Source organism: Malania oleifera, chromosome 12 (genome assembly GCF_029873635.1).
Source record: "Malania oleifera isolate guangnan ecotype guangnan chromosome 12, ASM2987363v1, whole genome shotgun sequence".
Lineage (NCBI taxonomy): Eukaryota > Viridiplantae > Streptophyta > Magnoliopsida > Santalales > Ximeniaceae > Malania > Malania oleifera.
Genome location: NC_080428.1, coordinates 43,056 through 187,234, shown reverse-complemented (window position 1 = coordinate 187,234; position 144,179 = coordinate 43,056). Strand labels below are relative to the sequence as shown.

The window sequence follows — 144,179 nt, the reverse complement described above, 5'->3', positions numbered from 1 at the left end:
TCTCCCACACAATAAAGATAATAAAGATGAAAATTCCACCATCTCCCTATCATTCAGAGGTCTCTGAAAAAGAAGACTCCAGGAAACCAAAGGACTACCTAATTAACCATCAAAATAAGAAATGGCTTTATTTTTTTCAAAGCTTAGATGAAATAAATGAGGGAAAGAAGTAGAAAATGGTACATTTCTCAGCCAAGGCTTCCTTTTAAGAATCGTATTCTTCTATTGACCATAACTCTACAGTCTAAACAAGATTAACATGCATGAATTGTTGCACAGTAGAAGACGTTGTAAGACCTCAATTCTGATATTTGTATGATGTGCCATGGGCCTAATGAGACAAACACACCTTTCTCTACCATGTGGGGTTGTGTAGCAAATGTGTAGTGCTTTATTTTCTTGATTTAGCGAAGAATAGATACCTTAACACAATTTACATGATTATTGTTGGTCAGACTTTGGGGCTTTTAAAAGAGTAAAAAAGGATGAACTTTATTAAAATTGTTTAGTCTTTTGCCATACCAAGACCCTTTCGATTGAGAGGAATGCAAGAATTTTCCAAGGATCAAATAACTTTCCACATTCGTGCAAAAGAGTATGGGTTTTTGGCTTCACTCTCTGCACATTCTTTTGGGAATTTTTTTGGGGTGATGTCGCTGTCTAACCATCAAATGGATAGAAAGGCAAGACTATTGTTAATTAATTTAGTTGATTTTTGGATGATGTCATGTTCTCCACATATTGTACTTTTGCCCCCTCTTATTTAATGATTTTTTTATCCAAGAAAAAAAAAAAGTATTCCATCACCTTAACAGCTTAAGGGCAGCCTGGTGCACAGAGTTCCTGAGTATGCGAGGTCCAAGGAAGGGGCGGACCACAATAGGTCTATAGTACGCAGCCTTATCTTGCATTTTTTGCAATAGGTTGCTTCCACGCCTCAAACCCGTGATAAAATGCATATATCTAAAGTTCTACGTCCCCAAACTCATAGCAATGCAAGAGCACATCCAAATGCATACAATTTTCTTTGGGGATAAACAAACAATGATATCGGAAGAGGAGAGAATATACAGCAAAAAAAAAATAAAAATGCAAAAATAAAACAAGAATAAGAAATCCTCCATTTACAACAACAAAACCAGCTATAAGATCACAAAAAAAAAACAAAAAAACAAAAAAACAAAAAACAAAAAAAAAACTGAATGAAGCAAATCCAAGCAATCGTGTCATCGGTATTCCTAAGAAACATGTCGAAGGAACTTCTTGCCCACACCCACAGTGACACAAGATAAACAACTATACTCCAAAGCAAATTGTTAGCAGCAGCCACGCCTTCAAAGATTTTAGCATTTCTCTCCAACCAAATAGACATCAAATAATATCCATAACAGTGTACCCCCTCAAAGCTTCCCTATCCTTTCCTTTGAAAATATAGTACAAGAAGCCTTTCAATGTGGAGTGACAAACCTAGTTCTCACCAAATATACCAAACAATTTATTCCGAACAACCAAGGAGAAAAGGCAATGAAGAAACAATTGCTAAAACAAAGAACATAGATATCAAGCACAGGTCCATATTAAGCTTTTCTCTTCTCAAGCAAGTCATTGGCGGTGAATTTCTCAAGTATCACTAACCAAACATAGCATTTATTTTGTAGGGAACTATAGCTTTCCAAATCAAAAAGAACAAGGTAGAAAGGGCTACATTGCACTCACAAGCCAGATAGGGAAAAAGGACTTACAGTAGAAATCCCTCAAAAGGATCTAAGCTCCATACCCTTCTTCCATTCCTCAAATGAACATGAAAAGAGTCAAGCAAGTTTATCAAAAGGGCCAACACATTAATTTTCCACTCACTAAAATTTCTACCAAAATCGAAGCCGCAAAAATGCCAATCCTTTGGAAAAAGAAGAAAGTGACAATCAAGGTATCATGAAGATTCGATAACCAAAAGAGATGAGGGTATGTAAAAGCCAAAAGCGTCTAACCCACCCAAAAGTCCTCCGAAGAAGGAACTCTCTCACCATTACCGACTATATAATGGAATTCAGGATGAAAATGATGATTAATATGAGACACACACTTCCAAGAACTCAAATAAGTAATATTAACTCCCAAGTTAGCATCCCACTCATTTTATAATAGACCAGATTCACGAATTACCTTATGCCAAAGAGAATTAGCTGCTAAAGGAAAATGCCTTAACCATTTCCTCACCAAAGATATGCTTTTGGACGTCAAGTTACCTAGACCCAAGCCTCTCGCCCTTTTAGATCTACTCATTCTCTCAACCTACAAGATGATCATTACTTCACCACTAGTTAGCCACAAGAAATTTCTTATCAATTTCAAGGGATGGAGACCAAATGAGCATAGCTTAGAGTAATACAAACCCCTAAGGTGAAGAATTCTCCTTTCCACCCATCCAATCTCCTAGCCACTCTAATAAGTCAAAAACCTAGTCAACAAAGAGTCAGCATTGGGTTTACCTCCTAAGGACATCCAAGTAGGTCATAGGCACAATTTGCTAGTCTAACAAAAGGGTCCACATTAATATATAGGCCCACCATACCACTTTTAGAGAAGTTAATTTTCAACCCATACCCTTCCTCAAACACCTATAAGATGGTCAAAAAATTAGAAAAGCAACTCAAATTCTCCAAACGAAAAATGATAGAAACAGAAAGTGCCATAAGGCATGATCCTCATACCTACTTTAACCCCCTCCACCAAACCTCCATCAACTCCACCATCTATCACCCTACTCACCATTCGCTAAGATTGATTTTTCTTCAAACATCATCTTCAATCCACTGCTATCAAAGCAGCATCTGGATTCTGTCCACCACCCATAAAAGCACTCTAACTAAGAGAAAGAGTATCCCCCATAACTGCAGCCAATCTCTTGGATAACACCTTAGCCAAAATCTTATAGACACTAGTCACCAAGATAATTAGCCTAAAGTCCTTAACTTTAACCACACCAATCTCTTTCAGCCACAGATGCAATAAAAGCCATGACCACATTGACCAGCAGCTAATTCATCCCACAATATACATCAAAACCAAGGGGTGTTACGGCCCTTAACCGAGGTAAACCACCACTACCCCTTTCCTATGAAATCTAGACAAACAAACGCTAAACGTACAATTTGCAAGCAAATATAGGATCCCAAATTATCACAATAACCCCCAAAGAACCAAAAAGGCTAACCGAACCCAATCTTTTAATCTGGAATTCCAGATACTCCTAATAAGAAAGCCATCCACCACATCCAATTTAAACTCCTAAAGCATAACAACATATGGGGCAACCTTACCTATACTTTTCCTTAATCTGAAACCCTTATAAGAGCAACCTAAATCCCTAATATTCCAGCTTAAGATCTTCATTTGGGCACCTCACTACCTCAACCACTTTTGCTAGCCCCCTCCAAAGTTTACATTGCAAACTAATTTTTGAAATTCTTTCTCCACCTTTTTTTTTTTTTTTGCGTTTATAAGTTTTACGAGAAACAGCAACCTTAATAACTTGACCTAAATGATTAACTACAGAACATCTCATTCTATCCAGAAGCTCCTATGGGTCCCAGCTGCCCCCCTCACCCCCACAATGATTCAAAGGTTAATGTCCTTCCTATAAAACCCAATTCTCTTTTGCAAGAAATATAATTCTTTTCATGAAATTCAACCATAGGAGTAGGCAGGATACAGATACCTTTGCCGAAATTAAGAACTCATTATGGGAATTAGAAGTATCAGCCAAAGAATTAGAACAACAGTCAGTTGAAGTAGGAATTATAGAATGGCAGGAAAAAGAACTATCCATAAGATTATCAGCAACCATCCTCGTTAAAAAATATTTTTTGAACTCACAGAAGAACTTGAGAAAGCCATACAAAACTTATCAGAGAAAGGAGACTGGTTCTGTTACAAGTACCTGCCTTGTCAAAACTCCCTCGCGTTGAAACGTCAATTTCTTTAGCATTCAAACAATCCCTATGATCCTCAACGGCCCCTGATTCTTCCATATCCACAATTGAAAGGAAAACAAAAACTGGTCTTCATATTCCCAAATCTATCCCAGAAGCAGATCAGTGTCCTCTTCACGTCATTCTTGCAATTCTTCTCGAGAAGGAAATCTTTCTGCTCAGTCTTTGGTTCCACCCATTGGCTGCAAATTGCTTTTCATTTTCTAATGTTTTCAACCCAGAGTCCGTAGCGACATCTTTCCAAGGATTTGCTGGACCTTCCATAGGACCCTCTGTAACTCCACCCATCTTTGTTTGGGCATCAGTACTTTCTCTGTCTATAGATCCATCTGTAAGTCTGTCTCCATCCCTTACGACACAATAGACCCACAAGTTTTACACATTAAACCCAGAATTCTTAGTGGAGTTTTTTGTGCCTTTCCTTCATCAACATTCAACGCTTTGCAGAAAGTCCACCATCCTGAGACCTCCTTTCCCTCTGGAATTCTTGATGAAGATATCCCTCCAGTTTACATAAGCTTCTCGATTTACAATCACCCATCCAAGATAATTCCACAGAATTCATGTGATCAGACATCCTTCTGGATTTCTCGTCATTTTTACTCAAAGATAAGTGGATTCTGCAATAAGAACTCACAAAGTTGTTGTTGATCTATTTAACTTCATTTGCTAGCAACAAGAACCGGCATTCTTTGCTCCCAGATTTCTTCGCTATTCCAAGTAGTTGCTAAACAGTGACCCACTCGAAGGAAATATTTTTCCTAGCTTGACTAGCGTTTAAGGAAGAAAACCCCTCAAAAACAAAATTTTTAAACGAATAAGCTGATTGGGAACAAAACATCGCTCTACTAGGAAAATGATTATGTCATTTCCCCTTAGAAGATCATTCTTTTGACATAAAGTGATTAAAAGTAAGCATGGATTGGGGGTGAATGGGTGAGATACCATTGTTAGTTTGCGATGTTCTTTGAGAGTCCATGGAGATCTATTTGTCAGATTTATACCATATTCACTCCTCACATTAATTTTGTGGTGGGGAGGGGTTCTCGGCTTCGTTTTTGGAAAGGTCTGTGGTTGAGGAATGATATTTTATCTACATCTTACCCTCGTTTCTTTTGATTGAGCTCATGGCAAGATAGTATGATTTCTTTCTTTGTGGTTGATTTGGTTGGCCCTCTGGTTTCTTGGAACTTTCATTTTAGAATATCTCTAAATGATAGAGACTTGATGGAACTCTCCTCCAAGCTGTGTTATTGAATAGTTGTCATCTTTCTTCAAATAGGGATACTCGGTCTTCAGCTTTAGATCATTTGGGGGTTTATACTTGTAGATCTTTCTTTGATTTCTTGACATGTTCCAACTCTTGCTTTCCTCTATTCTCACGTATTTGGAAGGCAAAAGCTCCCTTAAAGATCAAGGCCTACATTTGGGTGATTGTGCTTAATAGAATAAATACTAATAATATGTTGCAAAATAGGAGACCTTCGAAGGCCTTGTCTTCAGATGTTTGTGTGCTTTGTTACTTGAATTCTAACTCGGCATCTCATTTTTTTTTACATTGTGATTTTTCTTGGAGCATCTGCAATAAATTATTTACTACGTTGGCAGAAGCTTGAGTTTGTCCAGCATCGGTGGAAGGAATTTGGCTATTTCTTTTGAGGGTTTTGGAAGAAGTAAGGATAGGGCTGCTATTTGGAAATGTGGAATATTTGCAGTGCTGTGTGGTTTATGGTTGGTGTGCAAAGCACGGATTTTTTCAGGGAAAAATTTGAACAGGCAGATGGTATGGGAAAAGATTCATTACCTAGCCTCTTTATGGTGTTTTGGTTTTGAATGCTTTACATGAGTGAAATTGTCAAATATGTAGCAAGATTGGAGGAATTTTTTTGCTTTGATACTACAATGTATTTTTTTGTGCCTTCAGTTTTTTTCTCTGGATTTCTCCAAAATTTTGATTGGAGATACCTCATTCTCCTCTTTGTAAATTCTTCTATTTCTAATGAAATTTCTTCTATCGCTATCAAAAAACAAAAAGTATAAGTGAGAACAGCAGCAACCGGCTAATGCACAAATGCATACAGTGCAAAATTCCCTTTTCTTTTCCAAATAATAAGCTATTTGTAATTGTTAAAATTATACATACAGTGTTTGCCCACAACCTAATAACTCAAGCTTTTAGGCAAAGTAGTAATCTAACATGGTATTTTGAGCAGGTTACCAGGAGGTCTTGAGTTCTAGTCTCGTTGCCCGCATTTATTATCTAGTGTTTCAAAATTATTATGTTCCCTGTAATAGGTGTTAAACATTTGGTTTTTTATCTCTTCACATGCTGTTGGGCTGAACGTGTGGAGGAGTGTTAAAGCTTTATATACATTGTTGGCCCACACCTAATAGCTTAAGCTTTTAGGTAAAGTGATAATGTAACAGTAATATAAGCTTAATAAAACTCCTCAAACAAATCACACTCTTAGAGAGAGAGAGAGAGAGAGAGAGAGAGAGAGAGCCAACCAAAAAATCTGTCACCAGACCTCGCATCTCCAAACAAAGATCCCATTTGATTTGTCTCACCAGAAAGAGAGTGCTTATTGGGCTCTTTTCCACTATCTGCCACCAAAAAAAAAAAAAATGAAAGACTGCATCAAACAAATTCTCTAAAGAAGAAAAATTTCAAAAACAAAAGAACTAGTAGAAACACTGCAGATAGTACGGGCTTTGGCCACCAATCCAAGAGGCGATAAAAACTATAAGCAACTACAACAACAACACAAATGCTTTAATATATCAAGATCAAGTTGTCGACTCGAATACACTTTTTTTATATGGTAAAAGAAGAACTTCATTAATAGATTAAGAATATACAGCTAGGAGAATAAGACATCACTTTAATAGAGTCTGGAAAACTCCAGATGAAAACAAAGAAAAAACCAGAAAAACTAAAAAAAAAAAAAAGGAGAAATAAAACGAGCACGAACTAACAATCCAACATACAACGCCAATCGCGTTGAATATCAGAAAAGCTCACCCCCTTAGAATTCCCCTGCCCCACACAACAAAGTGAAGCCAAATAATGTATCTTTTTGCAAACCAGCATATGCAACAACTTCTTCCCTAGAAAAATGTGTTCATAAAGCTCCATCCACAACCCCCAAAATACTACAAAGAAACCACACTTCCAGAGTGCTGCCCTTTCCTTTTTCTTGCCAAAACTAACAAAATAAACTGCCAAGAAGTCCTCCACTGCCTCGGAACTTACCGAACATTCACCTCACCTAAAAGGCCAAATAGTTTATTCCATACCCTCCAAGCATAATCACAATGTACAAACAAATGTGATGCAGATTCTGAATAGTTAAACAAAGAACACAGATGTCTGGAGATAGAGCCTACAAAGGTCTCCTTGCCTGCAGCAAGTGGATCTATAGAGTGAAAAAGATGAATTAGACCTAGTCAAAAAATCACAAAAAAAATTGCAAGAATAAAACCCAAAAGGATCCAAAGTCCTTCTAAGTTTCACAGGATGGCTATAGAGCGAGCTATCTTATATGGATTAAGTGTGAGGCAACTAGAAAGCAATGTACGAGAAAAATGATTATAGACAAAGTGAGATGGATAGGCAGTGGAGCTCTAAAAGATGAAGTAAGAAACAAACACATTGTTGTAGGATAGGAACATAAATGTAAAGGGTTGGTGGGAGCACTATCAAGCCAAACGCTTTGCTTGATTCTTCACAGCAACTGAAGCAAGAGCCTTAAGAAGATGGGTAGAATGGGAATGTTTTTGGGTATGCACATTAACAAAGAGCCACTTCTGAGACACCTTAGCGGCTTTGATGACAAGGATGTGGTTTCTTAGCTTCCAGGTGAAGATAAAAATAGAAGATTGATGCTAAAAAACAATCTATCAAGCACCATCTACATATGGAGATCTTTTTAAAAAAAAAAAGAGCAAAAAAAAAAAATAGTAAAAAGAGAGAATTCAATGAAGGGCACCAAGGGAATCACAACAAAAAAGAATAAATTGGAAGCCACCAATAGCATAAAGTGTCCCAAAAAATCCAAATAAAAGTATCTAGCATATACAAGCCCCTAAACCATTTAGTGAAAGTGGTCATTCATCTTGCCTTCAGCATGATGAGCAACGTGGCTGACCCTTCATAAGCCCTTTTGTTCCTCTCTTTCCATACAGTTCAAAAGATAGCAAGAGGAATCAAGGACATAGTTGTTCTCTTCTCTTTGCTAGAACAAGCTACTTTCCACACCAAAATTTCCAACTAAAGCTTCATAGAACTCAAAAAACGGTGTGATGACTAGACCCTAGGAGTGAAAAGGTTGTTTGACAACCTTCCATTTGACCAAGCGATAATTGAAAACATTCCCCGCGCAACCGCAAAGGAATCGATTTTTAATATCTTCCAACCTTTAGTCACCAAGCTAGGGATGGGATGAGGGGCATGTAGTACACAATTTCCGAGAGTGCTCTTGATGAAGATGAGTCTTACCTTTTGACATATAATTTCTCTTCCAACCTGCAAGTTTCCTTTCAATTTTCTCAACAATAAGATCCCAGTTTTTTTTGTGTACTTGCTTCGAGAGGCAGCTCAAGATTTCACGGAAAGGCTCCCAGCTTACAGCCTAATATACCAACAAGGAAAGAATCATTAGGCACTTAGGCAACAGGGATAAGATGATTTTTACCAAGACTAACTTTAAGCCATGAGATTGCCTCAAAACAAAGAAGAATACATCTTAAGTTCAAAATATGCTGAGGATTTGCCCCACAAAAAATGACAGTGTCATCTAAAAGGAGGAGATGAGAATTTTCAATCTGAGTCATTTCTACCAATTCTGAGCCCCTTGGATATACCCACTTCAATGGCCTTATTTTGCTGCACACTGAGGGACCTCCATAACCAGGATGAAAAGTAGAGGTTAGAGACTTGTCTCAAAACCTCTAGAAATGTTAAGGAATTAAGGAAACCACTTGGGCAGCCCTTGATAAGAATGGGCAGGATCGTTCTGGTTATGGATTGACCAATCCACGTGTACAAGAAATCCTTATCTAGCACACACATGATCAAAAGCTTTATCATTCTCCATCTTGTAGGCATCTCCCTTTTTTACCAATTTTAATCAGAAAGTCCACAACTTCCGAGGCAATGAGTGCTGCATCCATACTTTGCCTCCTTTCCACAAAAGCATGTTTGTGCTGACTTAAAACCTCTCGAACTGGTTTCCTGTGTCTCAAGGCAAGTATTTTGGAAATTAGTTTGTGAATACTTCCGCGATGTTTACCAGTCAGAAGTCGTTGATAAAGCTGGCCCCAACCTTCTTGAAAATCAAGGTTGTAAAGGTTGAATTAATGTTGTCCACAAATTTGCCCAAGTGAAAGTCTTCAAAGGTCTTGATAATGTCAAATTTAAAGACGACCTAGTTGTCATGAAAGAAAGCCATAGTGAAACTGTCAGGCACTAGGGATTTATAAATTTTGCATCCGTTGAGATCACAAATAGTTTCCTCTTCAATCAAAACTGTGTTAGGACCAGCAATAAACAAACACCAAAAAATTAAGAGACACCAGAAATTTATGTGGTTCGGTCTAGATCCACCTACGTCCATGGAGCACACCACAATCCACTATACAACTGGGAAAGAATACAATCTCTCAGACAGCTCTCTCCTCTTCTCTCTTCCTCACTCCTCTACACTCTCTCCTTCTTCTCTGTACATTAACCTCTCAACAGCCCCTCTCTATTTATAGATAGTTGGAGTAAATTACAATAAATGAAATTAAGGAATTATAGTAAATCATCTTCAATCAATAGCGGCAGATTATAGCTATGTCGTGGACGCGTCTCCAGCTTGCAATTCTGCAGGTCACAACTCATATGCGTCTCCTGGCTCCAGCTACACAACAATCTCCCACTTGGAGACAGAGACGCCTCCTCAACCAGTATCAGTATATGAATAAATGATGTGCTCAAATATGTCTTCAGGCATGAAGACCAACTGAAGCTAAACACAACTTCAACTTCTCTGTAGTCACCACCTTTGTTAACATATCTGCCAGATTCCTGGTATCTTGGATTTTTTCAAGTGTCAACATGTTGTCCTCTATCAGAGATCCAAAGAAATGATAACGTAATCCAATGTGTTTGGTTCTAGAATGAAATGCAGAGTTCTTTGCCAGATGTATCGCACTCTGACTGTCGCTGTACAAATCATTTCTTTCCTGCTTTATTTAGAGCTCTGTTAACAAACCTTGAACAAAATCATCTCTATACTTGCTTCTGTCACTGCTACATACTCAGCTTCTATAGTGGATAGAACAACAATCTTCTGTATTTGTGACATCCAACTAACAGCTATTGTACCAACAGTGAATATATACCCAGTGGTGCTTCTGCGATGATCAATTTCACTTGCAAAATCAGTATCTACATACCCTTAAATTTTCAAGTCGCTTTTGCTGAAACGTAGGCACTTATCAATAGTGCCACGTAGATATCTCAAAATCCACTTCACTGCTTCCCAGTGAGTCTTTCCTGGATTTGACATATACCTGCTGACAGCTCCCACTGCTTAGACAATATCTAGTATAGTACCAACCATAGCATACATGATACTTCCAATGATTGAGGCATATGGTACCTTAGCCATGAAATCTTTTTCTTCATCTATCTGGGGAGACTGATCCTTAGAGAGACGGAACTGACCTACCAATGGTGTATTTACAGCTTTGGCACTGCTCATGTTAAATGTAATAACCTGAAGAATAATAATATTTAAATAATATTTAAGAGGGTGGAAAATGGAAAAAAGAAGAGAAGGATTCGCGTTCGTCTGCGAAATTATAATTGGACTCATTGACGAGGTGACGTGTCTCATCGACGAGGAAATACCGAGAGGGCCTTTGGGATGGTTCTGAATTTCATTGACGAGAGAGAGCTCGTCGACGAATTTTCTACAAACCTCATTGACGAGGTGACGTGGCTCATCGACGAGGCCACTAGTATAACTAGTGTAAAATTCGAGTTTAAACGCAGAAAAATAGGAAAATTACTCTCTCTCTCTCTCTCTCTCTCTCTCTCTCTCTCTCTCTCTCTCTCTCTCTCTCTCTCTCTCTCTCCTCCTACAGTGTCTCTCTCCTCTTTCTTCTATTTTGGCCCCATCATTTGCCAGATTGACGATCTGAGGCCACCACGACGCTCCTAGGGAAGTTCTCTTCAGATCTGCCGGAGCAGATCGTTGGTGGAAGCTAGTCGAAATTCATCCATGAGTTGAGGTAAGGTTTTTTATGCCAACTTTGGTCTTACTGTAGTTATAGAAAATGATGTTCACATAAATATCGAAGTTTAGTACTGGGTGTTTTCATTTTTAGGGTATTGATCAGGAAATCCTACGGGTATGAGTCTAGGAATACATAGGGGCTTTTTAGTTGTCAGGTAAGGGAATCAACTAAAGCAGTTATTTTACACGCATATTATTATTATTTATCAGCAAATTAATTTTCAGGGAAACATGCATGATATTTGAATATTAATGAGAAAATGTATGTTATTGGGAAAATACTGCTATTATACGGAAAATGTGATTTTAGAATTAAATGTACAAAACTACTTAACTCTGTGTAGCATGAATGTTATTTTTCATGAAAAATATTATGATGTGACAAATTTTATGAAATAAGCAATTTTGCAGGGATTATGAAAATACTATACATTATGGTTTTGAAATACATGATAATTGATTTATTTATTCAGAGTGATATTTTATGAAATATTCAGTGCAAGACATTTATGAAATTACAGAAAACGCTATCAATCTATATACGTTGAATGTTATATTATCATGTATTATATGCTATCAGAACTCGGATGTTAGTTTAGTTCAGTTCCAGGAGCACGGTACCTTAGCTATTTATAGATCAGATATCTATGTTCAGATTGGTGCTAACCACCCCACAAGGGGGTGGGAGATGGATTGTCTATGCGGCTTTCAGTGTAGTGTTGTAGAAATCCACCTGGCAGTCCGAACCGACGTTTGGCGGGCCTATCGTACTTACAGACATATTTGACTCGGCAGTGATCGGCCAGCCATTGTCGGGTCCCGCCTTCGGGCTGCACAACCCGTCATGGAGGGTAATACATGACATCAGCTAGCTATTCATCCTGGGTATATTTTCATTATTATCAAATATAACAGACATTTTATGTACGATATGATTTACTAGAAAATACAAAAGTATATGATGATTCAGTATGTTATGATAAATGTTTACAAATATATGAAATATACTGTATATATATAATTGCATTAAATGTTCATGTTGTCACGCAGCTGTATTTAGTTTATTTTCCCTTACTGAGAAGTATCTCACCCCCGAACTTAATTAATTTTTCAGGAGACCCTTAGAGACCGGCGGGTCGTGGCTGTCGTTGAGTTTGTTGAGTTACCCTATTAGTAGGGTAAGATTTTGTACTAGGATCAGGATTATTTTGTTGTGAGATCCTAGTTGTATTTGGAATGTTATAGGAGATTGAAAATATATATATATATATATATATATGTTATTTTGGTATAAGTAGACTCTAGTATTATGTTTTATGGTTGGATGGTTGTAATTTTATACTTACTGCTGCTTAGGTTTCCGCCGTATATGACAGGGCTATCCCCGCTACCCACGGGTTCGGGTTGATGTTATTATTATTTATGATTATTATTTGATAAGTTAAACACGATGTTATAGTTTGATATCAGAGCCTGGGATACTAGATTTTGTAGACTCAAGAGTGTAACAGTAATAATACTAGAGTATAGGATAAGGAGATTAGAAATCTGGTTTTCTAGTATAAACGTAGGACTTCCGTGGTGGTTTGTGTGATTTTCCTTGGGTGACGATTTTAGGAAAGTCATGGTAAACTATCATCGGGTTGGGTATCTAGGTTGCAGAATTGAACCTTGAATAAAGATTAGGAGAGATGAATAAATTAAGAGTATATACTATATTGGTTGGGTGATATGTATAGTGAAGGGATTCTAAGTTAAGTTATTTGTTTTTCAGGATGGACCCTAGTGGCAGTAGCACCCATGCCAGTGGGAATGAAGGTGTTGGACCCTCAGGCACTACGGGTAGTGATTCGGATGCCGTCTTATGTAGCGTGGCACAACAAGTTATGGCAAAAATTGCCAGGAGTTCAAGGGAACAGGGTGGTCCGTCAGCAAGCCATAGTAGTTCGATAGAGAAATTCATAAAGATGAATCCCCCAGCCTTCTCAGGGAGAACAGATCTTGCAGTCGCTGAAGACTAAGTGCAGGAGATAGAGAAAATATTTGCAGTGTTGTAGTGTTCAGAGGAGCAAAGAGTGCTATTTGCCACCTACAGATTGACTAGAGAAGCAGAGAGGTGGTGGACAGCGATGAAACTCCTTAAGCAGCAGAGGATAGTACCTGCGGAGATGACATGGGAGCAGTTCAAGAAGATATTCTTCGATAGGTATTTTCCAATTTTGTCTAGGGAAGCGAAGATTGAGGAGTTCCTGAATCTGAAGTGGGGACAGTAGACCGTACAGCAGTACGCGGCGAGGTTTATCAAATTATCTCGCTTCACCCTATACATCATTCCAAATGAGGCGAAGAAGGTACGATAATTTGAAAGAGGTCCGAGGAGAGAAATATATAAGCAGGTGTCGATTCTGAAGCTGTAGGATTTTGCTGAGCTGGATGATAGGGCCACTATAGCAGAGATTGGTAAGCAATTGGAGGCCGAGAAGCAAAGACAGAAGAAGAGATCCACACTTTTTGGTTCCTAGCAGGGAGTCGGTCATGGTTTGTGGAAGAGAGGTGGCTATTACAAAGATAGGAGGCAGGAGACTGGGAATCACGGTTTCCAGGGTACACAGCCATCTCTAGTTTGCCCGACTTGTGGGAAAAGGCACCTGAGTGAGTTTCGTTTTGGGCGAGGTGTCTGCTATCATTGTGGGGAGCCGGGGCATATGATAAGGGATTGTCAGACTCAGATTGGTACAGCTCTTGCTCATACCCCTAGACCTGCTCGAGGAGGCTATCAGGCGCCACGTGGAGGTCAGCAGAGGAATATGGCTCCATCTAGAGTCTTTGCTATGACGCTGGGCGATGCTAAGGTGGCCGGCGATGTGGTGACAGATACGGTTAATATGTTTTCATTTAAAGTTATTGCACTTTTTGATTCTAGTACCACACATTCATTTGTGTCCTTCGGGTGTGTTAAATTGTGTGGGGCAGAAACACAATCACTAGATGTTGAGTTATTAGTGACTACACCAACCGGTTCAGCGGTGAGATGTAGTAGGATGTTCCATGGTTGTCCAGTTGATGTCTAGGGGAGAATTTTATTTGCTGATTTGGTGGTGCTGGATTTGCACGGATTTGACATTATCTTCAGCATGGATTGACTAGCAGCTAATTTTTCTATTATAGACTGTCGTACAAGAGAAGTGATATTCAGACTTCCAGGGAAACCATAATTCAGATTTACAAGATCACAAGTGCAATCTTTACCTCAGATGGTCTCAGCTGTTTCGGCGAGGAGGCTGCTCCAGAGTGGTTGTCAGGGATTCGTGACTTTTATGAAGGAAATGTCAAAAAATGAATTGAAGCTTATCAATACGCCTGTAGTGAAAGAATTTACAAATGTGTTCTCAGATGAATTACCAGGTCTGCCACCTGATCGTGAGGTAGATTTCCCTATTGATCTATTTCCAGGTACAGTTCCGATCTCTAAAGCACCGTATCGAATGGCGCCGAAAGAGTTGGCAGAATTGAAAGACCAGTTGCAGGATTTACTTGATAAGGGCTTCATATGACCTAGTGTATCTTCGTGGGGAGCTCTAGTATTATTTGTGAAGAAAAAGGATGGGTCTACAAGGATGTGTATAGACTACAGAGAGATTAATAAAGTGACCATAAAGAACAAGTATCCTTTACCCCATATCGATGATTTGTTTGACCAGCTCTAGGGTACACGGGTATATTCTAATATTGACATCAGGTCAGGCTACCATCAAGTAAAGGTTAGAGCATAAGATGTATCGAAGAGCTTTCAGGACCAGATATGGGCATTATGAGTTTCTTGTTATGCCATTTGGTCTGACAAATGCTCCTACGATATTTATGGATTTGATGAATCGGATCTTTCATCCAACTTTTAGATCAATTTAAGGTTGTTTTTATTGATGATGTACTGGTCTATTCGAGGAGCTATGAGGAGCATAAGAAACATTTGAGGCAGGTTTTGCAGATGCTTAGGGAGAAAAAGTTGTACGCCAAGTTCAGTAAATGTGAATTCTGGCTCGAGAAAGTGGTGTTTTAGGGCATGTTATCCTAGGAGACGGAATTTCTGTGGATCCTAGTAAAATTGAGGCAGTAGTGAATTGGGCTAGACCGAGGAACGTCCAAGAGATTGGGATTTTCTTGGGGTTAGTCAGTTATTACCATTGTTTTGTAGAGGGGTTCTCAGCTTTATTAGGACCTCTGACACGACTGACTAGGAAGAATGCCAAATTTGAGTGGGACGACAGCTGTGAGTAGGGGTGTACAAAAATTACCGAAAAACTGAAAACCGCATCGAAACCACATCGAAACAATAAACGGTTCGATTTTTTGGTTTTCAGTTCCGATTGCGGTTTGTAAATATTTAAAAATTCGATTTCGATTTCGGTTTCGATTTTGGGTTTAAACCGAACCGAGAAAACCAAAAACCCGATTTTCATAAATATAATTATATATAGTTATATTATACATGGACACGGTAACACACACACACACGTGCTTAGGGTTTTAATTTTTAATCATTATTTTCACTTTTCACCATTTCATTTCACTTTTCACGGTCACCTTTTTCAGTTTTCAATTTCACGCCGCTGCTTCCCTTCTGCCTCCTCCTCTTTCGTCTTCCTCAAGCCTCATTCCTCAGTTCTTCGTCTTCAGATTCTTCACTGTGAATCTGTGAGTGCCGTGCGTGCGCAGCGACCGCCGACCAGTGTGCCTCCCCCCTCCTCTTCCTTCCTCATTTTTCTTCATCTCTACTGATCTTCTCGGCTCTCGCTGTGAGCCTGTGACTCTGTCAGCCGGTTGTGTGCCGTCCACCGTGCGTGCCTCCTGCCTCCACCTCCTCCTCCTCCTCGAGTCCTCCTTCCTCATTTTTCTTCTTCTCTTCTCGCCCCTCGCCTCTCGTTGTGAGTCTGTCACTCGTCCGGCCTCGTCTGAGTCGTCTCTCAGACTCACTCTCTCGAGTCTCGTCTCTATTGCGATGTGCCGCCATGCGTCCACTGTGGCCTGCGGCTCTGCCTCTCTCCTAGCTCCCGTGTCTTCAGTTCGCACCACCTGCGTCTGCTGCTGCTGTTGTAGCCTGCAACTGTAAGGCATAAGCTGTAAGTTTAGTTTTATTTGTTTTCTATGTTTTATATTTTCTGTTTTCTCTGTTTTATAGTTTAGTTTTAGTTTTATATGTTTTCTCTGTTTTATATTTTCTGTTTATATTACTAATTTATTATTTAGTTTATTTTTTCAAATAATAACTATTTTAAAAAAAATTGAAAATCAGAGTTGATGCCTAGTTTTTTGGTTTCTGAAAGTAATTTTGTGGATCAAATTATTTATTGTTATATGTAAATTAAAATCAAAATTAAAGAAAAATAGGTATGTGAATTTAAAATATAATAAACAAAAAATATTCATAAATTTTCTAAATTTTTCAAAACAGAATAAATAATATATAGAAAATGTTTTGAATATTTTTTTGTTATCATGTATGATAAAATTGCTCCTATTTTTAAACTATAGTAATTAAGTAAATTAATTATAATAATTTTTATTTTTTATAATAATATTTTAAATGTTATTATTTTATTCATATGTATTAATTGTTATTTGATTTATAGACAAAAATAAGCATATAATTAATTAATTTTTTATTTTGTCATTTTAAACATGTCTCATCTAATAAATTTGCACTTATCTATGATTTTTATAGATGTCTGAATTTGGGGACAACGCAAGTCTTAATACAACTCCTTGTCTGAGCTCATGCTCGAGTCCAAGTCCAAGTCTAAGCATGAATACAGAATCAGTAAATAATGTTACTACAGGAACAGAATTGGGTGAGAAGAGGAAATTTAAATCAAGATCAGAGGTATGGGATCATTTTACTAGATTATGTGTTGATAACACTGCAGAGGTTAAAGCTCAGTGTAAATATTGTCCTAAAGTGTTTTGTGCTGATTCAAGAAGGAATGGAACACGAGCTTTGTGGAATCATTTGAATTTATGTGCTAAGTATCCCTATAAGAGACCTCATGATCGTAATCAATCCGAAATCAACTTCAAACCAGAGACAAAAATGGAAGAAAAACAGTTAACATGTCAAAAGTATGATGCTAATATTCTTAGAAAAGCTTTAGCATATATGGTGATAGTGGATGAACTACCATTCAGATTTATGGAGGGACAAGGTTTTAAATAATTTTGTAGCCCCATGGAACCTAGATTTAAGGTTCCATCACGAGTGACAGTGGCAAAGGATTGTCTTCTTTTATATAGAGAAGAGAAGAAGAAATTGAAAAAAATTTTGAAACATAATTGTCAACGAGTTTGCCTTACAACAGACACTTGGACATCTTTACAGAATGTTAGTTACATGTGTCTAACTGTGCATTTTGTTGACATTGAATGGAGGTTACACAAAAGAATTTAAAGGTTTGGTTCAGTTCCTAGTCATCGAGGGGAAGTGTTAGGTTTTGCTATTGAGAAAGCTTTGTTGGATTGGGGAATTGATAAAGTTTTTACTATTACTGTAGATAATGCAAGTTCTAATGGTACAACCATCAATTACTTAAAGAGGAGGGTGAACAATTGGAAGGGTAGTGTGCTCAATGGTGAGTTCATGCACATGAGGTGTGTTGCACATATCATTAATTTAATTGTTGAAACTTGTGGGAGATTCTGTACTTCGAATTAGGCAAGCAATAAAATATATTAGGCAATCACCTGGTAGAACTGCTAAATTCAAAGAGTGTGCAGATGAGGAAAAGGTTAATTGTAAAAAACATTTGTGTTTGGATGTGCCTACTAGATGGAATTCCACATATATGATGTTGGACACTGCTCAAAAATTTCAAAAAGTTTTTGATAGATATGATGAAAAAGACCGAGATTTTACACTTGATCTTTCAAAAGATGGTGGAAAAGGAAAGCCAATGGAAGATGATTAGGATAATGTGAGGAAGATGGTGCAATTCTTAGGATGTTTCTATCACTTCACTTTGCATGTTTTTGGTTCTAATTATGTGACTTCTAATACTTTTTTCCATGAAATTTGCATGGTTAATGCTTTTTTGGAAAATTGGTGCAAAAGTGATGATTTTGAATTAAGTGATATGGCATTCAAAATGAAACATAAATATGATGATTATTGGGGGAATCCAGAGAAATTGAATATGATGATGTTTGTTGCCACCATTCTTGATCCTCGATACAAGTTAGAGTATGTGGATTGGGGCCTTTCTGAACTGTTTCCTCCTCCTAAATCTTCAATTTTGAGTAAAAAGGTGAAGGATGTTATTTTTTCAATGTATGATGAGTATAAAAATGGGGGTAGACAATTCCAACGTAGTGGACCTAGTGGTAAAACTACCGAAGCTAGCTCTAGTTCTTCTAGTCGTATCTCTGGTATGGACTATGTGGTGGATGATGACGAACCAACAATGAAGATGATGATGGTTATGCTAGATAAATTGAAGAGGCATAGGTCACAAAAAGAAGGTGGGGAAGGCAAGAGTGATCTTGAGAGGTATCTTTCTGAGGCACCTGAAGAGGGTAGTCAAGAATTTGATATTTTAGGATGGTGGAAGATAAATAATCCAAGGTTTCCTATTCTTTCACAGTTGGCACGTGATGTTTTGGCTATCCCCATAGCTATTGTTGCTTCTGAGTCTGCATTTAGTACGGGAGGTCGTGTTCTTGATTTTTTCAGGACATCATTGACTCCTAAGATTGTGGAGGCTCTTATATGTTCTTAAGATTGGTTGCGGAATTCACCATTACCAGTGAACTATGAAGAAAGCCTTGAAGAACTTGATAAACTTGAGAAAGGTAAAACATAATTTCTTAAGACATTTTTTCACATTTTCTAGTTGTTTTATTTTAATTATTGTTTTGTATTTATTTTCTCTAATTCATTAACTTTTTCTTTTTCATTCATTTCAGAATTTGATCAAATTGGCATGGATGATTTATTGGTAAGATTATGTATTATGAACAATTGAACAATGATAGTCAATTTAATTTTATCTTGTTATAACTTTCATATTATTTCATTTTATTAGGAATGATGTTTATATCGAGATTGGAGAATTGAAGTAATAATTTTGAAGATGGAAGAATGTGTGATCAAATAAGCATGGATGATTTATTGGTAAGATTATGTATTATGAACAATTGAACATTGATCGTCAATTTAATTTCATCTTGTTGTAACTTTTATATTGTTTCATTTTATTAGGAATGATGCTGACCGATATATTGGAGAATTGAAGCTACAATCTTGAAGATGGAACAATGTGGATGGAAGGATGTGGATTACTTCAATTCATTAAAATTTTGAACCATTGATGAACAATTAGAATGTCTATTTTGTATTTGTAATTTGGGATATTTATATATATATTCTTGTTTATTGTGAATGTTTGCTTGCTTCATTGCTTGTTTTGTGAAATTAAGGATAGAGAGAATTAATTATTAAAAGTGCCTAAGGATTGGGACATTGTGGAATTGATATGTAATTCTAATTTTAGAAGTGACCAACATATTTTATCATTAAAAGTGCCCATATATTTTATTTTGTTAAAATTATGGGTCCCTATAAAAAATTAAAATGCTCAATAAATTTTCAACTACTTCATGAAAAATAAATGTTATTTTTTTTGAAAAAAAATCGGTTTAAAACCAAAAAACTGCAATCGAACCGCCACATTTTCGGTTTTCAATTAAAGCATAATTTCGGTTCGGTTTCGATTTCGGTTCGGAAATCACATAACCGATTGGTTCGGTTCGGTTTTCGATTTTGGCCAAAACCGAACCGCACCGAACCGTGTGCACCCCTAGCTGTGAGTTGAGTTTTCAGGAACTGAAGCAGAGGCTAGTCACAGTGCCTGTGTTGATCATCCCGTCTGGGGGTAAGAGTTATACTGTCTACAGTGATGCGTTCTTGAAGGGACTTGGTTGTGTATTGATGCAGCATGGTAGGGTAGTTGCGTATGCATCTAGACAGTTGAAAGAATATGAAAAGAACTATCCCACCCATGATCTTGAATTGGCTGCAATGGTACACGCATTAAAGATTTGGAAGCATTACCTGTACGGCGAGCAGTGTGAGATTTTTTCCGACCACAATAGTTTAAAGTATTTCTTCACCCAAAAAGAACTGAATATGAGACAGAGAAGGTGGTTAGAGTTAATCAAGGATTTTGATTGTACTATCAGTTACCACCTAGGGAAAGCAAACGTGGTAGCCGATGCACTAAGCAGGAAGTCTGGGGAATCAGCTTTGGCAGTTATGGAGATCTAGCATCCGAACATGATGGATCTGCAGAATTTCGGCATAGAGTTGGTTGAGGATGATCCTCAAGTAGATATCGCCAGTTTAGTAGTTCAGCCTACTCTGTAGGAAAGACTTAAAGCCGCTCAAAAGGAAGATCTAGAATTAGCAAAGGTAATCGATAAAGTGCAGACTGGTCAGGGAGATGAATTCTACATTTCAGATGACAGAACTTTACAGTTTCGTTCTAGACTGTGTGTTCCTGCTGATGTTGGGATTAGGAAGACTATTTTGGAGGAGGCTCACAGGTCTTTGTATATAGTTCATCTTGGCAGTACGAAAATGTGCAGGGATCTGCGAGAGTTTTATTGGTGGAGTGGAATGAAGAAAGAAATTGCCAAATACGTAGCCCAGTGTCTGACGTGCCAGCAGGTAAAACCTAAACACTGGATTCCAACGGGTCAATTGTAACCGCTATTTATCCCAGAGTGGAAGTGGGACCATATATCTATGAATTTTGTTTTAGGGCTGCCGTCGACATCGTATGGCCAGAAGCGATTTGGGTGATAGTAGATCGGTTGACTAAGACCGCCCATTTCCTCCCTATCAAGATCAGTTATTCCCTCAACCCTTTAGTGGAGATTTACATTCAGGAGATAGTTCGTTCACATAGAGTGCCTGTGTCCATAGTGTCAGATTGAGACCCGCGTTTCACGTCACGGTTCTGGAGGAGCTTGCAGGAGGCTCTAGGGTCTCAGTTGTCATTTAGTACGACATTCCATCCCCAGTCGGATGGGCAGACTGAGAGGATGATACAGATACTAGAAGATATGCTCTGAGCATGTGTATTAGATTTCGGGGGTGGCTGGACTCAGTTCATGCCACTAGTGGAGTTCGCGTATAATAATAGTTATCAGTCTAGTATTGGCATGACACCATTTGAAGCTTTATACGGTATGAGATGTCGATCACCTTTGTATTGGGATGAGATGGGTGAGCAGCGTGTTGTAGGACCAGAGCTAGTACAGGAGGCAGACAACAAGGTTTGACTTATCAAGGATAGAATCAGTGCAACTTAGAGCCGATAGAAAAGTTACGCCGATAATCGCTGCAGGAATTTAGAATTTGATACTGGTGATCATGTGTTTCTAAAGATAACTCCGTTAAAAGGAGTTTTGAGGTTTGGAAGGAAGGGTAAACTTAGCCCTAGGTTCATCTGTCTATTTGAAATTTTAGAGAAGGTGAAACCAGTTGCCTACAGGTTAGCTTTACCGCCTTCTCTCTCTCTCTCTCTCTCTCTCTCTCTCTCTCTCTCTCTCTCTCTCTCTCTCTCTCCTACGATTTCTCTCTCCTCTTTCTTCGATTTTGGCTCCGTCGTTCGCCGGATCGACAATCTGAGGCCACCACAACGCTCCTGGGGAAGTTCTCTCCAAATTTTCCGGAGCGAATCGTTGGTGGAAGCTATTCGAAATTCATCCCTGAGTTGAGGTAAGACTTTTTATATCAAATTTGGTTTTACTGTAGTTATAGAAAATGATATTCACATGAAAATACCGAAGATTAGTACTATGAGTTCTCATTTTTAGGGTATTGATCAGGAAATCCTACAGGTGTGAGTCCAGGAATACATAAGGGCTTTCTAGTTGCCAGGTAAGGGAATAAACTAAAGCAATTATTTTCCACGTGTATTATTATTATTTATCAGCAAATTAATTTTCAGGGAAGCATGCATGATATTTGAATATTAATGAGAAAATGTATGTTAATGGGAAAATACTGCTATTATACGAAAAATGTGATTTTAGAATGAAATGTACAGAACTACTTAACTTTGTGTGGCATGAATGTTATTTTTCATGAAAAATATTATGATGTGACAAATTTTATGAAATAAGCAAGTTTTCAAGGATTATGAAAATACAGTACATTATGGTTTTGAAATACATGATAATTTATTTATTCATTCAGAATGATATGTATGAGATATTCGGCAAAAGGTCGTGATTGATAGCCCGCGCAAAGCCGTGTTTTACGCATGATTTCAATGCAAGGCCGTATTTAAGAAATGTTCGGCGCAAGGCCGTATTTTATGAAATATTGGGTGCAAGTCCGTATTTATGAAATTACAGAAAATGCTATTAATCTATTTACGTTGAATGTTATATTATCATGTATTATATGTTATCAGAACCCGGATGTTAGTTTAGTTCAATTCCAGGAGCACGGTGTTGTAGCTATTTATACATCAGATATCTATTTTCATATTGGTGTTAACCACCCCACAAGGGGGTGGGAGATGGACAGTCGATGCAGCTTTCAGTGTAGAGTTGTAGACGTCCACCTGGCAGTCCGGACCGACATGTGGCAGGCCCATCGTACTTACAGACATATTTGACTCGGCAGTGGTCGGCCAGCCATTGTCGGGTCCCACCTTCGAGCTGCATAACCCGTCATAGGGGGTAATACATGACATCAGCTAGCTATTCATCCTAAGTATGTTTTCAGTATTATCATATATAACAGACATTTTATGCACGATATGATTTACTAGAAAATACAAATGTATATGATGATTCAGTATGTTATGATGAATGATTACAGATATATGAAATGTACTGTATATGTATAATTGCATTAAATGTTCATGTCACACAGTTATATTTCAGGAGACTCTAAGAGACCTGCAGGTCGTGGCCGCCGTTGAGTTTGTTGAGTTACCCTGTTAGTAGGGTAAGATTTTGTACTAGGATCAAGATTATTTTGTTGTGAGATCCTAGTTGTATTTGGAATGTTATGGGAGATTGAAAATATATATATATATATATGTTATTTTGGTATAAGTAGACTCTAGTATTATATTTTATGATTGGATGGTTGTAATTTTATACTTACTGCTACTTAGGTTTCCGCTATATATGACAGGGCTATCCCTGCTACCCACGGGTTTGGGTTGATGTTATTATTATTTATGATTATTATTTGATAAGTTAAGCAGGATGTTACCTTAAACCTCTGTAAAACATGGCTAATGTACTCTGACTGAGATAACCGCATCGTTCCTTGTTGCTTATCTCTAGAGATCCGCATCCCAAGAATCTTCTTGGCATGACCCAAGTCTTTCATATCAAACTCCTCTGACAATTGCTGCTTCAATTTTCTAATCTCTTCTATATCTGATCCTGCGACTAGCATATCATCAACACATAACAATAGGATAATATAGCTAGTACGATACCTCTTAAAGTAGCAACAGTGGTCGGCATGACACTTCTGAAAATTGTTCCCCTGCATACAGCTGTCAAATTTCTTGTACCACTGCCTAGGAGCTTGTTTAAGACCAAACGAACTCTTCTTCACTTTGCACACAATATTCTCCTTACCTTTAACTAAGAAACCTTCTAACTATTACATATAAATTTCCTAATCAAGATCACCATGAAAAATGCCGTTTTCACGTCCAACTACTCAAGATGTAAGCCCTATGAAGCAACAATACTTAAGACAGATCTTATGGTTGTCAGCTTCACAACTGGTGCAAAAATATCAATTTAGTCAATTCCTTCCTTTTATTCGAAACCTTTGACTACTAACCGGGCTTTATACCTCTTGGATTTATCATGCTCATTTTTTATCCTTAACACCCATTTGTTGTGAAGAGTCTTCTTACCTTTGGGCAACTTAGCTAGTTCCCATGTTTGTTGAAGGTAAGAGGCTTCATCTCGTCTTTCATTGCAAGCTCTCACTTGCTCGAATCTCCTGCCTAACATGCTTTAACATAACATTCAGGTTCTTCTCTATCTGTAAGAAGTAAATGATTCACATACCTCCTATGTGGTATATGCTGTCGAGAAGATCTCCTAAGCTCTGGTGCTAAAGTAGGAGGTAGTGGTGCAACAATCTGCTCCATAGGTTCCTCTGCCTGAGGATTCTAGTTGTTCCGCTGTCGTGTCCCTACACCTTCTAGGACATCATCTATGTCTGCAAAGGTTGTTTCAAATTCTGTAGATTCTGTTGTGTGTCTATCTTTGTACATTACCTTTTCATCAAAAATCACATATGTGCTTTTGATCACTTTTTTATTTTCATCATCCCAAATGCGATACCCATATTCATCTCCACCATAACCGACGAAAGGGCATTTCCGGGATTTTGGATCAAACTTATTCCTGACATGATCATTGATATGTACATATGCAACACAACCAAAAACTCTCAAATATGAAAGTCTTACCTCTTTATCGCTCCATACTTCTTCTAGTAGACTATAGTCCAATGGTACTGAACAACTCCTATTAATTAAGTAAGTTGTTGTGTTGATTGCTTCTGCCCAAAACATCTTTGGTAAGCCCGACTGCACACGCATGCTTCTGGATTTTTCTATCAACATTCTATTCATCTGCTCGGCTATGCCGTTGTGCTAAGGCATACCTGGCACAGTTCTTTCCATTCTGATACCATGCTCATAGTAGAATTTCTTGAACTCGGTATCATCATATTCACCACTGTTATCAGTTCTCAGCTTCTTGATTTTCAAACCAGTTTCATTTTCTACCATTGCTTTCCAAATCTTAAAAGCATAAAAAAAATTAGATTTACATATTAGGAAGTAAACCCATACCTTCCGAGAATGATCGTTAATAAATGTCACGAAATAATGCTTCCCACTTGTGGATGAAATGGTCGTTGGTTCCCATACATCTGAATGGACTAGCTCAAGTCTCTCCTTCTTTAGGGTACTGGTGTTTGTATGAAAACTAACTCTCTTCTGTTTCCCAAATATGCAATCTTCACATGTGTCAATCTTCACTGACTGTAAATCACTCAACTTTCCCTTTGAGTGCATCACCCTGAGTCCCTTCTCACTCAAGTGTTCGAGTCGTTGATGCCAAATGTTGCTATCATCATTTCCTGTAGCAACTGTAATAGACATGCATGCATTAGAAGTTACATAAAGAGTACCACTTTTCTTTCCTCATGCAATTGTCAATGAGCCCTTCGAAATCTTCCATTCACCACCAATGAAAGTTGTGTTATATCCTTCATCTACCAATTGACCAACTGAGATCAAGTTCTTCCTCAGATCAAGAATATATCTGACATCTCTCAGCTTCCATACTGACCCGTTCATCTTGATCTTTGCTGCCCCCTTGCCAGCTATGTTGCAAGGTTGATCATTGCCAAGGTATACTTTACCAAAATCACCTGGTGTATACTTCTCTAGGCAATCTCTACTGCAAGTGGCATGGAATGAAACTCCGGAGTCTAACACTCAAGACTCCTTTTTGCTTTCCAAAGAGCATATCAACATATCATCATTTTTTGAAGTAACATTTGTTTTTGTCTTTACCGTCGTCTCATATTCTTTCTTCGAACCTTTGCACTAGTTCTTGTAATGACCAGTTTTTCCACAGTTCCGACACTCAATATTTTTTATGCCCTGGAAACCTATGTCTTGAGAACCTCTAGGTTTTCTGCATCTGGACCACATGGACTTAGATCTGCTGTGAATTTTTGATCCTCCATGCCTGTTTCCTCTGCCTCGACTTTCCATGTTCAAGGCTGAACTCGAAGTGGAACCATGGTTTGACTGCATTCTGATTTCTTCCATCAAAATCAAGCTGACGACCTCATCGTATACTAGCTTTGATTTCCCTGCGAAACTACTGATTGCAGTAACAATACCATTCCAACTTTCAGGCAACTGATTGAGAAACAGTAGGGCACGAATCTCATTATCAAATGTAATCCCAACTGAAGCAAGTTGATCCGACAACTCGTTGAAACTATTCAAATTCCTACTAAAACTTTCACCTATAGACATGGACATAGTAAATAACCTTTTCATAAGATGTACCTTATTAGTTGTTGATGGCTGCTCGTACATGTTAGCAAGCGCATCCATCAAAAATTTGGTGGTTGATATGTGCTTGTTATTAAATGCCACAGACTTTGACAACGTCATTCTGATAACTTTGAGAGCTTTTTAGTCAAGCAACTCCCACTCCTCCTCGTTCATAGATCTTGGATTTCCCTTCAATGGTATGTGCAACTCCTTTGCAAACAAGTAATCTTCAATCTGCATCTTTTAGAAACAAAAATAGTTGCCGTTGAACATCTCGATCTTTGATCTCTTTTCGTTCGAAATCTCGATTCACTGATCTAAAAATGGAATTAACTCATTGGGTCACATGTTTGGATCCGGAACGATCGAAAACCTTAGAAATGATTCAAGTCATTCGAAAAATGGACTCGAAATGGCTTCGAAAAGCGCGGTTAAAGATCTAGTCAAACCTGGTGAATTCTAGTCAACTATAACGGAATATTCCCAAACTTAATGGAATATACCTATCGTTAGTGACGTCGCTATTGATGTCATTTTCTGATGTGGCAAGGTGTGGGGTCCACTACTCACATGGCACTATGGGGCCCACCAAATTATGTGGGTCCCACTAGGTTACGTGGCAACGCTGATGTGTCGAAAGATGTGGCGATTGACGGGGATGTTGCGTGTTGTTTGGTCAGCAGCCGAGAATTGTTTTGGGTCGAGTACGGTCTGGGTCTAAAGCGGGTTACCAGGTTGGGTCGAAGAGGCCGGGTGAGGAAGATGCGTTGAGCGCATGTGAATGCGTGGTCGGTAGGTTGCTGGCCCGTGAAGACATAGACGTCTCTGGCGTGGCGCGTGTTGGTGCATGTGGTGCTGTCTGGGCTCCTTTCGAGCTCCGATTTGCATCGTTGGCTTCGTATCGTGGAGGGGAACTTAGTGGTTCTCTCAAAATGCAATTTCAAGACACTGAACAGGACTCTATTTTCGGTGAATTTTCTCCGATCTGGCGTTTCTGCTCCAAACTAGGCTCTAATACCACTTGTTAGGATCCTGTAAGCAATAAACAAACACCAGAAAATTGAGAGACACCAGAAATTTATGTTGTTTGGTCTAGATTGACCTACGTCCACGGAGCACACCACAATCCACTATACAACCAGGAAAGAATACAATCTCTCAGACAGCTCTCTCCTCTTCTCTCTTCCTCACTCCTTTACACTCTCTCCTTCTTCTCTATACATAATCTCTCAACAACTCTTCTCTATTTATAGATAGCTGGAGTAAATTACAATAAATGAAATTGAGGAGTTACAGTAAATCATGTTCAATCAATAGCCATGGATTACAGCTATGCCACGGACGCGTCTCTAGCTTGCAATTCTGCAGATCACAGCTCACATGCGTCTCCTGGCTCCAGCTACACAACAAAGTGATCCCCAAAATTGAAATCATTCCCCATTACCCACCATATACTGGAATTTTGGAAGGAAATAATCATAAAACTGAGACACGAACTTCGAAAGACTTGATAAGTAGTATTAACCCCCACTTTAGCATCCCCATCTTTCTGTAATAGATCAAATTTACTGTGAATTATCTTATAGCAAAGAGAACTAGGTTCTACGGGAAAGTGCCAAAACCATAATAAATATTGGTTGATATGATATTTGCTTATAAAAAATGTTCCAAATTTTCTCTGTTAGGTGGAATTTCAACCCCTCACCATATTAATATGGACAAGGTTATGTGCATGCGTTTAGATTAGATGTGACATTAAGAAGAGGGGCATTTTCAAAAGTTTGAAATTGGATAGGGTTCTTTTAGCATTTATATATATATATATATTGCTTGTTAAGGGCTTTATGACAAACTTAAGTATTAAGTTCTAAAATCATCTTCTAAACTAGTAAACAGATTCTAAAACCAATATTAAATCTAAACAATGAACTGTTTAAAGTTCTTAGGTAATTGATCTGTTATACCCATATATATAAGAGAGAGAGAGAGAGAGAGAGAGAGAGAGAGAGAGAGAGAGAGAGAGAGAGAGAGAGAGAGAGAGAGAGAGAGAGAGAGAGAGAGAGAGAGAGATAAAGAAAGAGAAAGAGAGAATATCATCAGAAAACAAGGAGGGAATGAGAGTGAGATGTATGGCAGCATGGCTTTGAGTATAAGTGGGAGATTGTAAGAGATTTATACTGAACGACATGCTTTATGTAATCAGTTTTATTGTTTATTAATAACTTCGCTTATTCCATTTTAATGTAAATCTTTGTGAGAAATGCTTGTTTGACATTATCTATTTAATGATTATGCATGTGTGTCTTTTATTCTATATAGTAGGTGATCTAGTGTGTAATGATTGTCTTAGCTGACCAGGGAAAGAAAGAAAATAAAAAAGGAATGAGCAGAAGAAATGAAAACTAATATATATATACCTGCCCCAAACAAATGTAAAAAGGTCAGGCTAAGGACAAGGCACCACAATTATACATGTATGAAGAGTCTTCTACTGATCAATGCACTTGTTGTATTCACGCTTAGTCTATGAATAAGTCCATCTAGGGTGGTCTTGATTGAATGTGACGAGTAAGTGAAAAGATGCTAGGGTGAAGGACCCGACACCTCATCATAGGCTGGATTCATTTCCTATAAGACTAGTCCACTCCACAATCTTAGCAATAGTTCTTCAAATATAAGGGACGTTTGATCATGACACTCTTCCTCACATATGAGAATAAACCCATTTTCTTGAGTGATTTTTGAGGGAATAAATCAGTAAGTCTGAGTCAAGACAACCATTATGTAGGTGTCCAAAGGCACTTTGAGTGAGACAAATCATGCACTTTGCACATGCCTTGTGGAATGGCCTATCCATACCTGGATTTACATGCTAATATTAACTCGAAATTACAATCATTGGATGATTCTCTATGAGTTGTGTCTTGAGATGGTTGTGCGATGTTGAGACTTGCACGATTAAATTGTTGCGGAGTGTGCGTATAATGGAGTCGTGTCTAAAGGAACATGTATGTAAAAAGGTGATATATCTGTATGTAAAATAGTATGACTATGTTGCATGTGTTTTCATTTTCTATTCATGGGAATTGGTGTTTGGTTGTATCGCCCTAGAAACCCTCACGAGACTAGAAATTGTCCACTAGGGTCCACCTAGGGGTTTAAAGCCTTGTTGCATATAGTAAATGCAATTGTGCTTCCCACGAAAGAAAAGGTAGATAGGATTTTAGAATTTTCTTAACTTTTGCTTTGCTCTAGGACTAGTAAAGTATAAGGTGAGGGTTGTGATAAGTCCCTAAAATGCATGATTTTAGACGCTCATTTACCTTTGTTTATCCTCACCCTATTATTTATTTACCCATTGTTATCATTGTTCGGAGCTATGCAAGGTTTATTGGTCTTTTCAGGAAATATATGTTAAAACCAAGGAGTTAGGCATGCGAGAAGCAAAAGGAGTATCTAGAGTACACAAAGCTCAAAATCATAAGTTTTGCCAAGCTCCCAAAGCCTTAGATCATCGAAGAAAAGGAAGTCTCTGTCCAACCAAGTGGTACGACCAGCAACACAAAGGGGACGACCTAGTCTTCCACTACAAACTCCGAAGTTCAGAATGAGATCGAAATGCTGCAAGGGTTGACCAAGTGATCGACCATGTGATCCTCAAGAGTGACTAAGGTGAGATATTGAACTCTCCTAAGCCAAGAAATACTGAGAGCATCGACCAAGTGGTCGACCAAGAGACCTTGAGGAGCAACTATGTCAAGTTCCTGAGATTTCGTAAAGATTGAGGTCCTACAAGTATTGACCATCAACTCGACCAGCAAGACCCTAACGTGAACCCTAGTTGAAGAAATTGAAGATTCGAATTCCTAATTTCCTACGAGTCTCAACCAAGGTGTGCACAAGGGGAGCATGGGAGCGACTTGGTTGATGGCAACAATCTTTTGCGCGAGATTTGCTGCAAACTTTTCAAAACTAAAAATCAAACCTTGTAAACCCTAGAGCCTATAAATATTCCCTATGAACATGAGCTCTATGTTCCTCTTTGGCCTCTCTTATGTTAGTGACAGACTTAAGATCTCATTAAGAGCCATTGTAGATTAGTTAGAGTAGATTTAAATACTTGTTTTGGTTTGAACAAGAAGTGTTCAATGGCCTGTGACAACCGGCGAGGCTCTTATGCTTTCCGTGTAGATTAGATGATCATTTAGTTGTAACTCCAGTCGTTAGTGACACACGATTTGAATACAAAGGATTGATCTTTTTACATGTTTTCCCTTTACTATTTTCATTTAATCGCTTTCCTTGTCATTTGATTGTGATGAATATTTGGTTGACAGGATAGAACTTCTACAGCTTCAGTTGGGTACACGTATTGGGCTACAATCTCCCACAGAGGTTCTCGTGATCGTTGTGATACTCCGGTTCTCAACCGTGCTCCAGACGGTTGGTGCACCCTTGCTACTCCATGCCATCGAACGACTCCTTGGATTGTTTAGCTAGGTTCCAGTTAGTTTAATGCGGTAAACTCACTGAACTTAGATTACGCACATACATCTCAGGTGTCATTCATGATTAAGCATTGCTTTTTTGGAGTAGAGTTAAGTTAGATATACATACTTTCATTTATATGCTTTCAGTAGGTTGTTAGAAAAACAATTCAAAAATCTCATCTTTTCCCTTTTTTTTTTACACAAGGTTGCAATAAATTAATTTGGAAGTGGTTTGATAACTATGCTTTAAGTCCCTGAGGATCGACACCCAACTTCCCCACTTTCTATTGAACTTGGGATTGTTAGGTAGTATAAATATTATTTTTGGTAGTTAAGGATCCAAGCCTTGGCGAGCCTACCAATTACAAGAATGACTAGGGTTTGAGAGGGAAAATGTAGAAAAAAAAATATTGGACAGCACTTCTTTAATAGAGAAATGAAAACCAAACGGGAATGAACTATGAGGTGGGGCTTGAAATTAAACAATAGAACAAAATTGAGATTTGATGAAAATAATGCAAATTACAAAACCAAGAATAGCAGAGAGACTCAACGATCGAACGGAGAGAAAATGAAAGAAAAAGAAGACCAAGAATCTGCTGTTGGGGAGCCAAGATCTAAAGGAAGCTGGATTTGCAGGCAGGATCTACGTGCGTTGAGCGGAGGTATGGAAAAGATGGCAGTGACGGTTTGTGACGAGATTTCTATGGGATACGATTTTTAATTATTTTTTTTATTACGTCTGGTTTCCTTGGTTCACTTGGTGCCAACCCTTGCCAAGACTAGTCCCATGCTTGCCCTAACCGAACCCACAACCATCACGAAGGAGGTAAATCTGGTACGATTTGTAATTATTGAAACCATAGAAGAATGTTTTGGAAAAATGACATAAAATTAAAGAGTGTCGAGCCCACAACCATCATGCAGGAGGTAAATTCGGTACGATTTGTAATTATTGAAATCATATAAGAATGTTTTCGGAAAAATGACATAAAATTAAAAAGTAAGAACGATGGTCTCAATCCATAATTTAGAATTCATCATGATCTTCAACATATATTAAAACGTGGTGCTTTTAACATGAATTTCAAGGTTACATTCATAATTTTATTAATTTAAAAAAATTTAACGTAATTTTCTTTGCTGTTGTGTTTAAATTCAATCAAATACATATAAATTTAGGTCTATTTGGATGGTTTGGATTTCGCATTAATTGCATATTTAATTTAAATTTAGATTTTGATTCCAAGTGAAATTATTCGGACCCAAATTCACAATATTAAACCTAAGCCCATAGCTAGATTTTACAAATCCAAATCCACATCGATTTCCTTCCTTCCCCTTCAAGTTCATATTAGTACATACTCTTAAACATAGAAAATAAAATCTAAATCATGACAATACATTTCCTTCATCTTTTTTATTTGAAGAAATGTTGCATTAACTTGTTCATTAATACTTGATTGCTTGATTTTAGTTTATATCTAAGTAGACTTGCATTGGCCAATTTAATTAAGAGTATAGTTTAAATTTGTTGGAGTTGAACACGCAGCGGAAGCACGCACAACTTATACCAATCCGAACTCAATCTAGAACCAATCCAGAACACTTATATTGATTCAGAATAATTGATGCAATAACACAATAATAAATATACAAATCAAGCAAGCACGAATCACAATCACACACATAGTAATTAAAGAACAAAAGATAAAAGACAAGGGATTTACGTGATTGGGCAAGATTGCCTACGTCCACGGAGCAGCGGCTATAATTTTCACTATTATATTGTTCAAGCTTACGATTAGGGTTATAATAAGATATATTTATACCAACTCTATGCGCACAAGAGGCTCTAGGTCAACTCCCTGAGGAAAATCCTCAAAATTCCCCCCCCCCCCAATCTATCGATCTTCAATTTGAGTTTTCATATTTGCGTTGAACCAAACTGTCAACAGTTACAGCCAAACCATTGATGGTTTTAGACATAAAGGAATTCCCTTGCAGATTGCTTCTGTAACCGTCGACAGTTTCTTTGCTGATGCCAAACCGACAAAGGTTTCCTCCTACAAGTATCTCCTTTTGTTCAATTCTACTTAATTCTTTCCCAGTTACTGTGATCCACTCAAATATGAGTCACATATCCAACAATCTCTACCTTGGCGAATATTCACCACTTAGGAGAAAAATAACTAAAAGCATACCCACTGCTCCACTTGGGACCGTAGACTGGGTCCATCTCCCATCTAACATATGGAGATATTGATCACGTCCAAGCAATGCTTGAAGCTGTAACTGTTGACGATTTCAAACATAAAGGAATTCCCCTGTAGACTGCTCCTATAACCATCGACGGTTTCCTCATTGTTGTCAAACCGGTGACGGTTTCCTTCTGTAGGTATCTCCCTTTGTTCAATGCTCCTTTATGCCTTTCTGGTTCACGTGATCCACTCAAATATGAGTCACATCTCCAACAATCTCCACCTTGGCGAATATTCACCACTTAGGATAAAAATAACTGAAAGCATACCCACTGCTCCACTCGAGACTATAGATTGGGTCCGTCTCCCATCTAGCATATGGAGATGTCGATCAAGTCCAAGCAATGCTAGAACTTATTCGTTGTGATGGGTTTTTTCAACATATCAACTACATTATCGATGTTTACAGGAGCAGTCTGTAGGGGAATTCCTTTATATTTGAAACCGTCGACAACTTGGTTGTAACTGTTGACGATTTGGTTTGACGCAAATATGGAAACTCGAATTGAAGATTGATAGATTAGGGGAGGGATTTGGAGGATTTTCCTCTGAGAGTTGACCTAAAGCCTCTTGTGTGCATAGGTTTGGTACAAATATATCTTATTATAACCCTAATCGTAAGCTTGAACAATATAATAGTGAAAATTATAGCCGCTGCTCTGTGGACGTAGTCAATCTTGCCCAATCACGTAAATCTTGTGTCTTTTGTCTTTTGTTCTTAAATTACTGTGTGTGTGATTGTGATTCATGCTTTCTTGATTTTTATATTTATTATTGTGTTATTGCATCAAGTGTTCTAAATCAATATGAGTGTTCTGGATTGGTTCTAGATTGAGTTCGGATTGGTATAAGTTGTGCGTGCTTCCGCTGCGTGTTCAACTCCAACAAATTTAAACTATACTCTTAATTAAATTGGCCAATGCAAGTCTACTTAGATATAAACTAAAATCAAGCAATCGAGTATTAATGAACAAGTTAATGCAACAATTCTTCGAATAAAAAAATGAAGGAAATGTATTGTCATGATTTAGATTTTATTTTCTATGTTTAAGAGTATGTACTAATATGAACTTGAAGGGGAAGGAAGGAAATCGATGTGGATTTGGATTTGTAAAATCTAGCTATGGGCTTAGGTTTAATATTGTGAATTTGGGTCTGAATAATTTCACTTGGAATCAAAATCTAAATTTAAATTAAATATGCAATTAATGCGAAATCCAAACCATCCAAATAGACCTAAATTTATATGTATTTGATTGAATTTAAACACAATAGCAAAGAAAATTACATTAAATTTTTTTAAATTAATAAAATTATGAATGTAACCTTGAAATTCATGTTAAAAGCACCACGTTTTAATATATGTTGCAGATCATGTTGAATTCTAAATTATGGATTGTGACCATCGTTCTTACTTTTTAATTTTATGTCATTTTTCTGAAAACATTCTTATATGATTTCAATAATTACAAATCGTACCGAATTTACCTCCTGCATGATGGTTGTGGGCTCGACACTCTTTAATTTTATGTCATTTTTCCAAAAACATTCTTATATGGTTTCAATAATTACAAATCGTACCAGATTTACCTCCTTCGTGATGGTTGTGGGCTCGGCTAGGGCAAGCGTGGGACTAGTCTTGGCAAGGGTTGGCACCAAGTGAACCAAGGAAACCAGACGTAATAAAAAAATAATTAAAAATCGTATCCCATAGAAATCCCGTCACAAACCGTCACTGCCATCTTTTCCATACCTCCGCTCAACGCACGCAAATCCTGCCTGCAAATCCAGCTTCCTCTAGATCTTGGCTCCCCAACAGCAGATTCTTGGTCTTCTTTTTCTTTCATTTTTTCTCCGTTCGATCGTTGAGTCTCTCTGCTATTCTTGGTTTTGTAATTTGCATTATTTTCATCAAATCTCAATTTTGTTCTATTGTTTAATTTCAAGCCCCACCTCGTAGTTCATTCTTGTTTGGTTTTCGTTTCTCTATTGAGAAGGTGTTGTCCAATATTTTTTTTCTTGTTTTGCCCTCCCTAACCCTAGTTATTCTTGTAATCATGTTCCAATCGATAACATGAACTACATGCTTTGATTTTCTAGAGTTTTTCTATAAGTTGAACTGATGAAATGAAAATTTTGATGCAAATAGTATTGATTCTAGGATCATTTGTCGTATGAAATAATTTGATGTTAAAATAATTTTATTAAATTTCTTATATGTTCATAATTTGTGATATTATAATTGTAGGGTGACTTGTGAAATTGATATCATTTTTTAAAAAGTTAAAATTAAGTTGTAGGTAAAAACACCATCTGTCTTCTCTTAATTAAGATTAGTGATAATTGGATAGAAGACACTCACCAACTTTTTACGCTTATTAATGATGGAGATAGGAATTTAGTAGCTAGTACATAAACTATTTTTCTAAGTTACTTTTTGAGTGCGGAAAGGAGGTTGAGGGACCATAAATTATGTGTTTTGGCAATGAAATGAAAGGAGACAATAAAGAGGAAGGAAGAACAATATAATAAAAGGAGAGAATTGGTAAGGAAAAATACCCTATTGCTAGGTCGTAGACTTCTACTTGCTTTTTTTTTTTCTTTTTCAAGTTTAATATTTTTTTATTCAATGCTTGTCAATTATTTATGTCAAATGATGTCATTTGTGTGAAATTGTGTCACCAATGCATTGGCATTGCCATGCTTCATTGTGATTTTTTCCACTTTCTCTAAACGTGTCATTGGTCATGTATTGATGTTGCTGCGAAATGTTAATTTGATTCAATTTTCTATTTTACACTATTAGGTTGTTTTGATGTTGCTGGTTGTCGCATGATGAGGCCTTTTTGATGTTATTGCAAAATGTTAACTTGATTCAATATTCCATTTTTCTTTTTTATTTTACACTGTTAGGTTATTTTGATGTTGTTGGTTGCAGCATAATGAGGCTATTAGGATAGCATATGCACTCTAGATTGCAATTACCATGCTACTGGTGAAGGAGCACAAACAACTCATGAAGATAACACTAATATGAAAGCAAATGAAGAGTCAGTCAATTGTGGAAGTTTTGATGAAAGAGAATTTGGTGAAGATAGGCCCCAAAAGTGTGTCAAGTAGGAAGATCCAACGCTTTTACTTCATTGAATTCACAAGCCAAAGAAATAAAGGAATTCATATGTGATTGTGATAATTTTGCCCCAAATGGCTGATTCCATGGCCAAATTTCTTAGTATCTTCTGTGAATAAGCCTACTGCTACTATGGTTCTAGATGAGCTGAACAAAGTTTTGAAGTTGGATCAAAACCAACTCTTAAAAATTGTGGATTTGTTGATGCATGATGAAAGGAAATTTGAGACACTTTGCATACTTTCAAAAGAGTTAAAAAGACAATATAATGAAACTTTAGTAGATAGAGTTATGGAAGTACTTTTGCTCATGTTGATTATTTTTGTCCTCATTTGCACTTTTTTTTTATAAAGTTTTTTGGCTTTAGGTCTAGGTTTTGAGAAGTTGATATTGGATTTTTAATTTTTAATTATGTTGTTTTATGAAAAATGGAAACTATCTTTCTCAAGTAAAGGATGCCCTTAATTTTTCTTTTTTTGTTATTTTCATGAATTGTTTTTTGCTTTTTTTATAATAATTTTCGGCAAATATTTTTTTTCAATTGTATGAATATTTAAGTGAATGTTCTTACATGATGAGATTAGAAATTAAACTACAAAAGTATAAATTTATATCCCATACTTAAGTTGATCTAAACAACAAATTTGGATTTGTTTTGAAGTTACATTTCATCTTGTAGTTTACCCATTACACAAATTTGGAATTCTATGGAATTTCAATATAAATCCATGTATTTGCAATTCCAATTCCATGCATCCACAAAAAAAATATTATTAGATAAAATAATATTTTTAACAATATTATTAAATAAAATAAAATGTTACTTTCACAAATTTATTGGACGGTGTCTTCTTTTATTTTTTTTCTCTGCGCGTGTGTGAAAACTGGATGGTGTCGTCTCTATCAGTTGTGCATGGTGATTGTTGTGTGCACAAATTTTTTTTATTAACAATATTTATATGTTATGACATTTTGTAACATGAGAATATATGAATGCTATTGCAATTTTTTTAAAAAAGTTTCTACGGTAGTCAAATGCATGTTTAAGGATTATTTAGTATTACTATAAAAAATTATAAAATTTAAAATTAAATTATAAATAAAAACTAATAACTTGTGTGATTAATCTTTGTAAAGTTAAGATTAATTTTAAATTTAATTTAAAATTATTTATTTTTGCATTTAAGTTAAATAATGCTATAAAAATATAATTAAAATAACAAAAGTTCAAAATAATGCAAATTTAAAATATGATTTATTATAATTATTTTACTTAATCGCTATATTTTTCAAAATATTATTATATATGATAATTAAAAAATAGTAAAAAAAAAATTTATCGAAGAGCGAGTTTTAAACAAGATTTTTTTTAAAACCAGTGCTACACATTCTTGGTCTGCGGGAGAAAGAACAAATTAGAAAAGCTTTTTAAAAGTTAATAAATGGAATTGTAATTGAATGCTTACTGGGGAGTTGTTGCCATGGTGACGATTTCCATTCCATAGTGCAGCGGATATCCATGTATTTAGATGAGGTTTCATTTCGTGTCAGAGCACCTGCACACGTGCGAGAGCCCGATTGAAAACTGAAGAATCTTTGCCTAAACTACTCAACCTTCAAATCAACTCATGTTCTACAACACCTACACAACCATTAACCATCAAAAAAGGGGGAGAAAAAATTAAAACACGGGCAAATCTCAAATAAAAAATCAGAAACCACACAAAAAGAAAACCACTCACCTCTCCGAGCTCGTCGGCAGCTCCTATCAAGAACAAATATAGAAAATTTAGTAAAATAATTTTGATAAATAATATTTTTATTATAATATTTTTAATTTTCATTATTTGATTCAAGGATCATTTGTCATATGAAATAATTTGATGTTTAAATTATTTTATTAAATTTCTTATATATTCATAATTTGTGATATTATAATTGTAGGATGACTTGTGAAATTAATATTATTTTTTTAAAAATAAAAATTAAGTTGTAGGTAAGAACCCCATCTGTCTTCTATTAATTAAGATTAGTGATAATTGGATAAAAGACACTCACCAACTTTTTATGCTCATTAATGATGGAGTCACAAATTTAGTAGCTAGTACATAAAATGTTTTTCTGAGTTACTTTTTGAGTGAGGAAAGGAGGTCGAGGGATCATAAATCATGTGTTTTGGCAATGCAATGAAAGGAGACAATAAAGAGGAAGGAAGAACAATATAATGAAAGGAGAGAATTGATAAGGAAAAATATCCTATTGCTAGGTCATAGATTTATACTTGCTATTTTTCTTTTCTTTTTTAAGTTCAATATTTTTTATTCAATGCTTGTCAATTAGTGATATCAAATGATGTCATTTGTGGTGCATGCGTGTCACCAATACATTGGCAATTGTAAACTTATGCAAATAAAATGGTTGATTTTCCCCCCACATTAAAGTATAACAACATTGCCATGCCTCATTGTGATTTTTTCCTCTTTCTTTAGACATGTCATTGGTCATGTATTGATTGTTAGCTCTAGTGGCTAAGGATTCTCTTTCCAACTTATTTTGATGACAACAACCCATTAGTGGTTCTTAAGTATGTTAACATTTTTCCTAGAGTTCAGTTAAGATATACAGGAAAATTCCAAGATAAGCATAAGGGTCAAACATGTATCGAACAAGCAAAGAGCAAATGACCATCAACAAAGTCCAACGTATGACACATCCAGAACTCAACCACTCAAGCAAAGCACTTATGATTTTTACATTGCATATATGTGTTGGGTTGTGTATATAGGATTGATATTGTAACTATTGTGCATATGGTATAATCAAGAGTATCTTGCAAGAAACGAGCAAATCACATACACATATAGTTCATAATAGGTTAGAACATGTATTCCGAGTTCACACATGCATATCAACAACAGCAACAACAACAAAACCAAGCCTTAGTCCCACTAAATGGGGTCGGTTATATGAATCCTTTTCCGCCAATTTATGCGATCATGGACCATTTCTTTTGATAGATTCAAAGATATTAAATCCTTACTCACTATTCACTCATGCATATTGAGTCACTTAAACTACCTAAGATGTCAAAACGACTTTCAAACGTATTTAATCAAACCAAAACATCTTAAAATTGGTAAAAATTAATTTCGGACAAGATGGGACTTTAACTTGAACAAAAACCGTTTTTGAACTTGTCCATATCCATGTAGGTCCTTATATAAGAATAACAAAGGGACTCGTTGACGAATACAGGGGATTCATCGGCGAACACATGAAGGGACTCGTTGACGTACACACGGGAATCGTCGACGAAGAGATCCTGAGACCACCTGAAATCTCAGAGCATACTCATCGACGAATACAAGGGATTCGGTGACGAAGGTACAGTGGTGCATTGTCGACGTACACAAGGGAATCGTTGATGAAGAGAAACTAAGACCTATCTGAATTTAGAAGAGAAGATTCGTCAATAAACACAGGGGTTTCATCGATGTATGCATGTGTAGGACTCTTCGACGAAGTCATGGAATTGTTGACAAGAGTCGGGCTGTAGACAGCATTTAATGAACAGTAACGACTATTTTTCAAATTGCCTTTTCTCCATTAATGCCCAACAGCTCATGAGCGAGCTGCTCGTCCCTTTGCCCTTTAATATAAGTCTTGTGCATTCATTTTAAGTTAGTTGAGTACTTGGTTGTTAAGCACATTCATTGAGCATTCAATTCTAGGGTTTATCTTTGCTCATACTCTCTTACTCTTTATTCTTGTCTTATATACCATTCACAAAGAGAGTAGTGTGAGGTGTTGATTTGTATTATCTGCTCAAGAAAGGGCATTTTGTTGTTATATCTTATTGCTTTGAATCATTGTATTGGGGGGGGGGGGTTCTTTGTGAGCCTTGGTAAGGAAACTCTTGGTGAGTACCTCCTTGTAGCTCTTGGTGAGCAAGCTAGATTGTGTACGCGAGATTGTAAAGGCTTCTCTGCCGGTGAAAGAGGATTGCTTAGTGGATTTAGGAATCCTTGAGTTCATCTCAAGGTGTGGACGTAGGCTTGGTTTCGAACCACGTTAATATCATCATGTTAAGCTTTTCTTATCCTTCCTTTTCATATTGTTTGCTTGTTATTATTTGTCTTGAATATAAATTGTGATATAATTCTCTTGCATCTTGCCAAGTTATTTTTGTAACTATAGAAAAAGTTTTATATCCGCAAAAGACGTCTATTCACCCCCCCTCTAGAAGCACACCCGGGCCAACAAGTGATATCAGAGCTTCAGTCGCTAGACCTTCGGAGTAACATCTAGGCCCGAGATCAAATGGCGAATATGTTTGCCCAAGGACAATCCATTGACCGTCCACCCAAGTTATGTGGTGTCAACTATCGGGCATGGAAAGACCGGATGTCAATATTTATCCAAGCATATGACTACAGAATATGTAACGCAATCACCGAAGGAGACTACATATTCAAGGACGACAAAGGTCAGGTCATACTGAATGGGAAACTCCCAAAAGCCGATGCAAAGCTGGCAGAAAAATTTTCTTTATTGTGCTGTGAACGATGAAGAATACAATCGAATTTGCAGATGCAACACGGCAAAGCAAATGTGGGAGAAGCTCCAGGTAACATATGAAGGTACAACTCATGTGAAAAAATCAAAAATTTATATGTTAGTCAAAGAATATGAAATGTTTAAAATGGAGGAAGGTGAGTCAATTACTTTTATGTTTACACATTTTACACATATAACGAATGGACTGAAAGCACTCGGTAGGGAATATTCTATGGAAGATAATGTGCATAAAGTTCTTCATTCATTACCAAATTTGTGGCATGCGAATTCTACGATGATTGAATAAGCAAAAGACCTTTCTAAGGTTACTCACGATGAGCTCATTGGGTCTCTCATGACCTATGAGATCAAGAAGAAGGATGCCTCAACTGAAGAAGAAAAGCCTAAAAAGACGATGGACATGGCTCTAAAGACAACAAGCAAGAAGGATATTATTGAAGAAGAAGAAGAAGAAGAAGAGTGTGACAATGAGGATGAAGTTGCTCTTATCACTAGGAGAATCAGATGTTTCTTGCTAAACAAGAAGGGTAAGCAAAAGAATAAAGGAGAATCGAATATGAGGAGCTACAACTGTATGAAGCCCAGTCATCGGATGGCCGAATGCGCCCTATTAAAAAAAAAGGGAATAATTAGTAAGGAGATAAGAAGAAATACAAAGCCATGAATGCAACCAAATAGGACGAGCTCGATGGACTTTCTATCAATGAAGAAAACAAAGAAGAAGTCACCAACTTTTGCTTCATGGCGAATGAGCAAGATGAGGTAATTTCTGATGACGAATACACTCCCTCATGTGATGAATTAGACGATACTTGTTGAAAACTCTATAATGAATTAATTGCCACTAAAAGAAAAAATAAACATTTTGAAGAAACTCATTCAAAATGTAAGAGAAAAGAAGTATGTCTCTGTTCCACTTTAAAGGAAGAAAATGCACCTTTGAAGGCAAAAATTGAAGAGCTAAGTAAAAGTTCTCAATTAGATCATGAGTTTTTTCAAAAGAAATTCAAAAGGTTGAAAAACCAAATCAATGAAAGTGTTGAAGAAAACTTTGTCTTTGAAAAAGAAAATGGAAGACCAAAGCATGACTATTTTCAAGTTAACAAATGGAAGGGAAAATCTTGACAAAATACTTGGGGCCCAAAGATTTGGGATTTTCAAAAAAGGTTTAGGCTATGGTTTTTCATCATCCGAATTCATTAGTATTATGAATTTATGTGGAGAAAGGAACTTGTTTTCTAACAAAAATCCGGCGCCCAAATCAAACCCTTTGCATGCTAATAAAACTTGCTTATTTTGTGAGAGAAAGGGTCATGTATGCTTCACCTGTCCTTTTAGAGGAAATAGAGGAAAAGGAAAGAAATATGTATGGGTGGTCAAGAACATTAATCCCATAGGATCCAAGGAAAATTGGGTACCAAAACAAATCACCTAATTCTCTCTACAGGTTTGCTTGAAGGCCTCCATAATGCAAAACAAGTGGATTCTTGATAGCGGGTGCTCAAGGTATATGACGGGGGACGCCAGCAAATTCCTCTCACTCATCTACAAGAAAGAAGGGCTCGTGACATTCAGAGACAACGCCAAGGGAAGAATCATAGGTAAAGGTCAAATAGGTAACTCCTCTCTCTCGATTGAAAATGTTGCTCTTGTACATACGCTTAAGCATAATTTGTTAAGTATTAGTTAGCTATGTGATAAAAGACTAAATGTTTTATTTCAATCCACACAATGTTCAATAACTGACTTACATGGAAATACTATTTAGTGGGCAAGCGGGAATCAAACGTATACACCATTGAATTTAATGATATAAATTCTTGTGATGTAAAATGTCTAGATGTAACAAATGAGTCTAGTTGGCTATGGTATAGGAGGTTAGGTCACGCTAGCATGGACCTTTTGCATAAACTATCTTCTAAAGAGTTACTAAATGGCTTACCAAAAGATAACTATGTTAAAGACAAAGTATGTGATGCTTGCCAATATGGAAAATAAAATAAATCATCATTTAAAACTAAGAAAGTGATTTTCACATCAAGACCATTAGAGCTAATTCACCTTGATTTATTTGGGCCAAATGATGTTGTATGCATAACTGGAAAATTGTATGCATTTGTTATTGTTGATGGCTTCTCTAGATTTTCTTGGGTTATCTTTTTAGCAATCAAAAGTGACACATGCAGTGCTTTCATTCTCTTCTATGGTAAAGTTCAAAATGAAAATGGTATGCCTATTGTTCATATTAGGAGTGATAGGGGAAGAGAATTTAGAAACTAAGAGTTAGAAGACTTTTGTAAAGAAAATGGTTACTCACACAATTTCTCCGCACCTAAAACTCCCCAGCAAAATGGAGTAGTTGAAAGGAAGAATCGAACGCTCCAAGCATTGGCTAGGACAATGCTCCAAGCATTGGCTACGATAGCAACCGTGTCATCATTAGATCCAAGATAGGAAAAACCCTATATGAGATTTGGAAGGGTAGAAAACCTAACATCTCACACTTCAAGGTTTTTGGATGCAAATACTTCATTCTCAATGATAGAGATCACTTAGCCAAATATGATTCAAAATCCGATGAAGGTATCTTTCTAGGGTATGTAATGAACAGTAAAGCCTATAGAGTATTTAATAGAAGGACTCAAATTATTCAAGAATCAATACATGTTGTTTTTTATGAAACTAACCCTAATGCACCCAAAGAAATAGTTGACGAGGATGATCAAGTAACTACTATGAGAATTGAGAAGGAACTTGAGCAACTTAAGATAAATGATGAACAAAATGAAAATTCCCAAGAAATAAAAAATGATCACCAAGAGTCATCACCTAAGGAAGATTCTATAAGACCTAAAGAAGAAAATCAAGAACTCCCTAGATCATGGAAATTCGTTAGAAACCACCCAACCGACCTTATCATAAGTAATCCATCCTAAGGAGTTAGTACTCGATCTTACTCGAGAAGTGGATGTAATCATATAGCCTTCGTGTCTCAACTACAACCTAAAAACTTTGAGGAGGTTGAAAATGATGAAAATTGGATCATTGCCATGCAAGAAGAACTTGACCAATTCGAAAGAAACAAAGTATGAGAATTGGTTACTAAACCCAAGAATACAACAATAATAGGCACAAAATGGGTGTTTAGGAATGAGAAAGATGAGGATGGTAATATTGTAAGAAACAAAGTTAGATTGGTTGCACAAGGACATAACCAACAAGAAGGAATTGACTATGATGAAACTTATGCCCTTCTAGCAAGACTTGAAGCCATTAAGTTGTTGCTTGCCTTTGCCTGCTATAAAAACTTCAAGTTATTTCAAATGAACGTGAAGAGTGTTTTTCTAAATGGGTACATCAATGAAGAAGTCTATGTTAAACAACCCCCAGGTTTTGAGAGTCATACACACCCTGAATATGTATTTAAACTCTCAAAAGCTCTTTATGGACTTAAGCAAGCACCAAAAGCTTGGTATGAACAATTAAGCAAGTTTCTCTTGGAAGATGGCTTCATAAGAGGAAATTTTGACACTACCTTGTTCTTGAAACATAAGCAAAATGATATGCTAGTGAAAACAAAGATGTAGTCCCAAGAGGGGGGTGGATTGGGTTATTTAAAATTTTCTTTTAATTATTTTTAAGATTCTTAACCCTTTTTATAATTCTTTCAATCAAAGCTTGGTTCTTTATCTATCCACAACCACAAAACATAAGTAAACAATCAATCAACCAACCAAACTTTAAATCATTCAACCGCAATTCAATCAAGAAAACTTTTATAGCAATTCTCAGCTTTTGTTGACAGCCCTGTGTAAATGAATTTGATTCAAGCCCTGTAGTTAATGAAATTTGATCTTTCTTAATGATAATCAATATAACATCCACACTCTTCTCGAAATTCAGATTTCAAATAAACCTTCCGTTAATAGGTTTTGGGTGTTAATCAACCAACGTATTCCCTTACGGTTTCCGCAATCAATATTGATCAACCAACGTACTCCCTTTCGGTTTTCGTAAGCCCAAAAACAAATTAAACTTCAGTTTTATTTAAAATCCAAACCACGTTTGTTTTTATGATTAAGAAATATAAATCATTCACACAGTTTATATGTATGCTGAAAATAAAGAGAGTAAAGGAAAAAAGAGTGACGCTGGGATTTTTACGAGGTTCAGCTTCTCCCCAGCCTATGTCCTCGCCTTTGGCAAACCACCAAAGGATTCACTAAACTAGTTCCTTTTTCGGGTTGAACAACACCTTTACACACTCCTTTAGTAGGCTAGAGTCTGCCTCTCCAAGTGATACACCACACTTGATCACTCCTTTAATAGGTTAGAGCTACACCTCTCTAAGCGATACCCTACGCTTAGCCAACGATCCAATGACCTAGAATTGCCAAAAAACAACAAGAAACAAGAGAAAATATCTGCATACAAAAACATTCTCTTAAAGAGTAGATTAGTACAAGTTCAGCTCTATATACTTCAATGTAAAAATATCCATATGAAATAAAATTGAAGCTCAACTATAGAATTCACCAATATCCTTCTTAGATGAGGATTAGCAGTAGAAATTCAAAGGAGGAAGGATCCAGGACTTCAGAATATCTCAGAAAAAGAGTTTTGCAATGAGTGAGCAAGAGAGAGCTTTGTAAGAACAAGAGTGCTTTCAGTTTATCAATCAGATTTTTCAATTCTTGGTGTGTTTTGAATTGCAAAACCATGTATTTATAGGCTTTCAAAAATATTTTCATGTTGCCCAAGATTACTTGGAGTATCTTCTAAGTTTATATAAAGTTTTGTGGCCAAGAAATATGAATTTCAAATTCAAATCTTTTAAAAAATTCGACCGTTAACAGTGTTCAGACGTCTGAACTTTTAGGTTCAGTTGTCTAAGGTGGTTTTGCCTCTTTAGAAAACTTTTAGCAAAATTTTCAGAAGTTTGAACTTAATCTTCAGTCTTCTGAAGAAATTCTTTAGACACCTGAAGTTACACTTCATTCATCTAAAGTGGTTCTATCTACTGTTCAGTCCTCTGAAGTTCTATCGTGAACAGTGTTTAGTTTGCTGATAGCTTTGAAACCACTTTAGTATTTTGGTCATAAATTTTTATATATAACTTTAAATTAGGTTTTCTTGGTTTCAAATGAAAGGTAAGAGAAAATCCTACAACTTTCATGTTGAACATGTTTTAAAATAAGGAATTTTTTATAGAAAAAAGTTCACCTTAATGCAGATGTAGAAAAAATGACAGCATTTGGAAAAACCTCTTTTTAGTGCTTTTCATTCCAAAAATAATTTTAACCTTTTTGAAATATCTTTTCACCTTATAAAAATATTTTCCAAGTATTTTAAAAGGTATATAGGTCCAAGAAATTAACCTAAGAGCTTCAAAATATTTCAAACGATATTTAAACATTAAAGTACTTACATAAAGACTTTTAAGACTTTTCACATTCTACGTACTTGAATCTTCATGCTTTGTCTTTCTTTGAGCTTTTTCACTTTGCTTTTCTTTGGCTCTTTTGACTTCTAAATTTTCTTTGGCTTTCAACAAATCATCCATGTCCTCATTTTCTTCAAGCTTTAAAATATCATCTTTAAATCCATACTTTGACTCTTTTAAACTTCATTTGATCCTTGTGAGCACTTTGCCCTTGCTTTCGCATATGTGATCCTTGTGAGTTCTAAAATATCACCACTCAACCAAAAATGTTAAGTTCCACTTTGTTAGCATCAAAACAAGATTTTAAGCCTTGTAAGGCCAACAACTAGTCATATAAATTTACGTAGATGATATCATTTTTGGTGCTACAAATGAGAATATGTGTAAAGAATTTGCCCAAACTATGCAAGAAACATTTGAGATGAGTATGATGGGCGAATTAACCTTCTTCCTTGGGTTGCAAATAAAATAGATAAAGAATGAAATTTTCATTAATCAAGCCAAATATGTAAAGGACATTCTTAAGAAATTTGGTCTTGAAATAGGAAAATCTAAAGCAACCCCTATGAGCATAACAATGAAACTTGATAATGATGAAAAATGGAAGAATGTTGACCAAAAACTATACCAAGGGATGATTGATAGTTTGTTGTATCTCACTTCGAGTAGACCTGATATTAGGTTCAGCATTTGCTTATGTGCTAGATTCCAATCATGTCCCAAAGAGTCACATCTTAATGCAGTCAAGAGAATTTTTTGGTACCTAGTAGGAACACCTAACTTAGGGATCTTTTACCCTAAGAATGCTCCATTTGATCTCACCTGCTACTCAAATGCTGACTATGGAGGGTGCAAAACCGATAGAAATAGCACTAGTGGAACATGTCACTTTTTAGGACATCTGCTTATCTTATGGTTTTGTAAGAAGCAAACTTTAGTTGCTCTCTCAACCACCAAGGTGGAATACATTGCAGCTGATAGTTGCTGCGCTCAAGCTTTATACATGAAGCAACAACTTGAGAATTTTAGAGTTTTGATTAAGGGTACACCAATTCGCTGTGATAACACTAATACCATCAATATCTCGAAAAATTCATGCATGCACTCTAGGACTAAACATATTGAGACATGACACCACTTTATTCGAGGTCATATTCAAGAGGGGGACGTTGAATTAGTATACGTGAATATTGAAGATTAATTAGCCAACATTTTGACAAAACCTCTAAATGAAGAAAGATTTAATAAAATCAGGCATGAATTAAGCATGTACACTCCAAAGGATCTATCTTAACCATGCCATGAATAAGGTCCCAGATTCACAAGAAAAAAAAGGGCCTCTCCAAGAGATAATCTCCCATAGGGCAGAAACTTTAACATTTATCTCAAAAGGGAGGCCTTCCTAAATAAAGGGGTAGAAAAGAGCAAACTTGCTCTTTGTTTTTGAAAGGATGAGTGAAAACCTCTCTAAAGAAAATCAAGTTGCTTTTCAATGGCTCAAAACTCCTAAAGTCAAAACGTAATAGTTTTAACTACAATCGTCGACGAACACAGGGGATTCGTCGACGATTGGTAAAGAGCATCTCGTCGACTAACACAGGGGATGCGTCGATGATCGGTAAAGAGCACCTCATCGATGGTATCACGATACTCATCAACGAATTCTAACGGGGCAACTTAAAATCCCAGCGTGCCAGATTGATTTCTTCGTGCCCTAACCCTAGATCTCACAATTTTGCCCCCTTTCGTCCCTCTGATCTCCATTCTTCCTCCTCCATCCTCTTAGAAGCTCTCCTTCTCCATTTTCCATCCTCCTTTAAGCCTCCACAACCCTCGAAGCCCCAAAACCCTCCTTTGATCTCTGTCTCTCCATTCACGGCTACTCTCCTAGCACACTAGATCTCCTAGCCATCCGAGCCCTAATCTAGCTCTCAGCCCTCATCTCTCCTTTTCACACACTTCTCTCACCCTTCACTCCTCTCTTCATCTCACTCTGATGGCACCACGATCGTAGAAGAGAGCCCTCACTTCCTCTCAACCAGAGCAAGGCGAAGGCTCTTCTAAGAACCCTCCCACCGAGCAGTCACGGAAAGCCACAGTCGAAGCTGACAGATGCTTCGTGTGCTCTAAAGTTGCCTACCATTACCACACCGACATCTCCAAGCGGCACATTGTTCACAGTAAGATTGTTCCTTCCCCTTTCCTTTAGGATAACTTCCCCACCATGTAGTAATCCTAAAAAAAATAAATAATAAAATAAATAATTAAAATTAAAATTAAAATTAAAATTAATTTAAAATATATATTTAAATTAAAATTTAAATTTAAAATTTAAATTTAAAATTTTTAAAAATAATAATAAAAAAATGTTAATTAATTAATTTATTTATTTATTAATATTATTAATTAAATAATATAATATAATATAATATATATATATATATATATATATATCAGGTTTCTTGAAGGATTAGGAAACAAGATTTTTATTTTATTTTATTTCTTCTTCTTCTTCTTTCTTTCTTTCTTTGCGTCAACGCACTCCTCGTCTTCTCTCTCCCACTCTCCTCCATCTCGTCTCCATTATTCGGCCGGTCAAAAATCCGAAAATACCATTGGGCTCTACTCGCCGCCACCGACATTTCTACTGGAGCGGATATGTCGTAGGAGCAGCATAGGCATATCTCCTGGGGTAAGGCCAAATCTCAAACTTACCTCAATTTCTCTTAAACTATAAGCCCCATTAACGAACGGAAATTGTCAGGAGACTCGTGGGGAGATTCTCTACAATCTAGCCAGAGCGAGTTTTCAAATTGGAGTTCCAAGGTACCAATCCTAAATCGAGGGTAAGTTTGATAATTTAGACTTTTATTGGGCTATTTAGGGTATTCAGAACTTAGGGAAATTTTAGGAAAAGTTGCTCTATGAATTATGACGGATAATATGGTGAAGTTTAAATTTCAAGAATTCAGGGGTTTTTGAACGCCTGGGGCGTAGGCTGGGGTGTTATCGAGTTTTTTTCAAGAATCAGGTAAGGGAGATTAAGTTAAGTCAGGAATTTTATTTAATTTGAATTGATTTAATTAATATATATATTTATTTAAGAATTTGAAGGTTATTTTGAAAACCAACCGTTCGAAATTGATTTTACAAACTTAGGATATATGGTATGGTATTTTTGAATAAAATGAACGGTGGAAAGTTTGTTTATTTATATGGATATGTTAAAATGAGGAAAATTGTGTGGCAGGTGATTTAATTTGTATGGATTACTGTATATCTGGATTTGAGATTTTGAAATACTGAATTGTTTACGAAATACTGGAATTGTTATGAAAAATACTAGAAATGCTTGTGAAAATACTGAAACTGTTTATGAAATGTAGGGGTTTGAACTAACGGCCAGTGGCCGGGTATTGTTTGATTGGCCAAGGGCCAAGATTATTATTTGACGGCCGAGGGCTGAGTTTTAATTGATGGTTATATACCAGATTGTATTTTGTGGTCGGGGGCCAGGTTTTTGTAATAACAGAAAATATATGTGAATTAACGTTTTAAATGGTGATTTCTATTATCTAAATTGCATGATATGCTTTAGGAACCCTGGGGACCAGTGTATTGTGAACACGATACTGTTGCTAGAGATTTGTTATGTGGCTGTGTGCACCCACACCTGTGCTGAGAGGTGTAGGGTGGCCTTGTCTGATTTGCCTACGTGAGGAGAATGCACCCTTGGGTGAGGGCAATCAGACCAACAGTTGGAGCTGCGTGTACCCGCGGAGTATGTTAGTGGAGAGTATAGATGACTACTGTCTGGGTGGATCCCCCAGGACATTAGTCCAGCCTTCGGACCGCACAACTTGTGCCATGGGGATGTAAATGGCGTGTTTGTCATAGGGAGTGTCTTATATGCATATCTGTTAATTTATATGAATACGGTTAATTAATAAGATAATTTCGAGGGCATACTAACAAAAGGTGAGTGCCCTGGTAATAGTAATGGTACTAGAGCAGAGGGAAGCTACTTGTATGGGCGGGGAATCTTCCCTATCCTCGGCTAATTGTGTGTGTGAGTGTAAAATAAGAATGTTTTGATAAATGTGTTTATCTATTTAATGAACTGGTTATTTTCAGTACACTAAATGCATGTTGGCCACACACTGACATTAACTTAGTCTTTCCCTTACTGAGTTGTGCCTTACCCCTACTTTACAAACTGTCTTTTTAGGGAATCCTAGAGATCGGGTTTAGCAAGCTAGAGGAGCCGAGCTAGTGATTTAAATTTTATGTAGGTAGTGTGTAGATAGATATTTTATTTTTGTTTAGTTTTATGGGATGTAGTTATGTGGAAATGGATATATTCGTGTATAAAGATAGTTAGAACTCTGATAATGTAATTTGAGGATTTTATATTTTATTTCTACTATGTTTGTGTGTTTTATATTTGATGAATAAGGTATTAGGTACACTAACATCACTAAAGTAGCACTCCGGGCCCACGTGGCGGGTCGGGGTCGTTACACACCATGTTAGCCAAGATCAAAGTTGTAGGGTGGGAAGTTTTGTTCGATGTGGGAGAACTCATCTATGAGGAGTTAGTTCGTGAATTTTATGCAAATTTTGTTCCATCCGCTCGAGGTTGTGTGACCTACTCTACAATTAGGGGGGATCGTAATTCGGTTGTCAAACCGTACCATTTCTGTAGTTTTGGGTTGCCAGTTTTATCCAATTCAATGCCTTCCCAAGGCATCATGGCCTTCGCGGTATGATTGGTTCGACTCACACGAGGCCTTCAAGTTAATCATCAGTGACCCTCATATTCTTGTTGCTGCAAAACCAAAATCTAAAGACCTCACTGTTGAATTTCGCGTTCTGCACCACATGATCACATGTAACTTCTCACTGCGAACAGGGGGGCGAGATTGGGTGACTCTAGGTGAAATTTTTTGCATGTATTGTCTATGGAATGGTAGGGGGATTTACTTGCCAATAGTTATCATTCAACATATGAAGGAAAATTTGAAAAGACAAAGGGGGTGTCTATCGTACAACTGCTTGCTCTCTACATTTTTTGATCACTTTGGTCTTATCCGTGTTGGCATGCCTAGTATTGAACCCTCTCCGAAAGATACTTACACTGAGGCTATCCTTTGGAGAATGCATTTTGAGAAGAATGAGGACACCAATACTGCTTGGTGAAAGCCAATGAACTGGGCAGAGCATCGGTGGATGAGGTGCAAGCTGCCATGGAAGAGGATGAGGCGGCCGAGGATCCTTTGGTTGATCCAGTCCTTGAGTGCTTGGATGGGTTACAGTTCGTCGTGGCTCAATCGGATCAATGCAATTGTGCTCACTTCGACTCCCTTGATGCAGTCATGGCACAGATGGATAATTAAAATTGTGCTCGCTTTGATTCCCTATATGCTACTCTAGCCACCATCTTAGCCAAATTGGATCGCCCATAGTAGTTGCTTTTGGGTAAGAACCCCCTTGTTTTTTATAATGGAAAAAGGGGAGATGTGTACTTGTTTTTTTTAGATGATCGATGGTTCTGTTTGTTTGTAGATGATCTTTTGTTAAGCATATTGTTAAGTTTGCATCAATTTTGGTGTCTTGATGCAAATTATCTGTACTATTTATTTATGTTATTTTTGTAATGACAAACAATCATGAATGGACTAATATTGAACTAATTGTGATTGAATGATTGAATGCTTTACTGATGCTTCTAATGAGATATTGAAATGTTTGTGATTGAATGGACTATTGTGAAATACTGAACTGTTTGTGTTGAATGGAAATACTGAACTGTTTGTGTTGAATGGAAATATTGAATTGCTTGCGTTGAATGAAATATTGAATTGGTTCGAGTTTAAATATATGGAAAAATGTTATATTTACAGATGACATGCTACCGAAATTTCTATTGGTTTTTCAAAAATAAAAGGGGTCCTAAAGTACATACAATAAGGGGGAGGAAATGTTAAAACATTTTAAACACGTATGCATGTCTTGAGGGGGAGCATTTTCAAGAAATTATTTTTCAAAAAACACTAATGGTTTGCCATCATCAAAAAGGGGGAGAATGTTAGCTCTAGTGGCTAAGGGTTTTCTTTCCAGCTTAATGACAACAACCCATTAGCAGTTCTTAAGTATGCTAACATTTTTCCTCAAGTTTAGTTCAGATATACAGGAAAATTCCAAGGCAAGCATAAGGGTCAAACATTTATCGAACAAGCAAAGAGAAAATGACGATCAACAAAGTCCAACATATGGCACATCCGGAACTTAACCACTTAAGCAAAGCACTTATGATTTTTACATTGCATATATGTGTTGGGTTGTGTAGGTAGGATTGATATTGTAACTCTTGTACATATGGTATGGTCAAGAGTATGTTGCAAGAGACGAGCAAATCACATATGCATATAGTTCATAATAGGTTAGAACATGTATTCTGAGTTCACACATGCATATCAAGTCACTTAAACTACCTAAGATGTCAAAAATGGTTTTTAAACATATTTTATCAAGCCAAGGCATCTTAAAATTGGTAAAAATTAATTCTAGACAAGATGAGACTTTAATTTGAACAAAAATCGTTTTTGTACTTGTCCACATCCATGTAGGTCCTTCTATAAGTAAAACAAAGGAACTTGTCGACGAATACAGGGGATTCGTCGACAAACGCATGAAGGGACTCGTCAACGTATACACAGGAATCATCGACGAAGAGATCCCGAGATCACCTGAAATCTCAGAGCATATTCATTGACGAATACAAGGGATTCAATGACGAAGGTACAATGGTGGATCGTCGACGTACACAAGGGAATCATTGACGAAGAGAAATTGAAACCTATATGAATTCAGCAAAGAAGATTCGTCAACGAACACAGGGGTTTCATCGACATATGCATGTGTAGGACTCGTCAACGAAGTCATGGAATCGTTGACGGGTGTCGAATTGCAGACAACATTTAATGCATAGTAGCGTCTATTTTTCAAATTGTATTTTCTCCATTAATGCCCAACGACTCTCTAGTGAGCTACTCATCCCTTTGCCATTTAATATGAGTCTTGTGCATTCATTTTAAGTTAGTTGAGTACTTGGTTGTTAAACACATTCATTGAGCATTCAATTCTAGGGTTTATCTTTGCTCATACTCTCTTGTCCTTTACTCATGTCTTAAATACCATTCACAAAGAGAGTAGTGTGAGGTGTTGATTTGTATTATCTGCTCAAGAAGGGGCATTTTGTTGTCATATCTTATTGCTTTTAATCATTGTATTGGGGGGGGGGGGTTCTTTGTGAGCATTGGTAAGGTAACTCTTGGTGAGTACCTCGTTGTAGCTTTTGGTGAGTAGTTAGATTGTGTACCCGAGATTGTAAAGGTTTCTCCGCCAATGAAGGAGGATTGTTTAGTGGATTTGGGGAATCCTTGAGTTGGTCTCAAGGCGTGGATGTAGGCTTGGTGCCGAACCATGTTAATATCGTCGTGTTAAGCTTTTCTTATCCTTCCGTGAAAGACGTTTATTCACCCCCCCTCTAGATGCACACTCAGGCCAACATTGATGTTGCTGCAAAATGTTACTTTGATTCAATTTTTTATTTTTATTTTTCTATTTTACATTATTAGGCTGTTTTTATGTTGTTGGTTGTCGCATGATGAGGCTGTTTTGATGTTGTTGCAAAATGTTAACTTGATTCAATATTCTATATTTCTTTTCTATTTTACACTATTAGGCTATTTTGATGTTGTTGGTTGCGGCATAATGAGGCTATTAGGATAACATATGCACTCTAGATTGCAAGGACCATACTATTGGTGAAGGAGCACAAACAACTCATGAAGATAACACTAATATGAGAGCAAATGAAGAGTCGGTCAATTGTGGAAGTTTTGATGAAAGAGAATTTGGTGAAGATAGGTCCCAAAAGTGCATCAAGTAGGAAGATCCAACACTTTTACTTCATTGAATTCAAAAGCCAAAGAAAAAATAAATGAATTCATATGTGATTGTGATGTTTTTGCCCCAAATGGCTGATTCCATGACCAATTTTCATAGTATCTTATGTGAATATGCCTACTACTCCCATGGTTCTAGATGAGCTGATCAAAGTTTTGAAGTTGGATCAAAACCAACTCTTAAAAATTGTGGATTTGTTGATGCATGATGAGAGGAAATTTGAGACACTTTGCATACTTTCAGAAGAGTTAAAAAAGACAATATATATATATATATATATATATATATATATATATATATATATATTGTTGCATTTTGATCAATGAGACTTTAGTAGATAGAGTTATGGAAGTACTTTGGCTCATGTTGATTTTTTTTGTCCTCATTTGCACTTTTTTTTTATAAAGTTTTTTGGCTTTAGGTCTAGGTTTTGAGAAGTTGATATTTGATTTTTAATTTTTAATTATGTTGTTTTATGAAAAATGGAAACTATCTTTCTCAAGTAAATGATGCCCTTAATTTTTATTTTTTTTTGGTTATTTTCATGAATTGTTTTTTGCTTCTTTTTTTTTTATAATAATTTTCAGCAAATATTTTTTTCAATGGTAAGAATATTTATGTAAATGCTGTTACGCGAGGAGATTAGAAATTAAACTACAAAAGTATAAATTCATATCCCATACTTAAGTTGATCTAAACAACAAATTTGGATTTGTTTTGAAGTTACATTTCCATCTTGTAGTTTACCCATACCACGAATTTGGAATTCTATAGAATTTCAAAATAAATCCATGTATTTGCAGTTCCAATTCAATTTCAATTCCATGCATCTACAAAAATATTATTAAATAAAATAATATTTTTAACAATATTATTAAATAAAATAAAATGATACTTTAATTCAATACATGATTATGAAATTATTTTAAATCTTGATTATAACGTTGTTTTGATAATAATATTATTAATAAAATAATATTTTTAATTAACAATTTAATTAATATTTCAATATTTCTGATTAAATATTATTTTTAATCAAAGAGAAGGGAGAGAGAATGCGAGAAAGAAAGAAAACAATCTCCAAGTTGTTCAATATTATAAAATTACTATTGCTTCTTTGCAGTCTCAAGATATTTCTAAAAAAATATTTATTCTTTTAAAAATAATTTTGAAAAAAATGTTTTTTTGCTGTACATACATATGAAAATACAAACCAAATAGCATTTGTGGATACAAATACTTATTTTATTTATATTTTTTAATAATTTTTTCTAATGCGATCCAAACGAGGCTAAATCATGAACGTTGAAAAGAAATAAGGGACACAAGACGAGTGAGTTTTTTCCTTTTTTGATTTTTTTATAATAAAATATTAAATAATGGTTTAGTGGGAACTTTTTTTCTCACTTTGATGCGTCTCAAAACTCGTTGGATGGTCCAATGAGTTTTAAACGATGAGGTAGTCGTTGATTGACATGTGATGGACAAATCTCGCTGGATGGTCCAATGAGTTTACAACGAGATTTGCATGAATTTTCCTCTTCCCGCTGCTGAAGCGGTTGTTGCTCATCACCCCCACTGACAGTATGTCAGTCTCCATTTTCCATCATTGCCTATATATATATATATATGTATAATTAATTAAATAAAAAAAATAAAGAAGGGGTGGGGCTGACACTGAAATGATTTGGGGTTGGTCGGGTGCTGTCACTTTGTAAGGTCTGTAAGCTTTAGGCTTTCACAAATTTATTGGATGGTGTCTTCTTCTATTTTTTCCTCTGCACGTGTGGAAAAACTGGATGGTGCCGCCTCTGTCAGCTGTGCATGGTGATTGCTATGTGCACAAATTTTTTTATTAACAATATTTACATGTTATGACATTTTGTAACATGAGAATATATGAATGTTATTGCAATTTTTTTAAAAAAGTTTCTTATGTTGACTCTATGACTATGATCCTGTTTTGATTATGACAAAATCAATGTTTCTCATATGTGCACTAAGCTTCTTGAACAGGTTCATCTTTAGCATGCACTGATGGTAGGAACTCAATGAGGTCATATGGATGACAAAGATCATGCTTCATATATATGGCAACTGAAGAAGTGAAAGAATGAAGACCTATTTGATATTGTATTTGCATTCATTTTTTGGTTGGTCTGTAATTTATATGGTCTGTAAAAATGCATCTGTAATGTCCCAAACCCTTAATCCCGGGTCTGGTGTGTTATACCTAATAAAATCCTGATAATCTATAATCCATAATGTACGCAGCGAAAAACATAAACATAATCTCCATTCATATAATAACATAATACCAGAGTTTACTAATTCCTATCTATAATCCATATCATCCATTACTCACCTGCATTTCCATATGTTCACATATCTTCAAAAACATTTCAGTATTCACAATCATTCCTTCCTCAACAGACTTAAAACATAATAATATAAATCATAAACTTTAAACAACCCCATAGTTTAACAAAAATATACCCTTTCTCTTTACAATTCTCAGAAGACTATAAACCCTTAAGCTCTTTAGGCCCGACCTCGAGGATGTCTCGAAAAAGAAATAATCATATTCGGGTAAGACACATCTCAATAAGGGAAGAAACAATATATTAAAAACAACGCGTGACTAACATGTGGATATAAATATCATTTTAATTACATTTGCAAAACATTATCATAATTACTGAAATCATTTTCTAAGCCTAACCAAACACATGCAAGATTTAACCCACAAGATTACCTAAGGATAGGAGTGATTACCCGCCCATACAAGTAGTACCCCTCTACTCTGATACTTAGGCAACCCTAGGGTCGCTACTAAAGCATACCAGGACACTTACCTTACTTAGTAAGCTCTCAAATATTAGATTGATCTCGTACTTACACAGTTCAACAAACGTTTACCGGTGATGGCCCCAAGGATAGGGAAATCTACCCGGCCATACAAGTATGTTCTCTCTGCCCAAGTTCGTTATGCAGCTACTGCCACATCTGAAGTTACTAGCGCATTCGTCTTACTTAGCAAGCCCTCAAACGAAGAGTACGCCTTGCCCAATCGTAACATGTTCTACATACATAGATACTTTTATTCTTTCTGTCGTTATTCAATCATTCACATCCATTCACGTTCATAACTTAAATATAACATTACATTTCACTTTAAGTGACTCTTCCCATTCATATCGTTCACATTTCACATTTTATTCCTTTATCACTTCATTGCCATTACATTACATTTTCCTTTCTTTCCTTCGTACTACAGTTGGTCTTTAGCCATCATCAGTTAATCTATAGCTCATTTTAGCTATCATCAGTTAGTTTACATAGAAATGTACTAGCTCTGCTTACATGGCTCTTTTCAGCTATCTTATATTTACATGGTTGCATTAACATACACAAGCAACATAGTCCATAACATATTTTATTCTTAATGCTTTACTTACTTAGCCTGCATCTCATACATTTAACATATATTTGTACAAAACTTACATTTACTCATGTCACACAATTTAACAGTAAAATTCATACATATTCCTGTAAAATAGGCCAATCAACTTTTAACGTTCATATACTGAAAATATATCTTTCAGTTCTTACACAATAATCATGAAAACATTATTTACTTTCAATGGTTCATTTTCACATATACATAGTTATATAAGGAATCCTAAGCTCAGAAAACATAATTTACATGATTGACATTTTATATCCAAATGAAACCCCATATACATATTTATAACATGGTCCATTTTGTTTAATACATAAAAACCTGATTTAATATATCATTTCCCTTTACCTAACTTCTAGATTGCGTTGGCGGGATCCTCGAACCGATACCGGCAGCGTTCACTTGGACCCTGAATCCAAAAATCCTAATTTAATTAAAATAAACTCTAATTAACTCAAATCTTAAGAAAAATACTTATTTAATACTTCATAGGCTCCAAATAACAATATTCAGTAAGAAATTCCCAAAATAACTCACTTACCCAGATTTTGGGATGTTTCACAAACCCCTCAAACCAATGATAAGCTCCTACAGCCTAGTAGAGAACGATCCTATGAACCTCGTGGTGGTTCCGGATCGTCAAACTGGGTCAAATCTAGCCCGAAATCATAGAGAGAAGGCTGATGGAACCGTTTTCTAGAGAGAAAACCAGAATATTCCCGAATTTCCTCGCTAAGAATGAGAAAAATTCAATTTATAGGCAGGGCTTCATCGACGAGACACATGGGTTCGTCAACGAGCCACTATAGATACTTCATTGATGAGAAGATACTTTCATTAACAAATTTCAGAGTTTCAAATTACTCTATCGAGATTCCTTCGTCGACGAGGGACTAAGTTTGTCGATGATCTCTAAAAGAACTTTCATCGACGAAGACAGGACATTCGTCGACGAGACCTGCTGTTCCTTTTAAAATTATTTTTTCCTTTTTCCCCTTATTATCTGTTAATCCATTTTATTTATTATATTTCCTAATTATTTTAATTTTCGGGTCATTATAGCATTTGCATGCATGATAGGTATTTATGCTCAACATGACCATAGGGAACCAAATGACCGTAGGACACCCTTCGATCGACCGACGTCGGATTTTTGGGCCTAATTGAGAAGCCTAGGCCTTAGATAGACCTTAGGTTCCCACAGTTAGTGCACAAGACCCCACTATAATTCATATGTCATCAGGGGTAAAATAAAATCAAGTAATGGACCATAGGGTAAAAATCATAAGGACTTCAAGTGATCGAACTTGGCAAGTCAAATTGCCTCGATCGACCGAACTCAAATGACTTGAGTGTCCACAGTCGACTGAACTTGTACCATGTACTTTTTCATTGTCCCTGGGCCCCCAAACTTGTAGTTCATTTTATCCTCGGGCAACCGAACTTGGAAGTTCGGTAAGCTGAACTTTGGTTCAGGTGACCAAACCTCGGACATAATGGAAAATCGCCTCGGTCAGCAACTCGAACCCCCATTCAGGCACTCGAATTTCAAAATTCACTTTTTCCTATTGTGTCTATTCGGGTGACCAAACCTTTGGCTCGGTCGACCGAAACTCTCGAGTTGACCAAATTTTTACCACAGTTAATTAGGGTAAAATAGGGTTAATTTCTTAAACTCATTTAATTTTTTTTTAATAATTCTCTGTATGTCCCAAATGGTTATAATTTTGGCCTCCTCTATATATATGGGTTCATTTGTAAAAATTAAGGGAGATTAGCAATATCAATTAGCAAAAAATCCTTTGTATTTTCAAGATCATGTTTTTCATATACCAAGCCCATACACTCTTTGCTTGTTATTCCTTTGAGAAAACCAACTTCCTAAGAGTGTTATTGAGTGATTCAAGTTGCTTAAACTCTCATTGTTTTAGATTGATTGTTGTTTTAATTGAGAGTTGTTAGCTAGGGTTTTTCCCCCGATTTAATCAATAAATCTTTGTGTGGGAAAACCCTTGTAGCTAGCGAGTCTTTTGCACCATTGTTGCAAGACTCATCAAGCTTGTGATTTTTGATTTTGCAAAATATTTTTCACAAGCTTACTTATTTTCAAATATTTATTTAGCTATTATATTTTTGAGAAAATCATTTATGAGATATTTTGAATATACTTGTTGCAACTTTTTGAAACTCGTGCTGATTGATTTACATTGATACTTTGTTTTAAAGATTGTTTGGAAATACACTCTAGGACTTGATTGCACATGAGCATCAGATTGAGTGTTAGCACACCTTATGGGCACTGAGTATATTTACTATCATCTGTGCTTGCATATTATCTGGACTGTATAGTGGTACATGTTTGCTTGTTAAGAAGCACTTTACTTGTACGTCAAATTTATATTGATTATTGTATTCCAGACGTGGGCCCGAAGAGGGAGATTTGCCTTAGTATAAGTCCCGGATTGGCTTAAACTTGGTTAGGAAAGTCAAGTGTACCATCCTGATAAGGTATAGTTGTAGGTTGAGGTTAGCCTCGTTAATTGACCTGATTTTATACGGTACTGCTCCACCCTTGAAGTGAGCTCTTAGTGGAATCCTTGTGTTTGTGAGCCAAGGCGAGGACGTAGGTACTTTGGCCGAACCCCAATAACATATTGTGTGTGCAAATTTACATTTCTGCAATTTATTTACCGCACGTGTATGTTTTATTGTGAATGATTGGATTTATAATGAGATAGACAAACTTTAGGTTGCGTAATACTATTGTTAGACTGGTAGACCGATGAGGAAATTTTTAAATCTCCAATTCACCCATCTCTTGAGATTTCACCAAAGTCAACATCTTCAGTAGTCAAATACATGTTTAAGGATTATTTAGTATGACTATAAAAAATTATAAAATTTAAAATTTAAAATTAAATTATAAATAAAAACTAATAACTTGTGTGATTAATCTTTGTAAAGTTAAAATAAATATTAAATTTAATTAAAAATTATTTATTTTTGTATTTAAGTTAAATAATGCTATAAATATAATTAAAATAACAAAAGTTCAAAATAATGTAAATTGAAAATATTATAATAAAAATATAATTTATTATAATTATTTTACTCAATTTGCTATATTTGTTCTTGATCGGAGCCGCCGACAGGCTCAAAGAGGTGAGTGGTTTTCTTTTTGTGTGGTTTCTGATTTTTTATTTAAGATTTGTCCTTGTTTTTAATTCCCCCCACACCCCCCACCCTCTGTAGAACAGGGGTTGATTTGAAGGTTGAGTATTTTAGGCAAAGATTCTTCAGTTTTCATCGGGTTGTGGCATACATGTGCAGGTACTCCGACACGAGATGAAACCTCATATAAATACATGGATATCCGTTGTACTATGGAATGGAGACTATCACCATGGCAACAACTCCCCTATAAGCATTCAGTTACAATCCCATTCAATTACAATTCCATTTACTAACTTTTAAAAAGCTTTTCTAATTTGTTATTGCTGCCGCAGACCAAGACTGTGTAGCATTGGTTTTAAAAAAAACTTGCTTAAAACTTGCTGTTCGATAAAAAAAAAAAAATTACTATTTTTTAATTATCACATGCAATAAAGGCAAAAATAAATAATTTTTTATTAAATTTAAAATTTATTTTAACTTTACAAATATTAATCACACAAGTTATTAGTTTTTATTTATAATTTAATTTTAAAATTTAAGTTTTATAATTTTTTTATAGTAATACTAAATAATCTTTAAACATATATTTGACTACTGAAGAAATTTTAAAAAAATAAAATTGTAATAACATTCATATATTCTTATGTTACAAAAGTCATAACATATAAATATTGTTAATAAAAAAATTTGTGCACACAACAATCACCATGCATAGCTGACAGAGATGGGCACCATCCAGTTTTCACGCACAAACACACACACATCTAGATGAAGAAATAGAAGAAGGTACCGTTCAATAAATTTATGAAAACCTAAAACTTACGGACCTGACAAAGTCACAATACCCTGTCAGCCCCAAATCATTTCAGTGTTAGCCCCAACCCTTCTTACATACTGAAGAATCTTTGCCTAAAATACTCAACATTCAAATCAACCCCTGTTCCACAACACCTGCACATCCATTAACCATCCGCCGGGGGGCGGGGTGGGGGGGGATTGAAAACAAGGACAAATCTTAAATAAAAAATCAGAAACCGCACAAAAAGAAAACCACTCACCTCTTCGAGCCTGTCGGTGGCTTCGATCAAGAACAAATATAGCAAATTGAGTAAAATAATTATAATAAATTATATTTTTATTATAATATTTTTAATTTGCATTATTTTGAACTTTTGTCATTTTAATTATATTTTAATAGCATTATTTAACTTAAATACAAAAATAAATAGTTTTTAATTAAATTGAAAATTTATTTTAACTTTACAAATATTAATCACACAAGTTATTAATTTTTATTTCTAATTTAATTTTAAATTTATAATTTTTTTATAGTAATACTAAATAATCTTTAAACATATATTTGACTACCGAAGAAATTTAAAAAAAATAAAATTGTAATAATATTCATATATTCTCATGTTACAAAAGTCATAACATATAAATATTGTTAATAAAAAAATTTGTGCACACAACAATCACCATGCATAGCTGACAGAGATGGGTACCATCTAGTTTTCACGCACAAACACACACACATCTAAATGAAGAAATAGAAGAAGGTACCGTTCAATAAATTTATGAAAACCTAAAGCTTACGGACTTGACAAAATTACAACACCCTGACTGCCCCAAATCATTTCAGTGTTAGCCTCGCCCCTTCTTACATACTGTTAGTGGGGATGATGAGCAAAAAATGTTTTAGTTGAGGAAGGAGGGAAAATTTATGCAAATCTCGCTCGATGGTCCACCTTATTGTTTAAAACTCATTGACGAATTTTGGGACGCATGAGAAAAAAAAAATTCCTACCAAATTATTATTTAATATTTTATTATAAAAAAATCATAAAAGGCAAAAACTCCAAGACGGCCTGTCTCGCCGTCTTTGGAAAAAAAATCATATATTTTTCCTATACTTTCTCACTTTTCGCGAAACCAAACGGACTTTAGTCGGGGCCCGTGCAGAGAGATTTCCCTGTCAATCCGTTGAGAGAGGGAAACTACAGTCGGTTTAGAGGGAGAAATCCATCCCATCGATCTATTTGCTGCTGCTGCTGCTGGTGGTGCTGGTGGTGGAGAGAGATAGAGAGAGAGAGGCGCGAGCAGCAGAACAATTCGAAGGGCACATGGTCTCTAAAATAAGAGGCAAGGACAGGGGGCGAAGCCATCCTGACATGGTTGCTACTGTATCGAAGGGTGATGGTTACTCGTTGTTGAAGGATCTTAAACTGGAAATAGGAGAAGAAGGGGCTTTCTCTCTCTGTTTCTGGGTTTACCTCATGACCCCAATTTCACTCCCAGCTACAATCATTCGACAGGTCTCACACCGCCAAATTTAATTAAATTTTTGTCAATACCACGCTGTTTCTTCTTGTTTTCCCTACAATAGTTTCAAGATAACAACAAATATAACAGTTATTTTTTTATTTTTTATTTTTTTCCAGCTAGTCAAAGTCATAAAGAATTGCATTGAGGGATTTATCCATAGATGTCTCTTGTTGGGAAAATATAAATAATTTCTGTCTATTGCCTTTATTGGTTTTTATGGCTTCATTCCTCCTGAATGACATTATTTCTTGTTTTTCCAAGTTTCACCCGGAATTTCTTGTGGCTTTTGTGAATTTTGGCCAAGGGAGAGGACCTGTTCACTGGTAGCGGACATGGGAGGGGCCTGCTCGCCTATACCCTGACAATGAGCCTTCTTAGATGCAAGACCCAATTGAGAAATCCCCAGATGATGAGAACCCTTTTTAAACTCAAAGAAAGGCCCAAAGCATTATTATTTAAACCTTGGTCCTGATCTATTAACTTGCCCAAATTTGTTAAGAAAACCCTATTTTCTCACACACGTGGCCCAAATCCAGGATGAGAACTAGCTGTCCTAGCCCAACATTTGTACCCTTATCATCCCCTATTGCAACCCTAGAGACCTTTGCGACGCTTGAAGTGGCTATCGGAACCTTATGCACTTTTATTATGGATGTTTTGCTCCAGATGAGTTGCAGTGTTATCTGGAACTATCACTCTGGATTCCTTCGATCACATATCTCCCCCACAACGAATACATAGATTTTTTGATTTCATACAATTTACGCTGCTGAGGCCGAACTTCCCTTCCAGCACCACCTTACTCCATGACCTGGGAGCTCGAGAGCTTGTTGTGCCTGCTTCTTCAAGATCAAGATGAAACTCTTTCACGAACTCGCAAAACTCATTCTTAAATCTTTGCCATCCATTGCCATTTACACCTCTAGGAATTAACACCGAAAAGTTCTTTCCTTTTGTCCTCAGCCCTAGCTCCAAAAGCCTCCTCACGCTTGTCCATCTAATTTCCATCCAGCGTAAAAGATTTCCCTTGTGAAGATCCCCTTTCCAGCCCAACGAAAGTCGATATGCCATCGGCGAAGCTGCCTCCCTTGAGAGTTTAGCCCACCTATTTCGATAGACATTGTTCTTGGACACACACAATAAAGATGTCTCCCCCTCCTTCTCAAATTCAGATTGAAAGATTTACCTTTGATCTGCACCGAACACCTTAATATCTACTATTCACACAGCCATGGTTGATTTTGGTGAGGATGAGAGAGTTGTTCCGGTTGGCTGAAATTTTATCAATAATAAAAGTTGCATTGCATATAATGATTCATAAGCTTCTATTATAATAAGACCAAACCCTAAAGACCCTAGCAACAATAAATCACCTAGAATTTCAAAGTTCTCTACATTTCTACAAATTTGCCAAGTTTTTATACCAAAATCTTTTTGTCTTTACCACTTTTTTGGACCTCTTGATCCCACCACCTGCATTTTTTTACTGGCTGAGAATCTTTCCTAGAATCACCTAGAATTTCTTTTGCTATCTTGTTAATAGATCCTACTCCAGAGAGAATTTGCATCTATCTTATTGCCTGGTGTCCAATCACCTTTGTTTATCATTCTATCTTTAAATTTTACCATATTCGCCCCCTTCAGATTCCACCATCTAATTTTCTTGTACAAATTTATGTTGTTCTTTTTTTCCCATTCTTTAATACATGTATCTAACATTAAAACTCTTTCTTGTGTATTCAAACTTTCACCTAAGATAACTTTACAATCCTTGCATGTTAAGTGACCTCCCCTCCTAGTTAAGAAAAAATCTATTTAGCTTTTATTTTGTCCACTCTTGAAGGTTATTAATTGTGCTTCTGTCTTCTGAAAGAAAGTATTCATTATAACAAGATCCTATGATATAGCGAAGTCTAGGATCACGTCACTGTGCTAATTTTTTACCTCCATAACCATGGCCTCCATGCATCCTCTCATAAGTTCATAACCTTCATTGTCCTTTCCAGTGTGTCCATTTAGATTAGCTCCTATGAATGCTTCTCAAACATTAGTATCTCTTGCATAATACTATGCATATCTTCCCAAAATTGTCTTTTAGGTTTTTTGTTAAGTCTATTTGGGGAGCATTAGTGCTAATGACATTTATTATCTCTTGGAGTACAATTATCCCGATTTTTATGATTCTATTTCCTGCTCTTTTGACGTCTACGACAATCTCTTTAGGTATTTGTGTACAATAAATCCATCTCCATTTTGATGTTTTTCTTTTCTAGTGTACCAAGCTTGAATCGTGTTTTTTCAATTTCCCTTGCTTTCTCCCTTACCCACTTGGCCTCTTGTAGGCATATTATGTTAATTATTCTTTCGATCATTGTGTCAACTATCTCCATACTTTTACCCGTAAGTGTTCCTATATTTCAAGTTGCTAATCTAACCCTAGTTTCTTGTACTAACTTTCTTAACCCTCATAACCCTCTCCCATCCACCCGGCCTAGCCCACCTTTCTCCATTTCTCATTACACCCGAGTGGTATAAGTGCAACGTGTGGCACGTATGGGATGCCTTAGTGAATATTTGGTAAGGATTCATAGCCAAAAGGGTGTAACATGTTTTACGCTAGTTGTTAGCTACCTAACACAACCCTACTCCTTTACTAGGCGTGGGACCGGCTGTGCATAAAGAGATTTAGAAAAATTAACACTACATAGGCAGTGTGTATATATCTATCAACAGCTGATTGTTAAATTAGTAAATAAAAGTGTTAGTTTTATATTGAAAATGTGTGAGGATCAAGTACAATAGTTTTGTTTTTGCTGGATGCACATAATTATAAGATTTGGTTTTTTTTAAAACCTCTTGTTCTCTCTATGAAGTTTTTATGGCATATGCATGTGAGATTGAGATTAGTCTTCCATATCCTAATATATTTTTGGGTATGCAGATGCATTCCGATGTCGCTTATAATGTTCCTTTCCTTGTTATAAATGGAAGGAAGAAAATGACACTTATGCCATTGCTTTTCCTGCACAAGGAGGCTCCTAATTCCAACAAGTCAACTTCCTGGATGGAATCTCCATATGCATCTGCGGACACTGAGTTTCCTTTGAAAAAATGGGTTCATGTGGGATGTGAGGTATGATATAAAAAATTTAAGGTATCACAACTACTGTTGTAAGATAGTTTGTCAGTTTTTTTTGGCAATTTTTCGCCCATTGTCAATTTTTTGACATTATGAGCTGATCATGTTTTGCTTGCACTGCAGATTCTAAGTGCATGTTTGATGGCCCCCCTTAGGATGAGTTTTTGTTTTTTTTTGGATTGCCAAAGAAGTATATTAATAGAGTGAGAATATACAATACAGGAGAATACAAGATGAGGTTTTGTTTTATGTGCCCAGTTTATGCATTTTCCTAATCTTTGGCCATAAGAATTTGGCTAAGTTGTAAACTTGTCTCAATTTTTATCCTTGTTGTTGGCCCGCTAGAACGCCTAGAAGGAGGATGAATTGGGTTTAATCAAAATTTCAAAACATTTGTGGACATTTGCACTAAATAATAACCAAGCAATAATAAAAGAGAGATAAGGGAGTGAGAAATATGGATTTTATATGATTTAGTCAACCTTTGTGCACAAGAATTGTCATCGAAATACCAATGTGCCGTGGGAGGGCCTCTCTAGCAAGCCTACAACAAATGAACTCACATAGATCCTTCCTCACAATAAAGCTTTCAAAAGTATAGAAGAATGAGAACAAGAGTAGAACAATAATGTACTTGGTAGGAGGTCGGAAGAAGGGTTGACTGAACCAGCACAACACAGACATTCAGTAAGCACAATTTGCTTTCATTAACCATTGTTGCTTTCATTGACCTCCACGATTTCATCAATATGCTTTTGCTCCCTCTAATTTGAAATTCTTCGTTTTATGATGACTCGATGAGATAATATAAATTCCATAGATACAACATTTACTTCCAAGACGATAGAAGTCTTGTTTTAATTAAGGAGATGTGTTCTTCTAAACTCTAAAGTATAGTCTCTGGTCAACTAACCTAGATACTTGTTACAGATTAGAAGACCGTTAAAGGCGCTCTCTCTTGATGTATGTGTGCTTTGTTTTTATTGCTCTGAAACTGCTTCACATCTTTTCCTACATTTTTACTTTGCCCGGAGGTCTTGGAGCAAGCTATTTAATTATTTTGGGGAAAGCTGAGTTTGTCCAAAGACAGTGGAGGAGTTTTTGGCAATTCATTTTGTCGATTTTGGCTGGAAAGAGGGAGGTAAAAAGTTATGGAGTTGTGCTCTATTTGCTGTATTTGGGGGTTTGTGGATGGAAAGAACGCACACATTTTTTCAGGGAAGAAGCTATCATTTCTGCTGGTAGGGAGAAGATTCGCTATTTAGCTTCTTTTTGGTGTGTGCTAATGGGAACTTCAGGGGGATGTGCTCTTTGGATATTGCGTGACTGGCTTTCCTTGTTGATTTGACATGGCATGCTGATTATTTTGGGTTGTTTCTGGTGTTTTTTTTCTGGTTTTCGCTTTTCACTTTTCCTGGGGTTGCCCATAGTTTTGAAAGGAGATGCCTTATTCTCCTTTTTGTACATTCCTATTCTATCAATGAAACAAGGACTTAAATTTCGATTTTGACTCAGATTTCGAAGCTCCAAAAGTATGGAAATTTCGACGGAAATTTCAATTTAGATGTCTATTTTGATTTCGATTTGAAAAAATAATGGAAATCAGTAGCAAAGCATGGAATTCTTTTATGAAGCTTTAGAAATGATTAATAGACATGATAATGTAAGTTCTAGGACTATTATATTACAAGTAAATACATCTATGCTGTGTATGAGGTAGAGAAGTTGTAATATAATATGTGCATCAAACATATTTGTAAGATAATGTACATTAAACATATTTAGTGAATCAGTTAATACAAATGAAATTCATAAATCATTTAAATATTATTCACTATACGAATAATGATAATTTGGGCATGAGTGGTTAAATAAAATGTTGTTGTAAGTTTATTTTTTCATATAATTTCAAAAGCATTTGTAATAATCTTTTGTTTCAATAAAAATAAATAAAATAAATTAGGAGAGAAATTTCATTTAACTCCTAAATCTCACTTGAATTTCGAGGAAATTTCATTGTGTTGTTCAAATTTCGACAAGTTTGGCTAAAATTTCGAGATTTCGATAAATTTTGGATGGTTTGTTGAGATTACGACGGAAATTATGCAAGATGGAAATCGACTGCCATTTTGATTTTGAGGGTGACAGAAACTGGAAATTTTGACGGAAATTTTGACAATATCGTGGAAATTTAAGACCATGCAATGAAATCCCTTTGTTGTCAAAAAAAAAAAAAAACATTAAGCTCACCTTGATGTAGGGTTGTTTATAAGACCTCAAGAATCTTCAACTCCACTTGTGAACTTTATGGCAGATTACCATCCAACCACATTGCCCACTTTGGAATAGTTTGGAAGCCTCCAGTGTGGCAGGCAGTGCCTTCTAGGGAAGACTCCTCACCTTCTCTCTCTGCAGAAGTGTGTCATTTGGACTCAACCAACATCCTTCTGCATGTGATCATCCTCATAGGATAGTCACCCTCCTCCCACTCTTTTTATCATCTTTGTGTGTACAATGTAAAAAGGCGCTCATTGTGTCCTATAATCAACCCAACACGAGAAGCGGTTAGTCTTAAGCATTGTCAAATAACAAGGCTTTGTGTATAATTTTACTTTATGAATGGATTAATGAAAAAAAAATTCTTTAGTAAAAATGAGATAGCTTTCTTAACAAATTTTTTTAGGAGGGCCAGCCAGGTGCAAGGGCAAGCCCCCTGTAGGACTTCATGTATGGTGGTTGGCCACAATCTAGATTAAATTTATTCTTAAAAAAAATTATTTTTTCTTTCATATAATATTTTTCCTAGACAAAGAAGTGCATCCAACTTGACAATAATGGTGTATTCCCAAGAGGGGAGGGGGTGAATTGGAAATTTTAAACTTCGTAGGTCAAATTTGTCCTATGTTTAGGATTCACAATCAATATAACACAACCTAGGGTCCTTCTAAGTATTATAAATCCCAACAATATTTAACTGAGCAGATATGTAAAACAGTATAGTATACTCAGTATTTCACAACCATTCACAATATTTAAAACATGCATAACATTCACAATACCTTAACTATAAACATGTATGTGCAAGAAAATATAATGCGGAAATTAGAGAATATAGGGAAGAGAGAATAGACACAGTATTTTTATCGAGGTTCGGCCAAACCAGTCTATGTCCCCGCCTCAAGCTAACTAGTAAGAGGATTCCACTATTTGCTCACTTAATCGGGAGAGCGACGCCACTTACACTTTCCTTACAGGATGGAGACTCTCTAGCTCAAATTACGGGGCTGAGCCACAACCAGTAAACCTTACGAGGCGGTGTCACCTCAGCTCAATTTACTAGGCTGAGCCAAACTGGGTTCTCCTTATGAGGCGGAGTCTCCTCAGCTCAATCAACAGGCTGAGTCAAACTGGTACAACGAAATAAATTTTTTGTACAAACAAAGTGCTTCTCAAAAAGCAAGGATGTACAAGTTGAAACTCAAAATGCACTCACGTATGATAAGAAATTAAGCTCAAGTGAGTATGGGTATTTTTCTCAAAATAATTTTTGCAATTTTTGAATAAGATATATATGATAAGCTCTTCAAAGATTTAAACCCAAATAAAACTTTCTCCAAAAATGTTTTTCAAGTTAAACGTAGGAGAACCTAGGATTTTTCTTTCAAGTAATTTTAGCCCCCCCCAAAAAAAAAAATATGATCTTTGATTTAAGAATGAAGTATACAATAAATACGTCAAAGATCTTAGACTCTTAAGAAATATTCCCAACAATGATTTTCAAAAATATAGTTCAAGGGAAGTAAGAGTTTTAGCTCAAAATGATTTTTGCAATAAAGACAAGTGACCTTTTGAATCTTGCAATGGATGTGCAAAGATTCACAAGCTAGAAGTGGTTTCTCCAACAAATATTTATCAATAAAATATATGGAGAAAACTTATAAGCTTACTCTCACATATGATATTCAAGATAAGGATTGAGTGAGAGTCAATGCTTTGATATGAAAAATGAATGTCCAAAATGAATGCTCTCTTCAAACAATTTTCAAATGAATGATGAAAAGAGAGTGAAAAATGAATAAAACACAATAAATATTTTGGGAGAATTTTCTAGCTAATTTCATTGCTAATTAAACTTATGAAAGGGGTATTTGTTGACATCTCCCAAAATACCGCCCGTTAGGGGCACGGAAGGCATTTTTAAAATTGTTTAATAAAAAATTAAATACGTTTAAGCACCTAAAATTCGGGCAACCCGAGAGGGTCGGTCGATTGACGCCTTTGTTGGTCGACTGACGACAAGCCAAAATTTGAATTTTTGTGAGGCTCGGTCGACTGAGAAAGAAGTCGGTTGGCTGACCTTGGCGATTCCTTACTCCTTCGTAAGTTCGGTCGGCTGGGCTTAAGGGCTGGTCGGCCAAGTGAACAGTGTCGGTCGACCGTGGCCATTTTGTTCTAAACGGCCAGTTGGCTGAGGAAGATATATTCGCCAAGTTCTAAGGTCGGTCGACTGTGGAAACCTAGTTAAAAAAATGGTCAGTTGACCGAGCTTAGTCAAATTTTGACTTTTGACCAAAGGCATGGTCGGTCGACTCGACTGAGGGTTATAAAGCATGAACTGGTCGGTCGATTGAGGTCAGTGAAAACTTCGGTTTTTTTCGTGATTTTCACCCTAAAGCTATTCCAAAATCCATGTATGATTTTAACTTTTATGAAACGGATTTTTGATGATAGTGTTGGTCCCTAAGGTTAGTCTATGGTCATTCTGAGCTTAGCAGTCATATCATGCATGTCATGCATTATTACAGACCAAAACTCTAAACTAAATGCATTTACAATTCAAAATATGTCTTCTTCTTCTTTTGCTCTTCTAATTCTTCAAGGAGTACGCCGGATGATGTGAGCTTTAATTCCTTTCTGGCTTCCATTTCTCTTACCTTATGTGTGTGTTGAATTTGAAACCTGTTCACATGCTAAATGCACACATAAGATACTTGTGCTTCGTCAGCATCAAAACAATGATCGGACTCAAAAAGTCAACACAACTTTTGTGCGAATTGGATTGAAGCTGCATCTTTTCTTTGGATTTACATGGATGCAAGGTTGAAGCCTCGAAGGTGAGGTTGAATCTCCACCCTCCATTTTGTGCTTTCCTTAGTTCTTCTCTTAACTGTTGGTCAAGGATTTGTACAGGATGCTTGGAGAAAATGCGTAGTGATTTCCTTTTTATACCTCCCATTATTTTATATACTTTTCGTTTTCACTCAAAGGTCCCATGACCCATGATTGTCCAGTATACTATATTTTAATGAAATCTTTCCTATTTTATAGATTACAATTGGTTACTAGTTACTGTTGTTATTTATTTTTACTGCTGTGTTAGAAAGTGCGAGTTACTGCATGAGTTGGTTAAGTTAATATGGTCATTGTTATGTACTTGGCATGTATTATAGATAGGGGGAGTAACCTATCATTGTGGTTAGGTCTTCCATTTTACCCAATTTTGCGGCATGGTATCAAAGCAAGATCCAACCTAAACCCTAAGTGCATAGCCTTAGCCAAACCAAAACCTAAACATCATAATCTTGCGCAAACCTGCTGCAGTAGAAGGATCATCTGCATTACCAAAGAGCAGAAGCAAGTTCAGGAGTTGCCGGAAAACCATGTAGTCCCTGGAAAAATCCTGGATGCGGCTGCCCTTTTCAAAACCTCAAGAATCCCTTCATATTTGAAAAACCAATCACCTAACAAGCCACAGGACCTGCCGATATGCTAGCCTGCAATTTTATAGCCAGGAGACCTCACGTGCCACCATGCACCAGTTTTTTGTCATGTTTTTTTCCCCAAAGATCTTTCTCCTTTTTTAGTTGCTCATATGCAGAACTCGGGGAATGATTGTTTAGTAGTGCCTGAAGCTTTTTGTCAGTGTTTATTGAGTTTAGTAGTGCCTGAAATTGTGGTTGTGTTTTTGGTTTGTTTAAGTTGTTTATCTTGTTCATAGTGTGTTTGTCATTTTCTCTGATTGTCAAAAGATTGTGTGTTGGGAATCGGGATGGAGCCCATGAATCCCAGAAGTATGTTTGTTCGCTGTGTGTTTCTAACTTGCTGCCATATTGAAGTTGTATGTGTTGGGACCGAGTCCCCAAATTGCAAAGGTATGTTTCCCTCGGTAGCATGGTTTTAAATAAAGGCCGTGACCGTTACGTAACACTGTTACGTAACGGTTTTTTGGGTTACCGATACTGTTACACACCGCGAAATCGGTGGGAAGAAAAATCATGGCTGTAGCGGCTGTTACGGACCGTGACTGTTACGTAAAGGCTGCTACAGCTGTTATGTAACCGCTACAGGACTGTCACATCAAAAAAATTATTTTATTTTTTACCTTTTCTTCTCACTTTTTCCCTCTCATTCATAAATCATTCTCAATATACCATATGTCGAGAGGTGGAAAATACTCACAAGAGATGCATTAATTAACAATTTGAAAAATACTAACTTAGGAAAATATTTTATTTTGACAATATTACTAATGTGATATTTATGTTCTATATTTTTCAACTTCAACCTTCTTTCTTTTCTAGCTATTTTATATTTTTATTATTCATTTGTCGTATGTGTCTAATAGATTAATGGAGTGTATAATGTATCTTGTTTTATTAATTAATTTAGCACACATAAGAATTTATCACAAATAAGAACAATGAGAAGTATAAATATGTACACGCGTAATTTTTCTATCAATGGTGGTTTAAAACAAATGTACATGTTGCCCTTACCAAAAATTTAGTTACTCGAACTGAAGGATCCAAAATACACAAACTCTTTCTAAGAAGGGCTAAAAGCTTAAAATATGCAAGTACGCTAATATGCACAAGGTTGTGCGTGCTTCAAAAAAATTCACGGCCGTTACACTTGCTTCCCGTTATGTAACATCCACTACTCCTGCTTCCCGTTTCACTCGTTACCGTTACTTTACGCTACCCGCTAGCGCGATTTAAAACCATGCTCGGTTGTCACTTGCACGCAGTGTATTTTTTATTTGCTGCCGTATCAAGGTTGTGTGTGTGTTCGGATGGAGGTTCCAAATCCGAAAAGTATTTTCCCCTCATTAGCCACTTGTTTAGGTGAACAATGTACTACAAATGTCTCAAGGGCAGAATATTCAAGGTTCCTGCAGTATTAGACATCCCAACAAACATCTTGTTACATAGCATCTTCTGCTCAAAATATAATCCTAGAGTCTACATGTCATTTTGGTATCTCTCCCTCTAGTCCTCGGGTTATTGACTCTACTGCCATTGACCATATGAGAGGTGTAACCAACTTCTTTTCTACCGTCTAGTATTCAAAAAATCTACCTTGAGTTATCTTTGCTAATGGGTCCACTACAATAGCTAAGGATATAGGACCAGTAAATCCTACTGTCTCCATCTCATTTTCTTTTGTCTTGTACATTCATAAATCCCCCTTGAATCTTATGTTTGTTAGTAAGATTATGAAGTCTAAATTGTTTAATAACCTTTCTTACCTTATTGAGTCTCTTGTTATTCAGGGTTTGAAGATGAGGAACACAATTGGCACATGACGTGAAGCTGGTGGACTGTACTACTTTGAGACGCTTTTTCCTCCTTTTGCCTGCGGTGCTGCTGCTATACCACTTCAAATCCATTATTGCCTTAGTCACCCATCACTGGACAAGTTAAAACCACGAGTCCATACTTTGAGTTTTGTGTCTAATCTTGAGTGTGAGTCTTGTCAATTAGGAAAGCATCATCGTGTTCCCATTGCTTCCTAAGTCATTAAACAGATGGTCAGCCCTTTCATGTCAGTACATTATGATGTTTGGGGTCCTAGTCATGTCACATCAAAGTTGGGCTTCCCATACTTTGTTACATTTGTTGATGAATACTCTATAAGATGACTTGGTTGTATTTATTGAAATATTTTTTCGAGTTGTTTAATGTCTTTTGTGCCTTCTGTTCTCAAATAAGGACTTAGCTTGAGCACACAATTCTCTCCCTATATGAATAACTCTGCTATGATTCCTGAGTCATATTGTGCCTACACTCAACAAAGTGGGGTTATAGAGTGAGAAAACAAACATGTTCTTGAAGTCACTCGTACCCTATCAAATGAATGTCCCCAAAGTTCTTTTGAGTGACATGGTGCTCACTCCTTGTTCTCTCATCAATGAAAAGCCATCTTTATCCTTGGTGGTAAAATCCTATATTATCTTCCCAAAGGCTCCTTTGTTCTCACCTTCACCTTGTATATTTGGCTGTGTCCTTTGTTCATTAGTTAAGCCCAGGAGTGGATAAGTTGGATCCTAATGCTATCAATCAAATATATTTTTTGGGTGATTCTTGGATGCAAAAGGGATATTGATGTTATATCTCTACTCTATATTGAGTCTTTGCTATGTCACCTTCTTTAAGTCTAGATCATTCGGTTCTTATTACTTTAGTTTTGTTGACCTTTATGAGGCCCTTCATCTGCCTAGCCTTCTAGATCCAAAGTTCCTAACCTATTATCTCTACCTATTCCTTCAATACTTTACCCAGTTTGAGTCTTTTTTGGGATTTAAACTTGATATACCCATAGATCCGAACGAGTTAGTATAAGATATGGGGGATTTGTTGGATGACCCTGGAAGATACCAGAAAATTTGGAAAGTTCAATTTTCTAACAGTTATTTGGCCTGATATATCTTTGGCAACAAGTGTTTCGAGCGAATTTCTTGATTCTCCAAGAACAAGTCACTAGGATGCAATCATTCGTATTTTGAGATACCTCAAAGGTGCATCGAGAGAGGCCTTTTATATCAAGATAGGGGTCACCTTTATGTTTAGGGATTTAGAAATATAGATTGGGCTGAGTAATGGAAGATCTGCAATCTGGTGTTGTGTTTTTGTTGCTGGTAACTTGATATTTTGGATGAGTAAGAAATGAATTGTGGTTGCCAGTCAAGTGCTGAGTCACAATATGGCCCACACTACACATGAGCTTGTAGACTTTGATTTTCCATATTCTAAGCCTATGGGGTTGATGTGTGATAATGAAGCTGCTATTCTTACTGCTTTAAACCCAGTCTTCCATTAGGAGATGAAGCACATTGAAGTTGATTCTCACTCTGTTTTAGAGAAACTTGTGCAGAAGCTCATTACAATGACTCATGTGAAGTCTGAATTCCAACTTGCTGATTTATCCACCAAAGCCTTGGGAGATGCTCAAGTCAAATCCATTTGTAACAAGCTAGGAGCATATGATATCTATGCTCCAGCTTGAGGGGAAGTGTTACTAGTTACTGTAGTTAGTTAGTGTTACTGCTATGTGATTGCTGCGTTAGTAAGTGTGAGTGCGTGGGTTAGTAAATGTAATATGGTCATCGTTATATACTTGGTATGTATTATAAATAGAGGGAGAGATCTATCATTGTGAATCTGTGATTACTTCTTCCATTTTACCCAAATTTTCAGCAGCAGTATCGTCTCCTTTCGGAAATCTGAGATGCATATATTTTTGCAGTGTGTTGGAAATCTTCCATTTGGGATTTTCACCTCCTACAACTAGCAATCTTGATTCTTGGGAACTTCTTTGAGCCATGTGAAGGATTTCCTATGTAGGAGGCCGAACGTAGATGCTTTCATTTATAGTTTTGCCCTAATATTGAATTATCTAATAATGGACTTGCATTCATGTAATTATTACTCAATTTCTTGTTATCTTAGGCTTACACTACTAAAGGAGGTTGGATCCCCCTGCGTGTGCCTGGGGTTGGTCATGTGATACTTGATTAATCCTGTTCTTGGGGTGTGTTTTATAAATTTTTAGCTTGGTGGACTCGAATTGGGGTCTTTTAAGGAGGTTGAACTCCCCTTATCCTTTCCTTAATTTGGTTAAGATCTGCCACTTTCCATTACACAAAATATCCCTTGCCTCCTCAACACTCATGTTCTTTAAGTGGGCCTGTGATTGCCTCTTTATCCTTGTCCAGACTTTAACATGTTATCCTCTTATTGGTGGATGACAATATGTAACCCCTGATTAGCCAACCCTCGATCTCCCTATCAATGCTCCTCAAACTTCGTTTTCTATTACAGCCACATGAATTCCCTAAATCTCTCTCTTACACACATCTTTTAGTTGTCACTTGAAGCTTCATATGGAGTGTGCAGTTCTCAATTCTTGGCTCTCTTTGTTTCTCTCTGTATTTGTGAGCAACATCGTCTATCGTCAACTCAAGAACCCTCTATGGTGTAGAATGTGCGAGCACTAAAGGCAACAATCATTCCTGAAACATTTTCAGTTTTTTAATGAGGCTCTTAGTACTAACTTCTACTGTTGGGATGGGTCTTGTATTCCATGGAATCTTTCATGCATCTTACTGAGAGAGAGGTCTCTGAGTTTTGTTTCTTTTAGCTCTATTTTGACATGAGTTGGATTGTCGTTCTATTTGTACAAGAGGCTCTAGTGTCCAGACAAACGTGGCAATTTCTTCTGCAAATCCTTTTATTCATATCTTGTTTAAAATTCAACTTATAGTTCCTTGGTGCAGTGTGAGCTCCAAGGTTTGTGAGTTGCAGCTCAAGTTTATAACATTTGAGATTTTAGAAAATTTTTAACAAATTTTTTAATTTTATTATTTTGCATGATTGTTTTCCTATTGTCGCAGAATTTTATGGATGTATTTTATTAGGCAATAATCTAGTATGACTCTAGGTATTTATTTATTTTATTGATAGAAAAAAAATTCAGATTAGTAGAGAAGGGAGAAAATTATGGAGAAAGGATGATAAGATATCCTCCTAAATACAAACAAAAGCAAGGAAACAAAAACAGTTACATTAGAGCCCCTTCATGATCCTGCCCAATATCTGACAACAGAATTCCTTTAAAGAAACACGAACAATGAGCTAAAATAAGCCATGAAAGTAACTCTATCCCAAAGAAGATACAAGGGTTTAGTGTTGCCATTGAAAATCCCTGCAAACGTCCAGAAAGGCCAAAAGCTGCACTTCTCCATAAAACTATTCCCCTCTTACTCCTTTCAAAACCCTGTATTGCACCAACAAGAAAGCATCAGCAGTCCAAAGCAAAACCAAAGTCGCCTCCAACACTGAGAAAAAGAAATCTCAAAGCCGCCTAGCCCTTAACAATGGAGAAACAAGTGGTTCATTGGTTTCGTTCACCTTCAAACACCTGATAGAAATATGTGGACTTGTGGCCTTGTAAGGCCTCTTAACCTGCAGCAAATCATTGGTATTAAGCCTATTAAGAGACAAAGTCTGCACAAAAGCCATCTCTTGAGAGGAACCTTTGCCTTCCAAATAAAATGGTTCAAAGGGGAAAAAAGGGTGAAGGCTTATTAAATTTCAAGAGACACGATTACAAGATAAATAGTAGAGGAAGACCACCAAATTAGGAAGGGCACAAAATCAGCAAATCAAATCACCACAAAATCAGCGGATCTCTGGCCTAGAAAACAGGAAACTGAAACTACTAAAATCTGAAATAGTAATTTCAGATTTTATTCAAAAAATAAAATTTCCTAATTTATTCCCTAGAAATCGGACAAAGGGCTCTATATTTTCAACAACTAGAAAGAAAGTATTTTGTGCAGACTAAACCAGAAGAATCCCTAATCCAAATCCTTGAATCACTACCCATTTGAGGAACAAAAGACTCCAGCACTCTCAAATAGTAATTTCAGATTTTATTCAAAAAATAGAATTTCCTAATTTTTTCCCTAGAAATCCAACAAAGGGCTCTATATTTTCAACAACTAGAAAGAAAGTATTTTGTGCAGACTAAACCAGAAGAATCCCTAATCCAAATCCTTGAATCACTACCCATTTGGAGGAACAAAAGACTCCAGTACTCTCAACAACAAGGTCATATTTTCAGGACCTCAACCTCTCTCATTGAGATTTCTAAAACAATGAAAATATCAAAAGTGAGAGAGGCCCCTCAAAAGAATAATAAGCATAAATTGGGGCATTATACAAGAGAGACAATCTAAAGAGATGAGGGATCAAAGATTCCAATGAAACCTCATCCACCCAAACATCCTCCAAAAACTGAATAAGATTCCCACTCCCAACTTGATAATCGGTAAGGATAAAAATAGAAAAACGAGCAACCTAAGAGATAAACTTCCAAGGTCTAGTGTAACCATGTCCCGTAACCATAATATCCCACCATTCCTATGCAATCCATATTTTTAATAACCTTGTGAAATAAGGAACCAACTTCCAAAGATTAAGGCTTTCACTTTGTCGGTTGTGCTTAATAAATTAATACCAATAACTTGCTGCAAATTTGGAGACCTTTGAGGGTTCTCTCTCCCAATGTATGTGTGCTCTTTTACAAAATTCTGAGATGGCTTCTCATCTTCTTTTTGCACCGTGAATTTTTCTTGGAGGATTTGGATTATACTTTCCGGTATTTCTGGAAAGAATTGGGAATGCCCTTCTTCGCTTGGTGGATTGTTAGCAATTTATTTCATAGGGTTTGGTAGGAGGAAGGATAAGGCAGTCCTATGGAAGTGTGGAATACTTGCAGTTTTATGGGGGTTATGGCTGGAGCTTAATTAAAGGATGTTCTGTGGGAAGAAATTAAATTGGGCACTGGTTTGGCATAAAATTCAGTATATGGCCTCAACATGGTGAGCTGGTTTGGGATTTTCCAGAGGAATTAGATTTCACAAGTCACATAGAGATTGGAGGGACCTATTGGCATGTTAAATCTTTTATTTTTGGTATTTATTAGCTGCTTTCTTCTGGATTGCTCCGGGACTTTTTTGGGAGATTTTGCATTCTCCCTTGTGTAAATTCTCTTCCTATTAATGAAATCTTCTTTTCCTATCACAAAAATAAGAAAAAAAAAGGGGAATCAATATCCAAGGATCTCCGTAGCCATTTGCCAACTAGCGAATGTTTTTAGGTGCCAAATTCCCAAGGATCAACTTCTCCTAACTAACAACGCAATTGATCCCCCAATCACAAAAATCTTGTGTTATCCTCTCTAGGACAGCAGCCAGCCCTTAAGAGTAAATGGGAATATTGGAAAGAACAACACTAGTAAGAGTAATGTGGCCTCTTAAGGGCAAGGGTAAAAGACACTGACCTCTCTTGAGGTTTGGCAAAAAGATAGGGACCTTCCTCGAGGTTTCAAAAATGTCGCAGAATTCCCTTGAGGTTTGTCAAAAAGACGCAAACCTCCCCTCAAAAGACTTGTCTTTTTACAAAATAAAAGGGGAGGTTTGTGTCTTTTTGGAAAACCTCAGAAGAGGTCCTTGGAATTCTTGAATCCTCTGAGTGGTCCCTAGAATTTTTGAAACCTTATGGCAGGTCAGTGTCTTTTTATCAAAGCTCAAAGGAGGTCAATGTCTTTTGCCCTAAGGATAAATATGCCCTCTTCCAACCTTCCAATCTACTGCCCATTCTTTCCACTATAGGCTCCCAAAATGCAGAAGAATTAGGATTCCCATGACAAGGGAGACACAAATAAGTCTAAAATATTGCTAAGGTAGCAAAATCCTCTAAATCAGCCTTGTCTATATCCATACTAGAAACCCCGTTCTTAGACATGTTGATCTTCAATCCTAAAATTTTCTAAGAAATTTTTAGTAAAGTTAGAACCTTTCAGAGCTTCACAACATTGTCTTCAAGGAAAAGAAAAATATCATTTGAAAATTGAAGATGAGAAACTACAACCCCCTCTTTGTTCGTGTGGCAAACATCCTCCATGACCTCACTAGCTACTAAAATAGCATATCCAAGATCTGTCTACAACTCTCAGGGCCATCACCTAATAAGATGAAAATTCAACTCCTTGGGAGAATCGTTCTTCTTAGGGGCTGAAGTAATAAAAATGGAATTAATAATTTTCCTAATAATCCCATTACCAAAAAACTATTCAAAATTTTCTACAAATCCACCTTTAGCACATCCCAACAATCTTGAAAGAATGTCAAAGTACCTGGAGCCTTATATCTCTCCAACCCAAACACAAACCTCTAATTTCATCCTCCACGTAGGCTTTTCCAACCAAGACATTTGAGCATTAGATATAGGACTCTAATCCAAGTCCTCAATCATAAGGCCCAAAATAGTCTCTGTTAATAAAACTTAGTAAAAAAACCAGTAATTTTTCATCAATCAACCTAGCATCATTAATAACCTCCTTATCCCTAGATTCCAATTCTCTAATGAGGATCTCCTTTTACTTTTGTTCAATACATATAGAAGAATGTTTAGTTGCGTCGCCTTCCCTAACCCTTTTGAATTTTATCTTTTACCTCTAACTAGCACTTCTTTAAGCAACTCACCCTCAAAATCATTTTTCAAGGAAACATGCTTTGCTGTTTCATCATCGGACAGCCTCCCTATTTTCCCCCTTCCTATCCAGCACTTCTGTATCCCCCAAAACATTGGCCTTTTGGACCCTGAATTCACCAAGATATGTTGACTCCACTTTTTCAACATTGATTTCAAACTTGTGAGTTTTTGCGTAAGCATATGGCTTACTCATCTCCTAATTGAAAATTGCCACCAAGTATCCGTAACCAATGAATAAAGAGTGGTGATCTATCCACATTCCTCAAAATGAATCGCATCTCCTAACTGAAAATTGCCACCAAATATCCCTGACCAATGAATGAAAAGAGTGGTGATCTATCCACATTTCTCAAAATGAAACGGAATTGGACCCCACTTAACCCTCCTATGCTCGAACAAACTGGGAAAAACAACTGATGACTTGTTAGATTTGCTGATTTTTTAAACTTTGTTATCTATACTTGATTTTTTGTATTATTTTGGCGGACTTCTTGTATTCTCCTTCTCATATTCTCTCTCTGAGCAATATTCTTCCTTTCTATTCTTTTTTTTTTTGTATAAATAAGACTTCACCTTGAGAAGCTAACCTCTAAAATTCGGAATGATCTAAGTTGAGGAAAGTGTTTTTGATGTGCTAGAGAAAAAGAGACTTCATAAATCTAGTGATCATTAGGTTTTAAGTGGAACTAAAAGCCGAGTTTCTGTACTCGCTGTTTCTAAACTTGAACGCACTGATAGATTGAATATGAGTGACCTTGATAGGAATTTTTGTATGCACCCAAAGAACTTTATGGAAACTATGGAACTGTATTAAAGCATTGATGTTAGCATGCTTCAAGAAGTCTGGCTAATAATAATGCTTCAGGAAGGCAGTCTAACATTGTGGAATTTATACTTGATTGTTTATGTTAATAATTGGTGAAATTGGTGAACAGTAATTTTTGATGATTCGGTGTAGGTACTTGTCGTACTGCAATGAAGTGTTTATGAACAAAATGAAAGAAGTTATAAATGCAGGTCAATAATTAAGAATGGATTCCTTGGAATCTTATGGCCTAATAATTTAATGACTTGTTTTGCTCAAGGTCAATGTTGCAGTTTAAGGGGAAAGGGAAAAAAAACGGAAAAGAAAGATGATTTGTTAATTTGGCAATTTTGCTTACTTTAATAAAGCAGGAAATATAATTAACACTGATTGAATAGCTTCGAGATGGACTTTGAAGGGAGACGTACTCATGCTGAAGGTTTGATTATCTTGTTTATGTAACTCCTTGTTGGAAGCTATACCAGGCTTTATGTGATTGTTTATTTTCATTTTCTTGAGGTAGTTTATGGGATGCTTATTGCTGGCATGTTTTTGCTAGGTTTCTAATGATTTTGTGAGGCTTCACATTGATGGGGAGATTGTGGGAGAGAAGCATCTATCCTCTTATATGTATGGCAAGTACCATTCGAATGGGTTGAGGGGAGTAACTTTGACTAGTGTTGATGGTATTGATGATGGGATACATGGCTATATTCACAATGTGGAAGTCCTACCTATAACGTCATCTATTAAAGATCACCATCTTAAGGTGAGCAATAGCTGTCTACATTGATTTCTTATTTTCATATTTTCATATTTTCATATTTGTATCCACAGTAAGCTCTCTCACTCACGTACACACACACACACACACACACACGATGATATCCTCTTTTCTTGTCTACCACCATATCGATTGACAGCCATGATGGAGAAGAATCTTAGGTGATTAGTACAATTAGAAGGAAAATCTTTCAATATGAGAATCGAGGGGACGAGGGTAGGAGATTTTGTGCTTTTTTAGCTAGGCAAATTTCTTGAGTTGGGAGCCCAGGAATCTTTGTTTTTCGTTCCTGAAGGGTTGAAAGGAGGTAACTGGAGCAGAGGATTTGGTTGGAGAATTGTATCTAGTCTTGAGAGGGTTGGCGTTGACGAGGCAAAAAGGGGAAGATTTTGTGGAGCAAGGTTATTAAGGGAAAATATCTTTTCGAATTTTCTGTGCATGGGTGGTGATGCGCAAGTTATGGTAATGAAGTAAACTTCCGTTGTGTAGACAGTGCAGTGCAGTCAGTAGCTGCAGCACAGTGCAATCAGAGAGAGGATGGGGTGGCCGTTTGGCAAGATACAGATCTAGGGTTTTCTGTGAGTGAACCATTGAAGAAGAAGGTGTAGATGTCTGGGCCAGAGTAGTGTGCCTTCTCCTTGTACTGTAGATTTTTTGGGTAATGGATCTAAGCAGGCTGTTGGGCCTAAGAATGGTTGGCTTCAAAGTAGTGGATCTAGGAGTACTAGAAGTGTATTGTGGTTTTTCTGGGAGAGGGAAGGCATGTTTTAAATATTACGATGGACATGGTCCATTTGGTGAATTTCTGTGGCCTTTTTACTGAAGGGGCCTAGGTAAAACAGGCAGAGGTAGCGTTATCAATTAATAAAACAAGCGGAAAGTCCCTGGCGTGATTTGGAGGGGACCCTTGTATGGTAAGGGGTTTCACCCATTGATAATATTGATGTTATGCAAATGGATAAGAGGAAAAATTATGATTTGGCAACTTCTTATTCAATTGTAGCAGGTTTTTTTTCTACTTGTTTCTTTTCAAAATCAGAACGTTGGAATGTCATGAGCACAGGCTAGCAAACTGTCAAGCGTCTCAATGCTGACAGATCAAGTTTAAATACTGATGTTGCTCTTGTGGGGAAACTGTCCAATAAATTTTGTAATGAAGTGCTTAGGAATTCTCATTTGGAGCAGGGGATGCAATCAGATAGAGGCCAGAATGTGGAAAGCTTTGGCAATGGGCTGTGCCCAGAGGTGGTTAGTACTTATGGAGAAAGAAAGGATTAAAAAGAATGTAAAAAGGAAGTGGATATGATGGTGCATAATCGTCGATCAGCGAGGAAGGTAAATGTATGAAAATTTTCTTTTTGACAGTTGTATTAACTCAAGTTTGAAATGAGGAAAATTTTTAAGAATAGGTGATGCTGGAAAATTTTTTGTTCAAGAATCTTTTTATCGTCATAAGTCAGACATATGAAGGAGGAAATTATTTTCAGGAGGGAAAAAGAGAGGGGAGGGGAGACCTTTTGGAAGAGGATTGAGTATGAGAGTGATTTTTCTTGTGATAGTGGTCTTTTGTTGGATGAGATTCGCCAAAATATCGATTGTGTTTCCAGTTCTTCTGATGCAACCGGGGATATTTCTCATGTGCCCCCTTCTCCTCTTGAAGGTTTCGAGGATGTTTTCATTTTTGTGGAAGAGGGGTTGGGTGTAGAATTGGCTTTGACTAATCAATGTAGGAATGGGCTATTACCTACTTCAGTGGAGGAGATTAATGCGCAAGATGTTGTTGCTCAAACATTTCTGGGTGATATGGGAATGTGGCTGGCTGATTTTGGAGGGAATGAAGTTAATTTGGATGGAGCTAAAAAAAAAATGATTACTAGTCATCTAGAACTAGCAAGACTAGAGAGCTCTATCAATTACGAATTGAAGGGAAGAAAGAGGGGATTTCTAAATTAGGGTTTTTAGTTTCATTATGTTTTTATTTCCATTTTTTACAAAAACAACAACAACAAAACCAAGCCTTAGTCCCACTAATTGGGGTCGGCTATATGAATCTTTTTCTGCCAATTTATGCGATCATTAACCCTTTCTTTTGATAGATTCAAGGATATTAAATCCTTACTCACTATCTCCTCCCAAGTTATTTTAGGTCTACCCCTACCCCTTCTACTGCCCCCCACAGTAATTAAGTCACTCTTCCTCACAGGTGCACCATAAGGCCTATGTTGCAAGTGTCCATACCATCTGAGTTGTCCCTCCCTTATCTTATCTTCTATAGGAGCTACACCTAACTTACCACGAATATGTTCATTCCTTAATTTATCTTTCAATGTTATACCACTCATTCATCTAAGCATTCTCATCTCGGCAACTTTTACTTTTTGGATATTATGTTTCTTCGTCGCCTAACATTGCGATCCATATAGCATAATTGGTCTTATAGCATAAAATTTCTCTTTCAATTTTAAGAGTATTCTACGATCACATAGCACACTTGAAGCACGTCTTTATTTTACCCAACCTGCTTTAACTCTAGGCATTACATCATCTTCAATTTCTCCTTCAGCTTGCATAATATATCCAAGGTATCGAAATCTACAAGTGCTATTTATTTCTTCATCATCAAGTTTAACTTTGTCTCCAATATTCCTCCTATCATTACTAAAATTACATTTCATATATTCTGTTTTATTTCTACTTATCCTAAAGCCTCTAGATTCCAAAGCTTCTCTCCATAATTCTAACTCAGTCTCTACTCCGTCCCTAGTTTCGTCAATTAATACAATATCATCTGCAAACAACATACACCATGGAACCTCGTTTTGAATACTCTTAGTCAATTGGTCTATCACTAGAGCAAAAAGATAAGGACTCAAAGTAGATCCTTGATGTACACCTATGGTAATTGGAAATTCTCTAGTTTCTCCATCTATAGTGCTTACACTAGTCATTACTCCATCGTACATATCCTTAATGACATCGGTATGCCTACAACATACACCCTTTTTTTCTAAAACCCACCATAGAACTTCCCTAAGTATCTTATCATATGCTTTTTCAAGGTCAATAAATATTATATGCAAGTCCCTCTTCTTTTCCCTAAACTTTTCCATTAATCTTTTTACAATTGTATTAAATAAATTAGTTAACTATATAATTCCGTTATCATCCAAGCATTTCCAAACATCAATTGAGATGTTATCTGGTCCCATCGCTTTCCCATTTTTCATCTTTTTTTAGTGCAAATTTAAGTTCGTTAACTCTAATTTTGCAAATAAATCTTATATTTTTAGTCTTTTCCTCATTTGATAATTCTAAGTTTAAGCCTTCTATTTGGTTTTCGTTAAACAACTTACTAAAATAACTTCGTCTCTGTCTTTAATATCTTCATCCTTAACCAAGACAATATCAACCTCACTTTTTATACATTTTACATTTCCTAAGTCCTTGCTCTTCCTTTCTCTAGTTTTAGCAAGTTTAAATATATCTCTTTCCCCTTCTTTTGTACCTAATCTATCATACAATCTATTAAATGATCTATATTTAGCTTCACTAACGGCCCTTTTTGCATCTTTTCTTGCCTCCTTATATTTTTCAAAGTTATTTTTGTTTTTACTTTTTTGCCACGTTTTATACCAAATTCTTTTTGTCTTTATGATTCACCTAAAATATCTTTTGCTATCTTTTTAATAGAGCTACCTAATCTATTCCAAAGAGTATATGTATCTATCCCATCCTCTAAGGTCCAATCCCCATCTTTGATCATTTTATCTTTAAATTTTATTATATTTTCTCCTTTTAGGTTCCACCATCTAGTGCTCATACATTGGTTTATTTTATCCATTTTCTTCCATTTTTTAATACATATATCTAACACTAAGACTCTATGTTGTGTGGTTAGGCTTTCACCTAGAATAACTTTACAATCCTTGCATGATAAACGATCTACCCCCCTAGTTAAAAAAATCTATTTGACTTCTATTTTGTCCACTTTTAAAGGTTATTAAGTGTTCTTCTCTCTTCTTAAAGCAAGTATTCATTATACTAAAATTATATGACATAGCAAAGTCTAAGATCATCTCCCTAGACTTATTTTTGTCTCCATATCCATATCCTCTATGTATCCTCTCATAATTTTTATTATCTCTTCCAACGTGTCCATTCAGATCTCCTCCTATAAATATTTTCTCAGTCCCTGGTATGCCTTGTATAATACTATCCATATCTTCCCAAAATTGTCTTTTAAGATTTTTTGCTAAGCCAACTTGAGGAGCATAAGCACTAATGATATTTATTATCTCTTACCATCTTGATTTTTATAATTCTATCCCTTACTCTAGTTACATCCACAACGCTATCTTTTAAGTTTTTGTCTATAATAATGCCTACTCCATTCTTATGTTTTTCTTTTCTAGTGTACCAAAGTTTAAATCCTGATTTATCGATTTCTCTAGCTTTTCCCCCCACCCACTTAGTTTCTTGAAGGCAAATTATATTAATTCTTCTTCTAATAATTGTATCCACAATTTCCATGCTTTTACCCGTAAGTGTCCCTATATTCCAAGTTGTTAATTTAATCCTAGTTTCATGAACTAACATCTTTACCTGCCCACATCCAAAATGATGTAGGAACCCTCGCATATTTGACACCGTACCCGAGCGCCGACACGGCACGTCGCTTCGGGGTGACGACCTAGCCTACCCTCGCCCACTTTTTGCTACATCTGGGTGGTTCAAATGCAACGTGTCGCTCGTAGGGGACGCCCCAACAAATATTCGGTAAGGATTCATATCATGGTGATCTGACAAATTTTACGCTGACTGTCAGCTACCTAACGCAACCCTCCTCCTTAACCCGGGCTTGCGACCGGCCGTGTGAAAAAATTAGGACATTAAGTGCATCACAGGCAAGGTCTTAAATTTCAATTTCGACTCAAATTTCGAAGCTCCAAAAGTACGGAAATTTCGACGAAAATTTTGATTTCGATGTCAATTTCGATTTCGATTTGAAAAAATAATGGAAATAAGTAGTAAGCTTGGAATTATTTTATAAAGCTTTAGAAATGATTAATAGACATAAAAATTTAAGTTTTAGGACTAATAAATTACAAGTAAATACATCTATGCTGTCTATGAGGTGGAGAAGTTGTAATATAATATGTGCATCAAACATATTTGTAAGATAATGTCCATTAAACATATCTAGTGATTAGTTAATACAAATGAAATTCATAAACCATTTAAATATTATTTATTATACAAATAATGATAATTTAGACATGAATGATTAAATAAAATGTTGTTGTAAATTTGCTTTTTCATGAATTTCAAAAGCACTTGTAATAATGTTTTGTTTTGATAAAAATAAATAAAATAAATTAAGAGAGAAATTTCACTTAACTCCAAAATCTCTCATTTGCATTTCGGGGAAATTTCATTGCATAGTTCAAATTTCGACAAGTTTCGCTAAAATTTCGAGATTTTGATAAATTTCGGACGATTCGTTGAAATTTCGACGGATATTATACAAGACGGAAATCGACTGCCATTTCGATTTCAAGGGTGACGGAAACCGGAAATTTTGACAGAAATTTCGATAATTTCGTGGAAATTTAAGACCATGATCACAGGTGGAGTTTTTATTTTCATTTTTTACCTTTTATTATTATTATTTTTGTTTTTTTTTAAAATTATTTTCTGCATTAAGGATCTTATTGCATTTATTTTTGCAATAAGAAAAAAAATTGAACACTATTTTTTTATTAGGACTTATCTAACAAATAGTCTTGTCTTATGCCAGGACCCACCTCTACAATTATCTATTGATAATTCATGTGCTTCTGAGATTGAAGAAGGCTGTGATGGTGTTTGGAACATTGTTGGGGGCAAGGTTATTGATACATTTTAGTTATATTGTCCTACTTGGTCTTCTATTGTATTCATTTTGTTTTTGCATGGTGGGAACCGAATAACCTAAAATAAGGGCCTTAATATAAAGTTATTTCATTTTATCAATTCATTTTTTTTAAAATTTACTTATATCTTTTCAATTCTTTCATTATATTACTTATGTACTATCATTGCTCTTCTATCATCATTATCTTTTGTGTCATTGTAATATTTGGATTTTCTTACTATGTTACTCGATGAATATGATATATTGTACTTTAATTGAATTTGTTCACCAGCTTTTAACCTAGCACTTGTGATAACACAGACAGATGAATGAGAATGAAATGCTTTGGATAAATGAAATGCTTCCATTCTTTGGCACTAGTTATGATGACAGGGTGGGTGCTACAAATGTAGGTGGCAAACAATGATATAATACTTTCTTGTCTGCATACAAATTAGAGGCTGCGTAGGATATAATTGAAACACCAATTTTGGTTGCCATAAACTGTTGTGAATTTATGCCTTCAAGTCAATAACCAACTAAACCATAATCTATATGCGTAGAGAAAATTAAAAAAGTTAGACCAGTCTGCAGGGAGGGGCCCTTCTTGAAAAAGAGGAGTAGAGCTTGCATTATATGCAATAAATGGATGTTCTTGTTAAAGCTTGATATACATTGTTGGTTCACAACCTAATAGCTGAAGCTTTTAGGTATGGTGCTAATCTAACATGGCTTTAGAGCTGGTCATCAGGAGGTTAAATGCAGGGGTCAGTGGTGGTTTACATTGGTTTATAGATTGAACACTTCCAGTTTGAGAAGTGTCTTGTGGGGACAAGGTCTTAAATTTCGATTTTGACTCAAATTTCAAAGCTCCAAAAGTATGGAACTTTCGACGAAAACTTCGATTTCAATGTCAATTTCGATTTCGATTTGAAAAAATAACAGAAATCAATAGTAAATCATGGAATTCTTTGTGAAATTTTAGAAATGGTTAACAAACATAATAATGTATGTTTTAGGACTAATATATTAAAAGTTAAATACGTTTATGTTGTGTTTGAGATGGAAAAGTTGTAATATAGTATGTGTATCAAACATATTTGTAAGATAATGTAACGCCTCGAACCCTTAAACCCGGGTCCGGCGCGTTATGCGTGATAAAATCCCTGATAATCCATAATCCATAATATATGTAGTGGAAAACATAACCATGATCTCCATATAACATAATACCAGAGTTTACTAATTCTAACTAGCAACCATAAAAAATTAATTCGTCCACCAGTATTCAAATATATACATGTCTCCAAAACATTATCCACTAATACCGTATGTTTCACAACTATTCTTTCATAACTGAGTTAAAACATAAAGATATAAAACATAAAATATACATATCAGAATTAACATAAAAATATACCATTTTTCTTATATATTTCAAAAATGTTATAAAATCTCGAGTTCTCAAAGCTCGATCCTGAGAAATCCTGAAAAAAAATGAATTCATATTCGGGTGAGACACATCTCAGTAAGGGAAGAAACAATATATTAAACTCAGCGTGTGACCATCATGAGATTATACATATCATTTTATAATATTTGCAAATCACTAACATAATTTCCTGAAACCATTTTCTGATCCTAAACAAACACATGCAAATGTTTAACTCACGAGATTACCTGAGGATAGGGTGATTACCCGCCCATACAAGTAGCACCTCTCTGCTTTGATATTTAGGCAACCCAAAGGTCTCGGCTAAAACATACCAGGGCACTCACCTTACTCAGTAAGCCCTCAAGTGATAAATTGATCTCGTACTCATACCGTTCAACAATAGCTTACCGGCAAAGGCCCTAAGGATAGAGAAATCTACCCGCCCATACAAGTAGGTTCCCTCTGCCCTAGTACGTTATGCGGCTACTGCCACATCTGTAGCTACTAGTGCACTCGCCTTACTCAGCAAGCCCTCAGGCGAAAGGTACGCCTCGCCCAATCATAACATTTTTTATGTACATACATACTTCTAATATCATAATACATCATTCTTTCTATCATTATTCAATCATACACATCTGTTCATATTCATGACTTAACATTGCATTGCATTTCACTTTAAGTGACTCTTTCCCATTTTACATTGTTCACATTTTACATTTCATTTTCATTCCATTCATTTCCCTTTTTATTTCATTTTCATTTCATACTCATTTTTATTTTAATTCATAAATACTCGGCATCTTTTCAGCCGTCATTGGTTAGTTTCGGCATCCTTTCAGCCATGGTCGGCATCTTTTCAGCCGTGATTGGTTAGTTTCAGCATCCTTTCAGCCGTGGTCGGCATCTTTTCAGCCGTGGTTGGTTAGCTTCTGCATCCTTTCAGCCGTGGTTGGCATTTTTCAGTCGTGATTGGTTAGCTTCGGCATCCTTTCAGCCGTGGTTGGTTAGTTTCGGCATCCTTTCAGTCGTGGTTGTTTCCATGATTGTATTAACACTCACATGCAGCATATTTCATATATCATTTTCATGCTCATTTCATTTTCTGTGTATCTTGCATCTCGTAAATATAACATAATTGCAAACAAAATTCTATTTTGCTTATGCCACACAATTTAGCAATAAAACTCATACACTGCCTGTAAAATAAACCAACCAACATTTAATGTTTATATACTAAAAATACCTTTTATTTCTTACATAAATATTCTGAAAATATGTTTCCACTTTCATTAGTTCATTTTCACATGTACATGTCTAATAAACATCCCTAAACTCGAAAAATATAATTTAAATAGTTGGCATTTTACCCATACCAAAACATATATACGTACATATAACACAATTTATTTTTTCATTAAATTTATAAATATTCTGATTTAATATATATTTTTTCCCTTACATGATTTCTTGAACTACGCCAACAGGGACTCCGAAAAATACCTGCGGCGTTCACTCGGACCTTGAATAAAAAATTCCTAACTCCAATAAATTATTCCTGAATAAAATATTATTTAAATATTTTCTAGGGCCATAATTCCTAAATAAATAAATATACCCTTAAATTTAGCCAAATTGCCAAATTTTTCAAATCCCACTCTCGATTTGGAGTAGGGTTTAGAAAACCCCAATTGAAAAATTACCTAGGCCAAAATGACGATAACGACGATTAGGACCCGGTGGTGGTGCCTGATCGTCAATTTAACAGCAGATTTAACCAGAAATTGAGAAATTGGGGAAAAATTATCTTTTCCCAGGAGCAGTGCCTAAGCCGTTCCCACGACAAATCTGCTGTAGTAGAAATGTCGGTGGCGGAGTTAGGAATCCAACGGCACCTTCCGTTTTCCGATCGGTTGAATATTTGTCGAGAAATGAGGGGAGAGAGTGAGGCGGACATGGAGACTACAAGAGAACCTGAGAGAGTTGCTGTGAGAGATTGAGAGAGAGAGACGCTGAGAAGATGATTCATCTTTTTTTTTTTTTAACCTTACTAACTTACTTAACATAACTTATATACATATATAACTTATACTTTTAACTTTTATATATATATGTATATATATATATATATATATTAAGCTTACATATATATTACATATATATCTTTATTCCATTTTTTTTTTACTATTTTATTTATTTATTTAATTTAATAATATTTAATTAATTAATAATTATTTTTTTTCATACTATTTATTTTTATTCGTTTATTTAATACATTAATTTAATAGTGTTTAACCACTTAATTAATTAATAATTTTAATTAATTATTTTTTTATTTTTATTTTTTTCGGGTTATTACAGATAATGTACAGTAAAGATAGTTAACGAATACAAATGAATTCATAAATCATTTAAATATTATTTATTATACAAATAATGACAAAAATGGATAAATAAAATGTTGCTGTAAGTTTATTTTTTCATATAATTTCAAAAGCATTTGTAATAATATTTTGTTTCAATAAAAATAAATAAAATAATTTAAGAGAGAAATTTCACTTCACTCCTAAATCTTTTATTTGAATTATGAGAAAATTTCATTATATAGTTAAAATTTCGACAAGTTTCACTAAAATTTTGGGATGATTTGTTAAGATTTCAACGGAAATTATGCAAGATGGAAATCAATTGCCATTTTTATTTCAAGGGCGGAAATCGGAAATTTTGGTGGAAATTTTGACTATTTCATGGAAATTTAAAACCATGTGTGGGACAAATTAGCTGCAGTATATGGTTTGTGCTTTCCCTGTTGGTGTTGGGCGGAAATTATGCATATGGAAATCGACTGCCATTTTGATTTCGAGGGGGACGAAATTGGAAATTTCGGTGGAAATTTCAACAATGTTGTGGAAATTTATAACCATGTGTGGGACAAATTAGCTATAGTATATGGTTTGTGCTTTCCCTATTGGTGTTTGGGGGGTGACTTTATTGTCATAGGATCCCCTATTGAAAAATTAGGCCGGTCTAGAATTGCTTCTAGCATATGGGTTTTGATACATTTATTAGGGAGTGTGATCTTAGAGATATCCCACTCTTGAGTGCTCTATTTACGTAGTTCTTTGATGGCATTAGGTCAGTGGCGATTAGGATTAATAGGTTTTTGATTACCATCGACTGGGAGGAAACTTTTCCCAATCTTACTCTAGAAGTACTTACTAGGGTGGTTTTTGACCATTGCCCCTTGGTTCTTGATTCTAATCCTGTAAGTAGGGTCTTGCTCCTTTCAGATTAGAAAATATGTGGTTGACCCATCCTAATTTTTGAAATCAGGTTAGGAATTGATGGGGAAGTCCACTGTAGAAGGATAGGAAGGCTTCTTTTTTATGAAAAGATTGTGATGTTTGACGGGGACTTAAAAAATTTGGAACTTGGAGATTGTTGGTGATATTCATTCTAGGAAAAATAGGCATTCTTGAGGATGGGTGCGATTGATAGATTGTCTGAGGGGGGACCTCTTTTTGAGGATATTGCTGGTAGATGAGTCTAGTTGTCTAATGAGTTCGAATAAGTTGTTCCTAGGGAAGAGATAAGCTGGAGATATAATCTAGAATGAATTGGACAGAAAGAAGGGATTGTAGTTCTAGACTTTTTCATAGGGTGGCAACTGGTAAGTAAAGAAGGAACCTAATTAAATAACTTGAGGATGATAGCGGAGATTGACTGTATTGTGAGCTAGATTATAGATTTCTATACAAACTTTTTCATGAGGAGGATGTTGGAAGGATTATGGACACGGGGTTGGATGGTCTCCTAGGTCAAATGAAAAGGCTGCTTGGTTAGAGAGACCTTTTGAGGAAGAAGAGATTAAAAGACTGATTTTTGAGATGGATAGAGAAAAAGCTCCTGGACTTTATGGTATTACTATGGCTTTCTTTCAAGACAGTTGGGTGATTTTAAAGGGGACATTCTAATGTTTTTCTTGAATTTTTTGAAAACGGAGTGGTGGGGAGGAGTATGAATTCAACTTTTATCACCTTGGTGCCCAAAAAAGATGGTGTTAAGGCGAAGGACTTTAGACCAATTATTTTGGTAATTAGTGTTTATAAGATTATGGTTAAGGTGTTATCTGGAAGATTGGCTGCTGTTTTAGAGGACACCATCTCTCTCTGTCAGAGTGCTTTTATTTGTGATAGACAAATCCTAGATGTGGCCTTGATTGCTAATGATGAGCTGGTTGAGGGGTCTTGTGTTGAAATTGGAATTTGAGAAAGCTTATGATAGGGTGAGCTGGAGTTTCTCTAACAAGGTTATGGTTTGAAAAGGCTTTGGCCTGAGGTGGGAGAAATGGATTGGAGGGCGTTTATCTTTTGCAGCATTTTCTGTCTTAGTTAACGATGGGACAAAGTCTTGGTTCCGTGTGTCTAGAGGACTAAGGCAGGGGATCCCCTTTCTCCCTTTCTCTTTATTATTGTGGTGGACTTTTTGAATAGGATTAATGAGAGAGGTCTAGATAGGGGGTTGGTGGAGGGGATAAGGGTAGGTTATGAGAATTGCATTATTTCGCACCTTCAGTTCGCAGATGATACCATTCTCTTCCTGTCTGATAATGGGAGCTACTTCTCTAATTTGTTGACTATCTTACAAATCTTTGAAGGCATCTGGGCTGAATTAATTTCTTTAGGAGTGGCTTGGTGGGTCTTGGTATTAATGTGGATTCTTTTGTTAGGCTAGTGGGGTGTTCCGTTTTGACTTGGTCTATTATGTATCTAGGTGTTCCCTTAGGTGGTAACCCCCATGCTGACTATTTTTGGGACCTTATTTTGAGAAAGTGGCTAGGAGACTGGAGTGGTTGAAATGAGCGTTTTTTACTCTAGGGGGTTGTATTACTCTCATTCATGCTTGTTTTTGTTCTATACCTTCGTATTACTTTCTTTTTTTTAGAATCCTTGTGGGATTGGCACAGAGGCTTAAGAAATTAATGAGGGATTTTTTATGGTCGATTGGGAAAGGGGGTTGTAGAGATGATCTTGTAGGGTGGGAGATTGTGTGTAGGCCTAAAAGGGAGGGAGGCTTGGGTCTTGGTAACTTGGCGTCCAAAAACATCTCTTTGGTGGGGAAATGGTTATGGCTTTTTCCTTTAGATCCTAATTCTCTTTGTCATAAGGCAATTCGTTGTAAATTTGGAATACTACAAAATCGGCGGGATGCTAAAGTGGGAACTAATATTCGAGTCCTTAGAAGTTTGTTTCTTAAACCTATGATTATTTCCTTCCTAAAGTCCAATATTTAGTGGGAAATGGGGAGCGAATTGGCTTTTGGGAAGAAGACCATTGGGTGGGGGAAATGCCTTTGTCTATTACATTCCCTTGTATTTTTTGGTTATCTATTCTTCATGAAATCCCCATTTCTACTTTTCTTCTTTTGCAAGAAGATGGGTTTTCTTGGAATTTCTATTTTGGGTGAAATCTAGATGAGAGAGTGATAAATGAGTTGGCCCTTTTGACTAGGCTGCTCGATTCTTTTCATGCTTATATGGGGAGTGATAAGAGGATTTGGAGTTTAGACACTTATGGGGAATTCTCTTGTGAATCCCTTTTCTTCTACTTGACTCATGATCCTACTGTTGATATTGCTTTGTATTCAATGATTTGGAGAACCTGAGCTCCCTAAAAAATAAAAGCTTTCATTTGGACTGCGGTACTTGAAAGAATGAATGCTAGTGATTTGCTCCAGAAGAGAAGACCTAATAAAGCCTTGTCACCTGACATGTGTCCCTTGCTTGAGGAGTGGGGTGACTTGTGCTCATTTGTTTCTTCATTGCCCTTTCACCATTGCTATTTCGAATAAATTATTAAATATTATTTGGCGAGAAATGGGTTTAGCCCTCCACATTGATGGCATTTTGTACCATCATGCTTAGAGGTTTTGGTAAGGGATAGGAAAGCTTTATGATAATGCACTGTTATGGCTATTATTTGCGATTAACCCTTTCAGCATCAGTTTCAGCAAGATCACAGATCAATGAAAGCCTGTGAAACTCCTGGGTGTACTTTTTGACTGACTTCCCACGCTGCCTCAAGTTTTGATTCTTTTGAGCTGTTTGGTGCAAGGTTTGCTAATAAATCATAATCCCCAGGTAGGAATTGGGCCTTCAGCTTCTCTTTCATCTTGTCCCATCTTTTGATATTGATTTTGATTTTTTTTTTCTCTGATAACAAAAGAAGATTTTGTTAATAGATACAGAATTTACAAGAGGGAGAACAAGACATTTCCCAAGAAAAACCAGGAAGGAGCAGAAAAAAACAATAAAAAATGACAAGGAGAGAAGAGATCAACAAGTCAGCATGTTCCTTCAATCTCTTTGAAACTCCTAAAAATTTGCTGCTTTGAAAAATCCATAACTAACACATCACAGTGAGGCCAAGTATTGAATTTTTCCGATACTAGCACCCAAATTAATTTTTTTCCTGAAAATACCCAGGCATTACGCTTTATCCATATTCCCTATAAAACCGCAAAAATACCACACTTCCATAATGCTGCCCTATCCTTTTACCAAAGCCTGCGAAAGAGATGGCTAATAAGTCTTCCACTGAAGGACATACCCAGCTCTCCCCCATAACCCCAAAAGCATATTACAAATCCTCCAAGCTAATTCACAATGCAAAAGAAGATGAGAAGCTGTCTCAGAGTTCTTGTAACAGAGCACACAAAGATTGGGAGAGAGAGCCTTCAAAGGTCTCCTATTTTGTAGCAAGAAGCACAACTAACCAAGTGAAAGTCTTAATTTTAAGGGAGCCCTGGCCTTCCAAATGGTAGGATAGAGTAGAAATGACAAGGTGGAACGGATCATAAATTAAAAAAAAAAAAAAAAAGATTTGCAAGAAGACAGTCCTGACTAATCCAAAGACCAAGAAAGAACATCCCTCCCTGAAGAAAGGCTACTCACATTCAATAATGATAACAAGGAAGACAATTCCACCATCTCCCTATCATTAATAGGTCTCCTAAATTGTAGATTCCAGGAAAACCAAGGGATTGCTCAAGTCACCAGCAAAGAAATATATGGCTCTATGTTGCTTGGAATTCAGATGAAAGAGATGAGGGAAAGAAGTGGAAAAGGAAGCATTTCCCAGCTTAATTCTCTTTATCTTCATCTTTTGATTTTCCTTTTCCCCTAGTTCTAACAATCATTTTGATAATGTTTCCACTGAGTAGAAGCAGGCCCCTTGAGCTTTGCTCCCACAGATTCCTCCCTTTTGGCGCATCTTTCCTTTCAAAATAATTCTCAATGCTATCAACCCAGTCCAAGAATTCTTTGGCTTCCATATCACCATCAAATTTCTGAAATATTTACTTGCGCACCATACTCTTTGGGATTTTATAGAGTACGTACAATTCTATCTTCCCATCTTGGAGGTCTTTCATTTTTTTGTGCCTGCCTTTCATTTTCAGAGTTTCAATCATCATTAGAGCTGCTGATTTCAGCATCAGAGTGCTAATTAATTTCATTTCTTGGGTCTCTAACAAAATCATTTGTGTTATCACCATCATTTCGACTCCCTTAATTACCGATAACATGTGTAACAAGCTTAGTAAATTGTCTAACTTGTTCCAGCAGCTCTCCAGACATCTCAACAGTCATATATCAATGGCCCCTATTTCCTCTTCCACTCCTTGCAGCCATGAACCTACAAGATTGAACTTGCTCGGATTCCTATTTGATGCAAATCGGTGTAGGAATATAAAAATTTAGAATTAAAGACTGAGATTTCAGAATGTTGTTTTAGCAACCTTCTTTGACTCAAGTAACTACTAAACTGTAAAATAAGAAAGAGATGACTGATGTGAATTTCAGTTCAGCAAATAAGACAACTTCTAGGCACAACAGCTACGCAATCCTTAAATCAGTACCAGTTTTGGCACTATTTCAGAATGGTAATAGTGGCTGTCAGGTAGCCTCTCACGCCTTTAGCAGTGATGGAGGGACTGGTAGCCAGCACGGGGTCGAATCGTCAAAACCATAGCTCTAAATCTTCACAACTTTAGGTGGTCTGGAGCTGAACTCCGGAGAGAAACCTTCTCAAAGATAAATGCCAAAAAAACCTCCTAGAAAAGTGGCTGAAGACTCCTATTTATACTAGGCCTAAGGCTTCCAAGAGAAAATAACTCCTATTTTTTGTGCATGACCCACTCTAGAAACCCCTTATCTTCTAAAGTCCCACCAAAAATAAATCTCATCACAAAATACCCTTGAATATTACAAAATGCCCCTCCAAAGCTAATTTGACCAAAGTAAACCTTGAAATAGGAAGTTCTTGCTAAGTGTGATCCCCATCAAAAATCATCTTGGCTCTCTCTTTCTCTCTCTCGATCGGTTTTCTCACTCTCTCTCTCACGAACATTTTCCTCTTTGTGCGCTTGATGTCATGAAAGGTTCTATGGTAGCCAATGCTGAATCATTCGGTCTAGATTGAAGGTTTCCTTTGATTTGCAATTAGATAAGGTTGGAAGGTTCGCAGCCTTGCTCGTAGTCGAGAACAATATCTCTTGTAGAAGGTGGGTTTGGTTTTCCAGTGAGGCTGTGCTTTGGTTCCCTGATGGCATATCTACTTTCAGTCGTACGCAAAGGGTTTTTTGATTAGTTCAGTTGGGTATTAAGGAGCTCTAGATGTCAATTAAATGGATGAAGGTAGGAAATTTTTTGGAGTTAGGGTTGGGATGGAAAGGGAAGAAGTATTCAGTTTTTATTCCTCAGGGTGTAAAAGGTGAAGGTTGGTGAAGCTTCATGAGTGCCTTTTGCGAGATAGAAAGGATTTTCTTGAGGAAACTAGCAGTGTGGGTGCAGATAACTCTTCACAACACAAATCGCAGGGTCAGGTAGTGTTGGTAGGCAAAAATCACGATCATGATGGATGTGGTAGTCAAGCATATTCCATAAAGCAAGGTCTGAAGGTTGGGAAACAAGAGCTGTGCCTCTGATGTGGAGACAAGTTGCATCAAAATGAACGTAAGACAATCGATAATCAGTCGGCTTCAATTGACAGGAGTGAGAATGAAGTTAGGGTTTGATGGAGCAAAAACAATTAGAGAGGTGGCTAGGACTGCGTTCAGGGAGGAGGCAGTGAAGAGATTTCGGCTGGGTTGCATGCTTCTCATTTTGGACCTGACCCAGGTAATTCAAAAAGGGGGTATTTCGTTTTTAACTAAGTTGGGCTAATTATTTGAGAAGGCTCAGTGTTTAGAGAAGTTGATTCGGGCTTCAATTTGGAACAAAAGGGAGGATCTCTTCGTATGGGCTTCTCACAAAGGGCCTTGGTGATAAGCAGACGTATGATTCAGAAAATAATGTTTCTTGTATAGCTGTGTTGACTCTGGATAATAGACAGGCCCAAAGTATTGCTCCTACTTCTCATAAGATGTGTACTAGGAAGGAGGAAGTTATACCCTTTGGTAATGGAATTATTATTCAACAAGAGTGAGAAAGAGTGATAAATCTGCATCTAGTCCCATACAATTTTCATAAGTGTGAAAAAGAGTGAAATAGAAGCTGGTTTGCGGGGAATATTGGTTGATTTTCGTATTTATACTGATTAATTTGAAGGTAATAAGGTTTATGCTTGTTGAAAGGCGGCTTGTTTGGATGCTGAAATGAAAAAGATATGCAAAGATAAGAGAGAAAATTCTAGTGAGTCTATGACAAAGGTAAAAGAGAGATTCTGATGGAGAGTGTAGTATTGTGGAAGTTCCTCAAGTTGAGAAGAATTTCAGAGGTTCTAATGAGACTAGAAAAGGCAATGAGGTAAAGAAATGGGGGGATCTTTCAGATTCAGAAAGCCATGATAATAGTGATTTTGATTGTGGTGGGGTTTTGTTGGATGAGATGCAGGAACAATATGAGAACAATATGAGTATGTTTCTGACTCCTGCGATAAAAATAGGGAATGTATCCTAGTTCATCCACTCCCGTTGAAAGGTTTGGAGGGAGTTTCTATTTTTTGATAATGGTGGGTTGGCAAATACAATACAGCATAGGGATGGAATTTTGCCTACACCAGTGGAGGAGATCCTGAAGGGGTTAGAAGCTCAAATTCTTTTGGATAAAATGGATTTAAAGCTGAGTGATATTGGAGGAAATGGAGTGTTTTTGGATGATGAAAAAATCAAAAGGTGAAGGGCCAAAGGGAATTTGCAAGTTTGAAGAGTTCTGTAAATTATAATGAAAAGGGTTTTAAAAAAGGGTTTCTTGGCTAATTTCATTTAGTTCTATGATCTATCTTGTGTTCTTGTGTTTTTGTGTTTTCCTTTTTATCTTTTTCTTTTATTTTTTATTTTTTATTTTTTATTTTTATTTTAACTTGGTGAACTTCTTGTCCCCACACATTGTACCTTCTATTCTGTCTATCTAGTATACTCTCTTTTATTATTAAAAAAAAATTCTGAAATTATCAAAAATACACCTTGCGCCCATAAATAACACGACGTGACAAACAGAAAATTGAATTAAGATTGCAGAATTGCATCAATCTGGCTAGTGCTCTTATGGGGCAGCATTGCCTCACTGTCTGTGGGAAAGGAAATCTGGACATGGAATGTTATATCTATGAACAGGGAAAGGGAAAAAGCCTTGTCCTTGACCCCAGTAACTATTTTTCCAATAGTATAAAAGGCTAGAAATGCTTCATATTTTGAAGGAACAACTACTTTCCCTACAATCCTTAAGGATAGATGACTTACAACTGTTTCAAGTTGGTTTGGTGGGCATTACATGCTGGACACAATTATTTTCTTGGATTCCCTATCTCACAGTCAATTCAACTCTTTGTTTTTTTTTTTGTTCCTTTTGCTTGTTAAAATAGGTGGCACCCCCATGGTGCGCAATATATGAAATCCCTCTTTATTGATAAAAAAAAATTATTGCTTTTGTATTTAACAAGCTTAGTAGTGGAGGATGCAGGTGTCATTGGCATGTGAATTGGGCTGATTCTATGTCTAGAGTTCTTTAAAACTTTACTTTACATTTCGTTCATGGAATGCCTAATCTCAGTAATAGAGTGGTGATAATATAAGAATTTGATAGCTTACACAAGATTTGTTGTCCTTATAAAACAAATGACAATTCAAAAATTTGTAGAAATCCTAATCATGGAATAGATAGAATGAATATTCCTAAATTTCACCATGGGAATGTCTATTCTAATCCTATTGCATATTGGATGGAATAGCACCCGCTTTTGCCTGAGAAACTCCTTTTGTTTTTGTTTTTTTTGTTTTTTACAAAAATTCTTATATCCCTATGTAATTTTTATTGCATCCCCATCTTATTCCACTCTATTCCTACAAATAGACATTCCATGAACCAAGCATGACTTTAGTACTTATAGATTGCCCGTGCATGGGGCATAATAAATGTCAAAGTTGAAATTTTGAACAAGTTTTCTCGAGTTATGATCAGTGATTTAATAGTTTCTTCCAGTTAATAATCTTTGTTTGTGAAATTACAGGCTTCTTGTCGCAGGAATTTTTCCTTGGATGTTGTTTTATTAGATGCCCTTAACCAGCCTGTAAACAAGGAAATGGAGGTTTATATCTCTGGCTTTACATGCTGTTTACATTGGTAAATTTGTTTATTTATCATTCTTGTGGTGGATAGAATACGTACAGTTATTTCTTGTCTTGTTAGGTTGTTGCATCATTGTTGTATGCTGACAATGGGGAACTTGTTGACAAGCCTAATGATGAAGAAGCTTCCCTTTTAACAAGCTATGATGGAATTGAATTTGCTTCTTGCGATAGACCAAGCACATTGTTCCGTGGGCGTGCATCCTTTAAGCTTAAGATATCTCAGGTATAGAAGAATAGCTTGTGGGCTCTTACCTTAAAGATCTATGGTACCCTTTCAGATTTCTCTATGACAGTCTTTGAACATGCTTATTGACATCATGAGCTGGCAACAATTAATCAGTGTCCTGCAACGAGAGATACTTTATGGTCACAGCTTGTCTTGCATTTATTCTATTTGCTTTAATTTCAGTTCTGTACTCTTTATTACTTATTTGCTTTCACATTTTAGATTTTAACCAGGGAACTTACCTATATGCTGTTATGTGTGTAGTTGGCGTTATGACTTTGCATTTGGTTATTGTGTGTCATTTGCAAGCTATTGCTGTATTTACTATAAATTTAAATGCATCATGGCTGTGCTTCTTTTTTCTTGGATAAAATAAGTCAAGTCTTACTATGATTCATGTTGATTTTAGAGAAGAAAAATAATTCTCTTATACCTTAATGATAAATGTACAGCCTTTTTATAATGGAAGGAAGAAAAATTCCTTTCACTATATTCCGTAACAAGATACTAATTACCAAAAAATTAGGAAACTAGCCAAATTTAGGAAACTACAAAATAGGAAACAAACTAATAGAGAGATCAGGAATTTTCCAGAATCTCTTTTTTCCTAAATTAATGTAGTCACTAATAATAAAATCAGAATTGCTGCAGCGGTATCCCTGAAAATCAGGGATCGGGTATTTCCACACTCCCCCTCAAGCTAGGCGTAGATGTTAATCAAGCCAAGCTTGGTACTCAAATCTTCAAAATTCTTCCTTGGTAGAGCTTTAGTGAGGACATTTGCTATTTGCTGACTTGTCGGCGTGTATAGCAGACTAACTGTCCCATTTTCTATCTTCTCCTTTGTGAAGTGGCTATCCATCTCCACATGTTTTGACCTGTTGTAATGCACCGTATTGTTTGTAATGTTAATAGCTGACTGATTGTCACAAAATACCTTCATTGGTTCAGAAGTGATGATTCCTAGTTCCCTCATTAGTCTTTCCAGCCATATTCCCTCACAAATTTTGAGTGCCATAGCTTTGAACTCCGCTTCTGCATTGCTCTGAGAAACTACTGGTTGTTTCTTACTTTGCATGTTACTAGGTTTCCTTGTGTTTTTCCTAAAGTACAAGCCTTTACCTGGTGCCATTTTAAGGTACCTTAGTATCTGGTTGATAGCTTCCATATGTTCTTCAGTTGGATCATTCATGAATTCACTGACTACACTAACCGAGAACCCAATCTGGTGTGCGAGAGATAAATCAGCTTCCCAACAAGTCTTTGATATCTGCCTTTGTCCACTGGAACATTGTCCTTATTAGCTCCAAGCTTAGTACTTAAGTCCACGGGTGTTTCAGCCGGTTTGCACCCAAGCATTCCTGTCTCTTTAAGAAGATCTAGTACATACTTTTGTTTTTCTTGATCGGGCTACTTCCATTCCAAGGAAGTATTTTAGGCTCCCAAGATCCTTGGTTTCGAATTCTTTGGCAAGTAAGGTTTTGAGCTTGATCAGTTCGTCTTCATAATCACCTGTTAAGATGATGTCATCTACATACACAATGAGAATCACCAATTTTTTTTTGGTTGAGTGTTTGATAAACAAAGTGTGATCTACTTGACGCTGAAAATACCTACACTTCTTCACTGTTTTGTTGAACCTGTCAAACCAAGCTCTCAGGGATTGCTTTAGTCCATAAAGGGATTTCTTGAGCTTACTTACCTTATTCATAGTTGCATGTGTTTCAAAGCCAAGAGGAATGTCCATGTAGACTTCTTCTATGAGGTCTCTATTGAGGAAGGCATTCTTAACATCAAGTTGGTGAAGAGGCCAGTCAAGATTGGAAGCCAATGATGGTAGTACCCGAATAGTGTTTAATTTGGCTACTGGAGCAAACATCTCTTGGTAGTCGATGCCATAGGATTGAGTGAACTCTTTTGCAACCACTTGTGCTTTAAATCTGTCCACGCTTCCATCAGCCTTGTATTTGACTGCGAATATCCATTTACATCCTACTGGATGTTTCCCACTCGGTAGGTCTGAAATCTCCCAAGTTGCATTTTTCTTTAGTGCCTCTTCCCATACTGAAGTTTTCCATCCTGGAATTGTAACAACTTCTTGAATGGAGTTAGGAACTTGCACTTTGTTCAGATTTGCCACAAATGTTTGGAAGCTAGGCGACAACCCTTTATAAGAGACAAAGTTGTAGATTGGATGACAGGTATATGACCTCCTACCTTTCCTTAAAGCAATGTGACAATCAAGGTCATTAGCAGTAGACTCATTAATGATGAATTCAGAGCTAGTGTTACCTGGTGAAGTTTCATGTGTTCTTGCATTCGGGTCAGATTCTTGACTTTGCTTGGGAGGTGCTTGTTGCTCTAAATCTTCTTGAATATTCTCCTTCCAAGAATATACAATGAACTCACCGTTGGTTGCAGGTTTCGGACGTTGGGCAAGAGTTGAAGGAGGTTGAAGATTTTCAGATTCTGTTTCTGTTTGGTGACTGTGGTTTGGATTAGGAGGAGTAGTTGAGATAGGAAGGATGGTGAGTTGTGGACTTGGGTGGTTGTTGTTTGTTGTGGCATTAATATCCCAAAGCTGGTACTCCTATATGAGATTTTGTTGTGGACTTGGGTGGTTGTTGGTTGTTGTGGCATCAATATCCCCAAGCTAGTATTCCTGTATGAGATTCTCCCCCTGAATATCAGATTTGGGGTAGCAAGGTTGATGTTCAAAGAAAGAAACATCCATGGAAGTGTATAGTCTTTTTTGTAACCGGGGAATATCATTTGTACCCTTTTTGGTTTGGAGAGTAACCAAGGAATATACACTTGAGTGCTTTGGACAAACACAGAGCACCCAAATACATTGAGTAGTATTGTTGAGACAATTCAGGTGTTGGGATACGAGTGAAGAAGAAGTTGACAAGGTGTTTGGAAGTTTAAGCCACGGGAAGGCATTCGTTTATGAGATAAGTTGCTGTGAGTATGGCTTCTCCCCCTGAAGTGTTTTGGGACATGAGTGGAAAACTTAAGTGATCTAGCAACCTCTAGAATGTGTCTATTTTTCGTTTCCGCTACTCTGTTTTGTTGAGGAGTATCAACACATGAACTTTGGTGTATAATGCCTTGACTTTGTAGGTAATCTCCGAGAATGTGTTTGAAGTATTCCTTTGCATCATCAGTCCTAAAGATTTGTAATTTGGCGTGGAATTGGGTTAGAATCATAGTGTTGAAGTTTTTAAAGATTTGCTCAACCTATGATTTTTCTTTCATGAGAAACACCCAAGTGATCCTAGCGTGATCATCTACAAATAAAATAAACCAACGAGCCCCATTAATATTTTTGATACATGAAGGTCCCTAGACATCCCTATGGATCATTGAGAATGGATGGGATTTTTTATTCGGGCATGTTTAGCGAATTGACAAACTTCACACTGAAAATCCTTTGGATTTTTATTGCTGAATAATGAGGAAACAAGTTTTTGAAGGTACACGAAATTTGGATGACGTAGTCTATAGTGCCATAACATAACTGCACTATCATTATTGAAACGAGAAACAGAAAAAGGAATTTTTGTAGACTGATTGTTTGCCTTGAATCTACCTTGTGAGTTCGTTGTTCTGGAAGATCACCAACCTTGACGATATAGAGCCCCGAGAACATCTCAGCATTGCCAATCATCTTCCCTGAATTTAAGTCCTGAAATTCACATGAGTTTGGGAAGAATTTAGTAACAAGCTCTTGAGTGAGTTTGCTAAGAGAGAAAGTAAATTGCAATCTAAGTTTGGGACTAAGAGGACGGAGTTTAGGGTGAGGTTCTTTGATATAACCACAGAACCTGTTCCTGTTACTCTTGAGAGAGACCCATCTGCAATTTTGACAGAAAAATTTTCATGACATGGACTATAAGTATTAAAAATCCTTGCATCTCTAGTCATGTGATTGGAGGCTCCTGAATCCACAATCCAGGCTGATTTTCTCTCTTGTTGCACTGAGAGCGTTTAAAAAATTACCTTTGTGTGCCAAGATCTGGCTCCATTGACTGAGGTATTGGAGGATTGTTGCTGGTTGATCAATTTTTGCAAAAGTTCCATTTGTTCTTTGCTGGACAGGCTCTGTTCTGGCTGTGTGTGGTTCTCGTCACGGCAGGCAGATATCCATTGAGTTTGTGCCCTGTAATGGGCAGAAGATTGCCATCTAATCCTCCATTGCTGCCTGTGGCTGAGGTTTCAGGATGGGAGGTGACTTCGGAGAAGGATTGGCTTTGCCGAGCTATTGTTATCCCATATTTTGTCATCTATCTACGGATTAGAGGTCGCTCTGATGCCATGTTAATTTTAGAGAAGAAAAATAATTCTCTTATACCTTAATGATAATGCAAATTACTGCATCCCAATGATTTGTTCTTAAATAATCTAGAAATTGACTCACAACACTTGTTGCAAAAGATATATCTAGTTGAGTTACTGTGAGATAATTCAACTTTCCAACAAGTCTCCGGTATTGTCCATAATTAGGTAGCAAATCATCCATATCTGACACTAACTTGCTGTTAGGATCCATGGTGTATCAATTGGTTTGATCCCAACAATCTAGTTTCATCCAATAGATCAAGTACATACTTCCTTTGTGACAAACAATTCCCATACAAGACCTAGATACTTGATACTTCTATACCCAAGAAGTATTTCAATGGGCCCAAGTGTTTGGTTTGAAACTTAGTCTATAGAAAAAGTTTGAGACTCTGAATACCTTTATCATCATCATTTGTAATAACAATATTATCCACATAAACAACAAGAAGGATCCTGCTCGATGAAGTATGATGATAAAACATGGAATGATCCATGTCACACAGTCAAAGACCAAACTCAAGTACTACAACATTGAAACGACCAAACCATGCTCTAGGAGATTGTTTTAAACCATATAAAGCCTTCTTGAGCCGACACACTGAGCCCAACTCTCCTTTAGCAACAAACCTAGGTGGTTGCTCCATATAAACCTCCTCAAGGTCACAATGCAAGAAGGCATTCTTCACATCTAACCATGGTTTTAAATCGCGGTAGCGGGTAGCGTAACGTAACGGTAACGGGTGTAATGGGAAGCAGGAGTAGCGGATGTTACATAACGGGAAGCGGGTGTAACGGCCATGAATTTTTTTGGAGCACGCACAACCTTGTGCATATTAGCGTACTTGCATGTTTTAAACTTTTAGCCCTTCTTAGAAAGGGTTTTAGTGTATTTTGGATCCTTTAGTTTGAGTAACTAAGTTATTTGTTAAGGGCAACAAGTTTAGATTTGTTTTAAACCACCATTGATAGAAAAATTACGTGTGTGTGTGTATTTATACTTCTCATTGTTCTTATCTGTGATAAATTCTTATGTGTGCTAAATTAATTAATAAAATAAAAGACATTGTACACTCCATTAATCTATTGGACACATAAGACATACAAATAATACAAATATAAAATAGCTAGAAAAGAAAGAAGTGAAGTTGAAAAATATAGAACATAAATATCACATTACTAATATTATCAAAATAAAATATTTTCCTAACAAGTTAGTATTTTCAAATTGTTAATTAATGCATCTATTGTGAGTATTTAAAGAAATAGTAAATTTTGTATCATTGTCATCCTCTTTATAATCTTTTCCCCCTCTTGCACTTGGTATATTGAGAATGATATATGAAAGAGAGGGAAAAAGTGAGAAGAAAAAGTAAAAAATAAAATAATTTTTTGGTGTAACAGTCCTATGGCGGTTATGTAACGGCCATTGCGACCTTTACATAATGGTCTCGGTCTGTAAAGGCCGCTACGGCCGTGATTTTGCTTCCTACCGATTTCGCTATGTAATGGTATCGGTAATCCAAAAAACCGTTACGTAACGGCATTACATAATGGTCGTGGCCTTTATTTAAAACCATGCATCTAATTGATGTAGAGGCCAATGACAAGTAGTAACCAAGGAGATGAACAGATGTATTGATGTAAGCTTGGCAATTGGAGAAAATGTATCAAAATAATCTAGACCATATACCTGAGTATATCCCTTAGCAAAACGACAGACCTTTAGATGAGCAGAATGATTAGGGTTGACTTTCACAGTGTAAAGCTAGCAAAAACCAGCCATAGACTTGTAAAGAGGAAGAGTACCAAGTCCTAAGTGCCATTGTCATGTAAAGAATCCATCTCTTCAACCATAGCATTCCTCCACCCAGAGTGGGCTAAGGCTTCCCAAACAGATTTTGGAAGGGTAGTAGATGATAAAGTAGTAATAGAACAATAATAGAAGGGTGATAGTTGGAAATGGGATGCTGAGTACATGTGCGTTTACCTTTACGAACAGCAAGGGAGGATCAACATCATGGAGAATATGATCATCAAATGAGGAAACCAAAGCGTGGTAGTGGAAGCTTGAGGGGACTCTCTTTGGAGCCGCCGTTGTGGATACACCTGCAAATTAGGATGATCAAGATGATGAGAAGGACTCGAACTACGTGGAGACTCAGATGGCTGGTTAGGCAAGGATAGCAAAGTAGAATCTGGAAGATAGTCAATGGAAGAGACTAATTGAGCTCAAAAGCACTCAGGGACTGGGTGTAATAAGTTGTAGACTCAAAGAAGGTATCATAAATAGAAACAAAGGAGCAATGCAGCACAGGACTATAGCAATGATATCCCTTTTGAGTATATGAGTAGCCTAGAATGACACATTTTATAGCACCAGGACCCAACTTATCCACCCCAAGAGTAATTGATGAACAAAACAAACACACCCAAATACACTAGGAGGGAGAGAGAATAAAGGTGAATAAGGAAAAAGAACGGAGTAGGGAATTTTACCACTAAGAACAGAAAATGGCATCTTGTTGATTAGATGACAAGCTATATAAGTGTAGGGTCACTCCAAAACACTTTAGGTAAATGCATTTGATACAGTAAGGTGCGAGTGATAATATGTCTATTTTTTCCTCTCTGCGACCCCATTTTGTTAAGGGATGTGGGTACAAGATGATTGATGGACAATACTAAACTGAGTCATGTAAGTAGTGAATTGTGCACTGAAATACTCTTTATCATTATCACTTTGAAGTATTTGAACTAGCAAACCAAATTGAGTCTTTATTTCAAAACAAAAGGCACAAAATACATGAAATAACTCATAATGATCTTTTATTAAATATAACCAAGTCATTTTTGAATAATCATCCACAAAAGTTACAAAGTATTGGAAACCCAACTTGGACACAACTCTACTAGGACCCCAAACATTAGAATGAGCTAACATAAAAGGGCTTGCAGCCCATTTATTCAGTCGGGATGTGAAAGAGACACAATGTGCTTTCCCAATTAACAAGACTCACAATCAAGACTAGATACAAAATTCGACTTAGGAGCAAGACATTTTAACTTTTCCAATGAAGGATGACCAAGGCAACAATGAATTTGTATAGCCATTGTATTCCTTGTCTTCAAATCCTAAATAACCACAGACCCAGGGAGGAATGTCACTGAACAATTCATGGCTTTAGTAATCTTGCAAACGGACATAAGATTGAAAGGAAATTTGGGAATATACAAAACCGAAGGAAAAGAAATAGAAGAAGTGGGGTTTATAGTCCCAATTCCCTTGGCTGCAGTGGTGGATCCATCAACAAGAGTAACATAAGGTAAATTTGTAGGATATTGAAGAGTGGAGAAAAAGCTAGGTATAGTTATGATATGATCAATGGTAGCAGATTCTATGACCCAAGGACTAGGATGAGAAGTACTAGATGACATGCATATTATGGGATTACTTGTTTGGGCAAGAAACGATGCGAAGAGAAGCTTGTTGTGACACTTGATACTGCTGGAACTTGGAATACTCTTCCTTTGACTGAATATGGTACATTGCCTCCCACTCAGCCCCAAAGGTGAAGAGTTGGAGGTGGCTGAATAGTATGATTACTCTGTCTACAATGAGTGCACTTGCAAGGAGTACCTCTACCTCATCTGTCTCTACCGCCACGCGATAAATTTTTCTATTGTTTGGTAGAGAAATAGAATCATCCTGTGTAGCAAAGGCTATCCTCTCATAGCCAGATGCAACAGCAAGAGACTGCGTGCTAAACGAAGCACGAAGGACATGAGAATGAACATTGACATATGATGGTAGCTCGACACTAGTAAGTATCTGGGTCTGGACTACCTCAAACTCATGTCTCAAGCTTGGTAGAACACGAAGCACTATCATCTGCTCCTTCTGCTTCTGCACCTCACGAACTTGGCAGTTATAGGTTGCACGATGTTAAGATTCTCATGAATACCCTTCATCTCTCCAAAATAATCTGCAATACTCCTATCTCCTTACTGTAACTGAGAGTATTCCTAGGATAATGTGTAATGTTACTAGAGTATAGAAGCTTGACATAATCCCAAATCTCCTTGCACGTATCTAGATGCATACACATCTGTGCAATCTGTGGCTCCATCGAATTCCATAAGAGGAAAACAATCAAGGCATCTTCTTGAACCCACACTTTTTTTTTTTTTATTTCTCATTAGAAACAGCTTTAGACCATTGAACATAGTTCTTTCCATCCAACGTTTGAGTCATTATCTGTGGCAGCGATGTAGGAAACACTCACAAACCAGAAGACACACCAATGTCAAACGAGAAGAGCAAACAAAACTTATCGGGACAAGAACAAACTATGTGAAGCACTGACACAACCATAGACGAAGTGAACGACTCACCGACTGATATAGCACTGCCACAGCCTCACAACTGGACAAAAGAACACTGCCACTGCTCCAAGAAACTCACAAAGAAGCCTTCACAAACCCCAAACAGAGATTAAAGGAGTACCATGAGTGCATGGTTGAAAAATGTTGGATTTTTGAGCGAAAAAACAACAGCTTGATTATATTGTCTAGAGAAGGAATCAGAAGATGGCAAGAGGAAAAAAAGAAAAAAGAAAAAGGTGGCCGGAAACTAACTCACAAGCAGGCGTGTGGGGTTGGCACTTCGGCAATTGGCCGGTGCGTGGTGGCAAGTGGGAGCTTTTCCAGCGATGGGGTTTTGTGAGGTTAGGCTTTGGAGGGTTTTGTGTTTGGGTATATGGTTGGTTTTGTGAAATAATGAGGTGTGGAGCTGGATCTAAGGACAGCAGCGAGAATGGCTTTTCCGGAAACGGCTGAGAAGAATAGGGTTTAGGTTGGATCACGCTTTGATACCATGTTGAGATTTTGACTAAAATGAATGACCTAACTTGAAGATAGGTCTCTCCCTCTATTTATAAATGACAATTAAATACATTCTAATGACAATAATACCGTTACTAACTCTCACGGATTAACATCCTAACACACTTAATAATAATAATACTCTCAGACATAAATAACCTATAACATGTTTACTACAGTATTGCATAATGGGTCAAAATACTGCTCTAGGGGAGGGATGGTGTTGAACGTGTCATGGATGCGGTTTCTTAATAAGAGTGTGTATGTAACATTTGTTGCCTTGACTTAAGAAAATTGGAGAACTGTTAGAAATTGTATCTTATGTTGAGGCCATGTTGTGCATGAGACCACGTTGTGCAAACTCTCTTGAGAGGCTTTAGACAAACTCTTTTTTTTTTTTTTTTTTTAATTTTTGTTTTTCCTGGTGATGGTTTACTTCATGTTGTCCAGATATCATTTGTTGACTAGTTGCATCGAGATTCTGTCTCTACCTTATAATTGACTTCAGCTTCATTCTGAATTTCAGTTGTCATCCAAGTGTGAAAGTAGGTTGTTTCGCATAAGGTTTGACATACCGAAAATTGGAAGATACCCTTTCCTTGAGGCCTTTTCTGTTCCTATTCGTTGTGTCTCACGGAATCGCAATACCCGGCCATTCTCTATGTGGAAAAAATCATCATTTGACGTCCAGCCATCCAATGGATCTCAATCATCTGGTTTAGATGACGAATCCTTGGAATTTCAGACTAATATTATACATGAACTAAAACCTAGTCTCCCATCAAAGAGGATCAGACTGGAAGAAGAAAAATCTTGTGCAACATTTAGAGCTGGTCCCACCTTTGAACAACACGAGGAGGAATGCAACTCTCATGCGTGCACTGCTAGTCAGGTAGATTTTGATCATTTATTGTTTATTTTTTGCATCAAAATATATATAAAATTTTTTTGCTGATTAAAATGTACTACCTACTAATATAATATTAAAGTGTTATCCAAATTGCTGCCATGTCTGGCATGGACATACCACTGTATCTAGATGGTTGTGATGTCTGAAATTTGATGGTAAATGACCCTGTCCATAAAAATCCATTCTTAGTTCCTTTTTTATTTTTCTTTTATTCTATTTCTTTTTTTGGAAGGGAGCAGGAGGTGGAAAGGAACTTCTTTGTGCAGTTGAGAATATGATCTGCCAATGGGTAATTGGATGGTTTTATTCTGCACGTGTCTGTCTCTTTCTTACTTAGATGTACACTAGTTGCAAATGCAAGCCACATCAATATCAAAAGTTTATAGAATTAAATGTGTAATATTATTCCATTATTTTTATTTTATCAGTAAAAGAAGAGTATATGTTAAAAGGGCATCAAGGGGATGCCAAACCGAAGTAGAAGAAATCAACCACCTTGTAGGGTGTCACGAAAATAAAAAATTACATTAAACTCATTTGCTACAAGTAGACTAGGGGTAGCATTTGGTCGGTTCGGTTAATTCGGTTAATTAATCGAAAAATTTCGGTTAAAAAATCTCATTAAATAAACAGACCAAAATTCCATATTTAAGCGAACTCAAAACCGACCAAACCGAATTTCGGTTAAATTGGTTAACCGATTTTAACTGATTTAATATTTTAATATATATAAAATATAAATAATATATAAAAAATAAATAAAATTTTAGTATATATATAATAAATAAAATATTTTAATATATAATATATATTATTTATTATTAATTTATACTATTTGGTTAATTTAGTTGACCGAATTAACCGAACCCAAAAACCAAACCGAAAATCGAAATTCAACGAAAATGAAAACTGAACTGAACCGAATAAATTTTTAACCAAACCGATCGACCGAATGACTCGGTTATTTCGGTTTTAACCAAGTTATGCTCACCCCTAATGTAGACTATGCCAACTAGTAACCGCAGTAAACCATTGCTCTTTATTGAATTGAGGTGTTGAGATTGAATCTTTGAGAACTCTTTTGTTCCTTCTTTTCCATAGGCACCAAAAAATTGCGAGAGGAATGAGAGACAAAGCCATCATCTTTTCCTTTGTTGATTCAGGCTCAAAGCTCTCCATCAAATCAAGTGGTAGCCCACCATTGTCCAATAAGAATTAAAGCCACATTCCAAGGATTTCTGGTTCAGGGGCTACGGAGAGGATATGGTCCACTGATAGCCTCAACCATGGAAAGGGCGCATCTGTTGGGAATGGAGAACCCCCTTCTTTGCTAGTTGTCTAGGGTCAAGATATTACTGTGAGCTGCTATCCTAGGTCAAAAAGGTAGCCTTATTAGGGCAGCTGTTGATGAAAGTAAGTTTTTGTGATTGATGAACTTAACTAGGAATATCCAAAACGAGAACCCTTGGTGTTGTTTACAGATGATGTTGTGCTAATTAATGAAAGTAGGAGTTGAGTGGAATCTAAGTTAGAACTTTGGAAAACCGCATTAGAGTCCAAACGTTTTAGGGTAAGTAGGAATAAGATAGAATATATGAAATGTGACTTACGTAAGGAGGAGTAGTGAAGAGAAGATTAAACTTGATAATCAAGAACTTATTAGCGCTAATAGATTTTGATGTCTTGGATCTATTATGCTAGTGGAAGGGGAAATTGATGATGTAATACATAGAATTAAAGCAGGTTGGGTAAAATGGAGGGGTGCGTCAGATGTGTTGTTTGATTGTAGAATATCCTTAAGATTAAAAGTAAAGTTTTATGAGACGATTATAAGGCCAGCTATACTTTATGGTTCAGAATGTTGGGTAACTAAGAAAAAACATGTACAAAAAGTAAAAGTTGTCGATGTGTGAATGTTAAGGTGGATGAGTGGTATAACATTAAAAGATAAACTAAGAAAAGAACATACACACAATACTTTAGGCATAACATTGGTTGAAGACAAGATGAGGAGGGGTGACTTAAATGGTTTGGGCATTTGAAACACAGGTCTAGTAGTGCACCTCTAAGGAGGAGTGAGTTAGTTATTGTTTCTGGCATGAAAAGGGTAGGGGTAGGCCTAAAATAACTTGAAATGAGGTAGTAAGGAAGGATTTAATGGCCCTTAATTTAGTAGAGGAAAATGCTCTTGATCGGGTGAATTGGAGAAAAAGAATTATGTAACTGACCCCACCTAGTAGGACTTAAGGCTTCTTGTTGTTGTGATTGTTGTTATTAGGGGCAGCTGTCATCTGGTCTGAAATTTTCACAAAATTGTTGAAATTTTCGTCACCCTCGAAATTGAAGTGGCAATCGATTTCCATCTTGCATAATTTCCATCGAAATCTCAATGAATCATCTAAAATTTATTGAAATTTTGAAATTTTAGCAAAACTTGTCGAAATTTTGACTGTGCTATTAAATTTCCTAAGAATTCATTGAGAGATTTAGGAGTGAAGTGAAATTTCTCACTTAATTTATTTTTATCGAAACAAAAGATTATTACAAGTGCTTTTGAAATTATATGAAAAAATAAACTTACAACAACATTTTATTAAACCATTCATGTCTAAATTATCATTATTTGTATAATAAATAATATTTAAATGATTTATGAATTTCATTTGTATTAATTGAATATGTTTAATACACATTATCTTACAAATACGCTTGATACACATATATTGCAACTTTTCCGCCTCATGCACAACATTGATGTATTAGTCCTAAAACTTACATTATTATGTTTGTTAACAATTTCTAAAGTTTCACAAAGAATTCCTTGCTTTACTATTAATTTCCGTTATTTTTTCAAATCAAAATCGAAATTGACATCGAAATAGAAATTTTCGTCTAAATTTCCGTACTTTTGGAGCTTCAAAATTTGAGTCGAAATCGACATTTAAGACCTTTGTTGTCATCCATAATCGAGACCAAGGGGAGTGAATGTTGTTTGACTCTCGGATAAAAAGTTTTCTATAAAAGGATTTGATAGTGAAGGCCCCCTTTTTGTCTAAGGACCAAACGGGAAGGTCATTAACGTTTTGAGGCTAGATCTTGTAAAGATGATTGTAGAAATCGGTGATCTAGTGAAGTTCCCAATCTTCCATATTTCTATGGAAGAGGATATTCAAGAAAAACCCCTAAATTCATGCTTGAAGGTGCTAACTAATGCAAGCATCCTTATGACAAGCTATGTTGTAAATGGCTAGAAGTGAGGCACTGAGAGCCTCAAATAACTCTAGACATTTTGCCAAAATAAATGTTGTCTCCATCCCCCACTTGAAATCTAATAAAGGAGAAAAGTAATTCCAACCTTTCCTAATGTATTTCAACACCCCTACGCCATGTGGACCTCTACTAGCCCAAGAGATCCACCCATCGTTCTCAAGTCCATATTTCATTGGAATAATTTTCCGCCAATGGTGTTATTAATCTCCAAAACCATTTTCCAAGAAGGGCTTTATTGAAGATGTGAAGGGACTTTAAACCCATGCCACCTAAGCTAATTGGCTGTTTCACCAAGCAGCATTTGACTAGGTGGAATTTGAATTCTACTCTCAAGTTCCCCCAAAGGAACCTCCTTCGAATCCCTTCCAATCTTTGGTAACAGAAATTAGGAGTGGGAGGAGTAACATGAATTAAACTGGATGGTTTGTCAAGCTGCTTTTAATAAGAGTGAGTCTCCCTCCTTTTGTCAAAAAATTCCTTTTCCATCTTGCTAGCCTTTTCTCAAACTTCTCGATTGTGGGATCCCAGACTCCTTTATCTTTAAATCTCTCCAAGAGGTAACCTGACATAGTTGATAGGGAAGGATTGTAATTTGCACCACAAAAGACCTGCAAGGAGAGATCCTCCTAAACTATAGTCAATCGGAATAATTTCACTTTTTCTGAGATTAACTTTCAAACCTGAAATGGCCTCGAACACTGCTAAAATGCAACATATATTTAGGATGTTTAGAGGGACATCCTCATAGAAAATGTTGGTGTCATTTGTGAATGAAGGGTGAGATCTCCAAAGATCTTCCATTTCTGCCAACTTTGAGGCTTTTAAGGAGTCCTTTGTTAGTGGAAATTTCCAACATAATGCTTAGTGCTTCCATCATCACAATGAATAAGAGGGGAGACAAAGGATCCCCTTGTTTCAGATCTCTAGATAGACTTGGCAAAATGACTAAAATCCATTAATCCAAATCAAATTCGATATGCTTAAACTGACTCATAACCAATCCGCACATTAAATGAGTTGAATATGGTTTAAACTTTTTTTTTTTATCCGCCTCTAAATGAGTCGTTTTGGCAGATTTAGGATTTTATCCGATAGATCCACCTATCCGCTAACAAGTAATATTTAAATTTATTCATAGTCTCGTATGCCTATGCTTATTAGGCATCATTTCAATTAGCATAAGCTCTATTGGCCAAGGCTTAGTCCCACACTCCCAACTCCTGCATTACTATATATGCCTCTAGTTCTTCCCCACGATTTTCATCTTCAACCTTATTCCATTCTGATCGTTATGATTCTATTTATGAAGTAGATTACCAACCAAAAAATCCAGAAACCAGCCTTGTTCCCCAAACCAAAGATCCCAAAATCACAAACCCATACTTTGTCTATGACAAGACCAAGTATCCTTTGAATCTCTTGAAAAAGTTCGTAGCAAAGACTGCAATACCAAAGGGAGTAAAGGAGCTTATTGAAGCTTCAAACTTTGATTCTCACTAGCTGATGGCAACGAAAGCAGAACAATTTGTGACTCTAGAATTCCCTTATGACTTCCAAAGAAAATATCTCAACCAAAGATATTCTCATATACACATGGGGGCCGTCAAGCTTTATTTAACCTTTCATGGGAGGAAAGGTCTTCCAGTCAGTTTCCAAATTGCTTTACTTGATTCCAAGTTTTGCAATTATGAGCATGACTGCATCGCTACTATGCAAACAACATTAAATGAAGGAACAGTGAGCTTCACGATCTTTCCAAACTACTGCATGCCTCTTAATGATCCAAGTATGAGAACAACTCTCAAGGTCCAAATTCAAATTGTTGGAGCTCCACAGATCTCTGACTCTTGTGCGGTCACTCTTCATCACCAGATGGTGTACAGACTATTAAACCATTCCTTTGACCTGGTTGCACCAAGAGAAAATCAGGATGCACTCCTGGTTAACTATGATACCAGTCTCGTTCCTAGTTATGTCCATATTCCCAGACAAATATTTAGAGAAGAGCTCATCAAACTCCTTCCAGAAGCCATGATAACCAAATATGAACAATTCCATTATATCCCCACACCAGTCATCCTTTATGATCCCATTTACAAAACCATGCCAAATGGAGATGTCCATATATCCTTCCCAAAAACTTATGAATCCACAACTGATTCCCAACCAGTCTTCCCTACCATGATGATTCAGCCATACCACAAACCTCCTATCCATCCAGAAGAGCGAAAGGCAGAAATCAAACCATCATCCCATAATGTCAACTTGGTAGATCCAAAAGCATTGGGATCTCATATCCCAATTCCTTATTTCCAAAGAAATGGCGCTCCTGTGTATCAGCCTTACACAAAGGACGGACATAAATGGTTTGATGTAGATTGCACATGCAATGACTGCCTGACAAACCCCATTTATGATTATGAAGATAATCAGAAAAGAAAAAATGGGAAAAGAAAACAGAAGAAAAAGAATTCTCAATAGCAGCTCAAGGAAAGATATAAAGAAGGAGATCCTACAGTAGGCTTGTTGGGAGAACCATCCGGAAAGTTCGACTATTAGTACTATGTCAACTACAGAGCTGGATGGCCATATGGATATCCAGAAGAACAGCAAGGTGATGATAGTAGGTATTCCTACGAAGGTGATGATGTTCCTTAGGTCAATATGATCAGGACCTCAAACTATGAAAATGATTTTCCACCATTGGAGTATGAAGACCCATGACTCAAAACAAGACATTCCTAGAAGATTAGAGACCTTGACATCATCAATCATGCAGGATCCTCTAAGCAAATTTCTGCAGCTGAAGCCACCCTTAATTGGCAATCTGAAAATGCCCTTGCCTAGAACAAAATGCTCTAGCAAATTATTGACAATCAAAGGGAATTGACAAATAAGTTGACAACATATTTGACATCACTGCCATTTTCATCGATAAGTGCCAAAGCAAGATCCAGAGAGTCCATGAAGAACTCATGCAAATAATTTAGCACACTTCATCCTTTTCGCCTGCTTTTAAGAAAAAAGAAGTAGAAATGCAACACCTCAAAGCTCAATTGAATTCTCTCAAGCAGAGTCAGCAACAACAACACAGATAGATCAGGATTGATCCGTTATTCCCACCAACCAGCTTGGCATTCAGCTCTCCTTAACCAACGTTCTAGCCAATATCAATGCAAGCTTCATTTAGAGAAAGTGATTCCTTTTTGCATCTAAAGAAGAGGCAGCATACGCAATAGCAACCAACCCATACCGAAAGGGTTGAAACAACGCAAGCCTCATCCGCCAAGAAGAAAGACAAACAAAAGATTGGTGAAACTAGCAGTCATGAACCTAATGTGGGAATTCTTGAGAAAGACAACTCCATCTCCAAGCTTCTATCCAAGTTGGCGACACCTTCCCAAGACTGTCTAAAAGAAATCCTGAAAAAGGATGAAACGCTCCGAGCTCTCCAAATAATGGAGGACGATTCGTCCCAATGTTCATCTGAAGAGGAAGATTCGTCCCCTAAAGCGGTAATGATGACTCAACCATCCACTCATAGATCTGGATACGAAAATTTCTCTGATGAAGAAGAAATCAAAGACAGCATCAGTCTCTCTAAAGGATCTTCGTCAGCCAATCCTCCCCAAAGCTCAAATGCTTCAAGTGCAAATGGTCCATCTATCTCGCTCGAAGGACTTCCACCTAATCAATGGCGAAATAAGATTCTAGAACTTCATGCCTAGTGTACGACAGAAATGATGAAAGAAGGAATCACGTTAAGAGAAGTCATCACTCGAGCTATCTCGAAGCTTGTCGGAAGATTGAGAATCTGGTGGATTAACCTTGGAGAATATAGACGGTTTCAATTTTCACAAGTTTCAAGCTTGGATGTGTTCATCTCCCAAATCCTCGAAGAATTTTGTGGAGCATGGGAAGATCACATTAGCCAAGCCCGAGAAGAGTATATGAAGATAAAATGCTGCTCCCTTAAAAGAAAAGATCTTGAGAAGCATTATAATTTTATCTCTAAAAGGCATTATACTTTGTGCGAATCTGACGACATCAATCTGAAGCAAGCTTACCTGAATAGCCTATTAGATCCACTTGGAGAAGAAGTGCTTCGAGAACTCTAGATGAGTGGAAAAAGACTAGAGAATACCTCTTTAGGTAAACTCTATCAAAGTGCTCTTATGAATTTGGATGCACTCTGCAAAAAATACGACATGTATAAGAGAGTCTAGAAAGCAGACAAAAAAATTACTAAAGAATGCAAAAGGAAGGATCTTCGTATCAAGTGCAAAGGAGATAAACATTGCTCCTGCTCAATAGGAGAACCCAGAGAAGTAGATTTCCGAACACAGGAAATCTAGAAAGTCGAGACACAAGAAGAAAAAATGGAAGTATCTGAGAAAAAGGAAGCATTGAAGAGACCCAAAAAGACAAAGATGCTACATCTGCAATCAAAAGGGGCATTATGCAAAAGATTGCCCAAAGAAGCAGAAACGAGTAAGACTTGTTCAGATGTTGCACATGAACACAGACTAGGACTCTGAGGACAACATTGAATCGGTATTCTCTCTCGATGATGATCAAAATGATGAGTCAATCCTCGCATTCCAATAGACATATGAGACAGATAGATCAACTGATATTTCAAACAATGAAGATGACAAGCTCGAAAGTTTCCAAATCTATGAATGCTCCAACATTCGACCCATCAAAAATGATGATTGTGCCAACATAACAAAGGAGGATAAAATCCTCAACCTTTATTCCATCCAAGAGACAATGGCAACTGAGTTCAAAAGAGAAAACCATATTACTCCAGCAACTCCAGTTTGGGTACTAGCTGAAAAGTACTCAAAGCCTATCAAGGTCATTGCTCTCTTTGATACAGGGTCAGCATGCAACTTCTTGGATCCCAACTTCCTGCCCAAAGACAAATGGAAACTGTGCTCCCAAAGTTTCAAAACCGCCAATGGAGGAAATTTTGGCGTTCAGAGAAAAAGTGTTCCAATCTACATCAGACTCTATCCTGGTCACTTAATAATTAAAGCCACATTTTATGGATTCAATTTTCCTGGCAAAGAAATGCTTATTGGGTTCGATATTATCCAACACAAGGGCAAGATCTAGTGGACAGAACAAGGACTCAAGTTTCAAAACTATCTGCTCCAGTGGACGAGGACTCCATTAGTTTTCCATATCACTCAAACAATGGAAGAAATCAAAGCCCAGCTCATCCAATTTAACTGTGTAGATAATCACAATGAATTCCTAAAGAAATGCCCAAAGCCATTATGGAAGAACCCAGAATTTTGTGTGAACCTTCCTTTCAAGAAAAATGAAGACATTAACCCAAGGAAGGCAAGTCATAAAGCAATGAACCCGGATCATTATGCATTGGCCCAATTGCAAGATGAAGGGCTAATTAAGCCCACCAAATCACAATGGGCTTGCGAAGCCTTTTATGTCAATAAACGGGCTGAGCAGACGAGAGGAAAATTCAGGTTGGTCATCAACTACCAGCCACTCGAACCACTTTCTTGCTGATGATAAATTCCTATTGCCAAATCGGGTTAGTCTCTTTTCACAACTTTCGGAGGCCCATGTCTTCTCAAAATTTGATCTCAAAGCTGGATTTTGGCAACTAGGCATTAGCCCAGAAGATAGGCCCAAAATAGCATTCTGCATTCCAAATTACCACTGCCAATGGACTGTCATGCCATTTGGGCTTAAAGTTGCTCCATCTATCTTTCAAAAGGCAATGATCAGAATATTCTAGCCCATACTCCATCATGCCCTGGTTTACATTGATGATATCCTATTATTCTCAAAAGATGAGGAGACACATGGCAAACTTTTGAATGATTTTAAGAAACTAATCACACAATATGGGATTATGCTTTCTAAAAAGAAGATGATTATTGGAGTTAATGCTGTGGATTTTCTTGGTATGAAAATTAGCTAAGGAGAGTATGTACTCCAACCACATATTGCGACACAACTCAGCACTTTTCCAGACAACCAGATGACGACAAAGCAACTGCAGCAATTTCTTGGTATTGTCAATTACATGGCAGACTTTGTCCCAAAGCTGGCAACATACACAACACCTCTGCACTAGCTTTTGAAAAAGAAGGATGCACCATCATGGGAATCTAAGCTGCTTTAATAGAAGAAAAGAAAGATGGGACTAGACATGTCTGTGGTTACAAGAGCGGTGCCTTCAAAGAATCAGAATTACATTATCACTCCACTTTCAAAGAGATTCTGGCCGTAAAAAGAGGAATTGAAAAATTGAGTTCCATCTAATCGGCCATACTTTTATAGTTGAAATGGATATGTCATCTTTTCCAAAGTTGATCCAATTTAGGCAGAAGATCTTACCACAAGGCCAATTGCTTAGGTGGGCAAGCTGGTTCTCGCAGTATAAATTTGAGGTAAAGCACATCAAAGGACAGCACAATGTTCTTAGTGACTTCCTCTCCAGACTAGTCAATCCTTAAGTCCTTTTCCTTATGGCATCTTCATCCAACCAATCTCTTTCTAGCCTTGTCCAGACTCTCCCAAATGAAGTCCAAGACGACCTTCTTCGTCATACAATAGGGAGAAGTAACAAAAAAATGATCCAGAGTCTGCAGTTCATCCTTTTTTCTAAATATGGACATGTTGATGCTCCAATAAAATGCATTGATTGGCATCCGCTCTTTCCATACATCAAAGGTCTCTGGGTCCCAACGCTGTCGTACATCAATTTTCCTAAAGAAGCCTTCCTTCTCCTTTGGTATCTTGCAAGATCTTATCGTGTTGGTATGATCCTCCACAAACCATGGACATTTGCCTTCATCACCGACCATACACAAAGGCCTCAGCAGTACAACTATCTTAAAGACTGGCTTCTCTTTTTCTTGACAGAATAGCAATGGGTTGTACACCTCGACTTCATGATTGGATTCCCTTATCTTCTTGTCACATTCTACTTACAGGATGAAATTCAATATAACAAAGGGGACAATTTTGTTAACATTTTTCCAGTCTGTGAAAGGATATGAAGTTTCAAGGAAAATCCCTTTGCTGACCCACATTTGTCGGTACGTGACTAGATTAATATTAGTTAAAGCCTTTGTTATATTAACCATGTTAATCCAGACAAGTTACCATAAGACCTGTTCAACCCAGTTCATTTCCAAGATGACAGAAGGGCCAAAAATACTCATTACCCAATACTGTTCCCGCATTTTTATAGCATATATCTCACAAACAGGTTGGCACTTTACTATGTGGAACAGATGGCACCAATGGAGGCATTGATGACCTAGAGATCCTAGCAGTTTATCCCGAAGAAGAGGAAGAAGACTACAGAGCCAAACAAAAGCCCTAATCCGACCCCTGACATGATCACCTGGCCGTTTATCTTTAGCTTTTGCTTTTGTCAATGTGGAATCTTTTGCTTTATAACTTTGTCAGTGTGTAAGCGTTTGCTTTATGTCTTTGTCAGTGTGTAAGCTTTTGCTTTATCCGGTTGTAAGCTTTACTTTAGAAAAAGCAAAAGGTGGGTGTATATTGTTTTGGATTTTGTAAAGGAGATAAAGGAAAAAGAATATGCCAAGATGCCAAGGCATATTCCCTCTCTCCTCATCTATACAAGGATATGGTTAGGAAGTTGAGAGTTAGTCCATTATAAGAAGTTCTCTAGTCTCCTTCCTTGTAATCTCTCTTTCCGGTAATGAAATATCTCTCAGTGTGTTTATTCTAAAATACTCTCTCTCTTCCACTTTTTGTAGGCCTGTCAGGCTTTGCAATTTTAATGTCCCATTATGGTTCCTAAAGCACCTTCCCTGAGGCCCATTAAATGCCCCAAAGCAGTAACATCCAAAGCGATTTACCGAGAATATTTAAAATTAAATTTTGATTTAAATTTTCCAAAAGCATTAGGGGATTTGATCTCTGCGATAATGGATCCTAGCTTCACTAGCAAGTGGAGTCCTTTGCCAAAGGAGTATGAAGCATGTTGCCATATGGTCCTAATGGAAATTTCTGACCCACACTAGTTCCATCCCAAACTTCAATCTTCCATAGGTTTCCCGATCCAGAATCCCTAGAACACCAAAGCAGTCATTCATGGCACCTACGCTCTTTGAGAAGTGTATAGATTGGCTCCATCTTTTTTCTCAGAAATTTTCCAGGCACAAGTGCCAGCCCACTTGGGTTGCTTTGCTCTAATAGATTTTGTAATTATTTGTTATTTTTGGTTCTATGTATTGTTCTTTTTCTTGTGTTTTGGGACGATATTTTATTTTTTGTCTTCTTTTTCATCTTTTTGCTATATTTCATTTTCATTCTCTTATAAATTTATTTATTTTTTGTTTATAAAAACAACAACAAAAACAGGAAGCCTTCTGTTTCATGTCCACCTTCTGGATTCCCAAACTGATCATCACCAAGTATTCGAAGTATAGAGAAAGAATTATTAGACTCCATTACAATCTGTGTATCTTTTTGCACCCAAACTTTTATAGCCTTACTGTTTTTGTCAATATGCTCAAATTAAAAGCATTTATTACTACACATCTGTGGTTTCCAGGAATATTGGATCAACAACTTTATAATCTCCCTCTGCTGTCATGAGCTCAATTTGATCTGGTAATACATGATTAATATCAACTTCAATACAGATTCTTGCACAGGATAGATTTTTCGTCTTTGGTGTAAAACAATTCTAGTAAAGAGGCACAACCACAGAACTTGCTGTATGACTCAAACCTTATATCAGTCCAATAGACAGATCGAATACCATGAAACTTTTCCCAATTAGAAATTGTATGCCAGTTTTAGGCATTGATTTTCAGCTTGCAAGGACCAATTAGAGAGGAAAATTGACAATAAAAATGAAGGCTCTCCCAGGATGGCTATTAAATTAACCTTAAGAAGGCCTTTGACTCAGTGAATTGGGAGTTTCTTCTCTGTTTCTTAGAAGCTATTTGGAACCCTCCCCTCCCCCCCACCCCCGATCCCCCTTATTTTCTGCAATTGGATAAAAGAATGCCTCAGTAGAGCTTCTCTTGTTTTATCTGTTAATGGTTTTCTTGAGGGGTTTTTCAAAAATAAAAGAGGAGTCAGGCGAGGTATCTCTTTGTTATGGTGATGGGGGTGTTTACTAAAGTTTTAGCCTCTGCAGCTTCTAAAGGAGAATTGAAGTTTAATGCTAAGTGCAAGAAAATTAAGCTTACAAATTTATGGTTTGCAGATGATTTAATGATCTTTGGGCATGGTGATCTGAAAACTGCCATGAGTATTAAAAACTCTTTGGATTTCTTTTACATTATTACTGGGCTGCAGGAGAACACAAAATCTATTTTCTTTGATTCAGGATTGGATGATACTATTGTTCAAAATATACATTGTATATTGAATCTTTCTGTGGGAAGTCTGCCTGTTAAGTATTTGGGTCTTCCTCTCACAGCTAAAAAACTAAGCAGAGAAGATTGTCACAGCTTGGTAGAAAGAACCTCTAATTGTATTAATAGCTGGGCTTCTAAGATCTTATCATTTTCTGGCAGAATTATTCTAATAAAATCTGTTCTAATAAGTATACATCAATATTGAGGCTCCTCTCTTGTCCTCCCTAATGCTGTGATTAAATGTCTGTAGAGTAAATTCAACTCTTTCTTATGGAAAGGGAAAGAATTATTTTCCTCATCTGGCAACTTAAGCTGGGATAAAGTTTGTAAACCAATTTCTGAAGGATTTGGGATTATTTGTTTGAATGATCTAAGGGATATTTTTGCTGTTAAGCTTCTATGGTTAATTTGTATTTTTGCTAATTTTCTTTCAATCTCTTGGTTGAGTCACTTCAAGCTTAAGGATAGAAATATATGGGCTATTAAACCTCCTCCCCATGACATTCCAGCTTGGAAAAGTGTGTTGAAGATCAGACACAAAGTGGCTTGAATTTTCAAATACAACATAGGGAAAGGTAAAAATACTTTCTGTTTGGCCGTCTATATTTAAAGTATAGCTATGCCATACAAAATGAGTTCTCTCTCCGCAGAAATGCAACAGGTCCTGAAATAATAAGGGGTAATTCTTGGTCTTGGCCTAGAAGATCTACTAGAAAAATAAATGAAATCATTGCAGCTATAAATTTCCTACCAAATTCAGAACATTCTGACCATTTCTTGTTTGCTGATCAAGTGGTTACTAAAATCTGTCTTGCTGATATTTGGGAAGCCATCAGGGAAAAATCAAAGGTCATGTTTTGATATAAAGTGGTTTGGTTTAAAAACCACATCCCTAGGTATGCTACTGTCCTCTGGTTGGCAGCATTGAACAGGCTAAAAATTTGACAGGGTAACCAAATGGAAAGATCTTGAATCTTAAAATTGTGTTTCCTGTGGGGCTTCTATCGAAAGCAGAGATCCCTTATTTTAATACTGCGATTACACATTCCAAGTTTATAAAAGAGTTGCTGCAATAAGAAATATATGTAGTCCTCAAATCTGGCAGATTGAGTTGGAGAGGATTACGCGGTTAAAAAAGGTGTAAGCTGATCTGAATAAGATGATCATTGCCATCACAGTCTATCATATTTGGAGAAATTAACAAGATCATCTTTGGAAGTCATAATGGAAATATAAATTCTCTAATCTCCTTGATAAATGGAGATATAGAAAGCTTCATACCTCATGTTAAATGTTTAGTGAGTTTTAGTTAATTTTTGTTTTTTTTGTTTTTTGTTTTGGTCTTTTCTTTTGGTTGGTTTGTACTGTACTTGTATTTGTTTCCCTGTGCTTAATATATTCAGCTTACCTTCTTTCCAAAAAAAAAAAAGCAGCCGCCTTAAATCCCCCACTAGGTAGGGTTGGTTACATGAATCCTTTTCCTCCAATTCAACCATTGAGGACATTTTCCTCTGCTAGTTTAAGAGCTATTTGGTCATTTCTCACTATCTCATTCCAAGTTATTTTAGGTCTACCCCTACCCCTTTTATTGAAAAAAACAATAACTCACTCCTCAGAGGTGCGCCGCTTGGCCTGCTCATTTCAAATGCCCAAACTAGCTAAGCTACTCCCTTATCTTGTCCTCAACCTTTGCTATGCCTAGTTTATTGCGAATATGTTCGTTCTTTAATTTATCTTTAAATGTTATACCACTCATCCATCTTAACATTCGCATTTCAGAAACTTTTACATTTTGTGTGTGTTTCTTAGTTGCTCAACATTTTGATCCATACAACATGACTGGCTTTATAGCTTTCTTATAGATTTTTTTAATTTTTATTTTTATTTTTAAATTTAAGGGTATTCTACTATCATGCAGCATGCTTGAAGCACTGCTCCATTTTACCTAACCCGCTTTGACTCTATGATTACATCCTCTTCAATTCCTCCTTCCGCTTGCATAATAGATCCAAGATATCCAAATCTACTACTGCTATCAATTTTCATGATTATCAAGTTTAATCTTATCTCCAATATTCTTCCTTCAGTTACTGAAATTACATTTCATATATTTAACCTTATTTCTACTTATCCTAAAACCTTTAGATTGTAAAGCGGTTCTTCAAAGTTCTAACCTAGATTCCACCCCACTCTTAGTTTCATCAATCAAGATAATATCATTTACAAACAACATACACCAAGGGATCTAGTTTTGGGTATGCCTAGTGGATTCATCAATCACTAAAGCAAAAAGATAATGGCTCAAAGTAGAACCTTAATGTACACCTATTGTTGTTGGAAATTCTCTAGACTCTTCTCCTACAATTCTAATGCTAGTCGTTACTCCAGCATACATATCTTTATTGATCTCATTTTATCGATTGCATACTCCCTTCCTTTCTAAAACCTACCAAAAGACTTCCATAGATACTTATAATAGGCTTTCTCTAGGTCAATAAAAATAATATGCAGGTCCCTCTTATTTTCCCTGAACTTTTTCATTAATCTTCTTAAAAGATAAACAACTTTTGTTGTTGATCTCCCATGTATAAAACCAAATTTATTCTTTGTTCAATCACCCTTTCCCACAGTTTCATCATATGACTCATAAGCTTAATTCCAATAGCTATTACAATTTTGAACATCACCTTTGTTTTTGTATAAAGGTATTGACGTTGATTTTCCTAGTTTTATAGTAGTGTTGAATGATTAGTTAACCATATACTCTTTATCCCTTGAACATTTCCAAACTTCAATTTGGATGTTATCTGGTCCTATAGATTTTCTCACCTTTGATCTTTTTTAAAGCTATCTTAACTTCAGTGACTCTAATTTTGCGAATAAATCTCCTAATTTTAGTCTTTTCTTCATCTATCACTTCAAAGTTCAAGCTTTCAATTTGGCTTTCAATAAACAGCTTACTAAAGTATCTCTGCCACCTCTCTTTTATGTCTTCCTCCTTCGTCTTTGAGCTCAAGAGTTCACTTTTTGAAAATATCTTGTGTATTCTTCAAACATCAAATCTCTTTTGTAATCTTCAAATATCTTTTGTAAATATTTCCTTTGGTGTTGAGTTCATTTCTGACATTTAGATTATCTTTTCTTTGTGCATCTGTGTTGTATATTTTGTCAAATGAGTCTTCCTCATCAACATTCAGTTTTGTCCAGCATGCATTAGGGACAAATTTGGCTGGAAGACTACAAAATGTCGATGCAGCAGAGAACTCCTCATCTGATTCAGAGAGTACAGAAGAAAACCTGTCTCTCAAGTCTTCGTCAAGTGGTCAAAATCCAATTTCAGACTTGGTGATATTTAAGTACTGTCTGGGAAGCTCCATAGAGAGGACGCTTCTGCTCAAGGAAATAGCAACTTCTGCTTCTGACCAAGAGCTCTTGGAATTTGCACAACAGGTTTCCCTATACTCAGGATGTTCTCATCATCGGTAAGTGCGATGTTTTTATCTTATCATTTTTTTTATTTTATTTTTAATTTTCATATCTAGTAACTGTGTAGTGTCCTAAAAAACACGCAGAAACTTCATTTTGAAGATTAATCAACTTGGGCTTTTTGAACTGTTGTTAATCTACTAGAATGTCTACTATAATTGGTTAATGATTTATCATTTTAGTATTCATATTCCTTTCTAGACTTACTAGAGGCATACAATGGAATTTATCTGGCATGATGTCTGGGATTGCTTTTTGTGATGGAGGAGACACCATGCTATCAAAGCCTTCAAAGTAAATTTATCTAACCACAACTCAGTTTATTTACTCATTGTAATTTAATTTCAGGTGCGAACTGTGACAGGCAGATTTCCTATTGTATACATAGAATTCATACTACCAGGATCCATTTGGGTCAAGTATTTTACCTGGGGAAAGGAAAGGAAAGGGAAATAAGGAGGAAACTAATTTTTCATTATATTTTCCTTTTATATTAAATTCTATTAAAAATGAAAGTTTGTTTTTATATGATTAAAATTTAAAGCAAAATAATAATGATGTGTAAAATCAAAATTTTGTTCAAGAATTTGGTACATTTTTCGTTTTGTTTCTTACTTTCTTTGATAACTAAACATGAAAACATGGATTCCTTTGATATTTTTCTTTCCTTTCCCTAATATTTTCTGAATTCCAAATGGGGCCTAATAGATTATGGAAATGAAAATGCATATGATTCATATAAAGAGAGTGTCCCATGAATCATGTCTTAGTTGGAGGGCTTATGAAATATTTGTGCATGGAAATGAATTTAGCTTGTCTGGATCTTTGCATCATTGTAGGATTAGGGATTTGTGTTTGATTTGAGTTTTTCTATAAACACTCCTAATTGAATTGACCCAGTAGTTTCCTTTATTCCATTTAGCAATATTTGGCGCAAGCTCAAAAAGTACGGCATATTCCTGTTGTCTTTTCCATTGTGCCTCTTATATTCCACTTGAGTACTGTTTAGTGATCTTTGGGATCTATCCCATGGATATTACAATTTTTCCTATCTTTAATTGCAGCTGCCAAATAGTAATTGCAAAGAGATTAATCGAAGAAGGAGCAAAATTTTGGAATTTGATCTCGCAGAACAACCATTGTGTCCATTGGGACAACGTAACATTTGAGATTGAAGAGCAATTCATGAGGATTGCTTGCTGCAGTACAAGATCTCTATCCCAACAGGTTCCCTTTTTCTCTTTAATATGCTCACACATGGCAACACAAGCCGCAGCTCAGATACTTGTTATTAATTTTGGTCTATGTAAAAATTTGCCATCATAGATACCATGTTATTTTGTTGGCAAATTTCTTGAGGTGTGGTGAATAAAAATGACTGGTTTGAAACTTGTGTAGTAGTGGTTGGCATTTGTGTGAAAGAGTTTCTGTGAGATATAGTGGGCAGGTGGTAGCTAAGTGAGTTTGTGAATATTGACGATGGTTTGATTTAAGTTGATGTTTTAAAAAGGTGAAAGCATAACATGAAGCATTGGACCCTCATGAGACAAGACATAAGTGTTTAGGAATTATATTTTAATATATAAATAGATAAATGAGTTACATATATATTGGAAAAAAAAAAATAAGGTTGTGTATAAAAGTTTGAAAAATTAATTCAAATATGATCTCTAAACTACTTGTTGGTCATTCTAAGCATAGAAACTAAAAAAATGATCCAACTAAACAATGCTAAGAGATAATCATAATAATATTACCAAGTTCATGTTGATTTGATGATCCAAGATGCAACTTTTAATTGTTTTGAACAACAATTTTGGAAATTCACTAAAATTAGAACATTCCTTAGTACATTCTTACGCACATAAACTTTGTTAGCCTAGTTTAAAACCACAAAGAACTCAAAATGCATAAGCCTCAAAAGGATTAAAGGCGCACCTTTTGCGCAAATGCATAAGCGTTATGGTATTGTGTGTTCGCTTTTTCAGAGTTTTGTATTTTAGTTTATGCCTCAGGGCATTTTAGGGATATCTCATCTTGAAGCTTACCTTGATTGTAGCTTTTAAAGAATTGGCTTAAATTTTGATTTGATGAGATCCAAGCTGATCCGCATTTAATGTGTCGAAATGAATGTGATCTGCCTGTTGATTCCAACTTGGAGGGATGACCATCCTTTTATGTAAAAGTAAAAAAAAGCATTATCACTGTATGATAGACATGCTATTCTGGAATGGAACGTCACTTATTTTCTTTGGTCACGGGTTGCAAGGACGCACTATAATTTTGTTAGGTGGGAGGTTGTCTTTAAGTCTGAGGAGGGGCTTTGGGTCTTGGCAACTTGTTGTCTAACATCACAGCTCTATTGGGCAAATGGTTATGGCAATTCCCCTTAGAGGTGGACCCCCTATGGCACAAAGTTTTAAGAAGTAAATTTCACCTAACAGGTGAACCATTGGGATGCTAATATGGGGCTTATGTTCATTTAAGAGTCCTTGGCTTGGAGCTACATTTTGTAATTTTATTGTTTTTTTATAACTTTGACAAAGTTCTAATTGGACAGTGATTCTGGTGTTTTCTTTTGAGGGATGTTTGGGTGGGAGGCTCAGCATTATTGACCCCTTGGATTTATCATCTCTCTTCTGTCCATAGTGCTGTTATTTATTTGTTATAACGATTGTGCTATCCAAATTGTTTATGCAGTTATTTCTTTTTTCTTTTTTATTTTTTATTTTTTATTTTTTATTTTTTATTCCTAATGGTAATACTGTTTTTTGGGATTCATTTCATAAAGTATTTGAATGATAGGGAGCTGTAGGAGCTTGCTTCTTTGCTTTTTGTTGAAAGACTGGAAAGGATGTTAGGATGTGGGTTCTGCATTCTTTGGGTGATTTTTATTGGCCTTCTTGCAAATCCTTATTTTGTCACCTTATCAGATATAATTTCTTTTCCTCTTCATCATCCTATTTGGGAAGCAGAAATCCCTTCTAAAATCAAAGCATTTAGTTGATTGGTAACCCTTACTAGAATTGACACCAACAATCTAGTGCAGAGTAGAAATCCTTCAAAGGCATCATCCCCAGATGTTTTTTTTTTGTGATGCAACGGGTTGGAGGCAGTTTTCCATTTATTTCTACCCAGTTCATTTACTTGGGACTTGTGGAATAGATTGTTTGGTTATGGGGTGTGCCGGAAGATGGTGGAAGACATTTTGGATATTTCTTTTATAAGATTTGGGAGGAGTAAGGATGCTGTTAGTTTGATGAGGTGTGTCTTCTGTGCTGTTAAGTGAGTAATTTAATCAGAAAATGACCATGTATATCCTCATCGTAAGGAAATTGTTTTTACCTTTGCTTTGGGGCCGGAGGTATTTGGCATCTCTTTGGGCTGTTTTAAGGGTACATGTGATGTTGGATGCAACAGACTTGAGGAGAAACTAGAGAGTGAAAAGGGAAATAGAGGAAGAAAGGGTGGGGATGAAAAGGGAAGGAAATGAGAAGTCATGAAAGACAGATTAAAACATAGACTCAGTTAATCATCCAAAGTTATTACCTTCACATCATAAACACACACACACACACACACACACAGAGCTAAGAACCGTTAAGATAAAACTATAAAATAACCTCAAAACTAAAAAAAAAAAATTATAAAATAACCCAAGACAAAGTAAACATAATTGAAATAAATAGAAAATCTCTAGTGTCTTAAATCTGTTTCTTTTATAGAACTGTTTAAAACTTAAAAAGAAAAAGCAGTCGTCCATCAACAAGCTCTGAGGATTTTCAGCAGGATTGGAAGGCTTTAGTAAGTTAGTTTTATACTACTACTTTTCTCCTTGTACGAATATTTCTTCTCGCCTAACAATATACTTTCTTTTTATCTGAATTTTTTTTTTTTGAATAGCAGAAACCATAATAAAAAATTTATAGTGTATAACTCAAATGGTTGAGTTCATTTGTTCTTATTTAGGTGAAAGAATGATTGAATAAATGGGTCTTGTTAATCACAGCAGAATGCTGAACCATTTAATCTTTAGCCAACTATCAAAACTAAGGTTTTAATTTCTCCTTTTTACCATGATTTATCAATTTCTTGCAATGAAATGTTAATGTGCAAAATGATGACATAATGGTCGTACTGTTTTGAAAGTTTATGCTTTTTAGGAGCTTTAGATGCTGCTCTACAGTGGGCAATTTTACTTGGTTGTGGTCTCTAGCAGTGTAGGTCCTGCAGTTGTTTGAATAGACAAGTTCATGCTCCATGCAAAGCTGAAAATTTATGCAAGTTGAGTGTCAGACTAGACTTTTTTCATTTTGGACTTCACTAAATCAAAAAGACCATTTGAATGGCTGGCCTAATATTTAAGTGTCTGTTTGGTATAATTTTTGTTTTTGGTTTTCTGTTTTCATTTATGTATAGTGAAGAACAGATATGAAAATGTATGGTTTACGTTAATTTTTGTTCCTGTTGATGGTTTTCAATTGTTTGTGAAAAAATTGAAAGCTAGATTTTGTCGTTTTCAGTTGTTTTGGCAACCTTTTGCCAAAGTATTTTAGTGTTCAGAATTAATTTTTTAAAAATTAAATCATTCATTTTATGTATACTTTTTAATTAAAATAAAAATAAAATGATCATATGAATTTAAAGCATAATTAAAATAAAAAAATGGCCATAAATTTTCAAAAAATAAAAAAATCCATGTACAAAATATTTTTACTATATTTCAATTTTCATATACAATAAGAATGTTCATTTAAAGTGAATTTTGAAATATAATAAATAAACAAAATAATTATAATAATTTTATTTTAATTATAGTATTTTTAATTTATATTACTTTGTACTTTTATTATTTTAATCATATTTTGTAATTGTTATTTGATTCAAGGAAAAAAATGAACATTTGTTTAATCAAGTTTTTAATTTGTTTTAGTTCTAAAAATATTAACCAAATAGGTCGCTGGTTTTCAGTTTTTAGTTTTTTTTTTTTTCAGTTTCGTTTCTGGTTTTCATTTTCATAATTTTTGACAATGATACCAAACGGCCTTTAGTTTTGTTTTTTAATGAAGTTTTCTTGCTAGTCATTTTGAGTATGAAATCAATGTTCATAGCTAAAATTTTCTGTGGGTTGTTAATGTTTCAGGACTTTGAGCTTCTAAGGAAAATTGCAGGATGCCAAGAGTTTCTTGCCCGAGAAAATTTTGACAAGATGTGGCATTGGCTGTACCCTGTAGCTTATACTATATCACAAGGATGGATAAATACATTATGGAGTTCTATAGTACCAAAATGGATAGAAGGATTCATAACAAAGGAAGAAGCAGAGTCTTCACTTCAAGGTCCAATGCGTCTTCAGGAGCCTGGTACATTTGCACTTCGTTTTCCAACTTCAAGGAGCTGGCCCCACCCAGATGCGGGTAGTATAATTGTGACCTATGTTGGCAGTGATTACGCTCTTCACCATAGGCTGCTGTCGCTTGATTTTATGCACAGGTGTCTACTTGTTACGTTTTCTCCTTCCATTTTCCTTTATTATTACATAATATACACAAATTAGAAGAAAGTATATCGAAAATAATTTCATCCTTGTTTCCATGTTTATCTAGAAGTATTATTGTCCTTGCTTACTCATGTTGCTAGGTGCCAATTAAGGAAAAAGAAAAGTTAGGGTTTATTACCCTTGTTTGAAATGCAAGGCAGAACGAAAAAGAAAAGTTAGGGTTTATGTCTTCAGTTACATGCAACTTCCTCCATGTGGCTTCAATAAGAAATGTACAGGGAGATCTAAGATACTCATGGACATATAGAATCTCATTGTGGATATTGATAAGGTGTTGTATCATCACTGAAATAAAATTTCGTGGCTCCCAAGATATGTGACGAAAGTTTCACTTGAGTTTGGGAAGATCTCTTCTTCAAAATCCTTCCGTGTGTTTGGGAACTTGGAGTTAGGTCCTCTAATTTGGGTATTTCGAGGATTTGAATGGAGTTTGGTAGCGAGTTTCATTCAAATTTGCACATCTAAATCTAAGGCTTGGAATACATGCTCCAAACCAAACCTGATTCTCTCTGACCAGGAAAGAGTTACATTGGGAATATTCATCAAGCTATAACCTATAAATATATGAGCTTTTATGTGGTCCTTGGGGTGGGTCTGATTCACATCAATGTGTACATGTCCAGGGCAGTTGAAATCCACTTAGTTTCATGCAGATGTAGACTATAAATGATGAGAATCATACTTAAAATAAGATTCTTAAAACATTTACATTCGTTATCCTGTTGAATTCTTGTCCTATGGGAAATATCCTTGTATTAAATGATGAATCTACACTCAGAGCACTCCTGGTGTCTTCCTGTTGTAATTTATATAAGTATTTCCTTGTTTGCGTATGGATATATTTGTGATGACAAGCATGGAGAATTCTTAGAGGATGAAGGATACTTGATAACTTGAGGTCCTTGTATATTTTGTAAAATGTGACTGTACTGCAGTCTATGTTAGTATGGTCCTATTATTCCATGCATTGATAAGGTAAAGTGTTACCCTGCATAATGTTCCTTTATTGACAGAAAAAATCGCCCTTTCAATTACTTTATCTGATGCACCAAGGAGATTTGATTCCCAAGATATGAAAACAGAAAGTTGAATCAGACATACCTTTTTTTTTTTATATTGGTATTAGCTGAATGACATGATTGACAAACCAATGAACCTTTTTATGTTCTTGATTGCATGTCGGTGTATGCTGGATGTTGCAATATCTAAGAGCTAGCAATTCAACCTGTTCATATGCTGTACCCTTTAGATGCTATACATTATGCGCAATAGTGCACATGCAGATACACACTATGATCTCATTATTGCCAGATGCATTTGGTTTGTCATAAGATTCCAGTAATCCTTTAGGTTACTTTTAGTTCATGGAATGCCTTTTTTTAGGAACAAGTTAATTATAACAGATTAATTATAGTTACTTATAGTTAATTACATACAAATATGTTGGAAGCATAAAGTAAATAAAATAACAATGTAAAACTTTTTGCAAGTTCATAATAAAGAATAGATAAGGAATATAGCAATTTCCAAATTTCACTATAGGGATGTCTATTCTTTAAGGTAAATATAAGGAATAACTGTTACCTCTATTTCTAATAAATTTTTCACTACATTTCATTTTATTCTAGGGAATAGCTATTTTGTGAACCAAACAAAGCATTAATCTTGTTCATATTTGCTCTGGGAAAAATTGCACAAATGGTGATATACTATTTATTAGCTTGCTTCATTTTACCTATGTAGTTCTGGTGAAAGAGAAATGAATTTGAAACCATTGCAAGATATGCTACTGGCTGATCCTGAGCTATCTCGATTGGGAAGGCAAGTTAATGTTTTCTTTATTTTAATTTTTGCTCGTTCATTGGAACCTGATATATTAAATGATTACTTGTACCGATGCGAAGTTTTCTTTGAAAATGCAGGATAATAAGGAGTCATTAATCTTGCACGATATTTTTCCTAGATATTCTGCTTCAGGCAAAAGGTCTGCGAAATGATTTTTCTGTGTCCTTATGTGTACACATGTATTATGTGTACATGTAGCAGCTCCCCAGAGATAAGAATGTAAATGTCCGTTATGTGTAACTTGCTCCCCAGAGATGAGAATGTAAATGTCTGTTAAGTGTAACTTCATGTATTTTTACAAAGATAAAGGGAAGAAATATTAGCACCTTTTTTCCTGTATGCCTAGTTGAATGTGTCAACATGGCCCTATTAACATACTAGAGACTTCAGTTGCTTTAGGTTTGAACAATGTTTTATTTTAAGAATATAATGGTTATAATAGAAGAATTTTATAGTTTACATAAAATATATTATCATTATAATGAAACAAATAAAAATGCAAAAAATTGTATCAATCCATGATTAGGAATAAGCAAAGAATAATTATGATCAAATTTCACCAGAAATATTTATTCTTTATTTCATGTTGGATGTTGTAATATATGTTGGATGGAATAATACAAAGTTTTATATGAGTGACTTTTTATAAACCATTGCATTTTTATATTTTTTTATTGTATTTTTAATGTATTTTATTTTATTTTATTTTTGAAAATAAATATTTCCTGAAAGCAAAGAACCTTATTCCAACATCAATACGAATCCACTCGGAGCTGGAGATCTTGGTAGTATTTTCCAGAGCATAGGTCAGATTGTAGGTACACCTGTATTCCACTGGACACCCTTGAAATAACGTGCAATCAATGCGCAGCATGTTGATAATGCATTGTGTTATGGACCCTCGAGTTAAACTTAACTAAGGGGCCGTGCGACACTCATCGAGGCTCTCGCTCGATAGTTGACCAACTACATGTTCAAACCTACAGTGATGAGCACCAAAGAGGTTTTGAAAGCGACTTGTAATTATGAAACATTAGTTCCAACAATAATGAATCATGAAGGCAGATACATTCTTAATAATAAATAGAACTATTTGTTTTATTCTATCAATAAGACAACCATACAAGTTATCATGCAAGTAATTTGACATCCTATATAAAAATCCCTAGCGAGTACAAGGGAAGCCATCTCTTCTCCCCATCTATCACTCCCCCACTCACTCTATTGACATCCTCGTCAATTTGGTGTAAGAAGTTTTCCCATTATTGTTGTGGGCGACCTTTGTCATTGACTACTTGACTACCAGGATCTCCTCTACACCTATGGTCTCTTTCCTCGATACAGCTCATCCACTGTGCAAGATAACTATGATTGCTCACTTGTAATAAGCTGACAGCAAACTCTTGTTGGTTGTCTTTTGGGCATTGAAATAGAACAAATCTCTTATCATACTATGGTTCAAGTCATCAAAGGCTTCCACGCCCTACTCGAGATTAACTGGTCAGAGCGTGCATCGTTCACCTTGCCTACCCTTTAGCGCTTGGCGTGGCACCCTGCCTATTTTCCTGGGTGCTTGGCATGAACCATTACCCTTTCTCTGCCATGTTGACTTATCAAAGCGTGTAATGTTCACCCTGCCTACTCTTTAGCGCTTGGCGTGGCACCTCGCCTACCCCTCCTAGGTGCTTAGTGTGGTACCTTGCCTACTCTCTTGGGTGCTTAGCGTGAACCATTACTCTCTCTCTCTAGTCTACTAGAAGTCCTCCAACCACTTACCCATCAAATTGTCATGGATTCTTTGACATTCTCTACACACAATAGAAATAAGCAATAATTTCAGTTAATTCTCGTATGGAGGCCTCAAGCTCTATTGGTTTTCCCCCTTGGGATAAGGGAATGTGTTTCAGCCTATTCTCAAGGCTTCCAAGTGCTCAATACTCTCCTCTAGTATACCCCAAGCTCTAATGGTCTGTTTCCCATAGGGAGGCCTCAAGCTCTATTGGTTCTCCCCCCTTGGAATAAGGGATGACATCACACCCTCAATGTGTTTCAACCCATTCTCAAGGCTTCCAAGTGCTCAATACTTTCCTCTAGCATACCTTAAGCTTTATTGGTCTATTTCCCCCATGTATGAGGGATGGAATCACGCCCTCAATGTGTTTCAGCCTATTATCAGGGCTTCCAACTACTCAATACTCCTTTTGAAGACCTTAAGCTCTATTGGTCCTTTTCCTCTAGGGATTTAATACAGGGAGCGAATTACTCAAGTTCCACGATTCTATTTTCAAAATCAGATACACTATAGAGGTATCCTCCTAGTGTTTCCTCTGGTGGCCTCCAACTGTCACAGACCTCAAGTTAAACTTAACTAAAGGGCTGTGTGGCACTCATCGAGGCTCTCCCTCGACAGAGTTAGCCAACAACTACACGTTCAAATCTGTAGTCGTGAGCACCAGAGATGTTTCGAAAGCCACTCGTAATCATGAAATATTAGTTCCAATAATAATGAATCATGAAGGCAAGAGACATTTATTCTCAATGATAAGTGGAACTATTTGTTTTATTCAATCAATAGAACAATCATACAAGTCATCATCTAAGTAATTCAACATCCAGTATAAAAATCCTTGGCGAATACAAGTGAAGCCATCTCTTTTCCCCATTTAACCCCCACCAAAATTGTCAACCCTTAACACATTGCATCATATGACCAATCTTTGGTTTTCTTTCATTTCTGGCCAACTCTTACCATCCTCTTCCCTTCCCTTCGAAACTATTGTGCTGGCCTTATAAGGTTTAAAATCTTGTTTTGATGATAACAAATAAGAAGAACTTAACATATTTGGTTAAGTGATGACATTTCAGGACTCAAGTATGAGAATACAAGGTCAAGTGTTCACAAGGATCATTGAAAGCTTTTACTCCAAAGAAAGATGATCAAATGAAGCTTAAAAAATATTAAGACATGGATTCAAAGATGATCTAATAACACTTGAAGATCATGAGAGTAATGAATATTAAAGAGAACTTGCTAAAAGCTTAAAGTATATTGAAGCATGAATACAAGATGGAGTCAACGAAAGACAAGCATGAAGACTTAAGTGCTTAGAATGTCAAAGTTTTAAGAAGTCTTTATGTAAGTACTTCATACAATTTCAATATGGATGCATGAAACTCTTAGGTTAATTTCTTGGACCTAGATACCTTTTAAAATACTTGGGAAATATTTTTATAGGGCCAAAAGTTATTTAAAAAAAGGTTAAAATTATTTTTGGAATGAAAAGCACCATAACAAGATTTTTCAAATGCTGTTATTTTTACTATATCTGCATTGATGTGCATTTTTTTTTTCTATCAACCACTCCTTATCCTAAAAAGTGTTCAACACGAAAGTTTTGGGATTTTCTTGTAGCTTTTTGTTGATACCAAGAACGTCTAAATTGGAGTTGTATAAAAAAAGTTATGACCAAAATACTGAAAGGTGGTCGAAGCTGACAGCACTTCAGGTGACTGAGCAGGTGTCTGAACAGCTGACAGAACAACTTCAGGCGACAAACCCTTATCAGTTCAGGCGCCTGACCCTGTACTGACTTCAAAAATACACTAAATTTAAAGTCCAAGCGACTGATTCCTTGATGTCAGGCGCCTAAACCTTCGAAACACAGATTTTTAAAAGTAATGGGAACTTTCCAAAAGTGATTTCTTAGGCTTCAAACTTTGAGAAAACTTGGGGAATACTCCAAGAAACTTTGGCAACACGAAAAATACTCTTTAAACTCTATAAATACATGATTAAACCCAAGGATCAAATACACCAACAACTCAACAAGCTAATCAATCTCAATTCTTATATTTTCTAAGCTCTCTCATTGAATACTCTTGCTGAGATTTTGCTGATTTAAATGCCGTGGTTCTTATGTTCTTAACCGAGTTTTACAATCTAAGAAAGAACTTCGGTGATATCTTCTTGAACTTCATCTTTCTATATTGTGATTTTGATTGAAGTATATAAATTTCAATTTGTTGACCTTATAGGTCACACCCGGTTTTGATAATGACAAATACTCTAGCATTTGATAGCTTTCAAGTTTGTGTGTAGGTTTATATTGGCAAGTTCATATTTGATGACACGTGAAAGCTTGAAACCTGAAGACCCTCAAGATTAGTTGATGTTGTAATTTATATTATCATTCAATTCGGGTTTGTAATAGTAAATAGGAAAAATGTCTGTGATATTTAATGCATATAATGCATGTAGGAACTACAAGCTCAAGACCTTAGGGAGCACCCTTCGGTCGACCGACGTCAAATTTTTGGGACTATCTCAAAACGACCTTAGAAAAGACCTTAGGTCTTGCACAATCACTTAAGTAAGTCCCCAACATCACTTTTCATATCAGGGGAATTAAATTTGGCTCAGATGGACCTTAAATTGAAAAGGTTGAGTGGGTTCGAGCAACTGAACCCAAGCCGTGTAAAACGGCTCGGGCGACCAAACAAGTCAACATGTTGACTTCATGTTTCGGGCACCTGAACCTATATTGAGTGTATCTCCCTCGGGCACCTGAACCTGTGTCAGGTTCGTTTTCAACTACTCGGGCGCCCGAACGATCATGTTCAAAATGGGCTCGAGCGACCGAATTGGCTGGTTCAGTTAACCGAACTTGGAACCGGGCACCCGAACCTTGAACATTTAGCTACTGACTTTGGTTCAGCCAACCGGTCCTCAATTCGGGCACCCGAACCATTAAATAATGGTTTTGTGACTGAGTCTGTTCGGGCACCCAAACCTCAAGCCAGGCACCCGAACCTCTCGGGTTAAAACATTTTTACTGATTATTTTAAAAGGGTAAATGGAGTTAATTTTTGTAAACCTGTTTTAAACTTTTCTAATTATTCCCATTTAGTCCCTAACGGTCAAAAAATCCTTCTTACCTATAAATATATGTTCATTTGTAATAATTAGTAAGAATTAGCAAAACTGATTAGTGCCAAACTCTCTCAAATTCAAAAATCCTTCTTTAGCCTATAATACTCCAAAACACTTATACACATCATCCTTCTTGATCTTGCAAGTGTTATGAGTATATTTTGTGTGCTTGTGCTTCATTTATACTTGCAAATACTCTCATTAGATTATATTGATTGTTTGATTTTATTGAGAGTAGAAGCATCAAGTTCTTCCACTAATTTAACTTGATAAATCTTATGTGGGAAGACTTGGAAGGTTGTGGTTCTTGCATTGTCATTGCAAGTAACCTAAGCCTATATTTTTGTGTGCAAAAATCATTTTCAAAGCTTGGTTTCAAACAACTTTTGTGCTTACTACATTGAAGAAAATATTTTTGAGTTTATTTGAATGTTATTGCTAACATCTTTAAATCCCTAATCTGACATTGAGATTTACTTTATCTGGTTTTCAAAGAATAGCTTGTTTGATATACACTCTTGTGCTTAATTAGATAAAGTCATTATTATAAGTGTTGATTGCACACGTAGAGCACCGAGCTTATAACTTTTACATCATTGAGGTGCATTGATTATATTGTGCTAAATCGGTACATATCAGCTTGTGTAAGAAGCGATTGTTTGTACGCATATTTTCATGTCATTTGTATTTCAGGCGTGGGTCTAAAGAGGGAGACTAGTCCTGTTGAATAGTTCCGGATTGGCTTAGACCCGGTTAGGAAAGTTAGGTGTGCCATCCTGGTAAGGCGTATTGGTTGAGGCCAGCCCCGTGAATTGATTTGGTTGTAATCAATACCGTTCCACCCATTAAGTGAGCATTAGTGGAATCCTCGGGCTTGCGAGCCAGAGGTGGGGACGTAGGCAGTATTAGCTTAACCCTGATAACATATTGCGTTTGTGCTTTATATTTCCGTAATTTATTTTCCGCACTTTCATTTTCAACACATGTATGTTTTACGTTTAATTCATTATATGTTGTACATGTGTTGATTGAGTTTATGATTATATAGAAAGATTCTAGGTTTGTGTAATACTGCTGCTGGTTAATTTGACTTAGGAGATAAATTTTTAAATACCCAATTCACCCCCCTCTTGGGAATACACCAAAGCTAACACAATTGTACTAATTTACTCTTTTGAGAGTGTCATTGTACACCAAATTGTTTCTTATTTCTCTTGTAGTTTTTGACAATTCAAGGTTGGTTGAATCGTTGTATTGAGCGTGGGGTATCACTTGGAGAGGCGCACTCTAACTTATTGAAGGAGTGAGCGAGTGTGGGGTATCACTTGGAGAGGGGGCTCCACCCTTAAGGAGGGATTATAAAAGGTTTGTTCCGCCTGGAAAGGAACGGTATAGTGGAATCCTTAGGTGGTATTAGCTTAAGGCGAGGACGTAGGCTGGGTATAAGCCAAACCTGGTAAAAAATCTTGTCTCACTCTCTTCCCTACTCTTATTTAATTCCCTGTTTATATTAACTGTGTGGTTGGATTTTAATTTTTGATCATATATACTACGTGGATTGGAAATTGAATAAACCAAGGTTTAATTTGATTTTGGGATTGCGGAAACCAAAAGGGAGTACGTTGTTTGATCAATATAAATGGCGGAAACGTTAAAGGGAGTACGTTGATTGGTTAACACCCAAGACTAATTAACTGAAAGTTTATTTAAAATTTGAGTTTTTGGAAAATTGTTGAATGTTTTGAGTTGTGGTTTACATTGAGAAAATAGGTCCATAAATACGTGGCTTATAATTAGCAAGCATTCATTCTCAAACTCAAATTACTTAAGTGTTGAATCTTGGAAGCATTGATGAGATTGTGTTATTAATATTGTGAATCTTATTAATATTTTGAATCTTATCTTGGTTACTTTGGTTGGATTGGTTTGTTAGATAATTGTTGAAAGAATTCTTGATTAATCCATAAAGCATTCAAAGTAAGCATACTCATTTATTAAGGTTAGTAACTAATTTAATCTTCTGTTGTACTTATTATTGTTAATAAATTTTACATGTGTAATTGTTAAAATTAAAGAAGATTGAGAAAGAGTTTAATAAAAAGGATTTAAAAAAAAATTTAAAATTCTAATTCAGCCCCCCTCTTAGGAGTACACCTTCCTTTTCATATTGAATTGCTTGCCTTGTAGATAAGAATGAAATGGATTAGAATGTAATTGAATTTTATAATTTTATAAATTTGTCAAATAATTTTATTTTATTTTACTATCAATTTGTTTTATTTTAGTGTATCCAACATGAAATAAGCAAGCTTTGTGAAAGTTCAAAGCCATCAATGGGTTTGAGCAGATCCATGTGTATGACGGCGGCTCCTCTAGGGTTGAAATTTTTGTTTTGATATACATAAATTTAAATAAATTTTCAAAGTTTGCACTCAAATTAATTTGGTGGGATTTAAAATAATTACGTAATGCCGGTCCTTTTTAAAGAATTTTATGGCTTGTTTAGTTGGAAATATTCTTTGTTTTAAAATTTTTAACGTTTTGAAGAATTATGAAAATTCTAATTTCTTTTTTATTTTTAAAGATTATTATTTAAAAGGTAGAAAATATAGTTTGTTTAAATGTACAAAACAACATTTTATTTTGTTAATTTTTATATTTTAAAACAATCGCAAAACGGACAACTTGTTTTCTAATTTTCAAAAATTTATGTGATACAATATTTAGAATTATGAATTTTGGGATTTGAATATGGACTTTTGTGGATTTGGAAGAAACTCTATGCATTATTCACAAAAATTAAAGTTCAAGATTCGAATTTTATATAAAAATAAGAGTTAGAAATTTAGGAAGATAATGAAAATATGTTTCCAACTCTTCTATATAAATTTAGAAAATTAAAAAAATTGATGATATTTTTGTAATTTTTTAAAAATTTTGAAATGAAATATAAAATAATTTTCACAAACAAATAGTACCAAAACTGTTAATTATTCATTTATATTTAGAAATGTTGTAAAAATGAAAAATCATCTATGTTTTTATAATTTTTGAAAATTAAAATAGAATATAAAAACTACTTTTCACAACTAAATGGGTCCCTTGCGGAAAACATTTTTTGTTTTTTAAATTCAAGCTTATTTTTATAATTTTTAACATTTGTATTATAATGGTAGAAAATAATTTTTTTTAAATGTGCAAAATAATGTTTCAATTTTTATTTTCAAATTTTAAAATAATACTAAAAAGACAACTTGCTTTTCAATTTTCCAAATTTTATACGAGGTGATATTTAGGATAATAAATTTTGGGGTTTGAATTTGGATTGTGTGGATTTAGAAAAAAATTCTATACATAATCTATAAAAATTAAAATTTAAGAACTAAACTTTATGCTCGCATATATAAATTTTAGAAAAATAATGAAAAAAATTTTTCAACATTTTATATAAATTTGAAAAATTGAAAAATAAGGTGACATATTTATAATTATTTTAAAAAATAGACTAAAAAATAAAAGTATTTCCACAAGCAAATTGTGCTAAAATTATTTATTATTGTTCATTTATTTCATACAAATATAAAATAAAAAATGAAAATTGTTTTCAAAACTAAATGAGCCTTCAAATTTTTGAAAAATTTTTTAGCATTCAACCACCTTAAGAGATCTTATTACGAGACGCCTCTATCACTATGAGTGTTTTTGAAGGCCAAGGAAGTTCACTTTTTCAGACTAAAAAGTCTTCTTTCTATACTTTTTCTATAAAATTTGTGGATATCTGATTTAGCAAATGTTGCGTGTAATTTCAGCTCATTGCTAATTCTATTTTCAGATTTTTTTAATTCCAAATCAGCCACAATAAACACCTAAACATAAACCTGTTTATTTTGATGCATGTATGTGTGCTAAGTCTGATCAAGAAAAATATATGTTCACCAATCAATATTCAGCAAAGCAATAACATGTCAATCACACAGTCACAATCCACAAGAATGTATTTACGTGGTTTGGCCCAAAAATTGATCTACATCCACGGCAGAAACTCACCTCTAAGATACTATATTAAATCTGGTGGGA

At 36.1% G+C, this 144,179-nt stretch overlaps 1 protein-coding gene and 1 long non-coding RNA gene across 6 annotated transcripts in view; one reads left to right on the top strand and one right to left on the bottom strand.

Moving 5' to 3' along the window:
• LOC131144560 (uncharacterized) overlaps positions 1-5,119 on the bottom strand; it is a 15,630-nt gene extending 10,511 nt beyond the window's left edge. The window contains exon 1 of the long non-coding RNA XR_009133840.1: positions 3,941-5,119. This is a non-coding gene — a long non-coding RNA (uncharacterized LOC131144560). The remainder of the gene's footprint in view (positions 1-3,940) is intronic.
• Positions 5,120-62,783: 57,664 nt separating this feature from the next.
• Positions 62,784-135,638, top strand: LOC131144868 (SH2 domain-containing protein B-like). 5 transcript variants are annotated; one of them, XM_058093783.1, is made up of 13 exons: positions 62,786-63,228; positions 66,180-66,371; positions 82,081-82,290; positions 88,103-88,192; positions 101,141-101,218; positions 101,320-101,484; positions 111,239-111,604; positions 127,489-127,763; positions 127,969-128,061; positions 128,832-128,994; positions 132,911-133,260; positions 135,071-135,148; positions 135,250-135,638. In XM_058093783.1, the coding sequence occupies exons 1-13, from the start codon at positions 63,037-63,039 to the stop codon at positions 135,266-135,268; spliced, it is 2,271 nt and encodes a 756-aa protein (XP_057949766.1). In that variant the 5' UTR covers positions 62,786-63,036; the 3' UTR covers positions 135,269-135,638. The 5 variants fall into 5 exon arrangements, with proteins under 5 accessions (XP_057949767.1, XP_057949771.1, XP_057949766.1 ...); XM_058093784.1 differs by lacking the exon at positions 127,969-128,061 and having other exon boundaries at positions 62,784-63,228; XM_058093786.1 differs by lacking the exon at positions 111,239-111,604.
• Positions 135,639-144,179: the final 8,541 nt, after the last annotated feature.

What these genes read in the sequence shown, in the direction of transcription:
- LOC131144868 (XM_058093783.1), top strand. Translation starts at nt 63,037, where the DNA reads ATGGTCTCTAAAATAAGAGGCAAGGACAGGGGGCGAAGCCATCCTGAC. An exon ending in ATGCGTGCACTGCTAGTCAG is followed by an intron (nt 111,605 to 127,488) that starts GTAGATTTTGAT and finishes AGTTTTGTCCAG; the next exon opens with CATGCATTAGGGACAAATTT. An exon ending in CAAGATCTCTATCCCAACAG is followed by an intron (nt 128,995 to 132,910) that starts GTTCCCTTTTTC and finishes TTAATGTTTCAG; the next exon opens with GACTTTGAGCTTCTAAGGAA.